General features: G+C 34.8%; 1 protein-coding gene across 3 annotated transcripts; it reads right to left on the reverse strand.

The window, feature by feature from the left end:
* Positions 1–26,924: 26,924 nt before the first annotated feature.
* On the reverse strand, positions 26,925–119,289 carry LOC138696355 (sodium/hydrogen exchanger 9B2-like). Of its 3 annotated transcripts, none has more exons than XM_069821180.1 (11): positions 119,134–119,289; positions 92,056–92,156; positions 85,852–85,933; positions 82,186–82,527; positions 80,175–80,357; positions 78,861–79,039; positions 77,695–77,801; positions 77,454–77,615; positions 76,021–76,164; positions 75,841–75,942; positions 26,925–27,047 (listed from the first exon to the last, which is right to left on the reverse strand). In XM_069821180.1, exons 2-11 carry the CDS (start codon positions 92,129–92,131, stop codon positions 27,033–27,035), a joined length of 1,392 nt encoding a protein of 463 aa, XP_069677281.1. In that variant the 5' UTR covers positions 92,132–92,156; positions 119,134–119,289; the 3' UTR covers positions 26,925–27,032. The 3 variants fall into 3 exon arrangements, with proteins under 3 accessions (XP_069677281.1, XP_069677279.1, XP_069677280.1); XM_069821178.1 differs by lacking the exon at positions 26,925–27,047 and adding an exon at positions 64,648–70,577; XM_069821179.1 differs by lacking the exons at positions 26,925–27,047; positions 119,134–119,289 and adding exons at positions 64,648–70,577; positions 106,111–106,189.
* Positions 119,290–121,896: the final 2,607 nt, after the last annotated feature.

The following is a 121,896-nucleotide window of genomic DNA, read 5'->3' on the forward strand; positions in this document are numbered from 1 at the left end:
TTTTGTTTGTGATACAAGAAATATATACTAGTTTCTAACAGTTTTATTATTAGTGTTATAATAGTATCTACAGTATATAGTAATTTGTAAGTAATATTTATCTATTATAGTGTTTTCATAAGTTTATATAGTTTTTTTTAGTTACCGTTATTTATTAGTGTAGGTTAGGTGTGCACAGCGTGGTAGTGTATATAAGGGTAAGTTCTGTACGTAATATGCTAGATCTATAAGTTTCAAAATGCCTAGAAAATAAAAGAGACAGAGACCTGGTTCATTATTATCGTCCAAAACTTTGAAGTGAATTTTCTCCACTTTAATTTACTGTAAATTTTGCATTGCTAAAATTCTACTCTTTCTACAGATTTTGTACTACGTGCATGATTTTTGTAGAGTTTTTTTCTTAATTTATTTATTTTATGTCGTTTTAGCTTAGGAAGTCATTTCGCGAAAATACATAAACAATTCTTACAGTTTACGTAGAGTTTACTGTATTAGAATAATGATTAGAGGTTTTTGAATATGTTCTTAACAAAACTTACTATCAGGATTATACCTAACACTCATATTTTTTGTTGTTGTTGTTTAGTCAAATGTTCGAAGACATGTTTGAATCTCATAAGTACCACCAACACTCATGAGACAACTAGGCCAGGAGATAATGGGGTAGGGTGGCCAGTTCCTTTCTCCCTCCAATGCATATTTCGCCGCTTAGCTACATATTCCACTAATCAGACTTCAGATGCATACAAACAATTGTTCTTCTTCGGACACATATCGTCAAGTGAGATGTACTGCCTGATAATATATTTGCATATCAGCCAGAATGTTAATAAAAAGGTATTTTTAATACTATTATTTTACGCTCGAGTTGAATTTTTTTCTGTTTTTACACTTTTAGTGCATTAAATATTTTTAATTATTTTTTTTTTAGTAAAATAAAAGGAAAATTGTATACTAAGTTTTGTTTCTGAAGGTCTGACAAGTATGTAGACAAAAATTCTGGCCATAATAGTAGCAATTTTTGAAAACCTAAATTTACGCAATTTAAAATTACAAATTAAAAGTATAAAATTTCAGAGATCTACCTAGAATAGTTTAGAAAATTGAAATTTCACATCAGTCTAACCTTAATAGGGTTTCTAGTTTCTACAGTCTCTGCATTTTCCAATCGAGCCAAACAATACAATCTTGTCTCAAGAATGAATTCAGAACTTCACAAATATATTATGTCATTCTTGCAAATAGCAAATAGGATTAAATTCAGAAATGCTTGATTTGAAAGGGAGAACATGGTAAAAATTTGATACTGATCATAATTGGTACGTGATTTTTATTTGTTTTATGTAGAAATATCATTGCCGAAACAATTTAAATTCTAGATTAGTTTTATAAAAATATTTTGGGGACCAATTTTTGAAAAAATAAATATCAAAATATAGCTAGTCATTCATTAATCTCACAATGCATGTTCGCTTAGGTAGCGGATCGTTCCTTTTTATATTTATAACCACTTCTTTCCTTTTTCCTTATTTCTTTCACCTTGTCACAGTGAAAACAAATGTGCGCTTTTTTCGTTTTCTGTGAACAGTTCTGAACACAGCAGCATTGCATTTTTTCGCACTTCAATTACATTATTTCCCTATACAACTGTATACTGCATAGCGCGCGCTGGACTAACAATGGCGGATTTGTCGGCATTTGCCGGCTCAAACGATTGCGGTACTCTGGATATCCACGGACTCTGCTAAGAGCTGTTCGACAGCGACATCTAGCGACCATGATGCAAATGAGACTGTCGTGGCATCTAGCGGATGTTTTTGGAACTTGATCAACTAAACAATAGTATGTACATGTATGTACAGGGACATCATTTTATTTTTTCTAACATTTTTAATATTAACCTGGCTATACCTTTCTATTAACGATTGAAACAGGAAACACCGTTTGCTACCCCCTCCGCGACGGAGTTCGATGATACTGGCGTAAAATACAAATCACTTTACTAGGTATAGGAGGGAAGAAAAGTAGTTAATCCATTTATGTAAACTAGGAAATATCGCAATTTTGAGTTTGATAATTTTCATTAGGTTTTTGTTTAATCAAAATACAATACTGTATTAACACTTAGTGTTTTTACACATGAATTGAGCTATCCATTCGGAAGTATTAATTATGCAGTGTATATTGTACTGTTACAGCACATTAGCGTACAATATAGAGAATGAAATTAAATTGAAAAATAATCATAATATGGATATTTAAACACATTTTAGAAAATGGTGGCCGTTCATTTCGATACAGGCTTCAGTTCTTTTGTGCATATTATCGCACTATAGACTATTGTACCTAATTCCAATTACCAGTTTCGTCCTTCGTACGAGTAACTCATGTTGAAATAATTCTGTACCTACTCTATAAAAAAGTACCTTACATACTGTAAATTCAATCTTCACTTCTGCCCGATCCGAAAAGATAAAATCACTCAGAAATGCTATCTACTGTCCGTTCAAGTGGTTTTGTCGCAGGGTTGTAGAAAGGGGGGGGGGAAATCACGTGACAGTTAATTACTTAAGGAGGCCCTTTTATTTAAGTTATTTTAAACACTTGAATAATATTACGTAGACGTCCAATTCCTAACAGAAATTAATGTTTTCAGAAAAGAGCTAAGATAGCCCAGCTACTAGACTTAACAAAGGTGCGAACAGAAGCAAGTGGGGGAAACCGGGATGCGACATAGGGAAACGGACGACAGTACCCGTACGAAAATATGATTCAATATTGAAAGCTCTTTCGTCATTGGAAAACGCGAACATATTTCTGAAACGTACTATACTCAGTAACTCAGTACTGCTTACGCGCCCCCAGCTCTGTGTCGTGAACGGTACTAGTAGAAGGGGTGGGAGTGAAGTACATTCCAAAACTCAGGTACAATAAAAATTGAAGTAAAAATAAAATGATGTCCCTGTATTTATTCACACTGCAAGTGGGTAAATACCCGTGCAAATGGGTAGTTTACAGCTCGGCAAGTTAGGTCGGCAGCATACTGCATCGGTCTCGGACAGGATGGTTTTGTCTCGAATAATCCGATGCAGTATGCTGCCGGTCTTATAAAAAACAAGACAGATATTTAACAATTAAAAGTATCCGGAATGGACATCTCACTGTTCGAGAAACCAGGCATAACATGTAAAAATCACTTTTGTATTCTAGTGATATCGGACATAAATTATTTTCAAACAAACACTTTTCTTTTACAAAAAAAAAAAAATATATATATATATATATATATCGTTAAAAGCTATTAAAATATTTCATGTAAGTTATAAATTAATTTTAAACGCCGATTTTCATGAATGACGAAGTAATGTTAAATGCGAAGGAAATACACAAAGAGCAATATAGGAGTTTTAGTAAAATTTGATTACAAATGACTACATAAACCACGCAATCTATTTGCTAATAGTGTGAATTCTCACTGCGGAAACTTTCGAAAGGTTAACTGGGTCTACAATATTCTTTGAAAACCAATTTATCGAAAGTTTGAAAGAAACAGTTTCAAGAAATATACTTTCAAGAAGCAATTTAGATTATAGTGTCTTGAGCAAGCATTCGCTTGAAAGTTAGAGGCCCTTTAATATGTGGAACTTGTGCAATATATAAGATGGCCCACACGAAGTGTAACAGGTTACTTTTGCTTAAATGGCTCAATAAAACTAAATGATGATTTTTACAAATTTCATTAGAGGAGGGGGACTTTAAAATTATCTCACGGAGATAGAGACGATAGAGATGCGATGGGTCATCAAATGATAACGCAGAATTCCTGCACGGAACTATCATATGTACTTCGGTACACCATAATAATAAGATATGCGTAAATAATCACTTTGTGATTTAAGACGGTGCTCATTCCGTCGGATCCCGGCCACTTAGTCACTCGTAATGTGTGCACCTCTGCACATAATGTGTTGGACATTGTGCCACTGTCACAAATCTGTGACACAGTGCATGAGGGTTGGCCACTAAAGGGAAACTGATAGGATTCAATTTGGCATCAGAACTGGGATCCGGTGTGGCTTAATGGATAAAGCGTCAGCACGTAGGGCTGAAAATCCGGGTTGGAGTCCCGGTGCCGAAGAGAATTTTTCTTCGCTCCACCCATCCTTCATTGCTCTGTATCGTCCCCTCTTTCTTTGCACAGTCACACATCACGGCACCATCAGCTGCATATCCTCCAGTTTACGCAACGACAACTTTGGGGTTACGTACTTCCAAAATGACTCATCGGGACCACCATGTTCCTATCCTTAAAATGATTGCCTAGACCAAATCTATCATCCTTAAAAAATTCTGTACTTATTTCTGAAATAGCCTGTATACGCGAAATTAGCTAAGAATCAAATGCTGCTCAATATAATTACATAATATGTAAAAAATAAATACTCTGCTTTTATCTTCCCATTTGGGGAAAGGAAATGACCACCTCATTATTTCCTGGCTTAGTTGCCTCATGAATGTTACCTTATTGGTGTCAATTATAAGGATCCAATAAGTCTTCGGACTGCTGACTAAACAATATACACAATATAGTCTACATCTTCCTAGTTTTCTTTTCCTGGCAACTATGTAGGCCTATAATATGGGGAAAAGGACATAGAAAATCTAACTTCAAAATTAAATTGTAATAATAATATTGGGTTGGTGCATAAGTTCGTAGCGTTTTTGTTTCGCGTGTTGGTACTCCGGTTGCTATGGGTTTATTTATCGATTGTCATTTTTTATTTGAAGTTCAATTGTTGTGCTTGAGTTTACATATTGAAGTTTTAATTTTTTGCAGATAGTGAGAGGAGTCGTGGACGCTAGAAAATGGAGTGTGAAATGAAGAAAGTCGAATATTTCCGACATATTCTTCTTTTTCCGTTCAATATAGGGGCGAAAGCAGCGGAAGCGGACGTTCATGGGGACAATGCTATCGGAGAGAGCATGCTAAGAAAATGGTTTTCTCGTTTTAAGGAGGGTCGTTTTGACATTAGTGACACTCCACGTTCAGAAAGATCTTCAGGGTTTGATAAAGATCGTTTAAACGCATTAATCCGCAATGATCCACGCCAGTGTACCCGAGAACTGGCTAATGTGATGAACTGTGAGCATTTGACCATCGTGCGATATTTATTGCCACCAAATGATCCGTCTTACACACGCAATCCAAGAAAAACGACCAACAAGACTGCGTGAAGTGATGCTACTCCACGATAACGCCAGCTCTCACTCTGCTAACCTGACACAAAACACTATCCAGGAGTTGGGTTGGGAAGTCATTCCGCACCCCCCTTATTCACCTGATCTTGCGCCTCAGATTTTCACCTTTTGCGTTCTCTATCGAACAACCTTCAAGGAACTTCCTTCCGGACATGGCTTGACGACTTCTTTAACTCAAAACCACGCGATTTCTACGGGCATGGAATCGAGAAATTACTCCAACGTTGATAGACTGTTGTAAATAGTGAAGGAGAATATATTGTTGGTGATTAACTTCTCTCTTATGTATATCTGATGTGTTTATTAACTTATGAAAATTCGCTACGGAACTATGCACCAACCCAGTGGCGTAGCCAGACTAATTATTTTGGGTGGGCCAGATATGCAAGGTTTAGAAAGTACCTGATCCAACTCCTGACAATGCCGCTGCCGTCAGCTCTCTTGAAACTCATTGTCGGAAGTCTTATTTAATAACATGCAAAATTATGATAAACAATCATGCAAGGCATACCTATACAAACGCTTCATAAGGTGAACTGGAGCTGTCGAGATTTCCTAGCAACGAATCTGTCGATCGCTGATGATGGGTCCTTCAACAAATCCCAACTTTTCTCCCTCTCAATGGATAGAATTGCTAGATTACAAAGCCTTGTGCTTGCCATGATTGTCGAATTTTTGTTTCGTTTCAGAGCTTTGAAAAGATTTATATCATTGCCTTAATGATGGAAGAACATTTAATAATATCCATTTTTGGAGACTGAGGTGCTTCCAATAATGAATTTGCAAGAGTAAGAATATCGTCTAAACATACCAAATAAAATAAGGTGTACATTTTTTCTAGCTGATGTAATAATTCAGTAGCCTCCACAGCTTCCTTTTTTATCGCTGCCAGACAATTTTTAGGCCCAATCCAACACAGTTAATTTGGCTCTTGAAGAAATGAACGCATTTTTGACTTCTTACCTTAATGCTATCGACTGTAACTATTGCTCTGGATCTATGGTTTAGTTTTAATGTTGAGAAGGCCTTACGGCCTTAACTCTGCCAGCTAAAAAAACGCAAAAATTCCATATTTTTTGGGTGGGCCTGAGCCCACCTGGTCCAACCGCTGGCTACGCCACTGATTTCTACGGGCATGGAATCGAAAAACTACTCCAACATTGACAGACTGTTGTAAATAGTGAAGGAGAATATAATGTTGATGATTAACTTCTCTCATATGTATATCTGATGTGTTTAATAAACTTATGAAAATTCCCTATGGAACTATGTACCAACCTAATAATAATAATAATAATAATAATAATAATAATAATAATAATAATAATAGTAATAATAATGTAGATAAATTTGTTTAATAACGACTTTATTATGTCTGGTTTGCAATTAAAGCAATTTCATATCCTAGCAGGCTCATGTTAACGTACGGTAATTTAGTTTGTGCTATCACGATATACGTACTCACAGCACGACTGACACTACGGCCCAATTTGTATATTTTATTAAATTGTGTTTTTATATTTAATGTACATGTAATTAAATTAGGAGAGATTTCCTCGTCACTACGAGCTTTCCGCCTTGACCTGCAGTTAGGCCATACCTACTTCGCGATTTCCTGGTTAGCGAACTCTCACATTATTGAGCACTTGACTTCGATGACCTCGAAAGCTTTGAACAAATAAATGAATTCATTGTGACTGCAGAAGATGCTCACTTTCCTTGCTTGAAATGAGTCAGACAGAGTGACGTGTATATTTAGCCACTAGTATGTATATAGCCACAGGTAGGCCTATAGCTAAAAAATAGCGCGCTGAACTCGTACTCCGAGACTTTCCTCAGGAGTGGGTTTGAATCACACTGAAGCTGGTTACCTGGTTAGGTTTGCTTCGAAGTTTCTCCGACTATAAGGCGAGAGTCAAGTGAACACATAGCAATTCATCGGATTTATTGGATCAAAAAAGTGACAGAGAATTTGAGGAAGTTCCTATGATTACATAATATGTAACGTCTACACAGGAATTAGAGTAATGCAATTACGATAAATAAGATTTGCTGTCAAATTTAACTGTACCTAATGAACAGAATTAAATACGCTATGCATAACAATCTATCCTCCAATAATAATAATAATAATAATAATGATAATAATAATAATAATAATAATAATAATAATAATAATAATACATTAAACCAGAATATTATTATAGAGGACAAGTAAAGAATTTGTTTTCAAGCCACAAACAATTAACAAAAAAAAAAAAAAAAAAAAAAAAAAAAAACAAACAAACAAACAATAAAATGCATATACTTATAAGTACGAAAACATTCAGTGAATACTGTTATTGTAATTTTATCCATGTGTATGTGCGTAATGCCAATCTTGTATTAACTTTCTATAGTTACGCATGTCTTTGCTCTAGAGTATGCCTTTAGGAAAGTCCAGGATAACAGAGGGGGTGTGTAATTGAACGAGTTACATCAGCTTCTTGTCTATGCGTATGACGTCAATATGTTAGGAGGAAATCCACAAACGATTAGGGAAAACACGGGAATTCTACTCGAAGCAAGTAAAGAAATGGGTTTGGAAGTAAATTCGGAGAAGACAAAGTATATGATTATGTCTTGTGACCAGAATATGGTATCATTTGCGTTTGAAAAGGTGGAAAAGTTCATATAACTTGGAGCAATAGTAACAAATATAAATGACACTCGGGAGGAAATTAAAGGCAGATTAAATATGGGAAATGCCTGTTATTATTCGGCTGAGAAGCTTTTGTCATTCAGTCTGGTCTCAAAAAAGCTGAAAGTTAGAAATTATAGAACAGTTATATTACCGGTTGTTCCGCATGGTTGTGAAACTTGGACTCTCACTTTGAGAGAGGAACAGAGATTAAGGGTGTTTGAGAATAAGATGCTTAGGAAATTATTTTGGAACTAAGAGGGATGAAGTTACAGGAAAATTCAGAAAGTTACACAACGCAGAACTGGACGCATTGTAATCTTCATCTAATTAGGAATATTAAATCCAGATGTTTGAGATGGGCAGGACATGTAGCACATATGGGCGAATCCAGAAATGAATATAGAGTGTTAGTTGCAAGACCAGAGAGAAAATATCTTTGGGATGACCGAGACGTAGTAGGGAAGATAATATTAAAATGGATTTGAGGGAGGAAGGATATAATGGTAGAGAGTGGATTAATCAGGATAGGGACCAATAGCGGGCTTATGTGAGGGCGGCAATGAACCTCCGGGTCCCTTAAAAGCCATTTGTGACACGTCTGTTTCGCGTCCATGTCAAAGCACAACTGAATACTTACTTACTTACTATCTTACTTACTTACTTACTTACTTACTTACTTACTTACTTACTGGGTTTTAAGGACCCGGCGGTTCTTTGCCGCCCTCACATAAGCCCGCCATCGGTCCCTATCCTGAGCAAGATTAATCCAGTCCCTACATCATATCCCACTTCCCTCAAATCCATTTTCATATTATCTTCCCATCTACGTCTCGGCCTCCCCAAAGTCCTTTTTCCCTCCGGTATCCCAACTAACACTCTATATGCATTTCTGGATTCGCCCATACGTGCTACATGCCTTGTCCATCTCAAACGTCTGGATTTAATGTTCCTAATTATGTCAGGTGAAGAATACAATGCGTGCAGTCCTGTGTTGTGTAACTTCCTCCATTCTCCTATAACTTCATCCCTCTTAGCCCCAAATATTTTCCTAAGCACCTTATTCTCAAACACCCTTAACCTATGTTCATCTCTCAAAGTGAGAGTCCAAGTTTCACAACCATAAAGAACAACCGGTAATATAACTGTTTTATAAATTCTAACTTTCAGATTTTTTGACAGCAGACTGGATGATGAAAGCTTCTCAACCGAATAATAACAGGTATTTCCCGTATTTATTGTGTGTCCCGAGTGTCATTTATATTTATTACTGTTGCTCCGAGGTATTTGAATTTTTCCACCTCTTCAAAAGATAAATTTCCAACTTTTATATTTCCATTTCGTTCAAAATTCTCGTCACGAGACATAATCATATACAAAAGCACAACTGAATAACACTATTTATTACGTATTTGAATATATTGCAACTTTCCCCATGGATTGTAATAATCTCTTCCAAGTAGGCCATGTACGTATACTGTATAATATACAGATTCCCCTTGTATATAGGAATGGACTCGTTCACATTGTTAACTTTATCGGATATGACGTAAGCATTACCAAGGCGACTGATTTCGTAGACGGCAGCGTAGCAGATTGTCCCGCGCAATCCTTACATTTTGTAGATGAAATATAAACGTTACACCTGAAAAAAATGTATGAAGAATGTCAAGGCACTATGTAGATAACGGTGCGATTGTGCTACTGTAGTGAAATAACAGATAAAGAAGTTCGAGTGTTTACACAAATAACCAGTTGTACTGCTTATCAAGTTTCTAACAGGTAATTATGTATCATTATTCATAACATAACAGGACATTGAAGTAAAGAACAGGATCCATCTATATCACGTAGACGTAACCATATCCTTCCAAATGAGGAATCGTAGTGTTGGAAGTTTTTTTGTGTTATTTGTCGCGTTAGTTGAAGTTAACTTACTGCCGCCAAATATAACATTATTTATTTATTTACCTATTTGTGTATTTCTACTACTGGATCATGTTGTATTATCGTGAATGAGGGACAAACCCTAATGTTACGTCGGAGAGAAATTTTACACTGGCACCCAGCTTGGTGCTTTCCCAACCAGCACCAGATAACTGCGCTAAGGTTCGCTGAAGATCCAGGTTTCGAACAGGCAACCCTAATCGTTTCTAGATCAGCTCCGTTCGTGAGTCGCCGCCATATATATATATATATATATATAATTATATATAATAAACAACCTATTTATAATTATATATAATAATAAACCTACTTGGAAAAAGTTTATTATAATCCTTGGAGATGTTACAATATAATTAAAAAATAATGTTTTTCAGTTCTGCTTTGATATGGACACGAAACAGAAGTGCACACAATACATGAGTTAATAAGAAAGTGAATACAAGTTTGGCATTACACATATTATAATAGATGTAATAACAGTAACATTTATGGGACATTCTCATGTACTTTAGTATACCAGTTAATTGTTGATTGAATCCTAAAAACTGTTATTTACTTCTCCTTTTAGTAGTACATTCTGTTTTAATGCATTATTATTATTATTATTATCATTATTATTATTATTATTATTATTATTATTATTATTATGGGTCAATACAGAAATGCATATAGTGTGCTAGGTGGAAGGATGGAGGGAAAAAGACCTTTGGGAAGGCCGAGACGTAGATGGGAGGATGATATAAAATGGATTTGAGGGAGGTTTAGGGTGACCAGATTCACATCGATAGAAGAGAGGACACAAAGCTTAAAAAAAGAGGACATTGTTTGAAAGAACGTACTATAAATTACGTCAATGTCTATTTTATTAGAAAATATTTACAGTACAGATTTAGGCTTATATAATATTATTAAGTATGTTAATGTAACAAAATAATTCTGATAAAACTTGATAATAATGATTTTACAGTCAGCTACATATAAAGTCAAGGGAACTATAATTATTAAAAAGGACAGAAAATATCTACCCTATTTAGATTTAGGCTTAGGCCTATATTATACTTAAAATTATGTCAATGTCTATTTTATTACAGTATACTTATAATAAAACTTAATAATATAAAATTATTTTACAGTTAACTACATATGAAAGCCAAGGGAACTATAATTATTATCAAAATGCATTAAAAAGCCCGCACAAAATGTGAATTTAATATTACTTTGTAAGCAAAGAGAGTTATGATCGTTGGCAAAGAGTATATTCCGTCGATGCTGCTGCCACCTACAGGTAAATTACTTGAAAAAGGCGAACAGATAATTTCAAAATATCAGGCATACAAGTTACAAAAAGGAGGACATTTCTTGATTTTTAAAAAATCCGCCAGGACTCCGGACAAAGGTCCAAAAAGGAGGACATGCCCGGACAAAAGAGGACGTCTGGTCACCCTAGGGAGATGGGATATGATGTTAGAGACAAGATTAATCTTACTGAGGATAGGGACCGATGGCAGGCTTATGTGAGGGCGGCAATGAACTTCCGCGTTCCTCAAAAGCTATTTGTAAGTAAGTATTATTATTACTATTATTATTATTATTATTATTATTATTATTATTATTATTATTATTATTATTATTATTATTATTATTATTATTGGAGAATTGACTGTTATCCATAGCTTATTTCTTTCCCTTCATTAGGCAGGTTTAAACGTTTCAGCAAATTGTATTTTTTATTCTACATCCTGTGTCGGCTAGACGTTATACGCAATCATAAGGATTTCCTAAATTCTTATGGCACTATTATTCTTCCACAGTTTTTATTTAATTTTATCAAAGACATTCATTAGGTGGTCTTCTTCTTATTTACTCTAAAACTTTTCCGTTTAAATGTAATAATTACCAGTTTATAGTCTTATAAAACTGGTTCCTGCTAATAACTCATGTAGGATTATCTTATTCCTATCTTGTAAAACGTATTTTATATCTAGTTCCTTGTGTGTTATTGCCTCCGTTGTTATCACGTTACGTTTATATCCGCTATCATTTTAACGTCATGTATGGTTTCTGAGCGAGAAACAGACTTTGTATATTTCATGCCTTGGTAGACATTGGATTTTGTAGTGTAATTTCTGAAATGTTGTTACTATTTCTGTAGTCTGTAGGGTTATTAAGTGAATTTGTATTAGATTTGTTAATGATTTAATTGAAATATATGAGAAATAATTTATAGAATTAAATAGCATGAATATAATAGAGAGGAATAGAAATAGTATTAAGCACCTTAAAGGTATTATTTGTGGAATAGAAAATTATTCGAACGAATAATTTTATCTTGACAAGATAATGTTATTATTTAACTAAATTTTCTCATCAGAAATGATTGCTAAATTACTATAATTTGGTTTAAGAGACCATTACTTGCTTTCAGTCATCTGATGATTCATTTATTTTTAGTACTCAGTTAATAAAGCCATTTGTTGAAATACTTTCGATCACGATAGGCATAAATCTGTGGTTTGCTCCACAAATTTCGGAACATTGGCCATATAATACACCAGGTCGATTAATTAAGAATCCAACTTGATTTAATCGACCTGGTGTTGCATCAGCTTTTACACCAAGGCTTGGGATTGTTCATGAGTGTAATACATCTGCTGCTGTTACGATAATTCGAATGAATGAATTTATGGGTAATACTGCTCGATTATCAACATCTAATAGACGAAATACAGTTATTTCGTCTTGAGGAATTATATATGAATCAAATTCTACTTTTGCGAAATCTGAATATTCGTAACTTCAATATCATTGATGTCCAATAGTTTTTAATGTAACTGTAGGTGTATTAATTTCATCTATTAAGTATAGTAGTCGTAATGATGGTACTGCAATAAAAACTAGAATTACTGCAGGGGCAATTGTTCATGCTAGTTCAATTATTTGTCCTTCCAATAAGAATCGATTAATGTATTTATTAAAAACTATTGCAATTATTATGCATGATACAACTATTAAAATTATAATGATAATTATTAAGGCATGATCATGGAAATAAATTAATTGTTCTATAATAGGAGATGCTCTATCTTGTAAATTTATATTGGCTCATATTGTCATTATTTCTAACAAAAGTTTTCAGGAATACTTCATATATGGAGCTTAAATCCATCGCACTTATCTGCCATATTATAATAGTATTATAGTAAAATATTGACAAATCATAAATTTGCTAAGATTTAATCTGCAAACGCACAGAAAGTGCCAGGCATAACTTTATTTGACGTATGGAATGTAATGGAATGGAATGGAATTTACGGGAGGGGGCACTATGTCCCACACTGCAACCTGTTACGATCTATTATGCCAACCCTCAAGCTAGGCGCATTCCCAAACCCACACCGGATGACTACACTAAGACACCCAGGTTTCGAGCAGGCCACCCCACTCGTCCCATGGCCAGCCCCCTCCGTGCGTCGTCAGCCGGCGATCAGGCAATACTATGGAATGATGACGAAATGGAGAAATGGTGACGGAAGTATGTAGACGACCAATATGGGAGAACCCTGAGAAAAACCCCAACTCCGACTTAGTTCTCTACAAGTGCCACTATGAATTTTTCAACGAAAAATCCCACAACTGACCGAGACTCGAACCCGGGCCGCCTGCGTAACAAACTGGAGGTTTGAGCACTCATCCAACGCAGACGTCTTTATTTGACGTAACTTTTACAGCTTTACAATGGATCATCTAGGAATTTGTTTGAAATGACAGAACTTTCAGAATAGTAATTTATTTGCTCACTATTACATACCACGTGAAAAATATTAAATTTGAATGTTTGAATATGAGTGCACGCACCTGAAAAACAAGTTATGTAAGGAGCTTTAACTTTTACTCATGACTCTTAATCAGATAATTTTTCAAAGGGATTATTATAATAATATTTCTGTGATTAGTTATATTTTAAAAGTTTCCTTTTAATTTTGTTTATGAAACATTGCCGTATTTAAATTCATAATTTCTGTAAACCGCTTGACATTCTTACATCAGTAACATAATACGAGTAATAATATAATTTTAACGCATTTGAATTCAATAAGTCTACACAAAATTTAAGCTTTCAAACATAATTTGTCTTTGAGATGCGTGCACTTTATTTTAATTTAGAAATATGTTTTCCACATTGTATAAAATAGTGAACAGAGAAAAAATTATGGACAAAATTCCTTTCAATGTGCGGGCTTACAACTTCCGCCATTTCTTTCTCCGTCCTGCGATCTGTTTTTGATTTTTCCCTTTCAACATTTTCTAGAGCTCCTTCAGTGGAGCAGCGTAACCCGGAGTGAGACAAGTGGCCAATAGGCTTGGAGCTCACATGATCAGTTTCTTTCAGCCTCAAACCTTTTGAGAGGACGCGTTTTGCGTACTTTTTTAATTTTTCCTTCTCTTTCAATTCAATTAAAAACTATGGTCGTAAAAGTTATGTCTCACACGAATTACTTTGTACTTCAGGTGATTTATGGTGAAGTGGAAGATAAGGCCTGATGGCGGCAAATTCATCGTAATAAATAATTCTAGTTCTAATTCTTAAAGTGGTCCTAAATTATGCTTTACATTGCTGTAATATTACATCAAATTATGTTAAATGTTTTTTGTTTAATTTTTATTTTAAATGTTAACAAAAACGTACTTTTTTTCTTGAGTTCACATGCGTACAAGTTCCGTTAAAACTTCCTTCTTATCGACAAGATTCTGCCTTGTGTGTCATGCACGCGCTAGATTGTAACAACGTGAGTATGCCGGGCAGTTTCTGCTGGTACGATTTGGTTTTAGCGTTCATACTTCCATCATGTGCTTAGAACCCAAAATATTATTTTCTGCAATTAAGCACGTATCAGAAGTACCGTTAATCTATCAGCTAGGACACTGACTTTCCATGTTCTGAGACAGGTGCCAAATATCGTGGTAATTCAAGTTGTATTTGTAATGAACAATGAAAGATTCTGGATAGGTTTTCCCGGAGCTGTCCTATTTCCTTTCCAACATTCGAGGAATTAACAATCATCATCACTCCATTATCAGCGTCACATGAGGAAGAGTCAGAAATTTTAAGAATGATAACAAATTCTGTTATATAACTTAATAGGTTTCCATTTATGTAACCAGCCATTTGAGCCGAAAACAGATAAAGAGGAAGCGACTGCTGAAAACAGTGTCTTGAAATTGTTTATAATTTAATTATAAAGTATTAACACGTTTTATATACACATTTACGAGAATCACTATAGATGATGTAGTTAGTATTACAGTATATTTAGTTGAGCTCGTATAAATCACACACACGCACCACGCACGCACGAACGAACGCACGCACGCACGCGCACGCATTGCTCAAAACAACTGATCTTTCTTTCATAACTTTCTTTCATATTTCCTCTCTTTCCTTTTTCTGTTCTTCCTTGCTGTTTCTTAGTATTACCTACTATCTTTATAGTCTTCTTTATTTTTTTATAGTTTTCTTTATTCCTCGAGTTTATACCGTCACAACTTTGAAAGTTGTCGTCTAATTATTTAGCATTTTACTTAGCCTATAAGGCATCCTGCCTAGGACTCGCGTTACGGAATGCACGCTCGTTCGAGTCCTCATGAGGGAATAAATTTTCTCATGTAATTTCGGCCAGTGTATGGGACCGGTGCCCACCCAGCATCGTGATGTACTTGGGGAGCTACGATAGGTAGCGAAATCCGGTTGGGAAAGCCAGCTATATCGGCTGGGGGGATCATCGTGCTAACCACACTCCATTCTGATTGGATGATCGTCCACCTCTGCTTCGGCATGTGAACGTGAGGCCAGCAGCCGGCTGTGATGCCATGAATTATTATTATTATTATTATTATTATTATTATTATTATTATTATTATTATTATTATTATTATTATTATTATACATTTTAGGCCTAATCATGTTATGAACAAACTATCTGAAGAAACAACTCACATTACAGAGTCTTGATACTTTCTTAAGAGCAAAAATTACTTTTAAAATTTGCGGAATGTGGAAGGGTCAGTGTACAAATTGTTTCATAATCGAATGCTTAGGCTACTGTAATGATATAAAACACAAAGAGTTTTAAATAATTCTTAACGTTCTGATCGATTAAGAGAAATATAAAATTGAGGATATTTCTTTCGTAATGAAGCAGAAACCCAGATGGAATGACTTTGCCAAAGTAGACATATTTAGAAAAAAAAACATAGTTTTTAATCAGCCTAACACATTTCACCTTCTAGGATTTATGCGCTAAACTTTTGGGTGATTATCGCCTTCTAAATCGCTTTTGATGTATCATGAGAAGTGGACATACTTTACTCCGATATAGTGACAAATGGATAAATTGGTGCAATTTAGACAGGGGCAAAGGAGATGACAATTGAAGAACTTCCAAAAAAAAAAAAAAAAAAAAAACATCATAATTGTGACTCTAAAATTAAATTTCTTGAGCTGGTAGAGATTTGGATCCAAACATTCGTAGTCGAAAAACAATACTCCAGAACTCTTCTAACGATGCAATTTGTAGAAGATATGAAATTGGGAACCGATTTCCATATACAGAGTGGAAGTGAAATCACCTTACAGATTGAAAGGGACGATAGGGTGCAATTAAATGAATAGGAAACCTACAGTATATTACTACGTTTTGTGAATAAATGCATGGTTAATTAGAACATTTTGTTGGAAGAAGTCAACGAACTCGGTCTGTCTCGCTAGGTAAGCTAGTCTCAGGCTACGACGTTGCAATCTACTCGCATGTGCAGTGGCTTCAAATTAATGGTTTTAAAATTAAATTTACATTAAAACCGTCCACGCTACTGAAATACAGCAGAGGGCTAAATTATTCTTTATTAGATGTCCTAACAATATATGAACAAAAATCACGATCCTACTTGCAATAGTTACCGAATAAGAGGGTGTTAAACATTTGAGAAAAACCTTTTTTTCTGAAAAAAAAAAAAACTATGAACTTACCGATAATATATTGCAGTCTTTTGTTATACAATATGAGCTATTCACTTCCACTCTGTATATCAACAAAGGTACATGTTTTATGATCCTTTCAGACTTCTCCAGTGACATCCCTGTTGTTGTTGTTTTGTGTAAATATGTGCTGGATCCCCGTGGTTCAGAAGTCAGGAAAAGGAATAAAGAAAAATTATAGCGTTTTGTTTTAACACTCCCACTGAACAACAAAGACTTGACTAATATTTCAAATGAAATTTATGGTGGACAAGGGCGGTGTGTGGACAGGTTTTCTCACTAATATGAGTCTCCCCGGCCAACATTTCATCATTTGTCTCTTCAGTATTATCCACAGAATCGTACTGTCACTGCACTGTGCCGACGGACCTGATGATGGACGACAGCCGTAGAAAATATTTTATTTATTTATTTATTTATTTATTTATTTAACGTGGTTGAGATAAGGCCATCAGACCTTCTCTTCCCCTCTACCAGGGGATTACAACTACAATATTAAGAATACAATTACAATTATAATTACACTTAATATTAAATTTACAAATACAATAAAAATCAAAGTAGAGTCTACTAAAAGATTAAGGGCCATATTCATAGACATTCTTAGCGCGGGCTTGAGGTGGAAGATCAGCGAACTAACGTTTATCGTATTCATAAACCAGTGTTAGCGATATGATATGATATGATATGATATGATATGATATGATATGATATGATATGATATGATATGATATGATATCGTCGCCTGAATGCAAGAACTAGGTAACTCGAAATTTGCGTTTTTTAGTTACTTCTTTTATAGCATAGCAAAAATCGCACAAAATGTAATCCAGGATCTAGGTAACTGATCGAACGATACCAGCGACATCTATTTTCCAATATAACAAATAGGTAAAAGAAAACGAGACATATTCCTTAGTGCAATAAATAAGTAAATAGGCGATGTCACAAAATATGAAAAATCAAGTTACCTAGTTCTTGCATTCAGGCGACGATATGATATGATATGATATGATATGATATGATATGATATGATATGATATGATATGATATGATATGATATGATATGATATATGATGTGATGTGATGTGATGTGATGTGATGTGATGTAATGTGATGTGATGTGATGTGATATATGATATGATATGATATGATATGATATGATATGATATGATATGATATGATATGATATGATATGATATATTATATATGATATGATATGATATGATATGATATGATATGATATGATATGATATGATATGATATATGATATGAATCCTGTACAAGTAATCACTCGATAGACGGGGCTAGTTTAGCACACTCGTAGCGCGGGCTAGCGAAATGTCTATGCATAGCACCCTAACTGATTAATAAATGCTAGACAGTTTATTGTAGAAGTTAAGAACAAAGAAAGTGTTTTTTTACTTAAGTAAAAATGAAACCTACTCTACGCAGTACGAAAATGCTTAATGAGTTTGTTTTTTAACGCTGTTAAATTCCGACAGTCTCTGATGTCACTGGGTAGGGTATTCCACAAACGTGATAGCGAGATTGTGTATGATGATGAATACGATGATGTCTTATGTGTTGGTATGGCTAGTGTGCGGTTATTTTGCGTACGTGTGAAAAGATTGTGATATGATGACAGGTAACTGAAACGGGAGGCAAGGTAGGTGTAGAGGTGTGAAGGACTTGGATACTCATCAACGGGAGATAATTATGGACTAGAGAAGTTGAACTAACGACAAGCTACAACAAAAACAACACTTGGTTATTCATGTCTTCAAAGTGTTAGGACACAAAAGGAATTCTTAGACTGGAATTATAAATGAAGACGCCGACATTAGTAGCCTTTAAACATAGATAGCCCATCTCAGCTCCAAATCAAGAAATTTAACACAGCAGATTTAAGTACAGTACTATAAATGTGTTTCAAGCAGAAAATTTAATCGATACATAAAAGATGAGCGCAACATTTTTATCTCAATCTTGCAAATACATTTACTTTTCTGATGTGTACGTGCATTTTGACTGATAACTAAATTTTGAAAGAGTAGCCTTCTAGGAGGAATGGAGAGTAAAGTTGTTAAGACAGATTCACGTAAGACTTAATCTTTGTTGTTGGCATTATGTTCATTGAACATTTCAAGTGCGCGAAGTTGGAGGAACTTAACTTCTACTTAAATATGTAGATTATGTTGATTATACCGGTATTAGAGTAATAATGACATCTGGGAACATTGACTCGCCTCTACGAAAATAATCGCTCTTCTCCCTCACAAAAATCCAAATACGTTGCGTGACAGCTCCTGGAGGATCACGGCCTACCAACCGATGATTGACCTCTAGTCCAGATGCATCATAAGAGATAAACGTTCATCCCACCAATAAGTGGGTAAGGTGTAAAACGCATAATGATCCACACAGCTGTTGTAGCTGTCTTGGAAAGCCAGATTCAATAATAATAATAATAATAATAATAATAATAATAATAATAATAATAATAATAATAATAATAATAATAATGAGACACACTTAAGAACAATTGTTTCGCATAATATGTATAATAATAATAATAATAATAATAATAATAATAATAATAATAATAATAATAATAATGGTATTGATAATAATAACGTACAAAAGATGTTAAACCACAATCTATTTTATAAAATAGTTTCAGGAAATTTTTTATTTCTATAGGCCATATTAGTGCGGGATGAGAAAATGTAGTAGTTTGACACACAAAACGTACCACGTAATTAAAAGTATTCCTAATTAGATTTTTTAATAAATTATATCGAAAATTCCAGATAATATTTGGAACATAAAATATTATTATTATTATTATTATTATTATTATTATTATTATTATTATTATTATTATTATTATTATTATTATATATTCGGAAGAAACTAGATCCATTAACTAAAATTTGTCTTAGTGAAACGTATAGCAGAGCCCGTATAAGCCAGTCCGTCGGATGCTTTCCCAGTTCACTGGGGTTAAAGCAAGGAGATGCACTATCACCTTTACTTTTTAACGTCGTTTTAGAATATGCAATTAGGAAAGTTCAGGATAACAGACAGGCTTCGTGTCTGTGCGGATGACGTGAATATGTTCAGAGAAACTCCACAAACGATTAAGGAAAACAGTGAAATTTTACTTGAAGCAAGTAAAGCGATAGGTTTGGAAGTGAATCCCGAAAAGACAAAGTATATGATTATGTATCGTGACCAGAATATTGTACGAAATGGAAATATAAAAATTTGAAGAGGTGGAAAAGTTCAAATATCTTGGACCAGCAGAAACAAATATAAATGGCACTCGGGAGGAAATTAAACGCAGAAAATATGGCAAATGCTTGTTATTATTCGTTTGAGAAGCTTTTGTCATCTAGTCTGCTGTCAAAAAATCTGAAAGAATTTATAACACAGTTATATTACCGGTTGTTCTTTATGGCTGTGAAATGTTTGGCTCTCACTTTGAGAGAGGAACAGATATTAAGGGAGTTCGAGAATAAGATTCTTAGGAAAATATTAGGGGCTAAGAGGAATAAAGTTACAGGAGAATGGAGAAAGTTACACAACGCTCAACTGCACGCATTGTATTCTTCACCTGATATAATTAGGAACATTTAATCCAGACGTTTGAGATGGGCAGGGACGTAGCACGTATGGGCGAATCCAGAAATACATATAGTGTGTTAATTGGGAGGCCGGAGGGAAGAAAGACCTTTGGGGAGGCCGAAACGTAGATGGGAGGATAATATTAAATGATTTGAGGGAAGTGGGATATGATGATAGAAACTGGATTAATTTTGCTCAGGATAGGGACCGATGGCGGGCGGCAATGAACCTCCGGGTCCCTTAAAAGCCATAAGTAAGTAAGTATTATTATTATTATTATTATTATTATTATTATTACTACTACTACTACTACTACTACTACTACTACTACTACTATTATTATTATTATTATTATTATTATTATTATTATTATGTACCATGCGGAAAAAGGATACGAGAAAGGCCGCTCGGGGTCATTATAATCGAAAACACGAAGCGGAAAAGTGATGTGAACAAGGAAAAGTAGCTAAACTGCGACCTTGGGGAGAAAGACAATCGCTTTACAGTTATGTGCAGTAACACATCGGAAGGAATTCAAGCTGTTAATCGGTGCAAGAAAAATTCTTACTCATTCCCGAGCGCAGCATCAGGTCAGGAGATCAGCTCCTTACTTCTGAGCTATATCAGCGACTTATAATTACCACACTGTAAATACAGTAAAAGAACAACAAAGGAAATACAAGAAGAGCAAGTGGGAGTGAAGGAAAAGGGGAATGCAAGGAGATCGGAAAGACAAGAAGAAGAAACCAGGGAAAACTAGAGTAAGACAAAGAGAACAATGGGGGCACAAAGACAACGGGAAGTAAGGAGAAGACAATGAGAACAAGAAAAATAAAAAAAAACAAGGGAAAATAACGAGAACAAGCGAAATAAAAGAAAAACACAACAGTGCACGATGTTATTCGTCTGCCAATTTCCGCCCTTTACAAGAACCAATCAGATTCATTGACGGCGGCTGATGAACACTGCCACCATCTCTACACTTTGATGGAAGCTCTGCTATAGTGCTGGAGCATCAATGACGTCATCACTGAAATTTGGAAATCGCTGATAGAAAGCACTGTGCATCAGTGGTAGATTTTAGGTGACCGGCGAGAACCGAAAGCTATGATGCATGCCTTATACAGTCCGTCATTCAGCAATGTCTTCCTTCAGGTCTACTCGTCTACAGTCCGTGTCACCGTTTTTGGCGTGTGAAATAAGTAATGGGAACGTTAAGTAAAAGTACCTACAAGTGTTTTACCTTTGCCACATTCAGTTGGACAACTGCGTTTGGCAAATGGCTGATCTGACGTGCATAGGAAGTGGTACCATTCTCAGCTGCACTGGCAACATGGTCACAAACTGGGCATTATACTCTAGGACACACGCCAAAAACGCTGGCGTCAGCTGTAACTGTCTATGCCGGGGAATGTGGAATTAAGGGGTAATCTGTAGACCTCAATTGAGGTATTAACGCCCAGGCCTAGCTTAAAGGATAACGTCCTTAGAAAGTCATTCTAATTATACCGACGCGACGTTAAGAATCACTGAGTAAATGATAATTTGGTTCTTTAAACATGCATCCTGATAACGCTGAATATTTACAATTTAATATTCTCATTATAATGATTTCCTATTATCTAGCATTATTTGAAATATATTAACATTCTATGTATATAAGTTTAATTTTGCTACACGGTTTGTATTTCATTGTTAAATTAATAGTTCATAGTATTCTACTGTTTAACTCATGAGGAACGCTTGTATACACGTAGCTAACGTTCACGGAACTCAATTTATTGCGAACTTTGTAACTTTTAGTTCATTCATATGTATGTATACTTTTTGCTGGTTGAGTGGAAGAGAAGACCTTACGGCTTTACGTTTGCCGGCTAAAATAATATATTATTATTATTATTATTATTATTATTATTATTATTATTATTATTATTATTATTATTATAACAAAAGAATACAAGTGCAACAAGTTCAATACAAACAGGACAAGACGAAAACAAGAAGAGAAAGAGGAATACAAGGAGAACAAAGGGAATACGAAAAGAGCAAAAAGGAATGGAAGGAGAAGAAAAGGAGAATAATGGAAAAGCAGAGAGACTGTGGAGAAGACAAAGAGAACAAGAAGAATTCAATGAGAACAAGGGGAATAAAACACAAATAAGGGGATGTTTAGGAGATCAATGGAAAGACGAGGATAATATGGGGAAGATGAGAACAAAGGAAATGCAAGGAGAATAAGGGGAATTCAAAGATAACGAGGGAAATATAAGGAGGACAAGGGGACGACAAAGAGAGCAAGGGGAATGCAAAGCGAATAAGAGGGAGAGTAAGTTGCACTTTGATGTGATGTTGAAGTTTCAAGTTAAGTCGCCATTTTACAATTCATTTTTTATTTTCAGATAAGTCTATTCAGGATAATAATTTTTTTGCTCAATCATATGATTTATCAATTTGCAAATTTATTATTTGCTAATACATCTTGAAAAAGATATTTATGAACGTTTTCGCCTGTACGGCATCATCTTATGTTCAAAAGTTTGACGAAATCTAAACATAAGCCAATTAAATTGTACACAGTAATATGCATATTACAACTTAATGGACTTATGTTTAAATTTCGTCAAACTTTTGAACATCTGATGCTGTCGTACAGGCGAAAACGTTAATGAATATCTCTTTCAAGATGTATTAGCAAATAATAAATTTGCAAATTGATAAATCATATGATTGAGCAAAACATTTATTATCCTTAAGTCGCCATACTCACAGTTAGGAGATAAATATCATTATACTTGCTGCGATGGGTCGGAGCACCTCAAACTGCAAAGACGGATATAAAATATAATATCCTAGTACTCTGTCAACGTCCTTGTGCTGTCAAAGAAGCAGAAAATTTTGACTTTGGAGTGATATATTGTATTCATCAGAAAACTTAAAGTCCGTCCAACGAAAGAATGAATTACTGTAGACACATGTTCGCAGTGTTGAGATCTATGAGTTGGCAGCTAATCTTCTGTTTGTTGTCATGTTAACAGATAGGTCTATTGGTGTTCAATGGTTTACAGCCCTTTATCTTTCGCTAAATGGAGTGCAGGTGTCCTATTGACGGTTTTGATAAGGCTATGTGCAAGAGTTAGCAACACTTTTCAAACACAAGTACTGATAAGAGATGGTGTAAGATAATAATCTGAATGATAACAGTAAATTAATAATAATAACACGTCAGCAGAACGAATGAAGAAAGACTGCCCCGTATGATCCTAAATTATAAGCCTCAAGGTCACAGAAGTCGAGGACGACCAACCAAAAGATGGAGTGATCAACTATACTTTGGAGCCGGAACAGAGCAGTAATGATCTAATCCATGAAGGAGATGAATAATAATAATAATAATAATAATAATAATAATAATAATAATTAATAATAATAATAATAACACATCGTTTTAATGGGATGAGAAATTGAAAGAGAAGCCGCAATACCTGAAGAAAGCCACAGAATCTGTCCACACTGCTCATTGCCGCTACCTAAATGGAATGATGCAGTCATCTGCACGTGAACATTGAAGGCCGAGATTCACATGACAGTATTAATTTTATCGCACGAAAAAAATGAATTATTGTCAGCCGAAAGTTCAGTACACTGTAAACATGATTCGTGTTAAGGCAACATTTTTTAGAACAGAGTTTCTCAATCTTTTTGATGATGAAACTCCCTTTCTCTCACTTTACTTTAATGTAGAGTAAAACAATAATTATTCTCAACAGGAGGACCGAGGCCCCTTGTGGGCCAAAGAGCAGTTAAGGGTCATAATGGGAGAAATTTCTATTTTCTACAATGTTTAAGCTAGAGACTTAATATTTTCCTACACAACAACCTCTTGCTATTATTATTATTATTATTATTATTATTATTATTATTATTATTATTATTATTATTATTAGACTAATGTCCCCAAGCTTTATTAGTACCAATTAAATACGTTTTGAGTTACTTTTTTCTTTATACAGAGGAGGGGTCCGTCTTATTGTGCTATATCACTCCAGAGGAACAGTCGCGCTCTTGTACGTATACGCACGCTGCACCGTGAATTTAATCCGGGATGTGGTAATGATGACAATGATATGTAAATTAACGATGCCGAAATGAGTCCGAAGTTCAACACCTAAAGTTACCCAGCAATTCTGTTTGAGTTGGTGGGGGGGAGGGGGGAAGGGAAAAAAATCAGGTAACTTGCTTCAACCAGAATTTCGATCCAGGTCCGCTCGTTTCACAGCTAGATATGATAACCATTATTCCACAGTGGTGGACTTTTAAGTTTTTACATATTATTTTATTTATTTTCACTTTTTCAAAATATATCTATTCCCACCCCGAAAAACAAAGTACGCTTACAGCATCTTTGATGTACATCGACTACAATTTAACAGAACAGACATAATTTGAATTTTGAATGTATAAGTGACCTTAACGTCAGTTTTAAAATTATCTTCTTTAGTCTCCGAATAATATATTTTATTTTTGCTTTTTAAAATACTTGAATTAAAAAAAAGGTTCTGTAGACTTGTTAACCATACTTTTCAGAACATACAGTAAAATTTCAACTTCTTAATAAGAAATCTGTTGGCAGCCTGTATTTCAATGTGCGTAAATGCAGCAAAAATAAAATAACATACTCGTAAAATTGACTTTAAAATATCGATTTTCCGTCAGGAGAAAAAATTTTTAATTCTGAAATATAACTAAAGTATGAATTTTGAAAGCCATTATGTGGTAGAATTGGTCAACATATACCAAAGTTTCACCCATCTCCTCCCTTAATGGGGGGTGGTAAACAAAATATAATAATAATAATAATAATAATAATAATAATAATAATAATAATAATAACATTGTTGAAAGTCTTAAATTTGATATGATATTGTTTAATTTTTCCAAGACTAATAATTTAAAATACAAATTACTCCAGTCCTATATTTATTACCAATATCCTAACGATCCAATAGTCATTCATTTAAATCGTGTAAAAATAAAATAAACCAAATTCTCACTACTATGTTCTACATTTTCCACCTAAGACGAGAGGACCTCTCTAAAGTAATGTGAGAAAAAGGTGGTCGTGAACCTAAGGGCTGAGACACACTGAAGCAGAATCTAGAACAGAGTAATATGAAATTCTGTATTAATTAAAAAATAAATAAAAAAATATATCTCTATTTAATGCAAAATATTCATGGGTTGAAATTTTCCAAGGAACAGCTTTTAAAAATTATTACATTATGTTGTTGTTGTTATTATTATTATTATTATTATTATTATTATTATTATTATGATTATTATTATTATTATTATTACTACAGTACTTGATTCGCGGCCTCCTTTAACATGTCTGCGGAAACCGTGGAGGCTGCGATCCCTCTTTTGAGAATCACTTTTTTAGAGGACAGGCATTTTCTTTCCATCATTCCATTATTTTACCAACATTCCTACCAATAAATAATCGGTAACAATTAACATTTTGTAACAAGCACGGAGAAACGTATTCCAATGGGACTAGTATGTCTTAAAAGACGGAAAACACACCGCCTGGTAAGGTTAAGAATAAAATGTGATGAATTAGTTTTAAAATGCGTACAAAAATGCATAAATACACACACACATACACACAAACTCTCTCTCCCCCCCTCTCCCCCTCTCCCCCCTCTCCCCCCCCCCTCTCTCTCATAGGCCTACATACATAGACATACACACAGCACAGTGAGGGACATAATAATTGTTGAGCGGCTAAAATGTTTCAAGATCTGTAGCGCTACATAAGAGGCTACAGTTTTAATTATTTCTGAGCATGGATATGTAATATTTAAACTTAAAAGGGAAGCGAATATCTCGTCAACATATATGACTGAAAACATTCGGCTCGGAGCATGCGCAGTGTGGAGACGTAGAAAAAACTCGAGTCTCTCAACTAGTATATCCCTCATGCATGCATACATACATACATACATACATACATACATACATACATACATATATGCATACATACATTCCAAATTTCAAAGTTCAAATTTCAAATTTATTTACAATTTACATTTTAATTGAATACATATGAATAGATACCCGAAATGAGCATATGCTCGTGCTCGGGTACAGTCCAGTAATCTACATAAATTTTACAGGGTTCAAATAATAATGCTGATGATATAAATAATAGTAACAACAACAATAATATTAATAATAATAATAATAATAATAATAATAATAATAATAATAATAATAATAATAATGATAATAGAATAATCGTGACAGAAATGATACAAAGATTGTAATACAAAATAATTCATTAATAATAATAATAATAATAATAATAATAATAATAATAATAATAATAGGCCTAATAGTGATAAAACAAATATAGATACATACATGAAATACATACTAGGAAGAGTGGTAATTTTTGTAATAATATGAAACAACTACAGTCTTCTATGTTTTTGTTCCCTGTAACAGAAAGTGAAATAATTAAACATATTACCTCATTAAAAAATAACATAAGCCCTGGTGAAGATGCTATACCCTCCAAAATATTTAAACTGTTCAGTATTTTCTTGGCTAAACCGCTTGTTCATGTATTTAATTTGTGCTTCTTACATGCTAAATTTCCAGATAAATTGAAAAATGCTATAATTGTCCCTATTTTCAAATCAGGAGATAAAAAATGCATGAACAATTACCGACCAATATCTTTACTCTCATGTATATCTAAACTCTTATAAAAATGCATAAAAAGTCGTCTATTAAATTATTTGGACAAATACAACGTACTTTCTTCAAATAAATTCGGTTTTAGAAATAAACTTGGCACAGATGACGCTATTTCATGTGTTACAAACAAAATCATATGTGAGTTAGACCGAGGGAATAAATGCTTGGGTATATTTTTGGATATTCGAAAAGCATTTGATACCGTTAACCATGATACTTTATTAGAGAAATTAAACTTTTTAGGCATTAATGGTCATGTTCTAAGTTTATTTAAGTCATATTTGAATAACAGAAATCAAGTAACTAAAATTGATAATGATTTTAGTTTTACTCAAAACATAAAAGTAGGGGTCCCTCAGGGCACAGTTCTTGGTCCAATTTTATTCTTGATTTATATAAATGATTTGTTATTAACAGATTTACGCAAATATAATGGGGTTATATATTCATATGCGGATGATACCGTAATTCTTTTTGGTGAAAAATCTTGGGAAGGCACTTATATTAATGCGAATAATGGATTACAGGTAATTAAAGAGTGGTTTGATTCAAACGCTCTTTCCTTAAACACATCCAAAACAACTGTTGTTCCATTTTCACTAAGGTCCAGTGGTCTTCAATCTCCTCAATCTTCCTTTAGGCTCAAAATTCATCATTCAGATTGTTCTTCTCAAAATTGTGATTGTCCCATATTAACCGAATCCTCAGAAGTTAAGTATTTAGGCATTACGATCGACCAACACTTACGATGGAACAAATATATTACATATTTATGCAATAGATTACGTAAAACAATTTATATCTTTGTTATACTTCGGTCATATTTACCAGTTAATATTTTACGTCTCATTTATTTAGCTTTATTTCAATCCATTCTCCAATACGGAATTTTAGGATGGGGAAATGCTTGTAATTCTTATCTCATTCCAATAATACTTATTCAGAAAATAATTATTAAAATATGCCTTAATAAACCAATTGATTATTCATCTGAGCTTTTGTTTACTGATTTTAATGTTTTGAAAATTAAACAGATTTATTATATTGCCTTATTAATCTTCATACATAAAAACCGTAATAAATTCAAATTGTATCATCATAAATATGGAACTAAAAGATCCGATTTTATACGACTAGAGGAACCAAAGTGTTTCACAAGCACAGCTCTGAGCCATGGTACCTACTTTGGTCCAAGGTTGTACAATAAAATAATTCATAAATATCCAGATTTGCAAAATTTTAGTATCAGAAATTTCAAAAATAGCGTTAGGAATTTAATTTTTAAAGAATATATATTGATTTAATATGTATATGTATTTATATGACTTAAATTGTTAAAATTGAAATTGTATTTTTAAATTTAATTTAATCCTGTAATTTTTTTTTCTTGACCCAGTTTGTGTCAAAAAATTATCTTTGTGTTTATCTTTGTGTTTAGATATCTCCCTGAGCACGAGTTTTTTACTCCTTCAGGGAAGAACTAAGATTGTATTTCTGTCAATGTTATTTTATTAACAATAAACAACAATAAACAACAACATATAATTATGCATACATAATTAATTAATTAATTCATTCATTCACTGGCCTTCTAAGCCCGAGGTTGCGAGTTCGATCCCGGCCCAGGTCGATGGTATTTAAGTGTGCTTAAATGCGACAGGCTCATGTCAGTAGATTTACTGGCATGTAAAAAACTCTGCGGGACAAAATTCCGGCGCACCGGCGACGCTGATATAACCTCTGCAGTTGCGATCATCGTTAAATAAAACATAATATCATTTCATTTCATTTCATTTCATTTCATTTCATTTCATTTCATTTCATTTCATTCAGTCATATACTGTACTTATGCATATGCATAGGTAAGAATAAATTGCTGGATTTTAGTGGACAGACCTACAAGTTAAGACTACCTAAATTTCATTTTTTACTTTTACAAAAATTTCCGTGTGTGTATGCGCGCGTGCAGAGTCTATTATAGAACCTTGGGTAGCGGTAACTGAAAAATAATTTCTCACATTTAATAGCTTGACGTATATAACAGTTTTTTAAAAGTAAATACATTGGTTCCCATAACCTACTCTTAGGGTCCCCAGATAGAACTTTTATCGGAACTATTAAATTAATATGTAATTAAGTTAGCGGAGAAAGCTTGGTTTTAAATAATATTTCAATTTTAGTGCAGTAATTTGTTGCACTGCAATAAGGACGATAAACTTATGGAAAGTAATGGACTGGAAGTGGGAAAAGAACTGACCACATTATCCCATTAACTCCTGGTTTAGTTGACTATGAGTGATACCTTACTGGTGTCACAAGATTTCAACTGTCTTCTGTTTATTTTGCTTCTGTTTGGGCTATTATTAAACACTACGCTAAAGAAATGTAAAGTGTAATGAATTTTACACCTAACAATACTTCTGATTGTTTAGTTAACTGTCTGAAGACAGATCTGTACACCACAAGTGACACTAACATGGCATCAGTCATGAGGCAACTAGACCAGGAGATAATGGGGTAGAGTGGCTGATTCTTTTCCCCCTTCATTGCATACAAGGCCGACTAGCTACATATTACACTAATCAGTCTTCTGATGTATTGTTCTTCCTCTGACACATATCATCAAGTGAGAAGTACTGAAGTATATTTTAAGCTGTATTTCGCCTTGTCTAAATACCCCACTTCGCCAAATGACAAAATATTTCTTTACATATAGAGGTTTGGTGACTTCGGTAGGCTATTTTTCGTTTAGAAGGACGTTAATAAATGTTTCAATATTGAAAAGGCACTTGCACTTCAGAATTTTCAAGGAAATGTTGTAGTCTCTGAAAGTGACGAACGAAGTGATATCTTATTTATTTATGTATCAGTACTACTCTGTTATACAACACAGAAAAGGCGTCACAAGTAAGAACTGGTATCTCTGGTCTTGTCTTGCCTCAATTTTTACAAGGCGGACTTTATAAGGAAAAATTAATGAATTTCTCAAGCATAGTAAAACAAATTCCTACAACGGCAAAGTATAGAATTTACATACTCGTATTTATATAACATTGCAGGTTTTTTCCTTGAGGTTTTACTTTTCTGTTGAATTTAATCCGAAAGCCCCTAACTGCTGGTTATGCTCCGTCACAACTTCAACGCAACCCGGTTTTTCTCTAATATATAATTAAATAATATGGTATTGATTACTGATTCTTTCCAACTACTCTCAAGGTGCAAGGAACTAGGACCTCACGAAATTTAAAGCACTGTACAGGGAACATAAACATTTGCCATAAAATTGAAATATTTTATATTAAGAATTTCTACTATACTTACGAGAAACAACATTGATATTTTGCGAAAGTTATTTTGATTCAGTTACCTTGGCTCTGTGAGTAGGGAATGCGCTTCCCATCCAAACACTAGATGGTTCAAACCTCGATTTGAGCATTTGAAAGTTATCTGGACTGGATGTTTGTCCCTTCCCTTGTTCTGTCCTGTGTTGTCTCAACGGTGGTCTTGCAAACGCTATTTTGTTTTCAGTCCATGTTGACAACGCGACCAGGAAGACCCTCAATGAGACCTGTCTAGTGCGATAATAGTACATTATGCAACGAGCCTATAATGATAGTAATTAAGAAGCGAGTATGTATGTTTATGAAACGAGCGCAAGCGAGTTTCATAATTTTCATACGAGCTTCTTAATTACCATTATAGGCGAGTTTCATACGACTTTTTATCCTCGACCATATTTCTAACTTGAAATTATTAATTTTATTTGTATCTAACTGACCTTGAGCAATACCTCGTAAATTGTGAGATGTGCGCAGACGCGAAAGTATTGATTTTTTCCGAGGAACAGATGTCCACATTGACCTTGATAGCCTATAAGAACCTACAGAGTAAACTAAATATTAACTTTGATATAACATTTAAATTAAATTAGACATTGAAAAACGAGATGGCAAATTGAATTTATTTGAATATTATTTACAATTAACGCTAATTATTATAGTAACAGAACATAACCTTCTGCGACAGTATTGGATTTCCAGCCTCCGTGACTTTTCGCTAATTCTCTTTCGATTGCATATCCGAGAATAATCGATACTTGCGGTTTTATAACGGTACAAAGCTGACTTGTCATTGGCTGAACACTTGTAAGCTGACTTGTCATTGGCTGAACACCTGTACTTTAATGAGTAGGTGTACTTTAATGACATGCATTAAAGGACTGCTACCAGGTGTATAATTACTACATTTCGGCATGGTCGAGCATAAAGAACTTTATAAACTCCAGAAACACACAGAAATAATTTTATTTAAAAATTCAAGTCTCTCTTAATCTGTTTTCAAAATAATTAAGAGAACTAGTATTACACAGTCAACTACGATGCCACACTATGAGTTATTCATTAATTTAGTGTTCTGCCCAAGGGCAGGTCTTTCACTGCAAATCTAGCTTTCTTTAATCTTTCCTATTTTCTGGCTTCCTCTTTGTTTCTCCATATGATCCATATATCTTAATATCGTCTATCATCTGATATCTTCTTCTACCCCGAACTCTTCTCCCGGTCACCATTCCATCTAGTGCATCCTTCAGTAGGCAGTTTCTTCTCAGCCAGTGACCCAACCAATTCCTTTTCCTCTTCCTGATCAGTTTCAGCATCATTCTTTCTTCATCCACTCTTTACAACACAGCTTCATTTCTTATTCTGCCTGTCCACTTCACACGTTCCATTCTTCTCCATATCCTCATTTCAAATGCTTCTATTCGCTTCTCTTCACTTCGTCGTAATGTCCATGTTTCTGCCCTATACAATGTCACACTACATACAAAGCACTTCACTAGTCTCTTCCTTAGTTCTTTTTCCATAGGTCTGCTGAAGATGCTCCTTTGTCTATTAAAAACTTCCTTGGCCATTGCTATACTCCTTTTCACTTCTTGGCAGCAGTTCATGTTACTGCTTATAGTACACCTCAAGTATTTGAAGCTGTCCACTTGCTCTATTGCCTCATTTAGAATTCGCAAGCCTATCTTCTGTACTTTTCTTCCTATGACCGTGTTATTTGTCTTATTTGCATTTGTTTTCATCCCGTACTGCTCACAGCTGTCATTTAGCTCCATTAGCATATCCTTTAGTATTATTTCATACTATGAGTTAACATTGTATAATTACCGTATACAATATTATGAGTATTTCCAACTATTTCCACAGAGTTGCGATCATAGCAAAGATGACGACAATAACAAAGACAGTACTGATAGCTAACACGTCCACAACGATGATAACGATATCTACAAACACGGTAATGACAACTACTGCGACCACAGCGATAATGACAATTACTGCGATCATAGTCATTATAATGAATACCACGACGGTAATGACAACTACTACGACCTCAGCGATGGTAACGACAACTACAACGACAGTAATGACAACTACTACGACCACAGCGATAAAATAACGACAACTACAACGACAGAAATGACAACTACTACCACAGCTATAATAACGACAACTACAAGGTCGAAAATGACAACTACTACGACCACAGCGATAATAACCACAACTACAACGACAGTAATGACAACTACTACGACTACAGAGATGATAACGGCAACTAAAAGGTCGGTAATGACAACTACTACGACCTCAGCGATGATAACGACAACTACAACGACGGTAATGACAACTACTACGACCACAGCGATAAAATAACGACAACCACAACGACAGAAATGACAACTACTACCACAGCTATAATAACGACAACTACAAGGTCGAAAATGACAACTACTACGACCACAGCCATAATAACCACAACTATAACGACAGTAATGACAACTACTACGACTACAGAGATGATAACGGCAACTAAAAGGTCGGTAATGACAACTACTATGACCTCAGCGATGATAACAACTACAACGACGGTAATGACAACTACTACGACCACAGCGATAAAATAACGATAACTACGACAGAAATGACCATTACTACCACAGCTATAATAACGACAACTACAAGGTCGAAAATGACAACAACTACGACCACAGCAATAATAACCACAACTACAACGACAGTAATGACAACTACTACGACCACAGAGATGATAACGGCAACTAAAAGGTCGGTAATGACAACTACTACGACCACAGCTGTAATAACCACAACTACAACGACGGTAATGACAACTACTACGACTACAGAGATGATAACGGCAACTAAAAGGTCGGTAATGACAACTATTACGACCACAGCTGTAATAATTACAAATAGAACGACGGTAATGACAACTAATACGACCACAGCGATAATAACCATAACTACAACGACGGTAATGGCAACTACTACGATTACAGCTATAATAACGACAACTACAAGGTCGGAAATGACAACTACTACGACTATAGCGATGATAACGACAACTATAACGACGGTAATGACAACTACTACGACCACAGAGATGATAACGATAAATACTATGACCACAGAGACTAAAACGGCAAATGCAATGACAGCAGTAACAACTATTACAACTACAACTACTACAACTACTACTACTACCACAGAGACTATAACGGCAAATATAGTGACGGCAATGAAAACTATTACGACCACAGTGACGATAAGGACAATAACGATGGTAATGGTACTATGATCACGTTAATGCTAACAACGATAACAATAACGATGATAACGGCATTGAATTTAAAGGACTGATCTTTCGATCACTTTGCTCTCTTTTATGAAGGCGTAAACAAACAGCCGTCCACAAATAGCACGATTCTCTCATCAAATTGTCAGGAGGGCTTAAGACAGGAAGGACTGTGCAAACGTGGGTAAGGGAATGACATAACCATAGACTAAATTAAAAAGAAAATTATATTTCTCTGCCGGGTGCGTACCCGTCTTTATTGAATATGAAATTTAGAGGCCTAGGTTCAGAGAGAAGAATTCTTATAATGTACAGTAAGCCTAATACTTAAAATAATTAACTAGATTTTCACCTCAATTTCTGACAACAAACCATTTAGAAACTGACAATTACATCGTCGTCATCGTCGTCGTTATCATCATCATTATCATCATCTTCATTTCATAGCATAGATTTTGTTTCATCTTCATGTTTATTAGATCCACTTCTTCCTATGACGCTCGATATCCTTTTTACCTTTGAATTGACGTTCACATTTGTTCGTTGTTCATCCGAGATAGATGTTATTTCCAATTTCGTTATGCTCGTCTTTTGAGGCCTCTAACGTTTGAGGTACCGATTCTAGGCCTATCTTTTATTCCTAGTAATTTGTCCGTAACATGTCTTTGTCGTTGTCCAGTCAATTCATCCGGTGGATTTCTCTCTGTGACTTCGAGATGTTCTTCCACATTTCTCCCTTGGTGGGTATGTGCTTCATCCGCTCCCTAAACAATGATGATCGTCCCTGGAGATCAATAAAGTTCTCGTACATATCCCTGTGAAAGGCACTTCACTGTACCCTAAGACAATAGGTCCCCAACAGAACTTAGCCACCAAATGATGTTCACCCCGTGATATGGACGCTTCTGCTGTGGATCATCCATGTGTTCAGTTACGACAAAATATCTACCACGTACACCATGGATCCGGTTTACAGCCATGTCTATGATACTAAGGTTGAATGGAAAACTACGTAATTCAGTAAAATATCGAATTAGGCTTATTTGATTAAGGTGCAAATAAAATCAGAAGACGATGAAATGTCTGTGCTGTAGCAATACAAATTGTTTCAAGGTACCATCGAAATAAATATGCACACGATGACTTCTATGTATCGACCGCGACATCGCTATCAAAACGGAACAAAGAAATCCGAAAACTTGGCATAACATTGTTATTTTTTCTAATAACCACTCGTGTACCGTTAAGTAGCATTGTACGTCAGTTCCCAAGCAATGTCCTGTTTTCGAACGTTGCAGGTTGCAACCGGAAAGTGTTATCACTCACCCAATTGAACATCAATATCTTCCTGATAAGATCACAAGCCACTGGGATACCTTAACTGAATAGTTCAGGACTAATAGTCCTACAATAAACCGAAAGATGCCGTTCATAGTAGAACAGAAATCCATGAATGGATAAGAAAATAAATACACTTTAAGACAAAGAGAGAAAGAAAGAAAGAAAGAAAGAAAGAAAGAAAGAAAGAAACAACGAAAGAAAGAAAGAAAGAAAAAAAAGAAAGAAAGAAAGAAAGAAATGAATGAATGAATGAATGAATGAATGAATGAATGAATGAATGAATGAATGAATGAAAATCAAATCAATAGCCTATAATATTTATAAGCTTACTCGTAATATTTATTGAAAAATATTTCAGAATTTGTGCCTTTATATTGTTAAAAACAAAATTAAACAGTAGATTTCAGAAGTTACGTTTGCGCTTTCAGGATTATAATACACCGTGTCCACACTAAGAGTACACAGAAATAATTGCTTATAATTTCACAACCGTATATTATAATTCCTTAAGATAAAGCTCAATCAATAGAAAAACTCTCCAAGATTTCGTTTCATACTTTTTCCATGGCCACTGTTGTGTGCAATGTTTTATTTCAAGCTTATTGTTGCATTATGAAAATTTGAATTTATCAGTCTAGTTCCTTGTCAATAGAGATGTGGATGGTACAACTAAAAGTTCAATGCGTGCCCTGGTTTGCAGAATTGAATTCAGTTACGCGTGTTCAGCGTTGCATTCGGAGGGAATGGATTGTGGATCCTCCTACACGCAAATCCATTTTCGAGGGGGATAGAACTCTACGAGATAATGGAAGCTTGATTTCAAAGGTAGGGAAACATTCTGAAAAGCATGTGGCCGAAATGACTGTGGATTAGGTGCGTGAATCATTTGCTAGAAGCTCACTTAAATCAATTAGGCAGGATAGTAGGGAAGTACAGATTTCTCGTTCAACAGTTCACAAGGTTCTACGCAAACGTCTCCGTATGCGTGCTTACAAACTTCAGCTCCTTCATCAACTCAAACCTGATGATTGTCGCAAGAGAGCAAATTTCTGTGATGAGATGATTCGGCGTATCGATGAAAATCCCATTTATGTCGATTTGTTGCAATTCAGTGATGAAACAACCTTTCACGCTTACGGGAAGGTTAATCGTCATAATTGCCACAGATGGATTTCTCAGAATTTACAATTTACAACAAAGTCTTTGATATGGTATATTTTATTTTGAGACAGACTTCAATTGATCTCAGCAGCCAACAGAGTCCCATACCTTTTTGTGTAGGTCTCACCGCTGTTCCTCTTCCCCAGGTGCACTATGAGACCCACCCACAGTCCATAGCCTAGTACTACCACCAACAGCTAAAGGCCACATACCATGGGGTCCAAGTTCGGTGGCGGCTCGCAGCCGAATTTACATTCGAAATATGGGAAAGAAACGTAGATTAATTAATCAATTACTTTATTTATTTATTTATTTATTTATTTTGCTAATAATTGCAACATAAAATATATATTATACACAGATGATGATGATGATGATGATGATAATGATGATGATGATGAAATAGGATAAATGCAATTATAATCGCGAAATGAGTTTTTGAGGTTCAACGCCGAAAGTTACCCAGCAATTCTACTTCAATTGGTCGAGAGAAAACCTCAGAAAAACCTCAACCAGGTAACTTGTCTCAATCAGAATTTGAACCTGGGCCCTCTAGTTTCACGGTGAAACATGCTAACCGTTAATCCACAACATGGACAACAGAAGAATTACTCATATTATAAGGAACGTTAGTGAATAACGTAGGCTGCTTTGAGACGCAGCATGATTTACTGTCATTAATCGTAATGTCCATTGACGAGAATATTGTACGAAATGGAAATATAAAAATTGGAGATTTATCCTTCGAAGAGGTGGAAAAATTCAAATATCTTGGAGCAACAGTAACAAATATAAATGACACTCGGGAGGAAATTAAACGCAGAATAAATATGGGAAATGCGTGTTATTATTCGGTTGAGAAGCTCTTATCATCCAGTCTGCTGTCCAAAAATCTGAAAGTTAGAATTTATAAAACAGTTATATTACCGGTTCTTCTGTATGGTTGTGAAACTTGGACTCTCACTCTGAGAGAGGAACATAGGTTCAGGGTGTTTGAGAATAAGGTGCTAAGGAAAATATTTGGGGCTAAGCGGGATGAAGTTACAGGAGAATGGAGAAAGTTACACAACACAGAACTGCACGCATTGTATTCTTCACCTGACATAATTAGGAACATAAAATCGAGACGTTTGAGATGGGCAGGGCATGTAGCACGTATGGGCGAATCCAGAAATGCATATAGAGTGTTAGTTGGGAGACCGGAGGGAAAAAGACCTTTAGGGAGGCCGAGACGTAGATGGGAGGATAATATTAAAATGGATTTGAGGGAGGTGGGGTATGATGATAGAGACTGGATTAATCTTGCACAGGATAGGGACCGCTGGCGGGCTTATGTGAGGGCGGCAATGAACCTTCGGGTTCCTTAAAAGCCATTTGTAAGTAAGTAAGTAAGTAAGTAAGTAAGTAATCGTAATGTCCATAGTACTGTGTTGAAGATAGTAGGCCTACATGCAAAATTTTACTGTGCATGATCTATGATTTTGTGATTTATATTGAAATCTAAATTTTATAGATTTAAGTGTGCAAATACTAAGGAATTTCTTTTAACCTATTAATAAAAATCCGTCGCGTGATAGCCCATGTAGGACCGAAGCTGTCTGATAGCCTCACGTCCATGAGTCTTGGCAGAGATGATTGATCTCCTAACCAGTATAAGGAAGACGTGTGGCGATTACGTTGATCTTTCCAGCCGTTATAACTGGTTCACGAAGCCTGCTTTTGCTGCTCACTGTAGTACGATACTGTGTGGGCACCGGTCCCATATATTGGCCAAAATGTCAAAAGAAAAATTTCTCCCCTCTAACCAATGCGCATTCCTTGTTGATATTGCTTGTGATGTAAAATGGAAGGAAGGTCTATTCTAGCAAGAATTTTTTATTGGGTTATTTTACGACGCTGTATCAACATTTCAGGTTATTTAGCGTCTGCATGAAATGAAGGTGATAATGCCAGTGAAATGAGTCCGGGGTCCAGCACCGAAAATTACCCAGCATTTGCTCGTAATGGGTTGAGGGAAAACCACGGAAAAAACCTCAACCAGGTAACTTGCCCCAACCGGGATTCGAACCCGGGCCACCTGGTTTCGCGGCCAGACGCGCTGACCGTTACTCCACAGGCGTGGACAGCAAGAAAATGATATATAAAACTAGAACTAGTGAAATGAAGGAAGAGAAAACGGGAGTACCTCAGGAAAGTGTAACTCAAACAGCATTTTTGTTTACCACAAATTAAAATTACCTAGTCTTGACGAAATTTCAATCGACACTCAGTCGTCCGGCTAACGGTAAGCCTATTGTAAGTCGCAAAGTATCAATAACAAGTAACATAACTACAGTAGCTACAAATACATAGAAACGAGCACAGCCAAGTTCATGTACATGTACGCTGGCTGCTTACGCAAGAGCTCCATTTTCGATTCAACAATGAGCTATAACATTTTCAGAAAACGTGCACAGTTAGTACATATCAGTGATCAGTGACGTCCGTAAGATGGCGAAGTTGAAAACAAGTTGACCGGTGCTGTGGGGGAGGTGTGAAACCCGCAAGTAGTTCCGTGTTGACGGAAAATCCGACAAGATTGAATAGTATTTACCTGTATCAAAATTGTTGCGTCACCACAAAGGGTATAGATAGGCGTTTTTTGTAATCTTTACTACCGTCCAAGAATTTTTTGAAGTACGTTATAGTGTCAGATAAGATAAACGAAGCGGAATTCGTTCTTGTTAACAGAATTTGTTTAGTATTCCCCATAAAGCAATTACGTAAGCAATGCACTTACAACTATCACACAGTTCGTCGTCGTCGTCTTCCTAACAAGTATTAGGCCGAATGGCCTGTTAGAGCCTCAAACTAGAATTTTCAGTCCATCTCTTCTTCGGAAGACCTAGAGATCTTTTGCCATGCGGATGGTAATGAAACAGTGCTTTTGGAATTCTGCATCGATCCATTCATTCGAGAAGACCCTTCCCCTGAAGTTGATATTTGCTGATGAACTGCATAATGGGTTCTATTTGAAGTTTTTGCATTATGTCCTCATTTTTTTTATGATCCCAGAAAGTATATCGAGCTGTTGCTCTCATGATCCTCATCTCATTTGCTGTTATTCTACTGACATCTTTATTCTTCACAGTCCACGCTTCACTGTGCTAAGGTTTATAGTTTATAAGTCTATTACACAGTTACGAACTATAAACTACACGAATGCATAGAAATGAACTGTGTTACATAACTAAATATATACAAAAATTTTCATATACTACAACTAAAAATTCTGCTCCTTTTTAAATATTGAAGGAAGGAAATAAATGAACTGCAACAAGAGATGGGCACTAATAACTGTATGATACAATTAACTAATATTACAAATATGAGACATAACGCCTGGTACGTAACGATAATAATTAGATATACAGCCTCTAGAATTCGGGCATAAGAAGGTATCAGATGATAGACAATATGCAGATGGAACATGTGCGGAGACAAAGAGGAAGACTGCAAACAGGAAAGAATGGAATATAGGCCTACTGGGTTTCCAGTGAAAGACCTGCTCTTGGGCAGGAAACTATGAATTATTTATTTATTTTAATTAATTAATTAATTAATTTATTTATTTATTGTGACCAGAAGTTTGAATTTGAATCCTTTCAAATGTTTGGCAACAAAAAAGCTCATAGAACATAGTGTATATAAGATACAAGATTATTAGGATTGTGATTTTTATAAGTTTCATTATTAATGTCCACTTTATAATTACACTTCGACAATGCCATACATGTTTGATGTCTGGACAATGAAGAGTATTTATTTTGTATTTGTATTTATAAACTACTAGGTTATTTAGCGTAGATGGCATTTGGCCAGATGACATAGAGGAATCTCCATGAATTACCTACATTTGCATTGTATTACGGGTTGGGGAAAACCTGGGAGAAAACCCAACCTGATAATCAGCGCAAGCAAAAATCGGACCAACGCCCGAGAACAGCCCCGAATCAACAGGAAAACGCGCTACCGCCTGAGCGACGCCGGTGGTTTGTAACTATTATTCACCCAAAAATGAAGATGGAATTTAGTTTTAGATTGCATATGGAAGGCTTTCCAAGTTTAAGCATTTTAGTGCATTGATATATTTCTTACGGTTTAAGTAGATACTTACATGAAATTAACTGTAAAAAAATGTAAAATTGCTGTGATTACAATGATATTATTTCTAATGCTATTTTCAATGTACAAAAGTGGAAATTTGAAAGTGTTGTATTAAAAGTTTATTACCGGCACGGTAGGCGTATTGTTTTATTACGATGACATAATAGATCCCATTTTCATCCTAAACTTTCGAGCTATCGCTTCAGTGGTTCAGACAAGCGCAACAAATATTTTTTACTTTCAGTTCAATGACTCATGCGTGGTTTGCACTTTTGTACGTGACCTTGAACTGCCAGTTCGAAATGCACAGATAATAGTAGGGTATTGTCCGCCAGTCTCTTACCTTATCACAGCCCGATGATTTGTGACCTCTGAGGAGTTCGCCAACGAAAAACAGAAGTACTTTTATAGGTGATATTTAATTTTTCTGAGAAAAACTGTTTTCGATCAGTAAGAAAACCTCTGAAAGTTCTTCGAGTGGATCAAAATTGTGTGGTTTTCATTGAAAATAAATGTTCATTAATTTTTTCAAGAAAACTTATATTTATTACCCATCGTTTTCGGTTGCGTTTCGATCAGTGAACCTCGAATATTTTGTCATATCTAAGTACAATGAGGCAGTACAATGCAGTGGCAGTTATGAACTTGATTTTTTTTATTGTGATATCCGGAAGAGCGAAACATTAGATTTTACTGTGAACAAAAAAAATTAACTCAAATGACACTAACATTTCAGCATAATGTAGTATTTTTCTGTTGTGTAATGTTTACTGCAGATTAATATATTATATTATTATTATTATTATTATTATTATTATTATTATTAGGCCTATTATTATTATTATTATTATTAGCCTTTTTTAAAAACATTCTTAGGCCTATTATTATTCTCTGCCTTCAAGGATTGGGTAATGTTTCGCTAGGCGATAATATTCAATTACACGTGTAAGATTAGAACAGCTTATTTTCTTGGATAATTAATCGTTAATTAATTTTCGATAATGTAGGAGGTTCTACCATTTTAAATTTATTATGTAATCATAGGTTTTTATTTAAAGGACTTCTTAATAGCTGAGAAAAATGAAGCTTACAATTCTGAAAACTGTACTAAACCCAAAATTAAAAACAATGTAAGTTCTTTATATTTATTACACAAATAAATGACATTAAGATCTGAAATTTCAACCTTAAAAGTCACAGTCAAGCTATGAGTTAATGTTCCAGAAATGTTAATAATAATAATAATAATAATAATAATAATAATAATAATAATAATCACCATCATCATCATCATCATCATTAACAGGGCTACAATGTAAACTACATCTTCCTGTATCCAAAGTGTTTAAATTGTTATCTTCTTCCTCCATTCTTCTCTTGCCTCCCAGTCCCGTTCTTCCAAGCCTCTCGCCTTCATTACACTTCTTATATCGTCCATCCAGGTTCTCCTTGGTCTTCCTCTCTTTCCTCTTCCTGGCGGAATCCATTCCAAAATCTTGTTTCTGGCATTCTACGTACGTGGACATACCATTCTAATTGCTTGTAGCTTACGAAATCTAGCAATGTGCTATTAACTCCCATTTCTTGTCTAATGGTTTTGTTTCGAATTTTTTCCAGTTTGGAATGTCTAGTGAAACGTCTAAAACAATTCATTTCAGTGGAGAGGAGTTTCAATCTCAGAGTCGTGTTTAAATGCTACGTTTCCGCCCCATATGTTATAGTACTCCTTATTATAGATTTATAGATTTGGAATTTTGTTTCAATTGTTGTTGTCTTATCCCACCAAACCCCATTTAACATAGCTATTGCCGATCTACCTTTCTGAATTCTATATTTCATATCATTTTCCTGGCTGTATGTTGCGTTAATTTTTACTCCCTGATATTCACACTCCTCACATCCTTTGATACATCCCATTCCATCTTCCAAAATCAAATCTTTCTTTTCTTCCCCACAGGACATATATAGTATTTTCTTTAAATTTATTTTTAAACCCCATTTATTATATTCTTCTATAAGTTTTCTGGTCATATATTATATGTCCTCATAGTCCTGTGCTATAACTAGCTGGTCGTCTGCAAATAATAATAATACTTACTTACAAATGGCTTTTAAGAAACCCGAAGGTTCATTGCCGCCCTCACATAAGCCCGCCATCGGTCCCTATCCTGTGCAAGATTAATCCAGTTTCTATCATTATATCCCACCTCCCTCAAATCCATTTTAATATTATCCTCCCATCTACGTCTCGGCCTCCCTAAAGGTCTTTTTCCCTCCGGTCTCCCAACTAACACTCTATATGCATTTCTGGATTCGCCCATACGTGCTACATGCCCTGCCCATCTCAAACGTCTGGATTTAATGTTCCTAATTATGTCAGGTGAAGAATACAATGCGTGCAGTTCTGCGTTGTGTAACTTTCTCCATTCTCCTGTAACTTCATCCCGCTTAGCCCCAAATATTTTCCTAAGCACCTTATTATCTCAGAGTGAGAGTCCAAATTTCACAACCATACAGAACAACCGGTAATATAACTGTTTTATAAATTCTAACTTTCAGATTTTTTGACAGCAGACTGGATGATAAAAGCTTCTCAACCGAATAATAACACGCATTTCCCATATTTATTGTGCGTTTAATTTCCTCCCGATTGTCATTTATATTTGTTACTGTTGCTCCAAGATATTTGAATTTTTCCACCTCTTCGAAGGACAAATCTCCAATTTTTATATTTCCATTTCGTATCAATATTCTGGTCACGAGACATAATCATATACTTTGCAAATAATAATAATAATAATAATAATAATAATAATAATAATAATAATAATAATAATAGTACTCTCTCATCAAGAAGGGGAAAAGGAATTGGTTGGGTCACTGGCTGAGAAGAAACTGCCTACTGAAGGATGCACGTGTAAGGAATGGTGAACGGTAGAAGAGTTCGGGGCAGAAGAAAATATCAGATGATAGACGACAATAAGATATATGTACCATATGAGGAAACACAGAGGAATGCACAAAATAGGAAAGACTGGAATAAGCTGGGTTTGCAGTGAAAGACCTGCCCTTCGGCAGAACACTAAATGAATAGTACTCTAGTCAAATTCGCTACAAATTTCATTAAGAAACATACATATAGGCCTATGAGCAGACGTCATTACTAAATCAATCTAAATACGTATTCAGAATACCTCAAAACGCTTATTTTCCACTAATACTTCCACGTCACAATATTCATGATTATTTGCAAAGTGTAGTCAGTAACTGCATTCAGATTTCTCTGGACATGACCTGCACACGTGCGGACATGCTGTCTTATCAGTTGTCGACGTATTGTTTAGTTGTCTGTCGAGATTAACAAATGTCCAATTAATCTAAATCACTTGTAAATACAATGCTTCCCAAGTTAATAGCAAGCCGATCTCTTACCAGCTACCTCAGTGCAAAACCGTTATAAGTATTCTGGAAATGTCAGTAGAGCAATGTTGTAAGCCAACTGAACGGCCATAACGTGCGCCATGGGTACAAAGGAGAATCCTGATAATAGAGACAGCTAACAAAATTAAGGAAATTAATATCACGAAAGTACACATGCTTTAAGCAGCATTAGTAAACACAGGAATTTACAAAGCATACAAAAACACATGCATACACACACGCGCACACTCAGAAATTCACACACACGCACACATACACGCGTTTACTGTGATTGTGCGGAAGCTATTAGCCACCAAGTTGGCATATACGTCTGTCATCTGATTTACATTATCTTACTAAAGACATTTAAATTTTCACTTCGCACCTTTGTTTAGCACTTAATTGGAAAAACAAGTTAAAATGAAATAAACTTAATTTTAAACGTGAAATAAACAATGTATATGAATTTACACAAATTTCCTTACATTTACTTAAGGGGTTAGGTACAACTTGTACCGCAGTAAAATTTTTGGAAATATTCAACATTTTTTCCTCCATTATTGTATCTTGTACAATAATGAAAATTGATATGTGTAAAACACTGTCCTTCCGCTATATGAAAAAAAATATTTTTACGATAAAAAAAATTTATTTATATTTTTTTCTTCAAAATTCAAAATGTGTAGTTCACTGTGTAGTGATGAAGCGTTTCCCTCATAACTCATAAACTTGTTACATTTTTCATGTACGCTCTCTTTTATTTTATTGCCGAAACTCATGTTTACAGTATCATGCTCTTTCAACTACATTTCTTAATAAATAATATATATATATATATATATATTTTTTTAATTTTTTTGTTAGAAGAAAATACTGATATTTGATCATTTTGTAAAATGATTTTATTTTTTTTATCAGACAATCTATCAAAGATAAAGACGTGATCTTGCACCATATTGTAGATATGACATGCATTAATATACACAAAAAATTTCATTACAGAATGTTGGATAGTTTTTTTATTTATGTGGGAAACGCTTCATTTCTGTACAGTGAACTGAATTTATTAAATGCAAAATGTAAGTATTTTTTTTAGAACCGTAAAAATAGTTTTTTCATATTACAGAAGGACAGTGTTTTACACATACCTACTAATTTTCATTATTCTACAAGATACAGTAATGGAGGAAAAAAATGTTGAATATTTCCAAACTTTTACTGCTGTAAGCTGTACCTAACTCCTTAATTCTTTACTAAAAACTAGTATTTGCCAAGTGAAAGCCTTGGGAGATCAACCTAATCTAGAGTAACTGAAGTTGACGTCTGCTAAACCATCGTCATAATAATAACAACCATCATCATCATAATCATCATCATCATCATCATCATCATCATCAACAGGAGCAGCAACAGCAGCATTTCTCTTTTATGTAACATTTCATATAAAGTGATATGTATTGTTTGATTCAATTTTTTACTGTATTACTCAGTTCCTTCTTCCAATAGATTGATACTTTAAAACTTTTTCGATTGCTTTTGTCGAATGTGTTTTTTTTTCCAATTAGATAAATTTCTAAAAATGTTGAAAAATGACTCAACTTTTAGGTCTATATTATTTAATTTATTAACTTATTTTGTGGAACAAGTGTGAAACCAGCAACATGTCTGTCACGAGATTAATTCGTATCGCTTTAAGTTCTATTCCATCTGTCTTCTGTGTTGTTCAGGTCTTACTTCGACACAATAATATCCAAGTTCTTACTAGAGTCCAGTAAATATTTCATCTTGGTTGTTTTGTCACGTGAAGATTCTAATTTTTATTCGTGACCTCTGTTATTTTCATACTTTCTTTAATTATTATTTTTTCGTATGACTAATTATTACAACATATTTAAATTAAAGCGTTTCCTTGTTCTAATACTACGAAAACTCTTTAAGACATTTCCTAAAATCGTACTATTTTAGCTGTTCTAGTTTCAGTAATGTAATTTAAGTAGTGATGAGATAATATTTTACCGCACTGAGGAAGCTGCAATATGTTAACACATCAAATTACGCGAAAACTATATATAATTTATTGTAGTGCTATGACGTTATAGTACTGTATATTGCGACACAAGTGTGGTAAGCGCATAACAGTTTCGAGGAAAAGTTTGAAAAAACGCGTGAAGCGAGTTTTTTAAATTTCCAAGAATCTGTTATACACTTAACACATATGTATTACATATGGTACTTCTTTTTGGACGATGTAATTAACTAAATAATTCAAGTATTAAAATATATTAAGTATTAATTATTCGTAAATTTCTTTCGCAAGGAAAAATTACTTAGAAGCAGAAGAATGGTATGTAGTTATGCTATTACTTATGGTTTTTTATTTTGGTAGTTAATGGTTTTTTAATGATTGGAGTTACATAATACAGTAAATAGACTAAATATTTTTAATATCTTCATGATGGATGAAGAATTAGTTGATATGGAAATAGATCAAGAGATTGAGAAAGCATGGACAATAGGGTGTGCTGATTTAGTTCCGGTGAAGTCGATTACAAAATATGAGAGAACATATGAGACATTTGTGAAGTGGCTAAATACAAAGAAAACGAGTATTAGTGAAAAAAAATTGTTAGCTTCTTTTTTTGCTAAGGATGAATAATTCATTATGGTCTCCTGGCAGCTTATGGTTGGAGTATTCGTTGTTAAAGACTATGATAAATATGATGGAAGAGAAGGCCTTATGGCCTTAATCCTGTCAGATTAAATAGATAGATAAATAAATAAATAAATAAATAAATAAATAAAGTAAAATGTAAATAAATAAATAAATAAATAAATAAATAAATAAATAAATAAATAAATAAATAAATAAATAAATAAATAAATAAATAAATAAATAAATAACTAAATAAATAAATAAATAAATAAATAAAATAAATGTGATCAATAATTTGACATTGCAGAATTTTGTAAACTAGTTGTTTTTTTTTTAGGAGAGACTGTTTGGTTTTGTGCAAGGAAATTTAAGATTTTTTCCATAGAAGACATAAATAAGTTTATAAATAAAGTTCCCGATAAAACGTTTTTGATCATGAAAGTAGTGTTTATTGGATACTGCTGGAATTTGTCGAAGGGAGGAAGTTGTAAAAATGACTATTGATAATGTTGAAGATATGAGTGCAGTTCTTATAGTGAATGTGCCAAATACGAAAACAGATATTAACAGATGTTTTACAATTACTGAGAACAATTACGGCGAAGTTAATTTTCTGCAAATTTTCCGGAAATATGTCTCGAAAATGTAAATACAGTCGATTGTTAATGGGATATCGCAATGGAAGATGCATTAATCAGCCTGTGGGGATCAATTGTCTGGGTTTAATGCCTTCATAGATTGAAAAATACCTGCTAAGTGTAGAACTTAGTGGAATTGCAAGTGGTAGTGATTTATTCTTTTAAATGTTTCACATTTCGAAATTTCCAGAATAATGTACAGTCCGGATCAGCTTACTTCAGACCGTAAGGGTGAAAGCTAACCATTTTCCCCCCATTACTACATATGCTAGTGGAATTTGGTGATTTTCTAGTTTGCAGGTAGAATTTTCTTTTGCCAACTTCGTTTCGAATTTCGATACTGACAAATACTACAAATGGTAGTGATTTTGTAACTGGTACGTTGGTAGCTAAGAGAAATGTTATCGGTACTGGAGTTCCAAGAAATTAAAACTGTGCTAGATTTCTGAGCCGGTTATTGGAAGCTACTCAAATTTGCACATGCTAATAATTAATTAATATCAGTATTAATATTAATACATAATAGTTATTTTATGTGTTGCGTTGTGGTTATAATTCAAGACTACAGTTAGGTAAGTTTTCATTTTCGAAGTTAGTACTAATAATTTCATGTGGTCAAACAAAATACATTTTTAGGTTAGGTCTCGTGAATCAATTGTTTAGTCAAACCAACGAATTTCATATTGCCAGACAAAATACCTAACATGTTGAATCCGTTCTCGTATAGTTTTCCTATGAAAATATGTTACAAATTATTGAATTATTTATAATAACCTTCCAACATAAGGGTAAAGTACGGTTACTAAATAAGTCATTCAGTACGTAGGATTGTGTGATATCTGGTAACAGTTAGCAACACTGACAAGACGGCAATATTTGCTGTTCAGGAACTGTTCTTGTGTGAATCTCACTATACAATTTGGTAAAAATAATGAAGAACGAATTTGTGGAATATTTTGTAGTGTGACACTCCAACTACCTATATTACGATTTAGTTGCGCGCCTTAAAAACCGAAGTAGTTTATTAAACACTAGCCGTACCCGTGTGCTCCGCTGCACCTGTTAGAAATAAATATAAAGTATAATTAAAATACTGTAGGACGTTTGATCCAGGGAACATTCGTGTTTGATAGAAGGATAAATCGTTTAATGTGTTACTTAATTTAAATTGTATTTAAATAATTAAAATGCGATCATTTTGGTCCAGAGAGCACTCATTTGGTACAATGACAATTTCTTTAACATGTTTCTTAATTGTTATTACATGCAACCATAGTTTAATGAAGATTGCCACATCATTTAGTTTTAATGTGTAAACTTTATATTACTTGCTATATGTTTCGATTGAATTATGGTAATCACTTAATTTTAACCGTTGTTTTCTACGTCTTCAATAAATGGCGTTTGGCCGACTATGGTTCTGAACCCTTCAAATAACTTAAATAGCGATACAGCATATATAGTGATATGTAATTATATTTCTTTCTTTCGAAAATGTAAGAATTCACGATCTCCTATATACCATTGCCATGGAATGAATATATGTGTTTTTTTTCTTCCTACTCAAAAATTTTATATTTTGCACATACGAGTTCCTGCAGGAACAACAACGCTACAATCTGAGGCGGCAGTGAAAATGTATTGTATTGTTATTTTAAAAGTCTTGTATATCCTTAAATATCAGTCCTATCAAAATTTTGCATAGAATAAAACTTATCGGAAGTTACTTTTAAAGAAACTTTTGTTATGTAACATTTTTCATAAAAATCAATAATAAGTGAGATATTTCGATTTATTTGATTCAGGCCCCCTTATAACCCCCTATTTAAATAATGCCATATAGCCTGAAATCTAAGTTACAACAAACTTAATTTATATTCCAATTTTCATCGAAATCCATTTAGCCACTATCGCGTGAAAAGGTAGCAAACATCCAGACAGACAGACAGACAGACATACAAACAAAAATTTCAAAAAAGCGATTTTCGGTTTCAGGATGGTTAATTATAAATGTTAACACAAATTATTTTTGGAAAATCGAAAATTACCAGAAAAATTTTCGCTACAGATTTATTATTAGTATAGAGTATATTGCCGTTTGCATTTCAGATCGGCTTGTAGTATTATGTATACGGAATCGACGATGAATACACGGGATTTCATAATTTACAATTACATGAAAAAATGGCGCAGATAACTCTTTCGGCATATCTGGCTTTATTGACTGAGAAGAATTATACAATTTTGGTGAGAAGAGGATTTATTTTTTAATTTTTATCATTACTCGAGAACAAAATGTAAAAATGATATGACAGATCGCAGGCCAAAAAGTGCAAATACCACCAAAATGTTCACTAGAAACAAGCATCACTAACATCATAATCATTCACCACAAATAACAACTACCACTACCAACAGCAACAGAAATCTCTGACACTGACATCACCCTCATCACTACCATAAGAAATACTATCAGCAGCAATAACAATCACGTAAAATAACTGGCAGCAACAGCACCGTCACCAGTATTACTACTACTACCACTACGAACACCACAGCAACCAATATATATGACGTGAAGGGACCACATAAGTGGAAAACATTAACACATCTTGTGAAGTAACGATAATCTCATAACTGTAGTAGAGGAGCCAAGAGCTGTCCTGTGTCCGTATCATGTGCCATGGCTATATCACCAATGGATGTAGAGAGGGAAGATAAGTTTTAGTATGAGATGGTCTTCCGTGTCCGTATATTCGTATAATGTTAAAAATCATGAAACAAACACTCTTCTTTCTCTTGCATACCTCACATGCCAGGTCTCACCTCCTCATCTATGCATACTGAGACATTAAAGATATTGATACTCAAACATGTAAAATTGGAGGTATACAAAGCAATTTATTTACACGCATAAAAGAAGACAATGCTTGTGGATATGCCGAAGGGACGCAAACAGGTATCAGATAGACTATACAGGGTTATTCACGAGGATTTACGGTCCCTTACGGAGCTTATTTCCGAAGACATTTTGAGCAAAAAATGTCATATAAACATTTGTCCTAATCGCAATATTTCAGAGTTACACTAATTTGAAGTTGTTTGTAAAATACCATTATTATTCAGTTTCAAGGGTAAAAGAATATTACAGATAAAGAATGAACTAGTCAGAATTAGCTAGTATTCTGAAGCTAAAAATGTGTTGTGAATTCCATAGTTGCTTTGTACAGATTTTTTTTATATTTTTAACTACAAAATTACGTTTTCTTACTCATTTATCACAACAATTGTTACAAATCACGCCATTCTTATAAATTCTTTAAGACTGTACTACATTAGGATGCATAATTAAACTGTAAGAATCAAGTTCCTAAATTCGTACGATTTGTAACAAGTTTTGTGATAAGTGCGAAAGAATGATGTCATTTTTAGTTCAAAATTGAAAAATAAAGTCCGTACAAAGTAACAACACATTTTTAGCTTCAGAATACTAGCCAATTAAAGAAATGACACTTCTGAATAGTTCATTTTCTATTTGTAATATTTTTTTACCCTTAGAATTAAAGAAAAAAAAAGGTATTTTACTAACAACTTAAAATTAATGTAACTTTAAAAATATTGCGATTAGGATAAATGTTTATATCACATTTTTATTCAGAATGTCTTCGAAAATAAGCTCCGTAAGTGACGGTAAATCCTCGTGAATCACTCTGTATATTGGTACAGGAAATATTCCGAAATTGCTTTAAAATGCATACTTAGTCAGTAGTGGATATTAATTCGGATCATGACCTACTGCAGGGCTGGGCACATTACGTGATTCTGAGAAATGAGCGCTGTGTGCTTTAAAGAGCTTGTCTCGCGAGCGGTGTGACGTATGCATACTGTACGTCATTCAGTGTCGGTGCAGTGGTGACTCTGCAATATGAAGGCGAACTTTGAAGACGGAGCTTCCGCTCATAGACTAAAGCGGACCGCTACTCCCAATGCTTTTAATGTATCATGGGAGGAGTAGTTATTTTTCGTAGAGAGCAGTGGATTAGCAAAGTGTTTAATTTGTCATAAAACACTCCAACTGATTAAGAGGTTCAATATCCAACGACATTATTCTTTACAACATGCTACTGAATATGACAAATATGTTGGTAATGAACGCCATAAATTAATACAACTTAAAGAAAATGTTTCTCAGGTACATTATATTTGAGTATCTATTTGATATTTGCATTGCATTATAAGTTATTATACATTTAGTAATATATAATTTTAAATTATACAAGTATTATGATATATAATATATAATATTATATATAATGAACTGTAATATACTATACTATGATATATCATAATATTTGTATAATTTAAAATTATATATTATTAAATGTACTATAATAACTTACAATGCAATATAAATATCGAATAGATACTCTAATATAATGTACCTGAGAAACATTTTCTTTAAGTTGTATTAATTTATGGTCATATATCATATCATAACATATCATATCATATCATATCATATCATATCATATCATATCATATCATATCATATCATATCATATCATATCATATCATATCATATCATATCATATCATATCATCGCATCATATTATATTATATTATATTATATTATATTATATTATATCATATCATATCATATTATATTATATTATATTATATTATATTATATTATATTATATTATATTTTATTATATTATATTATATATTAACAGGATGACAATAATGCACTTAGTGAATCGGCCATGAGAATTAGCTACAAAATTTGCCAGGAAATTGCAAAGGAATTGGAAACATTCAACGAAGGTGAATTCATCAACCGATGTTTAATTATATTGGAAGATGAACTCTGTCATCTGGCATGTAGGGGAAGTGGAAGCCATACGCCTATCTCGTAGAACCGTGGTGAGGAGGTTGCAGTATGTGCGTATGGGTTATGTAAATAAGCGTAATGATTTGTGTGTGTGCATAGAGCGAAGTTTATTTCATTAAATTAATAAGAGTGTTATAAATTCTGTAATGTACAATGGATTGATATAATATCCTTATAAACTATTATGTACTGACAGACTGAATGACTAGAACAACAGTGGCTCTTGTTACATTAATGCAGGGAAGGTAGCTGTAATGCGAGTCCGCCACTGCGTGAGCGTTCTGCTCTGGCTTGGAATTGAAGTGACTTTCGGAGCGAGAGCAGCTCTGGCCGACTAGACTGAGCCGCTCTCATGCCCGGCCCTGTCCTACTGATAGGCGAAGTAGATATTCGTCTGCATTTAAAAAGAAAACTGTCATGCTAATTGTAGTAATGCTTTGTAATATTACTTGCAATAATGGAAGTAAACGGTCATTTAGAACAACGTAATTTATACTGTGACAATAATGATTTAAAAACAGCCGTCTTTAACGATATCACCTCTTGCAACAATTACATTTGTAACTCGTTTCATGATTTCAAATTTATTCATTTAAACATACGTAGCATAAACAGATATTTCCTGGAATTATGTGCATTATTACAAAGCTTCACTCATGAGTTTGACATTATCATTTTAACAGAAACTTGGTTATGTCACGATTTTGGCTATGATATTAACCCATTATATCCCAGAGATTTTTTTTTTCGATTTTTTATGTGAAAACTCTCAGAGATTATCATTATATGTCAAATAAGAGTATAAAACATAAAGGAATTCGAAATAGTATTATTTAGGCCCTTTTACTCTATGTTTGATATATCAAACGCTGGGCGTTGGTGTATAGCAATGTTATTTGGAAGGTTCTATACAGAATTATGTGAGATGTGACAGGGTAAATGACTGTTTTTGGATATGGGGATGTCTGGAAAAGTTTTGAGCATACGTAAAGTAGTCTGGGATAAGTGGAACCCATAGTTTTCTATGGGGAAAGTGGAACCCAACGTATGACAGTGCCAGAGAATCAAATATGAAAATGAAATTTAGTGCATATAAATTCCAATTTCCTTTTTGAGTTCATTATTACCTAATAGTTTCACCTGGCTTTAATAGTTTTAACGTAACTATAGGTTCCACTTTTCCCAAGTTTCTACTTGCCCCATTGTACCTTATGTAAAATAATTTACACTGAATTTTGCAAGAAACTAAATTATTATTATTATTATCATAAATCATAATGGAATAAATTGTAACATAAATAGTCAGATATTGTGAACACTTATTTCAAATTATTCATAAATACAAAAATAATCCACATTATACACTGTTAGCCTACTTAATGTGGAATTTTAGAAAGCAGTCTTTTGGGTGCAAGGCAACTTTACATTTGATGCAGTTGTATTTTGCATTTTTCTTGCATAATCCACAGCGCCTTTGATTGTCCTGAAATTGATTTTTTCCATCATATCGCAATTCAGTTGGTATCAGTGATGGTTTCTTTGGCAAAACAGACGTCCTTGGGGAGCTCAACTTTGGAGTTGAAAGTGTTACCAATGTTATCCTCCTTATGAATTCCAACAAAGGATACCCTGGAACATTTTTTCTGTACAGTAACCACTACCGCCCCATTCAAACAGAACCTGAAAAATGGCCACCACCATTTTTTTTACCTGATTCGAATTCGATACTATCCCCGGTGTTGATCGAACAAATCAACACCCCCCATATACCTGTTGTAGTGTTTGATGATTGTCGGTTGAGTAACAGCAACACGTTTCTTTTCACTTGCATTCCATCGTTGACAAGTTCCGTAAGCAAGTGTCACATTTTCATCTTGAACATTAGTGCCCATAGTCACTTGATTGTTATCTTGCCATTTGATGAGCGTTACTTTCTTGTCTTTTGATTGAAGGGTGTGAGTTGCACCTCTTGACTGTTTAACGGTGCATTTCCAGTCCTATCAGCTCGAATTGTTCCTATTACATTTAAGTTATGTTGTAACATTGTGTTGAGGAGTTCTAAAGAATTGAAATAATTGTCAATGAAGACAAAACTGTTAATAGGAATAAATCCAATACAAATACTTTGAACAACTGACGACCCCAATGATTCACCTTGAATCCTATCTTTTTTCCCTGTATAAGGAGAAAATTTAAGAAGATACCCTTCAGGTGTAGCTAAACACCAGAACTTGAAGCCGAACCGTATTGGTTTGCCGCGAATGAATTGCTTCATTGAGTGACGGCCATAATATGGTTCCATAGCTTCATCCAGTGAATACTTCGAGCCAAGAGGTTGAGCAAATTCTTGAAATTTGTTGTTGACATAGTCAATGAGGGGCCTTACTTTGAATACCCTATCTGTTTGATCAATTTCAGAATTGACACTGAAGTGAAGAAATCTATGAATTATGTCAAATCGATTTCTTGTCATTGCATTTGAAATCAGTAAGTTGTGTGCATCATCTCGTGTTTCCCAAAATAGCCGCCGGTGTGGTACCTTCACATAACCGGAAACTAAAAGAATTGCAAAATATGTATATAGTTCTTCAATGGACAAATGTATAATGCATCCTTTCTGGGCTGCATATAATACAGTCTGCCGACATATCATTTCCATAATTTCTAAGTCGAATACCATTTTGAACAACTCATCGGGAGACTTATCAAAATTCAACTCAAAAATATTATCATTAGGGGTGGTTGGTAGAGAAATTTAATTAGCTTTGTGAAGATTTCTTTCAGTCCATTCAGTTGTATATTTAGCTTTCTTGGGTACAGATTTGTTTGCTTTCTTCGGTATAGAACTGTTTACATTTTCAGAATTTGAAGAAGGATAAACATTCAGACGAGATGAAGTAGTAGAGCTCGATGGTAATTCTCTAGGAGAGGCGACTGTTAAATTTTCTGATCGTTTCTCAACCCTAGGTTCATTCACGTTTGATTCAAAATTTATATCCTCTCTCTGTTTGAAATGGTCCCTCTGTCTAACTATCCTCATCTCACCTTCTTGACGTAAAATTCCTCTGCCCAGATCCATAAAAGTAGTTTTTTCATCGTCGTCGCTGCCACCATCATCCCGATCAATGTCGACGCCATCAGTAGGAGGGTTAAGTACCACCTCTATTTCGTCAGCAGCATGTATACTTGCACATATTTCAGGTTCATCTGCATCTAACACCTCATCTAGCCATTTTATCAATTGTTCTGTATCTTTCCTGTAAGATGGATAAAAGTTCACATAAACGCCCAGCGTTTGATATATCAAACATCAAAGTTTACGTAGTCCTCCAGTCCATATTATTCAAATTATTATGAAAAACTATAATAGTACTGAAAGGATACACATTTGCCAACACGTTAAAATAATTAATTAAAATCGAGCATTCAAAACAAACCATTCATAAAATAAAAATCCAACTTACGTGTTATCCATCTTCCGACCAGACTGGTACTGGCATTTCAACACTCGCAACAACTGCCAAATTAAAAGATTTAAGTTTTCCATTGTTACCAATATAGAGGTTGATGACTTAATAAGATAGTGCCCGAACGACAGAAACAAACAGATTTGTCATGGTGATACAAGAAATCGCATTTCTTGTGTTTTAAGATAGTGCCCAAACAACAAAAATAAACAAACTTGTCATGGTGGTACAAAAAATCCTATTTTTTGTTTAATAAGATAGTGCCCGAACAACAGAAACAAACAAATTTGTCATGGTGATACACAAAATTCTATTTTTTGTTTAATAAGATGGTGTCCGAACAGCAGAAACAAAGAAACTTGTCATGGTGAAACAAAAAATCCTATTTCTTGTGTAATAAGATATTGCCCGAACTACAGAAACAAACAAACTTGTCAAGGTGGTACACAAAATCCTTTTCTTGTGTAATAACATAGTGTCCGAACAATAGGAACAAACAAACCTGTCGTGGTGATGCAACAAATCCCATTTCTTGTATAATAAGCCATTGCCCTAATTTTGTTACATTGTTAAAAAATTAAGAAAATATGAACAATTAAAGTTACCTGTTACGTTTGAAAACCCATATAGACCTACTGTACTCCAACCACGAGAAAGTCTCGGGGGAATGAGACGCAGCGGGGTGATGCTGTGAATGAATGCTAATGTCATAAGATGTCATAAGGTCACACTCGTGGGTACACGCATCTTCATTGGCTATCTCTCAAAGTACAAACGATAACACTGATACACACATATTTATACTACCCTAGTTACAAAATTAGATCACGATTACTTCCCTGGTCTTTTAATCCCTCCATAATAACTCATGCAGGAGAGCGCATGTTTTTAAACTGACGTTATAACGGTAATATTATCTATCTACTTCGCTCCAATATATGACGCAATAGTAAGCACCTTCCTTTCACGGTTAATCTCCTGGTTGGAGAACAGTACATTTATCATGAAATTACATCATTCATTATACTGTGGGACTGGCTGTGATATCTTGCTTTCCACGTCTCTGGTTTAGTGCTAGCGTGCTGATCTTCCATTCAGGCGGACAGGATTCGATCCCCAACCAAGTCGTGATGGAATTTGTGGTGGACAAAGCAAACGTTACAGAGGGGTTTCCCGGGGTATTCCCGTTTCCTTCACACTACACACTTCGATTTTCCCACATTTAATGTAATATTTGCAATAGTACGCATAAAAATAGGCTGGAGTGAAGTCGGAGGTAGTACGGGTTTCTGGCTCTAACAGGGGCTGAGGCAGTATAGCCCACCTGACAGCTTCGGATTCACGAATGCTACCCGGGCCACCTGTCGGAGAATCATCGCATATATAGGGCACTCAATGGGCCAAAACATGCCTAAGTGTACGGATCCATCCCGGGTTCAGCCCTCGTAAAGTCGGCCAGTCAGACGGATACCTTGTTTCCTTTCCTAAATATGTCATTCTAGAGGCGACCGTTAAATATACTGGTTAATGAGTAGTTGTTTATGAATCATGTAATCTTACGACAAATATATTTCAAATTAAAACTTAATTATTTACTTAACTGCTACCGAAAAATTTTTTTTTCGGAATGAAGTCTGTTTTTCTGTATATTATGTCTAGCGCTTTCTCCTAAACAATTTAACGAGTTTGTTCTACCAATCAGTCCAGTCAGGAACGATGCACATGGAAAACAACATAAAGAATAATTATCGGTCTTCATTTAAAAAATAACACAGTGTATCTCTGCATTTGAAAATTAAAACTTTCCTAACACTTCTTTCTTCAAACTTTTGTTTTTACTTTAATAAAATTGTCAACAAAATGGAATATTTCCATGTCAATTCCATTTATAGATCTTACTGCGACTTTGTAGCTTTTAGATGTGAAACAAGTCAAATTTAATTTATTTATTTAAATTTAAATATACAGAATAAAGAATATAATTACAAAACAAACAAGAGAAATAGAAATAAAATAATACAAGCAATATAAAAAGAAGATACAGTAGTATCAACAAAATTTGAGACCGAATGAGCAGCGCTCGTGCTCGGTCGCAGTTCAGATATAATATTGAAATAATAATAAAATAATAATAATAATAATAATAATAATAATAATAATAATAAAAATAAATAAGTAAAATAAAATAGGAACTAAAATATAATTACAGCGGCAATGGAATTATATAATATAATATTAACACTAGAGAAGAATAATATCGCACGTGAAAAGTAGGACTAATATATATTTCAAAATTATAGAATACAAATATAATATAGGTTGATTAATTCATACACATAGGCTATAAATTTATTTAATCAAATTGAAGATATTAACACGTTTCTAATTTTCTTGTTATATGTTAGTGGGTTACATGTTAGAAGTTATGGGTGTAATTTAGTTAAAGCATTGTACAACCGAGGGCCAAAATTAATACTATGCTTTAGACCAGCAGATGTGAGACATTTAGGTTCTACTAATGTTGAATTAATACTTCGTCTTGTGTCATAATTGTGTGTCTGTAATACAAACTTATTACGATTTTTATGATAAAATTTTAACAGCGTATACTTATAAATTTGTTCAATATTAAATACATTAAATTCAGAATAAATTAATTTAGTCGGATAATCGGAACGTTTCTTCAAACAAATTTTAATTATTCGTTTTTGTAATAAATTTAACGGACTAAGATTAATTTTTGTATTTCCACCCCAAACAATTATACCATATTGAATGATAGACTGAATAATGGCCAAATAAACATTTCGTAGAACACTAATGGGTAAGTAGCATCGAAGATTAACGAATTTATAAATTGTTTTACGAAGCCTCTTACAAAGATAAGTAATGTGATGAGGCCATTTTAAATTCTGATCAATAATGATACCCAGATATTTCACATACGTGGCTTCTTTCAATGGTGGACATTTACAACATTTGGGATCTAAACAATTTTCACTGTGTATTATTAGTCTATATTCATCGCTAAATTTTAAATTTTGAACACTGGCAGCTGTTAACGAAAAAGGAACTAAAGTTGATTTAGATATATTTAAAGAAAGGAAGTTGGAATTAAGCCATTTTTTAACAATGTTAGCACCTATATTAGCATTTCTATATGCTTCCTGCCAAGAAAAACCACTGAAAATAACTACTGTATCATCCGCATATGAACATATAGATCCATTAAATTTTTCTAAATGTATATTTAGCAGATCATTAACATATATTAGAAATAAAATAGGTCCCAAAATTGTTCCTTGCGGTACACCTATATCAATATATTTGTATTCACTAAATTGATCTTCAATTTTGGTCATTTGCCTTCTGTTACTAAAATATGATTGGAATAATTTTAAAACTATACCTCTAACTCCAATAGTATGTAGTTTGTCCAAAAGTAAATTATGATTGATAGTGTCAAAAGCTTTCCGTAGATCCAAGAAAATACCCAAACATTTGTTTCCGATATCTAGTTCATTGATAATTTTTCCAGTAACATTAATAAGAGCATCATCAGTAGAAATATTATTGCGGAAACCAAACTGATTTTTAGAGAGGATTTTATGTTTTTCTAAATAATTTATTAATCTATTCTTTAAACATTTTTCAAGCAATTTGGAAAATGTTGGAAGTAAAGATATAGGTCTATAGTTATTTAAATTATTTTTATCTCCAGATTTGTATATTGGAATTACTATGGCACATTTCAAAACATCTGGGAATATACCTTGCACAAAACATAAGTTAAAAATATGAACCATGGGTTTTAATGTATATTTGATAATAATTTTGAAAGTATTATTCTTAATTCCATCTATACCAGGAGCAACATTATTTTTTAATTTCTTAACCAAAATAATAATTTCATCTTCAGTTATAGGGAAAAGAAACATGGAGGAAGCTAAATGTTCATCTTGTGTCTGATTTTGTAGAGAAGAGTTAAAAGTTGACTTATTAATGTTAGAAATAACTTTGTGTCCTATCTCTGAAAAATAATTATTAAATTCGTTTGCAATCTCTTTTCTGCAATTTAATATTTCACCCTTATCGTTTTTTAACTCCTTGATTGGCTGTTTATTTTGTACATTTACATCTGTAGCTTCATTTATAACTTGCCAGAATTTTTTAAGTTCATTTTTGTATCTATCAAATTTGGATTCACAATATTTAATTTTCGTTTTTCGAATGATAAGAGTTAACACATTTCTATATGCTCTGTAGTAATCTTTTAGTTGTACGTTACTTGGATTCTTTTTAATTTTTAAAGCAAGTTTGTCTCTTGTACGAATAGAATTAATAATGCCGGCCGTGATCCAGGGTTTCATTTTCTTGGATTTATTAGAAATTTTCTGATTACTGTTTATAATAGTATTTTTATCTATATATTTTATGATTAAATTGTAGAAAATTTGAAAACAGGCATTGGCATCATTAAAATTATAGACCGATTCCCAGGTTTCTTTTAGAAAATCTGTAATCATATCAGGATAATTCATTTGTTGCATATTTTGTGATGAGAGAGTAACAGACGGCCTGGAATTGCATTCATTGTTAGACATTTTTAATAAACTAAAAACAATATAATGATCGATAATAGCACTAGATAGAACGCCAGGTATGAAGCTATAATTATTATTTTGAGTTTTTAGAAATATATGGTCGATGCATGTGCCAGAAATTATTGAAGGCCTAGTGATGGCATTTAAATAATTTACAAAACCATATTCATGGAGAACATTCATATATTTACTGCCAATTAAATCTATACTATTTTCTAATATGTCTATGTTTATGTCTCCAACAATAATATGGTTGTGACAACCTTCTAAATTGGATAAATACTGCTCTAAATTATCTATGAAATCATTTTTATTGTTTTTAGGGGATCTATAAATGGCGGTGAAAAAAATTTCACTCTTATCAAGCTTAATCTTAAAACGAAATGAATTACAGTGCTCTATTTCAGCTTCTATTACACTAATATCAATGCTATTTTTAAAGTATATTACTTTTCCATCGCGTTTATTGTATTTATTAACTTTTACCAATTTATTGTATCCAAACCCATTATATCCCACCGTTTGATATATCAAACACAATGCAGCTTATGCCGTTTGATTGTTGTATATTTGCAATTCTGTTTTTATTATGATTGTTGGTACACCAGTTGGCTTATAAGCAGACATCGGATTCTAGGGCAAATGCCTATTTTGTTTCTTTAGGAGAAAAGTAAAAATAATTATTAATTGAAAGGTATTCAAAGAGTTTTATAGTGCCCTAAAATGCCCTAAAACGGTTATTAGAGCCTAATTTGTTAATATTCGCCTAAAAATGCCTAACTCACTGTAAAGCTGCGCATTTTACTCTTACTTTTTATAATTTATACATGCATTCACTGCGAAATTTAAGGCATTTAAAAAGTGGAAAGTTTGCTTCACACCGGCCATGAAACCACTGATAAAGGAAACAAAATGTTTTGAATCTCACGACACTCGCAATAGATTTCACCGAATTTAACATGTTTGGAGGCATAAATGCCGACAAAGAACCAACCTTAGTTTTGAAGCAGGCAACAATCACAACATGTGCTGCTACCGATTCAGAGATATACTATACTATAAAAATGACTGTTTTCGGTCTGAAACCGATTAGCTGTACTGCCCTTCAGAGTGTCATAAAATCACAATTTTTGGAGAAATAGTGTTTTTGAAATATTTATGAAAAGTCGTAAAACTGCGAATTAGTAGGGTAAACCGTTACAAAATATTTAAAAGAATGGCCCTCCTAGTGTTAACACTACCAGGAAATGCAACAATAAGTGGAACTTTGTATTTTTGTCCAATTGAATCTCAATAACAACGGTTCATTTGAATGCTCGTCAACAGTTGCTCTTTCCCTCACCTTATTTGTGTTGAGAAGTTTTGAGCGGTAGGACGTTTTCCTGTGAAGTTTAACGCGATAATGCCGAAAAATATAAGTGCAAAATCTACATTGATCGGGCAATGGCTAACAGAATATTCAGAATTCACTTATGATGGAAAAATAATATTCTGCAAGATTTGTAGCAAACAGGTATGTAACAATAGTTGAAATATATAAATTCTATTAATTTTAATGAGTAGGCCTATACATTGACTGAGCTATCCTGAGGTATAATTCTTTTTAAGACCACTACACTTTAACCTTTTAAATTCCGATAGTTAAAGTATTTGCAGGTCATTAAAATTTTGATTGTTCGAACCCACTAACTTTGTGATAGAAATACGGCGATACAACAATTAGGATTTTATTTTAATTTTATTCAGTTTACTTTACATTTTTATATTTCGCAAGAAAAGAAGTGCCACCTAAAGCAGCATGTGCAAGGAGCGGCTCATAAGGCTAAAGCTCAGCACAAAAATCAACTGCAACAAACTTTACTAACACAGCCTACTTCATCCAATCTCAGCAGCAATTTCTATGCTGATTTAACCAGAGCGTTTGTTGCTGCTAACATTCCCTGGGATGCAATTGAAAATCCGGTTTTAAGACAGTTTTTACAAAAATACTGCAAACAAAATATCCCATCTGAGTCGACCCTAAGAAAAAATTACTTAGACAGAATATACAATGAAACTTTAGCTTCCATTCGAGAGGATATAGGTGATTCTTACATATGGGTCTCTGTGGATGAAACCTCAGATCCTATGAATAGGTATATAGTAAATATGGTAGTAGGAAAACTTAGTCCTGATGGACCTTCGATTCCACACCTCGTATGTGTTAAGGAACTTTCGAAAGTGAATAACCAAGCCATTGCTTATTTTGTAAATAAAGGCCTACAGTCTTTATACTCAGGTAATATAGACGATTCTAAAGTTGTGTTGTTTTGTACTGATGCTGCCTCATACATGGTTGCTGCAGCTCCACTTCTTAAAACATTTTATCCTAACCTCACGCATGTAACCTGTCTAGCACATGGCCTTCACAGGGTTTCTGAAACAATCCGGAATGAATTTCCTCTTGTCAATTCGTTTATTTCTAACACAAAAAAATGTTTTTGTAAAGCCCCATCCAGGATTTCAATATTCAGAGAGAACTTTCCAGATATCCCACTCCCACCTCAGCCGGTTGTTACACGATGGGGAACCTGGATTCAGTCAGTGGTGTATTATTCTAAGTATTTTAAAGAAGTGGTCACAGTTATTGATAAATTACCTGAAACTGGTAGTGCAGCGTGTGTGAAAGCAGTGAAAGATTGTCTGAATGACTCACGAGTGAAAAACGATATTGCCTACATAACATCAAACTTTTCTTTCATACCTGCAAGCATTGAACAATTAGAACGTGAAAAACAATCTCTTTGTAGCCAAATAGCAATAGTAAAGGAAGCTCAAGTGAACATACATTCTGCTTTGGGCGAAACTGGGAAAAAAAGTTAAAGATAAGTGGGACAACGTATTAAATAAGAATGTAGGATTTTCATTGTTGGAAAAAGTATCAAGAGTGATATCGGGGGAAAGTGTAAATGTTCCAGTAAGTATTGATGTTTATATTGTACCTAATTTAAAATTTGCGCCTCTCACATCAGTTTTGGTTGAAAGAAGTTTTTCTGCTTTCAAAATGATTCTCAGTGACAAAAGGCAAAGGTTAACTGTGGAGAATTTAGAAAAAATTCTGGTGGTGTACTGTGCAGATAATTATAATGAAGTCTGAGCATGGAACTGAATTTCATTAACTTAAAATGAGTAATCTTGATATCAATAATCATTATTTCATTAGTTTCAATATATTAAATTTGTGTAGCTCTGTTTATAAATATAATATAGTATTCTTTTTTAATGTTTAAACATACTTTTTGTGCGTATTTTAGTGTTTAACTAAAAATGTCAGTGAAAGAAATAAGTATGATACCTTGATGTGCCTAAAATGCCTATTTTCATTAAAATAGAGCCTAATTTTACAAATTTTGAGCTTATTTTAGGCGCCTAAAACTGCAACTTTTAGTGCCTAAAAATCCGATGTCTACTTATTACACAAGACATACGATTTCTTGTATCACCATGACAAATCTGTTTGTTTCTGTAGTCCGGGCACTATCTTATTTCACAAAACATACGATTTCTTTATCACCATGACAAATCTGTTTGTTTCTGTAGTTCGGTCACTATCTTACTACACAAGAAATGCGATTTCTTGTATCACCATGAAAAATCTGTTTGTTTCTGTAGTCCGGGCACTGTCTTATTACACAAGACATACGATTTCTTGTATCACCATGACAAATCTGTTTGTTTCTGTAGTTCGAGCAGTATCTTATTACACAAAACATACGATTTCTTGTATTACCATGACAAATCTGTTTGTTTCTGTAGTCTGGGCACTATCTTATTACACAAGACATACGATTTCTTGTATCACCATGACAAATCTCTTTGTTTCTGTAGTTCGGGCACTATCTTATTACACAAGAAATGCGATTTCTTGTATCACCATGACAAATCTGTTTCTGTAGTTCGGGCACTATCTTATTACACAATAAATGCGATTTCTTGTATCACCATAACAAATTTGTTTGTTTCTGTAGTTCGGGCACTATCTTATTATACAAGAAATGAGATTTTTTGTATCACCATGACAAGTTTCTTTGTTTCTGTTGTTCAGATACTATCTTATTACACAAGAAATGGGATTTTTTGTACTACCATGACAAGTTTCTTTGTTTTTGTTGTTCGGAGGTGTCACTCTCATGTTGGATGGATAAAAGCAATTTTAATGCTATGTTCTAAGAAGTCCACAGAGTGGATGTAAGGATGCATAGAACTACTGGTTGAACACAGATGTCTTGTCCTATTATTATTATTAGAAAGTTATTCTGTACAGACATGATGCCAGAGGAAGAACAGGAGTGGTATGATTGTCAGTAAATTTAATTGTCTGTGGATACAAATAAATAATTCTTTATTATATTTTACATCTTTTGACATTAATTAAGATTGTTTCATAATCTCACATCTAACTCGCAGGAATGGGTTCATGCAGGTCACAAGTCTACACCCATAATCCCAAATGCATTACAATATACAAGTGTCTATACTTAAGCGAGATTCAAACTACGACTATGATCTAGATTCTAGACATATGGATAAAGTTACACACATTAACCGTTGCGAAACTGTAGCTGGCTTACGCCACTCTAAAGATGAAAACAAGACTTCCTTGCAGACATAATACTGTAACGTCTATACATATTTATTTGTCCCGTACTGGTGTATACAGGAATTGTAATAATCACAAGGGTACACGTTTTTAGGTCCATCAACATTTTTTAATTATTTTTTATTTTCACACATATGTCAGTGTGTATCAGCGCTTTGTTGCCACTGCAACTCAAACGGTAATATTCACTAAATATTCATGTATTTCGTTTATTAATTTTACTTATATTTAACATGAACTATCTAGACACGACATTTGGTAGTGAATATAATATTGATTATATTAACCACTTCAGTGAAAACATTTGTTGCTGTAATTATTTTAATATTAATGTAATAAAATAAAGTATTATGCTGTTGCAAATATTTTAATACCCCCGTTTAAAATCAGTTAACCAGTTCAGTTCTAATCATACTTGAAGTCTTAGGACATGTTAGTGTCAATTCTGATATACAAATGAAGCCAATACTGGTTAGTGTGTCTATACTAATGATATAAGAACAGACTATGTTACTTTGTTAGAAGATTTTATACGGTGTAGAGAGTCTTGCATTGCTTCTATTACACTTCACAGTCTGTGTGTTTGTTTAGCCATCTTACATTTTTCACTCACTACTATTAAACTTTGCTTATTTGATGTAATTATGATTCTGAAATGTATTCAAAAGATAAATATATCAAATGTAAAAAAATAAACATGATAATCTAATCTATTTAAATGCAAAACTCCTTTACACTGAAGGATAAAAACAGTTCACAGTCCGCTATATGCCAACTAAACGTAAATCTGAGAGAGGGGAACACATCCACTTTGTACCATGCAATCATATTCTATTTTACGCCACATATTAACTTCTGAGTAATACAGGTTGGAAGTAATATGGCCTTGCAGATTTAAACAGCTTATTCCCTGGATAGAGTATAACAAAAATTTCAAATAGCCTACAATATTAATCCTAAATGAATAAACTTTCTCAGAGAAAATAATTTTCCCCTAGGTATAAATGTTAACACGGTTTCACTTGATAAATACTATCCGTACGAATCTAATTTTTAATTTTAGCATTAAAAATACTGATAAAAATGATTTGTGCCTTTACATTTTATTAAATAAATTGGACGCTTCTCTTGGAAATTAAATAAAAAATTAACATTTATCTGAGTTTATAGGTTTTCATGGTGACTGCGATCAAAATCAGGCTTTTGAGAATTCCATCATGTCCTGGAACTTGACTACATATAGGTTCCATAATCGGATCAAAAGGTAAGACCTGGACCTTTGCGCCAGGCTAATCTGGACGACTAAGCAGCAGGCGATCGCTCTGGTCTTACCCATTGCCCTGATGAATGGAACCTCTATGTAACTTACAGCAGTTCCGAAACTTTGGAAATGCCGAAAGCCTAAAGCCTAATTCCGATTAACATTTATCGTTATTTCCTACCACTACATAGTCTGGCAACCCTACTGCGGTAACTAAAGGACGGAACGCTGCCGCCATCCATACCGAGTACGTGTAAGTTTTCTTAATAAGCCGCACGTTGCGTTATTGCCACACTAGCAGATTTTCAACCTAATGTTCTAATTAACTATTTACTTAATTACAAAATGCGTAATAAGTTTTTCACTTATTTTAATATAATCTACAGAACTATTATTATCATACGTCCCAGAAAAGAGCGGCCGGACTACCAGCCGCGCCCTACGTGGTTTCTGTCGCGTGCTAACCGTTTCTCCCGCGCAATCGAGCTCCAATAGCCATATGGCATTCAGTGTACTTAGAAGTTGTGTAATGGAACTCTCGATTCTTCAAGTGTACAACGTTAGTGTATAAAGTTCAGTTATTATTGTGTATTCAAGTAATGGCTAGCAATAAATTCTCACTGTGTGAATGTGTGTATATGTACAATACGTACATAAAAGGCAGAAGGTCGTGTGCGAAAACAAGACGAAAATTTTGAATAAAGTTCCCAAACAGACCTGTGCCTTCTGCCAAAACAATTAGACGACTCGCTAAAAGATTAAAAGAAACACACTCAGTGAAGAATCGAAAATCAAGCAGAAAACGTACTGTTCTTATGCGGAACGATTGTCAGTTTTTTTCCAACAAGATTCCGCCACTGCTAATGAGCTGCCGTGTCAATGAGGAAATTGAGGCGTATTTTCGGTACGAGACTAATCAGTAATAATTTGAGGCTTGCATGAGAAGAAACCCAAGCTATCAATAATGTGGAACTTCAGAGTGTTGTTCATTCGTTTATCAGAAAATGTCAGTTGTGTGTGGCGGCAAACGGAGGTCATTTTCAGCAACGGCTGTGAGCATGGTAAGTCCAAATTATTGAACATTTATTGTTAGTACTGTTATATATTGGAGAAGCGCCGGAGAAATGGTTATGCGCACGGCGGAAACCACGCAGGGCGCGGCCGGCCGCTGTTTTCTAGGACGTGTGATAATAATAGCTCTGTATTACCCACTTCAATCTGCAGAGTTACATTATTTCCACTCTGTATAAACATCAATATTTAATTTTCCAAACAGTAGAGAAAAGAAAAACTGAAAGAAGATTAATTTTAAATTACCGGTACATTATTGTAAGGTGCCTATAGTTTCAATAAGTCATATTTAGTATATCTGATTTGCACATAAAATGTTTCCCATTCATCATTATTTGCCTCAATTTTGAGACATACGTTTGAAGTCAAAATATTATGGATATCACATAATCAAAGTTTGTCCTCGATGCAAATCTTCATGGAAATTTAACTGTAAGTAAAGTTCTTTGCTCTCTTTATCTGATACCATTCTGGTATAGTTTTCTTCTCCCTAAGGGATCAAACTGACTAACATGCAATTTCTTGTTATGCAGTGATGAATAATTTCTTTCTATGTATTCGTAATGGAAACAGCGCCGTTTCAATCCCTTTTCAGTTCATTTGCCGACTGAAATAATTTGCATTAATTGTTACTTAGTAAAGTATTGTAATAAGTATGTCATTAAATTACTTTTCATGTCAGAAAAGGAAATGTAAAGAGAAATGTTTTGTGTGCTCTCTTTTGGTGCGGGTAGAATTGAAGGGTTCAGAACCATAGTGAGCCAAGCGCCATTTACTAAAACTGTAGAAAACAAGGGTTAAAATGAAGTTATTACCATAATTCAATGGAAACATATAGCAAGTAATATAAAGTATACACATTAAAACTAAATGATATGGCAATCTTCATTAAACTATGGTATTCACTTAACTTTAACCCTTGCTTTCTCCGTTTTTAATAAATGGCGCTTGGCCCACTATGGCTCTGAACCCTTCAATTGATGATAACGAGATGATATTTGGCGAGAGAAATCCACGGTATTTCCATGAGATTATCTGACATTCGCCTTACTAATGGAGAGACCCTGAGATAAACTGAAACTGATATAGAACCCTTGTGGGATTTGAATCTATGTCCGAGCATACCCTTAGTAACTCGAGATCCCCTCATCAACTCTCAGCTATACCGATGACTTGTTTTGTGTTACACTCCACAATAATTCGTTTGACAAATTTCATCTCTATAATTCAAATTACATAGCAGTAACTTCCTTGCTATATTTTAACAGGTATGTGACAGAAATATCTTCTGGCTTATAGATGTGCCAGAGAAATCATCTGTTTCAAGGATTGGGTTCTTTGGCCTGTTGCGTCCTCATTGACATGACGATTTTTAACTACAGAAATATATTCATAATAACGATATTCTCTGTTCGTTTAGTAAGCATAGTACAGGACCGTAAGACAACACTGGACAAAACAGAGAAAACACAATACTCAGTTACTGTGGAAAGAAATCTCCATTTTTCTTTTAGAAATCCAACAAGAACACGCTGAAAACGCTGCCATTTGATGTAGCCTACAGCGGAAGATAGGAAAATATAAATATCATAAATAATAAAAAATATGGCATAATTAAAGGGATGAAGTTTAGGAGGAAATAATTAAAATAATATCCAGTCTTTGATTTCTATAATGAATCAATGACTGGAGAGCAGGAAGGTGTGATCCGTCGCGTTTACTGTGCTACAAGTCGGACTACTTCTCAGTCCCATTGGGTAGCTAGTCGTAATAATGGCTAATGAAATATTTACAGATGAAGATGATGCGTAGAAAAAGAATCAGCTTTCTACTTCTACTTCAAAATCGGAATCCACGCAATGATGGATCTCGAAATCAGCGATGTTCAGGACGCCCGCTCATTTAAGGGGAGAGAGTGGAATTTTTTTTATTTTTATTTTTTTCCTATTTGGTGTAAAATATTAATTTTTTGTATGTAGAGAGCTCATAGCTGTAGCAACTCAACCAAATATAAATATTAAAAAAAATTATTTGGGGGCCCAAATTTGGAAAAAAATAAATATATATACCCAATGCAGAATTGTACTAAAAACGATATATCTAAAGCATTTTTAAAGATAGATTCAAACAGGTTTTTGCAATGTATTTGCAAAAGCATGTTCTACAAATTGTCTGTAACAGAATTTTGATATTAGTCCCTACGTTTGTAAAATTAACAATTAAAATTTAATAATTTTCTGATTTCCTTTCTTGCAAACAAACGGACGTATTTTTAAAATGAAATCAATTAACAAAATTCTGTTACAGAGAAAAGTTTCGTAATAGTCTAAAGAATGTGTGTTCTAAATTTCATGCATGTATCTTTAATAGTTCAGAAATTATATCCATTTTTGTCTGGCAATGTAGCAAAAAAAAATGAAGTTACTGGAAACCGATAAAAGCGGGCGTGTGATTTAAAAATCCAAAATCCCCTCCAAAATTTTCTAGAGTTCCTTCAGTGGAGCAGCGTAACCCGGAGTGAGACTAGTGGCCAACAGGCTTGGAGCTCACATATTTAGTTTTGTACAGCCACCAACCCCTTGCAAGGATGCGTTTTGCGTACCTTTTAAATTTGTCCTCCCAATTCTCTTTCGATTTTTTCGATTTTTTGGCTCTGCATAAAAATCCATAGCGCAGGAAATTTAAATATGACTGCTCAACATCCAATAAGGGCACAAATACCCACAAAATGTTATACAACGCATTTCACACATATCAAAGAGTATTTTAAAGATTTTTTTAAAATTTAATTTACCAGAAACAACAATAAAAGTGGGCGAGTGATTTAAAAACCCATAACGCAGGAAGTTTTAAAATGGCGACTCAACATCCGATAAGGGCACAAATACCCACAAAATGTTATGCTATGCATTCCACACATATCATAGAGTATTTTAAAGATTTTTTTTTAAATTTACTTATTTTTCACCAAAAAATACCATCCTCTCCCCTTAAACTTTCAGTGATGGATCCTACATTCTGTAACGGATCCCGAGGAAATTAAGTTACCGATACGAATCTTAATACATCCTATATTGTGTTTAGTGTATGGTTTCATTTTCGGGGGCTTCTTCGGCCCGTTCCACATTCTCGTCGGTGGGGTTCTTGGCCGTTGTCTCCTTTCTGAGCAGACGGGGACCGAGGAACGTGATGAGCGAGGCTCCCGCTGGCGCGGTGATCAGAATCCCCAGCACCGCCACGATCAGCACTTTGCTGGCGTAAGAGATGTATTCTTCGTTGCCTATCTCCCGGGCGTTGTCCAAAGCGATTGGTCCGATGGCGGCCTGTAACAGCCATACTCATTGAAACTGCTCTGGGATAGGAGGGCAAATTTATCGTAACACTCTCTTATCTCTATCGCAATGCCACCAAAAGTGAGAATTGAACTAATTCACACCGAAACTGCAATGTGTTCATGAATCTGATAACCGAAGATAATTATTACTGTATATTAAATAATATTTGCCCACCCATGACGGATAGACTATTCATGGTCTTGGTTTAATGTGCCTATTGATATCGTAACATTATTGTACTACTATTACTACTGCTATGCTACTGCTATTACTACTCCTGCAAGATCACTGCCACTACCACTACCACCACTACTAATCCCCATTTCAGTTTGGTTGATAGGCCTTCCCCCTCTACTCACACTCTTTACCATCCGTGAAAGGGAAGATCTTATTGTCCATCTCACTAACGTTCGAGTAATTGACTTTGAAAATAGTGAAAATTCTTATTATTGAAAACGTTTACCGGTAATCTACATTTCGAGAGTCTATACTAAGCGTTTATATTGCATTTTATTGTTGTTTATATCAACTGGCACATTAAAAAGCTACTGAGAACAGAAGATAAATGTTTTTTTTTTCACCGCTAGTTGCTACTCTATAGCATACACAATGGGACAATCTGCACAGTCACTCCCCCCCTGACTTCATAATACAAACTAACATTCCTTAATTAAATTTTAGTTGAAAATATTGTAAGAACGGCATTAAAATATACTCACGCATGTAATTATTAAACATCTGTGCCACTGTATTTTATATTCACTTATGTACTTATTTAATATTTTATTTTCTTGTGTGTAGAACTTGGGGGGTGCAGGTATAAGAGGTAACAGCTACCGTTCTGTTTCTGACGGACTCAGGACAAGTAGAAGGGGAAAGAAATGCCTTCGCTTCCTCTCAACTTGTATGAAATGTCGTTTAGAACTTGGGCACACTGGGCGGATGGAACTAGAATATCTGAGAAATTGTATAATTGTTAGTATAAAAAGTGTGTCTTTTGTGACTTTTGTAGAAAGTATACAGCTCTGTCTCTTTAGCCAGCATCAAAAAACTGAATTAAAAAATTTATAGTTAAATACTGTCGTACGATTTATTGAAAAACAATAAGGATAATGATTTCATAGTTAAATTCTAAGCATTAGATAAGCTACGTGTAAAACATTATTAAAAAATTCAAAATTTATCTCCAAAGACAGGCTGTATTCCATAAATAAGTAATAAAAATTCCTGTAAAAGCAGGCCTATAAATGCTTTACAAGTGTCAGAACTAAGAAACTTTAGTCTTAAGAAAAACAATTCGATAAGTTGCAGTGTAATAGTATATTATCAAACAAGTTTATAATGTTATATTTTAGCCACCGACGTAGCTCAGTCGGCTAAGGCGCTTGTCTGCCGGTCCGCAGTTGCGTTCGGGCGCGGATTCGATTCCCGTTTGGGCTGATTACCTGGTTGGGTTTTTTTCCGAGGTTTTCCCCAACCTTAAGGCAAATGTGTCGGCCTCATCTTACCAAATATCATCTCGCTATCACTAGCTCCATCGACGCTAATAACCTCGTAGTTGATACAGCATCGTTGAATAATCAAGTAAAAAAATGTTATATTTTATGGCATAAGTCAATTTTTAGGAAACGACCGAAGCATTGGACGACAGAATTATATAACAATTAATGAAGAAACAACATCAGATTTGTAATGATGAGTAGTTTGATATCATAGTCTATGAAGAAAGGGGTTGCTATGACAACAATTGTGTATTAAATATTATAGCATGGCAAATACTTTCATAATGTTAACTTTATGGCACAAGTTATGCCGTCATAATAGAAGTCATGACGTTTTAGCTAACATGGTAACATTTTACAGCTCTGGTACAATAATGTGACATATTATGCACGATTATTATCGACAAAGACCGGTTATAACGCTGAAGGACAAAAAATATATATTTATTAATATGTCTAACAATACTTATCTATAAATTACTTTCTAAGAAAACCTACTATTAAAAATTTATCCTTCCTAGCTCGAAAATAGTCGAAAAAAAAACGACAAACTACATTGAACGATTTTAAACTAAATAATGTACGTATAACTATGACACAACATTTCTATATCAGTGAAAGAACAGAATAAAATTTAAAGTCATGCACGAAATATTCTTAAAATTCTGTTAAATTATGCCAGCTTCGATGTTTTTCTATGGTTTTGAATTATGAACAATTCCAAAGAACATGAACGAAGAATATATGAAGTAGAAAAATCCGAAAATCTAAATTAGAAGCAATTAAACTAAAGGATGACATAAAACAGTATATCGAAAAAAATTGGGTGAAACATATGAACAGAATGGGAGACAATCCTAAACCAAAGTAAGTACATAAATTCAAATCCATTGATTAAAATCTGTGAGGCGATTGAGAATGCTCTGGAAAGAAGAGTTACAGTCCTCATGATGATCATGATATTATTATTTGATATATTTATTCCACTAACTTACATCGATCGTGATGGCCCTTCACATTTCTGTATACATTGCCATCACTCCCTTGGATACATAACATTCTGCTTACGCTTTTTCTAAACACCCGGCTATTACATATAACTGACCTTGATCACTTTTCTATCACGTCCCTCACCTCTGTTTCCCTCCCTTCTTTTTCTATTTACCCTTCCCTTTCCTAGTTATCTATCTTATTCTTACTAATCTCAATTAACTAAACAATCACTTGTCTCAACCTCTTATTACTTGTTCCCAACATTGTTTACATTAGTTGAACTCTAGCATAGTTGTTAACTTATTTATTCACTTGAATCACTAACGTTCACTGACCACTTATTCCCATTAATCTACTCTGTATATTTTCAGACGAAGTAGTTTCTACAGTTCCATTACCTTTCCATTCCCACTTTCTTTATTATATTTGTATCACTACTTACTTATTATCACTCTCTGGTTATTACTTGTATCTTATCCTTTTTCACTAATATTTTCTTGCCTTACCGTCTTTTCTGTCACTATCACTCTTTTCACTTTATCACTTTCCTAAGTTTTGTCACTCATGCATACTATTTCCATTTTATCACTTTCCTATGTTTTGTCACTCATGCACCAACCTCTTAAGTTATAATTTTTCTGTCCCTTTCTTCTTCACACAGACAAACCTCTATTCGGTGTCGCTAATTTTACTTCATCCCTTACAGTTCTTGCAGATGATATTATTATTATTATTATTATTATTATTATTATTATTATTATTATTATTATCATTCATTGATTATAGTTCACGTTAACACTTTGTTTGTTAAAAACATAAAGTTGTTTAGTCACACGTTAAAAAGTGTTAAAATTTTTAAAAAAGTTATATACCTTGGACAGACGGCCCGTTTCGACGTGAACTACTGTGTCAGTGTCTCCTGAACTACTGGTGATCTTGAATTCTGCGATGTGCATTTCTCGGTTGTAGGGGTGGGAGTGTGTTGCTCTTATGGTGGGGGCTGGTTGTTTGTGTATTATGACGTATCATGACATCGAATAATGTGTGGGTATTGAACTGTAATTGTGTATTAAGTATATGTTGTGGGTAAGTTATTGTACGTTTATATATTTCGTATTGTTCTAAGATGTTTAACTGTGAACTTTTTGGTGTGATGTGTAAAATTTCCATATCTGTTTCTATATTATTGTAGTCATGATTATTGTTGATAATGTGTTCTGCGTAATTTGATGTGATGTAGGGTTTGGTTATAGCTTTAATATGTTCATTATGTCTTGTATGAAAGGGTCTTCCTGTCTGTCCTATATAAAAATGTGGACAACTATTGCATTTTAGTTTGTAAACTCCATTATTATTATTATTATTATTATTATTATTATTATTATTATTATTATTATTATTATTATTACTATTAATGAAACCTAGGTGAATCAAAAATCTATCACGGATTTTAATAAAACATTTGAGAGGCCTACATTATACTGGGTGAACAGTATAGAGCAGAAGAGGTTTCACGGCCGGCCGGACAGCTATGCACGCGGAGGTGGGGGATTCAAGGCCGCGCAAGGCCGTGAAATCTGTTCTGCTGTATACTGTTCACCCAGTACTATCCTAAATAGACCTCATGCTTAATGAGGAGAGGAGTGACTATATAAATTCTTTTAGCAAAGATAGTAAAGCGTGATTAAGATTGAGTGCATGGAAGGATTATAAAATTGTCACAGAAGAAGGAGACCGCATCTATCCATTACGTGTGGAAAAGGAGTTATGGGAACATATTCTAGCGCATTGTACAGTAACAGAGCTTCTCCGAAGAAAATATCTACCACCTTCGATGCTAGGTCGGAATAGGGGTTTGCTTGCATGTCTTGACCTCATGGGGAATAGAGAATGCGAACAAAATATTGGATTGTTCCTCTTAAAGGAGAGACAACTTAGAACATTAGCTGTTGTAGTTTATGATACGAACTGATTAAGAGATAATGCTAACTTTTGATAAGTTAGGTTAGGGTATATGGTATAATGTGTTTTTTATGTACCATTTGCATATTAATCTGTGTGTTTTATGGAGAGTGGTTGGATTTAATCATAGGTGAGGAGGGAGAAACCTACAAAGTAGGACCGGTTTCTGCAAAGCACGTACGGTCAAAAGACCCGTGCACTGGATTTAGGGGAAAATTTTGATAGTGTTGTGCATTATTTGTAAGTATAATTGCTGAATAAATCCACACCTATTAAATTGTATGAAGCTGCATGCATTGTATGACTAAGATGACGAGGATAATAATTGTTAAATTATTATTAACCACATTTTCACAGTTATCACTGACTGAGTTAAAATACTAATTTGTTGATCTGATAACTATGATAGCGACCGGCTTAGCTCGGTCGGTTAAGGCACTTGCCTGCCGATCCGGAGTTACGCTCGGGCGCGAGTTCGATTCCCGCTTGGGCTGATTACCTGGTTGGGTTTTTTTCCGAGGTTTTCCCCAACCGTAAGGCATATATGTCAGGTAATCTATGGCGAATCCTCGGCCTCATCTCGCCAAATATCATATTGCTATCACCAATTCCATCGACGCTAAATAACCTCATAGTTGATACAGCGTCGTTGAATAACCAAGTTAAAAAATAACTATTATACTGTCGCTTGTGGTAGCGGAGGTGGGGACGGGGATGCTATGATGATAATGAGACGATGATGCGTTCCCTTTCATTCAAATCTACCGATGTTTTGTGTAATGTTTTCCTCTTACCTGGACGGTCGCTTTCGGAAACCAGGCGAAGGCAACGAACAGTTTTTCCTTCCAGGTTAGATTGCCTCCTGCAGCTACGAGTACTGATGTCACAATTCGCGCCTGCACAGAACAAAATGCTGTTTATTAAAAGGGTCTTGGGGAGTGAATTGCTTGGCTGAGACTTGCGTGGGTACTTACAGCGAGGGCGACGAAGAGGGAAGCGATACCTATCCCCACGGTTACGGGGTCGAGGATGAAGAGGTTGATCTCAGTGCCGATGAGGCCAAACAACACCGGCTGGAACACGGACCACAGCACTAGGAAGTTGTCCGCCACGGCCGCCTGCAACACATCACGAGATGTGAGAGATCTTCTTCTTGTCCATAAGCCACAAAACTGGTACGATTCCTTATTACTTGATAGTAATTTGAACTACTGCACTGACAAGGGAAGGGTTTCAGCTCGAACAGGAATTCTGATTAAAAATTTGTACATAGGCTTTACTCTCAAAGGTGATGAAGACCGTAAAAGCATTCATTTGTGTAATTTACCGGTTGGTTGGTATTGGTCAATACATTTCTTTAAAAATGTACATGAGGATTCTCTATAAAATGCATGACACAGCATGGAGCAGAGCAATAAGCACAACACGCAGAAGCAACACCTGAACAATCTTCTGAACCACACTCCAGTGCTGAAAAATCAAATGCTACCTGAATTATATTTTTGAAGTCCGAGACTTGTTCAGGATTCATATAACCAGCTGATTGCCAGAAATACTGAAGCATAGGGCAGTATACTGGAGCAGACAACTGGTTATGAATAACAGAGTGCATATTCATTATAAACACTCGATTTCCAAGTTAAGTTCTGGATTCTCAGCAAGAGTCCTTATGCAATCTGTTATCCTCCGAGCATATATTTTGTATTGTCTAAGGAAATAGATATCCGGAGGTCGGAAATATTTAGTTTTTTTTTTCAGGTGGAATGATCATACATTCCATGTCTTAGCCTTGGAACGATTCATTTATTAAAGTTGTGTCCTTGTGCACATTCAATGACTCACACAACAGTGTACATTTTTGATTAGCTGCAATATTTTCAGATAGAACGTTGGTGAAAAATGTTCTTAAATAAGCTCTAAACATTTTACCACTCGCACTAGCTTCTAGGCTAGGCTAGACTTACGGGTAAGGTGTCCTAGCCTCTTAACTTGTTCAGTACTCTCCTCACCCCTCAACTTGTACAGTGCTCTAACAGACAAACCACACATTACACAAACGAATGCTTTTGGGCACTTTACAGAGATGTAAAGATGGGCCTGTATACCAATTTTGAATACGAAATTCCTGTTCGAGCCGAAACCCTTCCCTTGTGAGTTTAATAGTCCTACTAGCGAATAGAATCATTGATTTGCAAATTATATATTGGACTTACTAGCACTTAATTCTCTTTCTTGTCAGTTAATGGAATGGAATATAATAAAATAATGACAAAAAAAGAAAATAATACAAAAATTAAATAAAATGCACAATAAAAAGGGTATGATAATAAATTCAATCCAATTTAATAATGATTTGACAGACTTGTTACTAACTTAAAGCGGCTCATTTGCTGATAACTTCACTTACTTTGCCGTCGAAAGTCTTGGTCTTCCAACCGTTGGAGGCTACGAAGGCTGTAACAATCGCTCCCAGGGGCCCAGCCCCCTCGTAGTCAACAGCTTCACTCCCGAACATAAAGAACGCCCCCAAAAAAGCCAACAGTATAGTCCGGAACATGGTGACACGGGGCTGCAATAATGAAGATGTGAAAGTCACTGATATTTCGGTTTCAACTAGAAAATAAGGCGTTAAAATATTTATGACTTACATCATCCTTGTTTGGAACATATCGTAGAAATATTCCTATTCCAATGCCCCCGACCATGCCGAACAGAATCCCCAACGGTCCTCTCAAGATCAGCATCGCCAAAGTGGCTGCAATGGAAGGAAATGTGTGTGTAACATTCTAGCAACTGGTCAACGCCTAAATGTAGAGTTAGGTAAGGCGGCACGAGATAATAAACTATAATGTCTAATTATATCTATTAAATTGCCTTAAAGTAAACAAAAGACATACAGTAGAATTCCTCGTATCCGGCAACTGTGGGACAAAGCCAGTGCCGGATAATTGGAAAATACATTTATAGGTTATGTAAAGACACACTATACCGCACAAACATTTTTTTCCATGTTGAAATTTAGTAATTTTCATATAGATATTTAAAAATAAAATTTTGAAATACGTACAATGTTTATTTTTAGTACTCAATACGGTAATGTACATTCATCAGTTCATAATTATTGTAATACAATAATATATAATAGCGTAAAGAAATACTGAAAGTTTTCGTAACCTTATGACAATTTTAAATGGCGGTCATGTGAGTCATGTGACGTTAAGAACAGTGTAGCCAACGTCGAAATATAAAGACGATAAAGTAGCGCTGGGTGATTTGAGCATAAGAACATTTCGCTTGCGTTTCGCGGAATCCATTGTGCAACAACAGTGCTTAGCGGTAATAGTCAGGGTACTATCTATCACTCGAATGAAATTTTTGCGCACTGTAGGAAAAGAGGATTTCACACTTTCCTATTTAGACTCATCCAACAAACGGGCGAGTTCAAGTGGTAAATTTAAAGATATCGTCTCTGTACATTGTTTGCAAGGTCGAAGTGACAGTTTACCGATGCTACCCGATATACTCCAGGGACATAACGGTTTTTTTTGTCTATGTTTTCACTCGTGAACAACGTAAAGAATAAACACAATATGCGGCATGTGCGATCCATGAAAACCACTCACATCTTAGTCCGACTCTTCCCTTTCGCATGAATGATTATATTTTTTGCCTTGCCGGTTATTTGGGTGCCGTATACGAGAGATTTTACTGTATTTGAAGTCCTAAAAATTTTAAGTATGCTACCCATTGTTATTATATAAGAAACATATCTGCATAATATTCCAGATAATTAGATGGTCCTTGTAATGCTTACAGTGGGCAGTGAATATAAGGCTGATGACGATGCCGAAGGCTGAAATGGCGATGATGTCATCAAAACTGGCAGCAGCAATCACCAAAGTTGGAATTCCTTTAGACTTGCCATAGCCTCGGTCTTCAAGACTGAAGAGGCAGGGTATCACCACAGCCGGTGATACGGCTGCTAATACCGAACTGAAAATTACAAGCACACAAACCTATAATCCACATGAAGGTAAAAGAAATGGAGCCAAATAGGAAAGCACATGGAAATTCTTCAGATATATTTATGAGCGGATACCCATGGCAGACAAGTAGACTAGTGGTTTACAAAGTAATAAAGTACTTAAGTCCGCTCGGAAAGGTGAAGGATATACAGTAGCAAGTACAAATGTAAATAAGGAAATATACCTGGAAGGTTCACTATAATGCATTGTTATAATACGAAAATGTAATACTTACTTACAAATGGCTTTTAAGGAACCCGAAGGTTCATTGCCGCCCTCACATAAGCCCGTCATTGGTCCCTATCCTGTGCAAGATTAATCCACTCTCTATCAACATATCCTACCTCCCTCAAATCCATTTTAATATTATCCTCCCATCTATGTCTCGGCCTCCCCAAAGGTCTATTTCTCTCCGGTCTCCCAACTAACACTCTATATGCATTTCTGGATTCGCCCATATGTGCTACATGCCCTGTCCATCTTAAACGTCGGGATTTAATGTTCCTAATTATGTCAGGTGAAGAATACAATGCGTGCAGTTCTGCGTTGTGTAACTTTCTCCATTCTCCTGTAACTTCATCCCTCTTATCCCCAAAATTTTTCCGAAACACCTTATTCACAAACACCCTTAATCTCTGTTCCTCTCTGAAAGTAATAGTCCAAATTTCACAACCATACAGAATAACAGGTAATATAACTATTTTATAAATTCTTTCAGATTTTTTCACAGCAGACTAGATGACAAAAGCTTCTCAACCGAATAATAACAGGAATTTCCCATATTTATTCTGCGTTTAATTTCCTCCCGAGTGTCATTTATATTACTGTTGCTACAATATATTTTAATTTTTCCACCTCTTCGAAGGATAAATCTCCAATTTTTATATTTCCATTTCGTACAATATTCTGGTCACGAGACGAAAATGTAACATGCGACACAAGAGAAAAAAATGGAGCGGCGTTTGACATCGGAACAGTCAGCACTGCTCAGTGGCAACGACTGTGACTACAAGCTGGCAATCACTAATGGGTTAGTGACAAAGTAAGCTAACTTTGAAATGTTACATTGACTGTGTTAAACGATTTACAAAATAGTAACTCACCCGAGAAGGAAGCCCCAAACCCAAGGCAGGCCGAGCAGAAAGTGTGTCATGATGGCGATGAAGATGACCTCTGCGAGGGACGGTGCCACGGCCAGTCTGGTCACCATGCCACCCAGACGTCTCAAAGCCACGGGGTCGAGTCCCAGACCAGCTCTGATGAGGATGATCGCCAGGGACATCTGTCTGCAAATTACATCAATTTCGAAATTAAGAAAACCTACAGCAATATTTCCAAATTGTCGCATTCTTCTTCGTAGTACGTTTTCGTGATTAAAATGAAAATTGTTGGTAAGTTTGGTGGAAATAATATATTCATATAAATTTAGAATAGACTAAGTTCTTCACCTGTGATTTGCTCACTTTTGTTTCCTTTTCTTACACAAAAGAAGGCGAAATTAAGGTAACAGCTGTGAAATATTCATATTTTAAAAAAGTTAAAATTGGTTTTGGTGACATTCTCTTCCACCGGCACTTACAGTAACTTTTCAAGCCAAACGTTTTCTTTTTCAAAAACCGACACTTAGTGATTCTTTTATAAATTTCTTTTATGTATATTGATAATTTTATAACACATATACAATGAACCATCTGTAAGTACAATAAAATCTGGGAAAGGTCTATATTAATTTTAATATTAACAAAGAAATTGTGTACAGCAACAGAATTAACTGCTGGCACAACCAAATACAAAGGAAATGATAACATCTATTGAAAATGGACAGAACCTCCCAATTAAGCTATGATGTACCTATATCTGTACCCTTGAATTACTGGTAATCATGTATTCTCTACGAATTAATATTGTTCACAAATGCTCTTCATCTCCATTAAATGAATCAAGGATGGGAAAAAATTAACAACAGTAATATAAAGAAAAGGATTATTATTTCTACAGGCAAAATAGCAGCAAATCAACCGCAATTTCTTATACATCTTGATTACACAACTTTTAACACTATATCACACGGAATATGTATTATACGACTTTCTCGTGTTAAATTTTACCGTATTTGGTTAACATGTTTCAGTCTGTTATGGGCCATCTTCAGAACTGGTTGGTACTGGTCTTGGCGCCTTTTGTTTATGTTTCTAGTGGGGGTGTGTTTGTGTAGTGTAATGTGGAGTCAAAGAGTGTGTGTTCTGAAATTGAGTTGTGTGTTGAGAATTTCATTTGGATGTGTTTGTGTGTCTATATATTTCGTATTGTTCTACTGTGTTTAGTTTCTGGCTTTTTGATTGAATATGTAGAATTTTCATGTCTGTGTTTACAGTATGTCTCTGTAGGTGCGGTTAACATTTGTGATGTGTTCTGTACATGTGGAAGTGTTCTGTAGTTTTGTTACGGCTGTGATGTGTTCTTTATAACGTGTTTGAAATGATCTGTCTATCTGTCCTATGTAGAAGTTGTTGCAGATGTTGCATTTGAGATTCTATACGCCACATGGTGTGTGGTATGACATGGAAATTCTACATATTCAACCAAAAAGCCAGAAACTAAACACACTAGAACAATACGAAATAGATAGACACACAAAAGCACATCCAAATGAAATTCTCAACACACAACTCAATTTCAGAACACACACACTCTGTGACTCCACATTACACTACACAAACACATCCCCACAGGAAACACAAAAAGGCGCCAAGACCAGCACCAACCAGTTCTGAAGATGGCCCATAACAGGCTGGAACATATTAATCAGGTACGGTAAAATTTAACAAGAGAAAGACATATAATACATATTCCGCGCAATTTCTTGTTCGCCCTTACTGGAATATAACCTACAACCGGCAAATATAAGAAGAAGTGTTCAACTTACACCGAAATAATATATGAAGAGATTTCGAAACTCATTTTTTTAAGTATCAACATGATACTGTGGACAGCAATTACCCACAGTGCACTGAGATTTTAATTGTACACTACGAAACCAGTAAAACTTCCGAAGAGACATATAACGCTAGCCTACGAGTGACCACATATCTCACATATTATGTCTCTGAGTACCTGAGATCGGCCGCCACTTCCATGAAGTGTCCGCTAAGGATAATGAACTCCACATTGCGCAGCAGGATCCCCATGAGAAGCATACCCAGCAAGGGAGGCAGCCCCACGAATGAGATGAGCCAGCCCGCGAAGTGTGAAGCTACACCCAGAAATCCTATCTTGAACATCTGACCCTGCGGACCTGCCATGGTGCCAACTGTAGAGTATATGCTTCCCCACAGTGTCAGTCCCAGCACCACCAGAGTCAACAAGCGTGTCACTGCCTGATTGCTAGGACACAATGGGTGTGACGTCACAGCGTGCCAAAATCGCTCGCAGCGCTCCCCGCAGCAACAACATATCCTGTGGACATAAAGGGATGGGTGACTAAATGTGCCTAATAACAAAAAGATTGGTTAACAATTCTTTTATTCTGCACGATGAAGAGTTTTATACAATAAAAGATTACTTATTAAAATATATCAATAATTACTATAATCCTTTAATTGCGAACTTTCGTAACATATTACAAAGATAAACTACAAATGAGATACCTGACTTTTAAGCTCCTCTCCTGATCTATGTTATCAATAGCAGGCCTACCTGTTTTCTACTTGCTTAATAGATTCCACGTAAAGATTAATTTTTTTTTACCTACAGAAAATATCTTTACGTAGATTCTTCGCTCAACAGAGCATATACTGTGGAATCCCGGCCACCAAGTCACTCAATTGAGTGCACTCCTTGTATAATGGCAGTTGACTCAATATACACATGTCAACATATATGGCGAACATGGAGTAAGGCCACAAACGGAAAAGCACTAGAGGAGAGGGATTCGATCCGGCGCTGTAGATTGAACTTCGGCGTATCTCAATGATTAGAGCGCTTGGTGCGTAGAACCACTGCCATCGTGATCTAATACAGGCCGTAAGGCAGACCACGTGACTCGCTTAACAGGTGATCGCGAAAGGCGGTCTTTCAACCATATGGATTAATTGCAGTGCATGAAGAATAACATATATTTCTCTGAAATGCAGTGTAATTGCGTCAGTAAAATTTTAAACAGTGATTGTGAGACACTTGAGACACAATTTACTTGCAATTTAAGGTATAATATTATTTTTGGTGTGAAAATTACGTTGTTGCAGGCAAAGTTCGTATGTGTTATACCTGCCTTTATTTCGATTAAATATTGCGTCCTTATGTGGTTAAGTGAATTTTTGGTCTTATAAACAGTAGGCTAAATATGTGTAATAATATATACGTGAAAGTGAAACATTGACTGGCATGTGAAGTAAGTTGTGATTAGGCCTAAGTGCAGCGTTATCGATGTTACTCTTGTCTAATCCATTATTGCTAGTTTACCGTATTTGTCTTATTAAATTTAAATTATTGCGCCCTTTTTATTTGTGAACAACCTACATTATACGAGTAAATAATACGACGTTTGATAATATACACAATTTGAACTAAAAACGAGATACATATAGTATATTACGAAAAATTATACCCTATAGTTTTCATTACTGTTACAGTATCTAGAATTGTAATTAGTTGAAATAAAGCACTCATGCTTCATTACGAAATTCTTGCACATTCATTTATGCACGTTTCAACAATTTTCAGTTGCATCGCACGCATATTTTAATGTGTTGAAGTTATAGGTTATGTTTATTCTATCAGTAATATTCGCAATTATGCATTATAATTAAGCATAACGCTACGTATAACTTATAAATGCAATTTGTCTACACTTCAATTGTATTTATTCGTTTCAGACGGTACTCCAGTCTGAAGTCTGATTAGTTTAATATGTTACTAGGGCTAAACTAGCGCTGAGGTAGTTCCCTTCGTATTCATACATCTTGCATATACAAATTAGTTCGGTTCGTTCAGGATTTTAATATGCCTTGCTTATAGGATCAAATGCATCTCCACAAAAAATAAATTCAACTGTTTTCAGTTCAGAAATTACCGGAACTATACCTCAGCGCTACTAAGTAATATAACGTATGTACATATCATAGGAGGGACTGTGGTGAATTTTCTACCTATAAGTAAGGACGGTAACCGTGTTCTGAAGTTTATCCTAAAATATATTCTTCTTTATTAAATCTCAAAACAGTTTTCGTTCTCAACTTTAACCTAAAATGTTGACGCAGATAGGTTATGTTAACATAAGTAAATTCTCTTCACATAAAAATAACACAGTTTTATTTGTTATTCCTGCCACATTATGCAACACATAAATGGAACTTATGCACATATTACATTGAATAAAAATTTAATTGTATTATTTATTTGTTCCCTACTATACTGGGTTGTAATGAATTGTATTTATCTAATCTACCAGGTTAACACACAACTGTACATACACTAATTTCATAGGAGGGACTGTGGTAAATTTTGTACCTACAAGTAAGGAAGGTAGATGTGCTAAATTAAAATCACAATATAAATAATTCTTCTTTATTAAATCTCAAAATAGCTTCCATTCCAAACTTAAAATGTTGATGCAACCAGGTTATGTTAACATGTAAAACTCCGTTCACATTAAAATAACACAGTTTTGTAATTATTTCTGCAACATATTATGCAATAAGAAGTGTGAAGGGGTCTTATACACACATTACACTAAATAAAATTGAGCGCCGACACGCTATAAAGTAATATATTTCACTCAGCTCCGTATACTCAAATAGAAAAGCCCGACTCATCGAGTGACGTCACACAACCTGCATTACGGCCTGGTCTAGATCACGATGGCAGTGGTAGAACCAAGGACCCGGGTTCGATCCCCGGCGCCGGGGAGAATTTTTCTCCTCTAATAACAATTAATAGATTCCATTCAGGAATTCTCTGCTGTTGGTATAAATGATGTGATTCACACATAGTGGTTGTAAAGAATAAATTTTACAGTAACTTCCCAACGGAGACGTATGGCCACCGCTTTCAAAAACTACGTGCAAGGCACTCATAGACAGTTCTACTTTTGAAATACTTTATGAGCTCTTTAACACTTTTAGTGCCAGCTATAATTACATAGGATGTGCTAAAATGCCAAGTACAAATGCTTAAAAAATTCAAATTTTCTTTAAAAAATAGTAAAAAGTCAACCACATGACAGGCCAAATTGGCCCAGAGGGTGACGGGAATATTCCCTCCTTTACAGACAATCGCTATTTAATAGCAGTACTTTTCACAATTTTAAGTCGAAGGATGAAGCATCTCCAATGTCAGCGTCAAAAGCGCCTGTTCACAAGACACATTTTCAGAAATGTGAAAGCAAACGTTAAACTATCGTCATCTGACGTGTAATATGTCGTAGCTATTGTGAACCGAGCGCTAGGATTTAATAATTTCAGCGCTGCTATCTTTTTGTTCACAATACTACATCACTTTGATAATCTGAAGTGTGGTTTTATGTTCATTCTTTTTAATATGCAGTTTAACAGAAAATAATCAACATTTGTTCGGAAATTGACATTTTTGAAAATATCAAAGTATGTTTACGAAGAACTCTTGTTCCAATTCCCATTAAAACAAAGTAACTGTCTGAACAGACTGCCTTAATCAAATGAAGAAGTGGTAACTGCCTTAACCAAACAAAGAGAATTGTTAAAATATTTAGACATTCTTTTCATTTCTGGTGACGATTGTAATCTGCCATGTAGGCCTACTTACCATCGCTTGAGTCTGGAAGGAGGTTCCTCTGTGGATTCTACTGAGTCCTCTGTCCTCGAGGTATTTTCATATTCCAGAGAATCTGTTGGAAATCATAACATTCATTAATTATGTTGAATATAGAAAAATCTGTCATCGATGTCGGTGCGCTCTCTCTCGCTATACAAGACAAATAACTTTGAGTTCTTAAAAAAATTGTGGAAAACTGAAAAATTACAAAAGAAGATCACAGAAGATAATATAAATATATTATAAAATAAATATAATATAATTTCTCTAATACATATTTGATTTAACGTAATTTATCCTCCGGCTTGCACACCTCACCAACAACACAACCAGTTCACTGCTACACCAGCGCAGCACAGTGCATGGTCAGATCACATAAGTACATGGGCCTATATTGAAGTAGTGCACATCATTTGACAAAGAATAAAGGCATTTATTATTATTATTATTATTATTATTATTATTATTATTATTATTATATTTAATCATTTATTTAACGACGTAATATCAACTGCGCGGGTACTAGCGTCGATGTATTTTTGTACATGTTATTTTACTAACAATAAACAACTTCTTATATTTACAATGTTAAATGTTATGTTTTATTTAACGACGCTCGCAACTGCAGAGGTTATATCAGCGTCGCCGGATGTGCCGGAATTTTGTCTCGTAGGAGTTCTTTTACATGCCAGTAAATCTACTGACATGAGCCTATCGCATTTATCACACTTAAATGCCATCGACCTGGCTACGGATCGAACCCGCAACCTTGGGCATAGAAGGGCAGCGCTATACCAACTCGCCAACCAGGTCGACTATATTTAGAAAGCTCAGTCAAAGATTCGCCGTGAGATTACCAGACATTTGCCTGACAGTTTGTAATCCCTCGGCAAAACCCCCAACCAGGTAATCTGTCTGAGTAAAATATGAATCCACGTCTGAGGGCAGTCTCAAAGCACGAGTCTCGTTTGTTTACTTCTAGAATCAACTGTGGTCCGGCTTATGGTTAATTGGCATGTTTGAACTACAGTACTTCTTGAATAATCTGGTGTCATTCTCTATTGTATTGTACTTATTACTAATTGCGAATTGGAGTATATCCGGTGGCAGTATTATATAATCTAATACAAAGGATAGAATATAAATTTTTCAAAATAAACTCATTTTTGAAATAAATTGACGACTAATTCCGATTTAAATTTTAATTTGGTTGCAGTGAGAAAATATATTTTTTCTTTTGTCGCTCTAAAATATTTATTTTTCCTTTCTTTATCAAGTAGTCAACTGCGTTTCGGTAGAGAACATTTTAATGCAAACTCTCCTTGAAAAATAAACATAAAAACAAATAATTTAAGTGAGATAGTATGATTCATCTTCTCACATCCTCTCATTTTCGTGATTGACAATTTGAAAGTCAGTCTATTCAATGCAATGAATGACTCTGTCTTCTTCTTGAAAGAAGAAAAATGAAAAACCTCCAATAGTAGACTCTTTGATTTTCTGTATTCACTTCAACTAAAGTCAGGTACTCACAAATTAAAAGCAGAATTCCTTGATTATGTGGTAAGCATGATGGAAGGTATAGATCCGACGGAAGGAATGTGAATGAAACAATGCGATAAGGAAGAGCGGGCGACAGGAAAGGTCACGAGATAACTTGAATGATATTCAAGAGTACAGTCGGAAGAGAAATGACATCGATAGAAACAGTCTTGCGTTGTGATAGTTACATTACGACTTTAGTTTGTTCCATTGCATGTAAGTGTGTGTCTTGTATCGCACGGTATTATTATTTCATTCGTAAACATATGTTGCGCGTTTAATTAGCTTCGAATTTTTCTCTTGCTACGTTCTTTATTTCCACAGCGATGTCCTCATTTGTTCATCTTCTTGGAAGAGACAGTACTTCCATCGGCCCGCAAATCTCGCTCCCCTTGACGTGCCTACGTACATACGTCAAACGGACAGCAACGCCACCATTGCTTTTCGGTAATCGTTTCTTGCGCGAGCTAGAGCCGTTTTTATGATTATGCAAAAAAAAATTCAGATAAAGGGCACATATCCAATAAATATAGTTTAAATACAAATAAATAAATTGCCTTAAACAAATAAATAAAGAAATAAAATATTTACTTAATTACATAAATAAATTAAATATTCCCTGTTGTTTTAAGTGTTCGATAATATTTCTAAATTGCAAGTTTTCAATAGAGAAAAAGCAAAGTTTAAAATAAGAACCGATATCATTATGATGAACTGGAAATCTAACACTCTATAGCAGGCTTGCAGTACTGGGCGACAATTGTGGCGTTACGTCACTCATCGGAATACGTCACTCACCCCTTCCTTGCACTGCCGCGTCATTGATTTGGTAGGAGAGGGAATTTGTATTCAGCGTCTGTCTTCTGTGATTGCGTACGGGCCACATTATACGTCATTCAACGCCGGTGGGCTCTGGACGGGGAACCAAGGATTTTCCCATGCTTTCTACCCCTCTCGCGCCAGTTCTGTATCCCTGAACTACAGCGTTACCAAATCTGAATGTCTATTGTTACTTCAAAATCTCGTGAGAATGTGAGCAGATGAAAGATCCCCTCCAATTTTGAAAAGCAAACAAAAGAAGACAAAATGCAAGACAACAGAGGATAAAGAAGTATGTAATAAGGTAAAAAATCCAGGACAAATTTATTAATATAGCGCCCGTTGACTTTTATATAGGCTATGTGGAAGGAATGTTTCCATTACCATGTCAACCTAATGAGATCAGAGTCATTTATACGTATATATAAAACAAAAGAACGTTGTTGTTCCTAGGACAATATCATTTTAAATACTGATAAGATAATCAGCCGTGCTGGTACTTCAGTGCAGAAAAGTTAGCTCACTGAACTCACATGATAGAAAAAAATACAGTCACGTGTTGACCATAACGTCACGAGTTGTCACCGCTAATCCAGTGTGTATGACAAATCTGTACTTAAAGCTTTTGTCTTGTGACATTTAAAAATGCGTTTACATCACATACTTTGCTAACCATTGTTGCCAACTCCAATTTGCGAAAAGCCACTACACGCTTACAAAAACTCACCAAATATGTCATAAAACCCACCAGATTTTCGTTCCTAGAGATTTTTTTGCACTTCATTGTTAAATAATGCGCAGATAAGATATAATAGTATGAATAATTATTAAAAATTATAACAACGTACACCACTCCGTCTTAGTGCAACCCTAATTTCAAAACTGACTGAAATTCCCATCCTATTTCTAATTTTGGTTTAATGATAATACTTTGAATTCACTTCTGAATTTCACCGAGCAAGATCCTAACATTGATGGCGCGAAGTCGGTAATTCTTTTAACGGAGTTTTGTTTGATACCTCTTTGTACTGAAAGACTTTACTCCAAAAATCAGTAGTAATGCTGAAATTTTTTCTTTTCATTAAGTTCATCGTGCGCCACTATACTTAAACGTTTTTAGTAATTTTTTGGGCCGTGTTGAATTAAGAAAACCTTGATTTATTGTAGAATATAATGAAAATTTAGTCTCGTACGCCCCTAACATTTTTCAGTATTTCCATACATTCATAAAAATCTTTTCAACAGTTGCTTGATTGGAAAACAACGAAAGAAACGCGCCGTCATCGAATTACTTTCTCACTTTGTGTATTAAGACTTTCTTCTGTTTTCAGTACCAGGCATTGGGTTGTTATGCTGTTAACTGTAGAATACATTCACAGACATCTAATATTCAAGACAAGTATTTTGAAACGATAATGGCCATCGTCGAAAGAGTCATGTTTTATATGCAATGTGCCTTACAGATGTGTTTGAGAATTATTGCAAAATCACTAAAAATTTCTACTGACATTAAAATAAACTAGATATCCCACTGCCCACCGTGTAATTAATTTCAGCTATTGACAGAGTACCAAAAAAACTAGATTTAGTGGATAAACCACCGTCTTGGAAACACTTTTGCTAACATACAGACTCCATCCTGTCGCAAGGAAAAACATGGTTTCGAGTTTTATTAGCTTTAAAGAAATGTCAGCGGATCTTTGCAAATAAACCGTGACTAACAGCGTGACTATGTTTATAATGTTAAAAGCTGGAGCGTATATTCCAACGGGAATCGCAGACAGATTTCCTGCCTGACGCCTGTGTATGGTTGTAAGCGTTTCACAGAGAAACAGTCTTTTGGCTGTCTGTACTTAAATCTCTAACCATACTTTCATGATATTTAATGTCATCAAATGAGGAGGAAGGTTAAGTTAAATGGGATGTGTTAGTGTAATGCTATTTTCATTGTTGATGAAAATGAGAGATCTTCGGAAACATCTTGATACTCCGGTCTTGTTCCCACGAATATAATTTTCGTTAACACTGATGATTGAGTCTGTATTGGCGAAATGGCAAGTTCGAGCTGTAGCACTGAGTTACATAAAGTCCCGACTATCTATTCGTCAGTGATATATATTGTGTATTCTATTTACATCTATGCTAAGAAAGCTATGAATAGATTTAGGCCTATATGAACAAGATATGAATGCTAAAATAGATTACACCTTGACGCTGTGATTCAGTCGCACGTAACAAGTAGGTTCATAGCTAAAACTGAACTACAACAATAAAGTGCTGTCTTCTAAACCCACGTCACTGTTATTTCCGGCAGCCAATCACGTTGCAGTTGAGCTACATTCAAACGATCGCGTCTTTTCTTTGGCCGCTGATAACGTTATGCACTTCCACTGCTGCCACATTTAGTATAACAGCTGTTAATTAATATACTGTCCTCTTCGGCGTCAAGCGTGTTTATAAAATGTGCAACAACGCGACCAACTTAAGACGTAAACGAAGAAGAGTCTCGCCGAAAATATCAGAGATGCGGCTTTAGCACTCTCTAATTCCTGGATTCTGGCGAGACTGACAGAACCTTAACAAATGTTGCCACAGAAAGTAGAAATAATTATACATATTATAATTTATTTTTCTAATTCAACGACTTTGATGTGTTTACTAACTTCAAACGTCAAATGGGACTCTGTTTATCAGTTTACTTTTTCAGTTTATTCTACATAATACAAAGAAAATAAGATTCAAGAAAAAAATCGTACGACTTTCCTTGACGTGGGTGGTCATTTTATAGGACTACTTTTATTAAACATATGAGTACATACCGAAACTGTTATATTTCACATTAACTATCCTTAGAGTAAATTCACTCGTAGATATTGAATGCAAACAAAATAATTTCAATAGTCTAAGAGAAACTGCTGCATAGAGATAGATGGAATATCTAAAATAATTTCCGACTATCAGGGATGGCCATTTCCACGAAAATATCAAAGATTGATTTTCTGTAATATTAAAATGCTTTATCACGTAACTTCATACAATAGAAAAGTGAAATAATGACGATAGAAGTTCATTTTTTATCTGAAAAGGATAAATATAAAGTAAAAGCCTAATGATTTAAATTTCTCAATGATGTAGGTAATCGACCCACGGAAATTCCTAGTGAAAATATCATATAGCTTCATGAAGTGATCACGAATGAAAATCAGGAGAGCTGACGAAAGCGGAAAGATATTACTTTACACCAAGTAAATGCGCTTTCCAGTATCACCGGTGATTCTTAGCAGACTTTACAACGAATAATAATAATAATAATAATAATAATAATAATAATAATAATAATAATGATGATGATGATGATGATGATGATAATATTGTTTGTTGACAGAAAAATACAATGGAAAATTCTAGCACTCCCCTGAAAGAGAGTGTTCTCGAGTGCATTTCTTGTTAACTTCTAAGCCATCTACCATGCAACTTCTCCTTTCAATAAAGTCTTAAAATAACTGTATGTAGACATGAGCAAATGGTTCCGAACGACTTTGCGGAAATCAGAAATTCGATCAGATACTGTGACGACTATTTCAATCTACATTAAGATTTATTACAGTACAGAATATTTTCAATTCATATCTGCAGGTACCATTTTAAAGAGCTCTGGCGTAAGTTTTTGACTAAACTAATATTTAGGCTATATTTCAAATAAAAAATACGAATATATTAGCTTTAATGGTATGACATAATTCACAATCTGGAGGACGTAGTAATCTGACTCAAGCTGTCTAGGTTTATGCAACGGATTTTGGATTGAGTCAGAAGAACTCCTAGAATACTTACTTGTACTGTTGAGCGTTGCGACGTTGAGTACATCATACTCAGTTGGGGCAGGGTGGGAAGTGTTCTTGTTTTCCATTGGCACTGGATTTTCTATTGCCAGCCTGTGTGAGGAAATAATGCAGAATTAATTAGCATAGGACACGCAAAATCCCGTGAAGGTTACAAATGAGAATAATGGTGACAAAGGAAGATGATGTTCTTGGAGAAAACCAACTCCTCATAAATATCTTCTATTCACCACAAATTTTTCAGTACCGACGAAAGTTCGCAGTCATATCCTTAAGATGAGAAATTATAATGTTCATTGTAGGGATAGGCAAAAATAACCGGTTATTTCGATAACCGGTTAATTTTATAGTGTTAACCGGTTAAATACCGGTTATTTTTGCTTGCCGGTTTAACCTGATAACCGGTTATTTTCCTCAATAACCGAACGACCGGTTATTTTTAAAAATAAATACTGAATGAAATATATTTTAAGCTAATCTCAAATTTAACATCAGTCGAACATAATTTTTTTTATTATTCTGTACTCTATTTAATATGGCGGCCGGGTAGCTCAGTTGGTAGAGCAGCTGGCTACGGACTGAAAGGTCCGGGGTTCGATCCCAGGTGGTGACAGGATTTTTTCTCGTTCCCAAACTTTCAGAACGGCCCCGAGGTTCACACAGCCTCCTATAAAATTGAGTACCGGGTCTTTCCCGGGAGTAAAAGGCGGTCAGAGCGTGGTGCCGACCACACCACCTCATTCTAGTGCCGAGGTCATGGAAAGCATGGGGCTCTACCTCCATGTCCCCCAAATGTCTTCATGGCATGCTACGGGGATACCTTTACCTGTTACTCTATGTAATATACTCTGTACAAAAAATTTCCCGTAGGCCATTCCTAGATAGGCTTTACTTCGTCTGTCTATACATGGCAAAATGAAATTCGACTTTGATTCAATGTCAATAACTTATGCCCATCTTAATTGTCGACTTTCTATTATTGGTTTATATAATAATATTCGCGGGTATTGGAGCATTTGAAAAGGCGAGAAATTTTGGCTTCAATATATATTGGTTATACTCGTAGGAGAATAGATTGTCCGTTGAAATGTGTCTTAATCAAGATTAATATTATAAAAATTATGGATTGTTTTAAATTTTTTATTTATCTTACCTACGACACTAATGTGACTGAAATAATTAACTAAATGCAATTTCATAGCCTCTTATTATTATTATTATTATTATTATTATTATTATTATTATTATTATTATTTTATTTTTTTTTTGCATTTTGTTTAAGGACGTCATTGAAGATATTCAGCACAATGACGTTCTTTCAACTGTATTCTGGTTGGTTTACAGTTGATTGCTAATTTTTATTTGATTTCTATTGTAAATAACCTCTCATTTTGTTTTCCAGACTAATTTGCTGACTTTAAAATGTTAAAAAAATAATAACCGGGAAATAACCGGTTATTTTTGATCGGTTAATTTCCTTCAGGTTAAATTAATTTTAAAATAATCGGTTAACAGATAACCGGCTATTTTCGAATAACCTCCATTCCCTAGTTCATTGACTGTACTGTATTTAATATTATAACACTCTTCAGATCTTTATTGCAACACAGTGATTAATTAATGAAACACCCTAATCCAATATCTGATGGGCTCAGGGAATTTATTGCAAAAAAAAAAAAAATAATGAGAAAATGGTAATTGAAAATATACTGACCAAAATTGTTACAGCGGAAACTCTGTCTCTAAAAACTTAAATTGTTATTCTGATCGTAACTTACTTACTTACAAATGGCTTTTAAGAAACACGAAGGTTCATTGCCGCCCTCACATAAGCCCGCCATCGGTCCCTATCCTGTGCAAGATTAATCCAGTCTCTATCATCATATCCCAACTCCCTCAAATCCATTTTAATATTATCTTCCCATCTACGTCTCGGCCTCCCTAAAGGTCTTTTTCCCTCCGGTCTCCCAACTAACACTCTATATGCATTTCTGGATTCGCCCATACGTGCTACATGCCCTGCCCATCTCAAACGTCTGGATTTAATGTTCGTAACTAATATTTTTTTTTTTAAATAACTTCTTATTTTCTACTCTTTGTTAAGTTTTCAAGGTTAATTTGCTCTCAGAGTTTCGTGCCTACGACGAAACTCGAGGCGCGATCATGGCGCTACTTGTAGGCTACTTTCAATCCCATTCTAGGAAATGTGCGAATTCATTCATATTCGTCAAACACAATCATTTTAGAGAAAGAGTTACAATGAAAGATTCATTCAGATTGATTAATCTAACATATTCTATAGCCGATACGATAGTTAAGATTTGTAAATCTTGTTTCGTAGTATACGCTACGAATTACCTGTACGCTTAACCGCTTTCCTGAGTCTGTAGTAAAGTAAAATTCCTAATATTTTCAACATAAATATGATGTCGACAGGGTGCGAATTGACGGGGGATGGGGGGATTCCCCCCCCCCCGTTGGAAAGTTATCCCCCTCTCATCCTTGCCAGGGATAACTTCTATCCCCCCTCACAAAATATAATTTTATTGCTTTAATACAAGTGTACTTTATATAATAAAATAGGCTATAATTTATTTCCAAGAAACAGTCTGCCCAGGCATCCTGGGTTGCCGAAAAGACAGAATAACACACATATAAGAATAATAACGATTACAGTAAATAGATGAGTCAAATTAAATGTGAACTTAGAGCTTAAATTTGAGAAATAATAAATTTGTACAGCTGTCAAAAAAAAAAAAAAGTGGCCGCACTCGTGAACAGCGAATATTTTCAAAGTCCATTTCGGGACGGCGATGTTACACGATGCATGTGCTTGTACAAGCAGTTCCGGAACTATGAAAATGTTCCATATCTGCTCCTCGCAGACCAGCGGTAGAGTGCTTGTTTAATGATTCAAAGGTTCTGGGTTCGGGCCTTCTTCAAGTTCTCATTTTATTTTTTAATCGTTCTTTAGCGATGTAAATGATATTCAAATTATCATTTATATCCAGTTATCGTTCTTGATGGATATCACGTTATTTATATTTTGTTATCGTTCTTTAGAGATATGAATAAAATTCAAGTCATGATTTGTATTCTGTTATCGTTTTATAACGATATGAATAATAATTATTACTATTGTAGCTACAGTATCTCCAATGGGGATTAGCCCTATTTTACATATGTATGTTAGGGCTATAGTTTTATACACAAAAAAGATAAGCATAAAGAGAAATGGAAAAGAAAATTAAATTAGCTTACGCGATGTAAACAAAACATAAACAATCCGTAAATTAGGCATTGCGATTGCAAAACAAATATCAGTTCTCAATTTGAAACATACAAAAACATTAACACACATACGTAACACTTCTATAACACAAATATGTAGCTTTCCGTACCATACATCATAAATTAATACACAATAGTCACACAAACACAATCAAACTATAATTACGACATTGCGACGACATCAAGCATCCCATAACTTACTCACATACATAACAAATCAAGCATCCGTTGCAACACATACACTTCAACATAGTAACCACACTTTTAAAAGTTACAAATTTGGCTCCAAGAAGAATAAATAGGACACTGTTACTAATTACTATTCTTCTACAATTTCTTAAATACATCTGTAATAAATCTGTGAAATTCCGATATGAATAATATTCACGTTTTTTATATTGTTATCGTTCTTTAGCGATATAGATAATATTCAAGTTATCATTTATATTGTTTTCCTTCATTAGCATTATAAAATAATATTCAAGTTATTTATATTGTTATTGTTCTTTCGCGATATAAATAATCTGTATTTTATGTAGGTAATTATTATAACACAAATAAACATCTTTCTTTGTAAAATAGGTTATTTTATTTAGATAATTAAATACGTATTATATAATATCTTATATTAATTAAACAAACCGATATTTATCATTTATATTGTGTTATCGTTCTTTAGTGATGTTGTATAAATAATATTCAAGTTATTTATATTGTAATCGTTCTTTAGCGATATAAATAACATAAATTTAATATTAGATTTGGAAAAATCCAGTTGCATAATACTGCTATTAGTTTTTCTTTTTGTATTATTACATTATACTATCTTGAACCACAATAAAATGAAAAGGAGTAACGAGGAATTGAACCTGAGACGTTGACATCTAAATTCCGACGTTCGTCCGCTGAGCTACGAGGGCAAAAGTGTGGAAACATTTTCGGAAAAATTGGCCCAATCACACTCTAGGATTTTCTGATGATTCGTCGAAGCTAGTCCAGGATGCGGGGGGCAAAGGCTAATTGAGATTTCCCGATCTCTGATAGGGTCAAACATCCTGATAGAATTAATATTTAACCCTTGTCGTGACTTTCGGTGAAGTCCGGAGGGCCCAATTAGTCAAATCCACTCTCCTCATCTCCACGCTTGGGCCGCCTGGAATTTAATAAGATGCGAAAGAGATAGTGGTGTGCGGAAAGCAACCGGGATGTTACCGCATTTAGGCCTATCCTTCCCAAGAAAAACTGCAAACATTAACAAAGGAAGCTTTAAATAGAAGAAGAAGGATCTTCTGCGGACCTCTGGAAAAAGAACTAAGGAAGAGACTAGTGAAGTGCTTTGTGTGGAGTGTGGCATTGTATGGGGAAGGAACATGGACATTACGACGAAATGAAGAGAAACGAATTGAAGCATTTGAAATGTGGATATGGAGAAGAACGGTGCGTATGAAGTGGACAGATAGAATAAGAAATAAAATTGTGTTTGAAAAAGTGAGTGAAGAAAGAATGATGCTGAAACTAATTAGAAAGATAAAAAGCAACTGGTTGGGTCTCTGGTTGAAAAGAATAATAGACGACATTAGGATATGTGGATCATATGCGGAGACTAAGAGGAAGGCAGAAAATAAGAAAGATTGGAGATTGCTGGGTTTGCAATGAAAGACCTGCCCATGGACAGAAGACTTATGTATGTATGTTCAGAATGCCTGGAATATCGTGTCTAAAAACAGTCGCCATTTGCAAAGACTAGTCAATTCCTTGCCCACTCGACTGCAAGATGATCGAGATAAGAGGAAGATAGACTAAATATTGAATTGTGGCTTTTTGTTTTGTTTTTTGAACGCTTAATTGTTTGAATGTTTTAAGGCCGACGCCAGTAAATTTGTTTTGTTTATGCCACGAAAGATATTTTTATTGAGAATAAAATCTTTTTTCTTTCCATTTGCAGCCACAATATCATAATAATAAAGTCATGGCATAATATATTAATGAACCTGATGTTAATTACTAAAATAATCGTAAAAGAGAAAGGAGCCATTATGTATAGTTTGTCTCTCTCAAAAACAGAACAAAAAAAAACATAACAAGTATGTGGTTGTAGTCGAACGCAGGACCTCATGAATAAGAGGCCTGAACGCTACCATTATGCTATCGATAACACACAGAATACTTCAATTATAACTGTAGATATCAGGCAACGTGGTCCAACAACATGTAACATCGCCTGTCTCCGAATTGTAGCGAAGATACCCGAAGGGAACTTTGTTTCAGGAGAGCGGCCACTTATTCTTTTTACAGCTGTACATATATTTGTAACAATCACACACTAACGAATAGAAAAACAAAGAAAATAATATTGATGTATTATCATCACCGACAAGCTGACAACAATCGATAACTTAGGAATTACACAACTTATCTTAATATAATATAATTATTATTATTATTATTATGATCAAGATGCAAGACAAGCAACTCAATGGAACCAAGCGTTGAGCCGTATCGAATGATAATAATAATTTTATGTATGGTATTCTATATCTAGGATTCTATTACCCCTCCTCATCAGAAATCTTAATTCGCACCCTGAATGTAGATATATTCTGTCCCCGTCTGTCTTAAACATATATCGAGCAGAATAACGATTCTCCAATATGAATACAGTACACATAACGAATGGGGGTGCTTGTAAACTTTTGATGCCAGTTACTGAATTTCAATGTACTAAATTAATTCAAATAAATTATTGAATTTTGCTGCATGAAGAGCTAGCATAAATGTTACCGTGTTCCCTTATGTTAAAACACTTCTAGCCAATTACTTAGAGTCATTATATCCAGTAACACAGAGACAATATTGTCTTTTTCGTAAAAATACTTATGATCAATATACAGAAACAATTGAGGCGGTTCTTTCCAGAACTTTCCTTATCCAGTACAAGTTATTTTTCAGAAAACGCGAAAAACACATAGTTCCTATAATATTAAGTAAAACTTCTTGAAATTTTTACTAACAGTTCAAACCAAGATCAAGAAAAACACCACACATGGAAATATAAATATTATCAACAGAAGTCGAGTTATTAAACTTTTTATCTTGGATAAGACTGGTTTTGAAGCAACATAAGATAAAACAGGTCATGTTACTTTACATAACCTTAATGAAAAGGCACAAAGAGAAGAAAAATTAAGACTTCTTGCTTTTTTTTATCCCCATGAAATGTTAAATGTTATATTTTATTTAACGACGCTCGCAACTGCTGAGGTTATATCGGTGTGCCGGATTTTTTTCCCCGCAGGAGTTCTTTCACATGCCAATAAATCTACTGACATGAGCCTGTCGCATTTAAGCACACTTAAATGCCATCGTTCTGGCCCGGGATCGAACCCGCAACTTCAGGCGGACAAGACTAGCGCTATACCAACTGCGCCAACCAGGCCGACTATCCTCATGAACATTCCGGCTTCAAAATCACAATGTGTAAGTCATATTACTTTACATTATTTTATTATTTAGAATACATGAACAAAAATTAGCACGTTCTGGATTTTTAAATCTTATCAATATTGCACCTTACGAACCACAATTTATTTTGTTTGTTTCAGAATACTATGGAAAGAACATCAATTTGTAAAATAAACTAAGCTATGATAATACAGTAGGAAGCAACAGTCTCCAATTTCTCGAACCAAAGGATGTCTTTGGTAACATATAATCACACATTGGGTTTCTGACAAAAACTAAAACATGAAATAAAATTGTATGACAATGCCATAGGAACATTCTAAAAACACAAGTTTCAAACACACACAAAACCATGAATTATTGGAAAATTACAAGCATGCAAGTAGAATGGTTTATGTTGCTCAAATTATCTCCAACCGCCATACAACGGTTACACTTTTAATCTGAATTACACTCAGAAATTTGATTCTTCCCCTTACATCCTTCACGAAAAAAATTCCCCTTCAAGGATGTCTTCTGCAGCTGAACGATTGTGAACACGTTCTTATAAAACACAAGCTACTCATTCTTTTTTCTATTTACCTCAAAATTCTTTTCTAGCAAATTCTTTAAATCCTTCACTTTTGCGGGGTCTAGGACTACTTTTGGCAATTCTACAGGAGGCATGCATATGTCTTGCAGACTTTTTCCTGTTTTTCACCACCGATTTTCCTACATCGATGTCTGGAATACAGTGAGACTCTCCCTTAATTGTCACACTTTCCTGTTCAACTAACAAAGAATCGCTTAGTGGAGGAAAATTTGAAATGCCACAGTGCAGTTTTTCCAGCATATTCTTAGCAGCCAATTTCGAATTATCTACAGAGCAATCCCTCTCTAACTTAAAGACTTTAGCATGTTTGAGAAAAAAATCCTCTTATTCTGCTGGATTGCTTCCTCGTTTCCTTCTCCTAGTTCTTTTTACAGGAATCTGTATCGCTTTTCCGTCGTATTTTTTTAATAGGTTATTTTACGACGCTATATCAACATCTCACTTTGTCAGATTATTTAGCATCTGAATGAAATGAAGGTGATAATACTGGTGAAATGAGTCCGAGGTCCAGCACCGATAGTTACCCAGCATTTGCTCATATTGGGTTAAGGGAAAATTCCAGAAAAAACCTCAACCAGGTAACTTGCCCCGACCGGGATTCGAACCCGGGCTACCTGGTTTCGCAGCCAGACGCGCTGACCGTTACTCCACAGGTGTGGACTATAGCCTATTACTGATTCAATTAGTTACCTATTTACATCACACAAAAAGCCTTTCAAATAATAAATATTGCTGTGGTACACCGTAGAAATAGGCAGAGAACAGCCGACACAAACCGCGGGAAAAATATCACGCCACATCACGTGACGAAAAGTCTTCTCATTTATTGGTTGAGTCTATTAGGCGAGATATGATAAGTGCAATGATTAAGACAAGTTACGGAATAATACCACAGTTTTTCTTACAGATTTCTATGTGAAAAGGAAGTTTTTACATAATTGTTTACGGTAGAATTATTAGACGCCTAACAAAAAGATCCAGGGTACCCCTAATTCATTTAAAAAATTAGTAAGGCAAATTTTTGGAAAGAACCGCCTCAAGTATAGTTATACTTTATTATCTTTAGATATTGTCCATCAATTATAGCCTATCGAACGTGACGCCGTTCGGTCCAGAATACTTTCAATCTCTACATTTTACTAGATTCCTCAACATATTTAAGGCAATCATTATTTGTATTTGAGCCTAATCTTTAAAATAAATTTACTTTCTTTTAAACAAAACGTGAGACAAGAATTAGGGATCAACTCTTCTAGACAGAGTGAAAATTAAGATTTGTGATGAGTGGGGATAGAATCCTAGATAGAGAATACCATACATAAAATTATTATTATCCTCAGTCGATACGGCTCAACGCTTCGTCGCACTGAGTTGGTTGTCTTGCATCTTGATTATTTTAATAATTATATCCATGAGCAGGTTTAAGGTAAGATGTGTAATTCCTAAGTTATTGATTGTTGTCAGCTTGCCGGTAATGATAATAGATCAGTATTATTTTATTTGCTTAATTTATAGGTACTGTACTTTGTACATTTTGTGACGGGGGATAGAAGTTATCTCTGGCAAGGTTGTTAATATGAATTTATAAGAGGGGGATAACTTTCCAACAGAGGGGAAATACCCCCCATCTCCCCGTTAATTCGTACCCTGCTTCTAAGAATAAAGTTACAACTACCCCTGCGGTGGCTGAGTACAGAGTCAGATTTTAGCCTGTCACACAGACGGGTTCGAGTCCCGGACAGGCCTAGGATTTTTCAATGAAAAATCCACAGTGACACTTATAGCGGACAAGTTCGCAGTGTTTGTTTTTCTCGGGGTTCTCCCGTTTCCCCATATTAGCCACCTACATGATTCCGTCAACATTTCTCCATTTCGTCATCATTTCATAAAATTCACCGAACACCGGCTTGCGACGCATTGAGGGGGCTGGCCTAGGGACGAACGGAGTTGCCTGCTCGAAATCTATGTACGCAGCGAAGCTTAGTGTGATCAGCCGGTGTGGGTTTGGAAATAAGCCTGAGACAATGATAGCTTAGACCTTGAAAGATTGCAATGCTGGGTCGTAGTGCTCTCCTTTCGAAATTCCATTCCAACAACTGAGGGGTTTAGTGGAAAAGGGGCCGTGCCACATTCGTGTTGATTTTTAGTGTCTTCGATAATCCGACAGATCTTGCCATTTAGGACCTCTTTTATGAACTTCCAGTCTTGTGGCAATTGTCTACCGAACATGGTAAGCATTTTTAAATGCCTCTTCTTCACTTGAAGAAAGAGTGTGAGAATGTAATAAACGCTTCTCCTACAAAATTTATTTTTTTTGTGACATGGGCCCCTTTTCCACTGAGCCCCTCAACTACAGACAGAAGTAAGTTTAACGTCTCTGTGGCTCAAGTGCTAGAGCGCTTGATTTCCATCCAGGCAGTCCGGGTTTGATCCCCGGCCAGGTTGTGATGGGATTTGTGATGGACAAAGCAGATGGAATTTATAGATTTTATTAACGTTTATACAAATCGCGATTTTTCCAATTGGAAGTCATACATTAACAAACTTATGTTTTTCTGCATGGGACCATGAAACTTTTGACAGATATGTGTGCAGTCACACGAATTTAATGTTTTTTTTTTTTTTTTTTTTTAATTAGAAGAATTCGATGGTATTTGTAATTTTTATTCATGTTTATATGCCTCAAAATTCCGCAAAAATTAAATTTTTACAAACTTTTCTTTGGGTCGAAAATCGAAATCAATTATAGATAACAGTGTAGACACGCATATTAAACACTTTCTGAAAGAATTAACACAATCGGTTGGAATTTATAGATTTTATTGACGTTTATACAAATCGCGTTTTTAGCTCTTGAAACGAACGATTTTCCCAATGGAAATCATACACTAACAAACTTACGTTTTTCTGCATGGGACCATGAAACTTTTGACATAGCTTATGTGTGCAGACACATGAATTTAACTTTTTTTTAATTAGAAGTATCCGATGGTATTTGTAATTTTTATTCATGTTTATATGCCTTAAAATCCCGCAAAAACTAAATTTTTACAAACTTTTTCTTTGGGTCGGGATACTCCCGTTTCCCTCTATCATTCCACCAACACATACTGTTTCGTCCTTATTTCATTTATCATCTTTAATAGTAAAATGGGCTGGGATGAAATAGTACGAGTTTCCAATGTTGATATAGGAAGGGCTCCGGGACCCTACGCTTATCAGGCTGCTCGTATGTGGACGGAGCTGGCTGAGGTAGCATGGCCCACCTGTCAGTCGACGATAACAGGAAGTGCTTGGGGCTCCGGTTCCCTGGGGTTTATCAGGCTACTCGACCGCGAAACGGGACATGGATCTGTCAGGCAGAGGTTGAAGCATAACACCCGGGCCACCAGCCGTACTTGGACAATTATCGCATATAGGCATATAGGACGCACAATGGACGAAATCGTACATAAGTGTAGCAGATCCAGTCCTCGTAAAGCCAGCCATTCTGCCGAGGTAAACACGTGTTTATATATAAGTGAGTAAAACTACAAAAAAAAAAAAAATGCTTATGATTATAATATGCAAATACAAAAAATTGAAGTATAAAGGCCAAAATAATGGTAAATGTACAGCCGAAATACTTTTCAGTCTAAACCGTGACTAATGATTCTGATAGTGGTGGTAGTTATTTAGTGTTTTACGACGCTTTATCAACTGCTATGGTTATCTAGCGTCTGAGTGAAAATAAGGTGGTAATACCAGCGAAATGAGTCCAGGGTCCAACACCAAAAATTACCCAGCTTTTCCTCTTAACAGGTTGAGGGAAAACCCTCAACCAGGCAACTTGTCCCAATCAGAACTTTTTACCGACACCGGGGATCGAACCCGAAACCTCCAGAATGCGAGTCTCAAATGTTAGCGTCTAAACTACCTCGTCCGGTGTGGCGGTAGTGATGACCACAACCTAAATATGAAATGAATGAATGAATGAATGAATGAATGAATGAATGAATGAAATAGCCTTTGGATTTCCCGTGAAGGGCTATGGCCTCCTAAAAGGGGAGCTCTTTAGAGATCATGCGGTGAGCTAATCCGCATGACGGTAGATTCTGTTCTATATAAGTTTTGTTCGTCGTTTGTGTGTGTACACTTGCACTCTCACTCGATACTGGCAAACTGTAGCGATCTCCATTCTTCTCGGTTCTTGGCTGTTCTGGACCACAGGGGTCCAGCTAGGCTCTTGAAGAAGTCCGCCCATCTGGTCCCAGGTCTTCCTCGGTTTCGCCTCCCGATGCGTGGATCCCACGTGGTGGAAATATGCGCCCATCTGCAGCCTTGGAGTCTCGACACGTGGCCTCCCCATTTCCATTTCAGGCGTTCCCCTTGGTGTGCCATGTCTCTGGTGTTTGTCATCTGCTTTAGTCTGGTGTTGGAAATCTTGTCTCTGAGGGAGAGTCCTAGGATTTTCCTCTCCATTTTGCGCTGGCAGATCTGAATCTGCGTCTTCTGGTTCACGGTCAGTTTCCAGGTCTGACAGCCGTAAAGTAAGGTCACCTAAATATAGCCTACTGTAATTCCATACATCGCCGTGAATAGACTACTTCACGATCAACTGCAAATTAGTTCTAAAGTAATTCGTTGGAATTTTAAAAGGAAATGATCGAAGTATTAAGGCGCGGTAAGTATTGAAATTAGTCAATCGCTGTGATATTCTGGAGATGGTACGTGCTTCCCATCCAAGCGGCCTGTATTTCGATTCCCACGGTAGGCGAATATTTATCGCTATTCCATTCTCCCTATCGTTTTATCGTGATGACTGCACGGTCAGAGTGGCTCGAAATGTAGCATAGCCTAGTATTGTTTCAAAGATATACTCCTTTGCACCGCATTGGTTTTAAGTTAGTATGAAAGAAGGGAAAACATGGGAAAAAGAAAGAAAGAAAGAAAGAAAGAAAGAAAGAAAGACAGAAAAACATAGAAAGAAACGCAGACAGAAACAAAGAAAACAAGAAAGAACGGAAGAAAGAAAGACAATATTGAAATTATAAAAGCTTGTACCACATAGGCCTATTTTTATTCCTTTTAAGTAATAAATATCGAGCTTGCTTACTTGCTTAAAGAAACCGAAGGTTCATTGCCGCCTTCACATAAGTCCGCCATTGGTTCCTATCCTGAGCAGCATTAATCCAGTCCCTAAATCATATCCCACTTCCCTCAAATCTATCTTATTCTTATCCTCCCTCTACGTTTCGGTCTCCCCAAAGGGCCTTTTCCCCCTCAGGCCTCCCAACTAACACTCTATTGAATTTTTGGACTCGCCCATATGTGCTACAAGCCCTGCCCATCTCAAAATACCGAGCTTAAGAAGCAATTATTTGTGTCATCTTTACCACTAAATTGTCTGAAATTTTTACTTACAGAAATCTTTGAAAATATATTTAGAACATATAAAAACTTACAGAATTATTGAATTCCGAACAATGCAAAAAAAGAAATACCGGTAAACTTTATTTTGAATTTGAAAAAGCTTTAATTGAATATATAATTTTAACACACTTCTCACAACTTTTCATTTTTAACAATCCTACGAAATGACTTAATATTTTAATGTACTTACTAAAATTATTAATTTTTTATGATAGAGAAAATGTCAGAGCAATTATCATCGATCCCACCTTGTGCTTTGAAACTACAGTTGAACAACCTGTAGCAGTACATGAAGAAACGAAGACCACCAACGAGCCTACAATTGAATACTTTAGGAATTATCATCATATACAAGGACAGATTGAAGTATTTGGCCTATTGTTCGTAGCAAGGGGGACAATTCCAAAATCCTCAGTTGAATGTTTTAAGTATTTTGGAATTCCTTTAAAATTTTTGAAAATTATTGTTATAGACGTAATGAAATATTATGTTCAGATTTTACGTACCTGTACACCTAAATTTCTTTATATTTTATCTGACTACTAATACTTATTGAATAAACGTACTATCCCAAGGTAGCTTCCATTTGAAAATAATAATGATAGTAATAACACAAATGTTTATTTTTATTTGTTTAATATTTTTTATTTGGTTATTTAACGACGCTGTATCAACTACGAGGTTATTTAGCGTCGATGAGATTGATGATAGCGAGATGGTATTTGGCGAAATGAGGCCGAGAATTCGCCATAGATTACCTGGCATTCACCTTACGGTTGGGGAAAACCTCGGAAAAAGCCCAACCAGGTAATTAGCCCAAGCGGGAATCGAACCCGCGCCCGAGCGCAACTTCAGACCGGCAGACAAGCGTCTTAACCGACTGAGCCACACCGGTGGCCTTTTGTTTAGTATTCTGTGTCTTTTGGCAAACCTTACTGAAGGGCAGCTACCCTTATAGGATTTATATATAGCTAAACGTTCAATTTATCAAGAATCTTATTGAAGTAAGTGAATCCTGAAGATGTTTAAAAAATAAATAATTATGAACAAGCTTAGTGAAATCTTGTAATTTTGAACAAGCTAACCGAAGTATTGAAGTGCTACTAATGTAGAGAAATAGTACATTTGTGATTTACAGAAGTACTTCTCCTTCAAACGTTTTTGAAAACAATGAAAGCACACTTTAAATTTGAAATTAGCCCACATAAATCAATTTGTCAGCAAAGACACATTATATTTCCAAGACAAATGGAAAGTTATGTTGTTTTATCACACGAACAATGGTTTTACCTTACTCGTCGAGTCTCTTCGGCGGTGCACCGTTTCGAACTGCGAGGTGACGACAATGGCGCTCCAGTTTTGATAGATTGCCGCGGCTACGTCTAAGTGTTAGTGTAAACACACACCTGTTACGCGACATATTGCCGCATATTGCGTAACGAGGTTTCCTCCTACTGGTGTAATCACTGGATGGCGATACCGAGGTTCCACTATCGAATCCCGGGTAAGTCCGCGGATGTAGCTTATCTCTTCTTCAACTAGTTACCATACTAAAGAATGCAAGGCTTAAAGACGGAACAGATAGTACTTTATTTACCGCAATAAACAAAGCTACTTTATCATTATGCATATCCTCATTTTCCTCCTCTTTTCTTATCAGACGATAAATTTTCATTCATGAATATGCCATGCGAAAGCTTCAAAAGATCAACGGAAGTGGGAACAATAGAAATATGGCCGCTGTATATACGGATTACTTACAGTAGGCCTAGTCGTAATTTCTAATACATACTCATCTTAAAAGTAATTACACTGAGAACTTCTGTCATTTCTAGTGCAACAAAATTGTTGTAATAATAATAATAATAATAATAATAATAATAATAATAATAATAATAATTATTATTATTATTATTATTAGTATTATTATTATTATTTATTTATTTATTTATACTGGCAGAGTTAAGGCCACTGGGCATTCTCTTACACTCTACCAGGCCACAAAGTATACAAGCAGTGAAAATTTAACAAAAGTTCAAGAACAGAATACTAACTTATTACAAAAAAAATAATAGCATAACAAAATCGACACTAAACAACATGAAAATAATACCATAATAGAAAAAAGAAAGTAAAATACAGATGTAAAGATTGGAATATAATAAAAGCAATTCAGTTAGTACAAATAGTTAATAGGGAAAACCTAAGGAAGAATACAACAAATGGAATGTAATAAAATAATAATAGAAAAGAAGAAAAAAACGAATATTAAATAGAATCCACAATAAAAAGGTCTGATAATAAATTCATCTGGCGATCAAGAGACCAAAGAAGGGGATAGGAAGGAAAAGAAATATATTGCAAAACTATCGCAGGGAAAAGGGCTTATAATTGAAAGGAATCTGAACTGAAAAAGTGAAATTTTAGTTTATTTTTGAAACTAGATAATGTACGACAGTTTCTTACATGTTATGGTAGAGAGTTCCAGAAATGAGCTGCAGAGACGGTGAAAGATGAAGAGTAGAAGGATGTTCTGTGTTTAGGAATGGAGAGTGTGATATGGTGTTCTGAGCGAGTATCTATTTCGTGATATGAGGAAAAATGTTGAAAACGAGAAGCTAAGTAGCTAGGATTAGAGTTCTGAAGAATACTGAAGAGTAACGTGAGGTCTAGAAAGCTTTTTACGGAATCGACAAAAAGGATTGCATTGCAGCTCTGGTAGCTTCCTGTACTGAAGATAAGGTTACCAGATAAGAAATGAAAATCAAGACATTTTATTAAAAAAATGAAGGTTTTCCCCAAAAATACAGCTCATGCATTATGTCCAGACACTCCCTCACTTTTCTACAGAGCTGCGCACGAGATCGGATGAGTCTACTTACGAATTATAGGGGAATGGGTTACCTTTGCCTTGAACTCGGTAGACACACGCCCGACTTTCCCTTCTACTCCTACCCCCTGTACAGAAACATTCCCCTACTGCTCAGCGCGAGTGTATTGACAAAATGCATGAGCTCTAAGTAGGACTTAATATCGTGAAAACGTGATTTGTTAATTTTCAATATTGTATATAAGGTAAATTGTTAATATATTAATATAAAATACAAATGATACAAAACTGTTGATTGTTGGTGCTTCTCTGATGTTCCAGTTTGTATGACCAAATAACGTTTCTGTCACTCAGTACGTACTTCTGGAAATCCACACGATAAATCAAATTAAATTTTACAAACACAATTCTTCTCACAATTTCGGACATAAAGGGTTTCACTTTTTTGTTCACTGACAATTTATGCGAGAGAAAAACCGAAACATTTCTGAATTTATACAATGCATTACCGGACGCAGGACATGTCAAGCGAAATCCAAGGGTCTGGTAACCCTAACTAAAGAGAAATAATTATAAGAAACATTTGTGCCATTTCAATCATTGCATTCGAACCTTTGGTTGTTTTATCATTAGTTTCACGTTTTGAAACAAATTTTTAGTCTGCTATTTAATGACGCTGTACCAGCTACTAGGTTATTTGATGAAACTGATGATAGAGAGATGATATTTTGGCGAGACTACCTACGACAGAGTCATTGCCCAGACTGCGCATTAGGAGACTGGTCTACGTTAACCCGCGATGAGATGACATGATGATGGAGTTTTGTTGGGATGGCATAGGAGAACAGGAGCTTCCGGAGAAAACCCCCTGTGTTACGTAGACCACGGGCTTGTCCAACACAGGTTATAGGCTTAAATCGGAGATAGGGTGGAGATCGAATCCGGGGCCACAGGATCACAAGTCCAGCTCTCTAGCCACTAGATCGCTGTGGCGTCTAATTAAATCAATTTGAAATAACAATCCATGGCGCAACAGCCAAACAACCAAGGCTTGCTGGCTTCACGCCCACTTAACCGCATCATAAGTGAACGACTCCGACCAGTACGGAGGTAATATGTATATTTATCCTACCAGTCGCTGAGGCTGTTTTATAGATCGGATTACGTTACTCGTTGTAGCTAATAATTTTTTTTTTCGATCACGATGCTGGTTGTACGTAGATCTCATATACTAACTATTCACGAGAAATATTCTTCCTAAATGGAGGCTCGGACCATCGCGTATTCCGTTTCGCCAATTCGACGCATAACACCTTACACCACGCGGTTGCGCTGCGGGGCTTCAAGCTGCGAGTATCCATGCAGTGGCGATTCCTCCATGAAGGATATGAGGATGATCCTACAGTTTAATTTCGTGCCTCTGAGGATAGAAAACATTTTAATTACAGATTTTGATTTTCAATGCGTCCCGACGTAATAATTTCCTTTAAGCTTCCACTTTCTGTCGTGAGTTGTCGCCACTGCACAGCTCAGAAATAATTTCCGAGGAACCATCCAAATATCTTACAGAAAACGGTTTTTTCTAGCAGTGAAGTTAGTGGACAGGGGAGAGTGCGGAGAGAGGAGTATGGTTTGTGTTTAACCGCGTTTGAGGATATGACTGAGTATTCTAATACTACGACCCTTCTTTCTGGGTGATGGAGACCCTCTCAGAGACTACAATAAGAATTTTCAAGTACTCTTGTAGCCTTCTGAAATGCAGTTCAGTCGTCTTTTAAAAGAATAAAATAAGCGAAATAATAAATAATTTAAAACGATATAATATAAAAAATAAAATGAATAAAAAACAAAATTATATAAAGATAAATAAAATAAGCTATAATAGATACAAGAATTAATAGGACTTTCAGATGACAGGACAGCCGAAAGAATATCTGAAGTTGCATTTCATCATTTAGAATAATTTAACTGTAGCAAGAAATTAATTGTGCAAACGTACGACGAACCATCGGTAAATATCAGGCAGTACAATGGCTTAGGAGCCATCTTCTCAACTAAAAGGGGGAGGAGAATCGAACCTCACTACTAATAAATTACCACTTCCAGAATGGTAAGTCAAAGACTAACATAGGCCTACTTGCATTGATTTTGCATGTATTATTATTATTATTATTATTATTATTATTATTACTATTATTATTATGTTTCTGTCATGGTCATCAGTCGTCAATCTCATATCCTACATACAAAAAATATCACTGTGTCCATGCGATACAATTAAACACAGATCAACAAACGCACAACAGAGAGTATTTCAAAATTTTATAATTTATTGGTTGTGACATCACTCAATGAGCGCTGGACCTCAATTAAGTTAGGGGTTGAAGTCAAATTATCCTGCATGGCATTCTTAAGCCCAATATTCGGAAATAGATTTTTTCGGAAATAACTTCAAATTAATACAACAGTAAACTTTATTTGCTCCAAAAATGCTTTCCATGCATATCTGTGCATTTCCTTAGTTTTTCATTCTCTGACTACTGCCTCTTTGAAATTCTTGTCCAACCATATTAGTAAAGGTTGTCCCAATGTTCTAGTGCCACAGTCCAGGAAGGATTAATCGTTTACATGGATCATTGTCATCCATCTGTGTCTATGGTCCAGCCATCTCACTCCCCTAGCTTTGATTTCCTTATCGATATCAGGATCATTGAACACTGTTGATACAATTCATGGCTGTACTTTATTCTTCAACAAACATCAATCTTAACTGATCCGTAATATATCTTCCTCAGAATCTTTCTCAAAAATAAATAATTTATTTTATTCTTCTCGATGTTTCCAACTGCCCATGTTTCAGTTTAACAATACTTGTCTTATTAATAGACTTCGTTGAATTGCCACACGCAGCATGCTATCAGGTTGCCGATGTACGGTAGTATAGAGGAGGTGGGCGGCCGCCCGGTCTCGTAGTATAAGCAGTTCATGTTAAGAGTTGTGACCGGTCCAAATAATAGAGCAGCTACAGCTAATGTATACCTAAGTAAGCACTTGTTTTTGCATTACTGTGGTTGGAATAGTCAAAGCTTAACATATTTTGTTCAGTGCAGACAAGAATTCAATCAAACATACTACAATGAGAGTGTTGCTGTTACAAATAATTGCCCCTGGAATACCCTTATCTCCGCAGCCAGTCTTGACCCGTTGGGGAACGTGGTTGGATGCTGTTAATTATTATGCACAACATTACGGCAAAATAATGGAGGTAATTGGATAGCACAGACAGTTCCGCTGTTGCTGCTGTAAAATCATTGGCTTCTGAACAGCTATTGGAAGATATTCTGTTCATTGATTCTAATTTTAAAATCGTGTCCAAAAGCATCATCCTGTTAGAATCGCCTAAACTACAACTCTCAGAAGCCCTTAATATAGTGGATAAAGTATCACAAACCGTTATCCAAAATAACAATTCACTAATTTCAGAAAAAATGAAATGTAAGTTGAGAAACATTATTGCTAAAAATTGTGCCTATTCACAACTTCGTATTATAAATGATGTACTATCGGGTCACGACAAGACATCTGAAGTAGTGACTTTCCGTTCTTCAAATATGTACATATTACATCGTGTGATGTTGAACGTACATTTTTCCCAAAATAAAAACTGTTTAAGTGACCGTCGGAAGAGGTTACTTTGCAGTCGCTGAAAATGTACGTAACTCTTCACTGCAATGCACATATTCAAGGATGATGTGAGTATCTTACATTAAATTTTAAGAATTAATATATCTCACTATAAAATAATTGTGTATTTACATGTTTAGACATTTCCTACTTCAATGATCATTCATTACATTTCTTGAATTCAGGATACAGGTTTTATTGTAACCGCAGTATACTGCTCAGTGTTTATATCAGAGGCATATTCAATTCGTTCCACGCCCCCTTCTCATACAGTCTATACCGCGTGCATAGTAAACCTTGCGATTTTTGTGGCAATTCCACGAAGTCTACTTATTAATGTTTTACAACTTTTACATTTGGGATTAAGTCTAATACATCCTAACAGTGATTTCAAATTGCTTTTTAAGTCCTTAGTAGAATCTGTTTGCTGTTATACTGATCCAGGATTAATTTATGCACTTACAGTATTATCTACCGTAAGGAGGGGGGGAGCAGAGTGATATTTAAATCTTTTCACTTTTTTCTACTTTTATTCTCAAATTTTAAGAGATTCCTGTTTCGATGGATTTGTTGATATTTCCACATAAATGTATTCTCTTATTTTCATTTACTCTGAGATACAGCTTGCTTCAGCAATCAGTGTGGTTTTCGGTAGTTCTCTCTGATGTGGTAATAATGTCTTTATCGTCAGAGTATCCTAAATCGTGTACTGATTTATGGAATAAGCCTGTAGTATCTCTCCTTTGAATCCCAAAGCTTCTAATAACTTTCTCGAGTGCAATATCATACAGCAGACATTTCAAGGTTGGTCCACAATAAACCGGGAACGGAAACGACATCGAGAATGAAACAGAAAAATTGTTAAAATGCATATATTTAAGTGTGAGCATTCACAATTAACGAGAAGTTTACCGGATCCTGGGAACGGGTACGTTAAGAATAGCGAACTTTTATCTTTGCGTTCTTGTTTCCGATCACAGCCTACTACATTCATTCTGTTGTCATCAAAAGGCTATTTGGTCGTCGTATGTAGCAAGGAGGCCGTGGCATAATTTCTTCTTATTCCATTGCTTGCAACTAGCCCTGAAATTCAGTAGAATCATTTCAAGTATATACTATTCGTATATGTGACCAGACTACCACATGAATTGAATTCTTAAATATTCTGTGCCGTACATTTTGAAGTTGGTTAACCTGTGCTTATGTTGGCTGGCTTGTACTCATGAGAGAACGCCAAATAACATCAGAATGCGTAATATCGACTTTACATATCGTTCTTGACATACATATCGATATGCACAGCCGTGTCTGTTATCTGTTTATCGTGAATAAAAAATGGTCACGTCCGCCGTTTCCCCTTCTCGTTCTAGTTTTCGTTCCAGGTTTATTGTGACCAGACATTAATGGAAATAGTAAACTTAACTGAGAAAAGTAAGAATGCAAACAAATACATTATAACCAAATCCGAAAAATGGTTACGTATCAAATTTCCAAAAAGTTATTAAAATAGCGTTAAATAGGACTAAGATCAACAGGACATCCACTGAAGAGGTGAAGAAACCAATTCTACTATTTCAGATATGGAAACAAGTAAATAGGCCTATAATTATTGAATGGTTGTAATTTTATTATAGTTATTGCCAAAGTTGTTATTGTTGTTGCATCTTTGTGATGATTTGTCGAAGATAGGAACAGTCGCATTGACAAACTGTTACATTTCTATTGTTCATTTATATTGAGATACGAAGAACTATTGCAACGGTTCATAGAATAGAAAACGTTTACAGGTCCAGTAATTTGAGGAAGACAAACTTCGATCAGATTTCTATGTTACTTTTTTATAATTCCTTTGTGGGTTTTATATTTGGTATTATGTGCACTTCACTTTTATTCCAGATATATATTTTTTAAATTCGTTAGACAGCTCTCTTGATTTGGTGGATTTTTCAGTCCACGGTCATTTGAAGATAGTGTGTATTTAATTGGTAGGGAATTATCAATAGTTAAAATAATACTGTCTTTTTCTTTACCCATAACAACTACTATGTCTATACTATCGCATAGTAGTGTTCTGCCTGCTATGATACTTCTCTTCCAGAGTCCGTGTCTATTGTTTTCCGGAGCGTTAGCGTGTTATTATTTGCAGTAAGCGGATGTATTTTTGATAAGTTACGAAGACGTGCTAGTTTCTGGTAGACCTATGTTATTCCTGTCAACTTATCATGCGTTTTAAGGTACAGTATTTCTTGGAAACAAGGTTCTTATAGTTGAAAGTTAGATTATTTTCTATGTTACAATTTGTTAAATGATGTTCGAAATAAATCATATTTCCTTCACTCCCACATTGCGGTGTACTCTACTTCCTCTGCGCTCGGTTACGTCAAACGCGAACCGGAATATGATATAATTGAAGGTCTTAACCTACGTGCACCATTATTAGATACTATATATACATTAGCTTTCCTTACTCAAGTTACTCGTCGACTGTCACTTTTACTATCTTCTCTGTTCTGTTTGTGATAAGTTATCATGGTGGATGCGGGGGTTTTACGGGAGTCTTTTTTTAAATTATACAAGATTATCCGCAATAGCGATAGCCTGTGAACTCAGTAGTTCAAAAACATAAGTTCCGGTGAAGACTGTTGAATTGGAGTTCAGACGTCAGATCGAATTGATTCGGCACTGACGAGGGTGGTTTCCTTGCATAGTTCTGTGTATAATTCAGAGCCTGTTCTCCAAAATATTGTCTATTATGCACATAACCTCAAAGAAGGAGTCACTACTTAGTTGTGCGTGTAGCAAATATGGGAGGAGATAATCTTGACTCTTATTGAAAGATTTTAAAAAATAAATAATTTGGAAATTTCACAAATATTGTAATAGATAATCGGGTTCCAAGCCTTTTGTAAGTAAGTAAGTAATGTCACAAGAGGTTATTATCTTGTCGACGTAGTCATGAGCACATAGTACTCGTGAATTTATCCAGAGAAAACGAAAACCTTTTTCGAATAAAATACATTGTTAATAAAATGAAGATAATAACTAGACACAACATTTTCATACACTATCAAATGTTAAAATATGTATATATTCACGCACTATTTAATGATCAAATAACGTATGTACAATGAAGAAAAAAAACATTAAAGTTATGCACTATCAAAATTAAAACTTATATTTTATTTTGAAAGACACAATTTACTACTAGCAGCCATTCGAAATTTTCAGCAGTCAAGTTCATTCGTTTATCTGTTAAAACTGTTTTTACATAGAAAATTACCTTTATACGTGACAAGAAGGAACAGGTGCAAATATGAATGATGAAATTTGGGACAATATGATGTTAAATAGTATTTTTACAGAACATATAAATTTATAATCGATATTTCCATTAGTCCAGTTTGTCTTTAGCTGACATACCTACATTTACATATAGCGATCATAAACTTTTGAATGTCTTCAATGATTGATTCCAACGTAATCGACGAGTGGATAGTCTTCAACTTAGTTATTGCGGTAAAAAAATTTGTAAAGTTTGTCCACTATGCCACAAGATCTCTTCTCCAACATTTTGGTCTATACATGTACCATAGACCTGCTACCTGTCCAAATTAAAGGCATATACGTAAGTGGAAGCATGTTAGCTCTATTGTCAATAAACTTCTGGTTCTAAGTACGGGTGGGATGCATAAGATGAATTCTTCTAATAATAATTGTAGCCTCAATATGGATCTTGTATAGAATAAGAGGGGGGGGGGTTGGAATTGCAGTGTGACAATACAATGAAGGAATTAGCTGGTAAAGTCCATTGAGTTCTCAGATAGAAGCCCTGCAAACAATTAGTTCTTCCACTTATATTTTTCAATAGATTACACTCAAATATTTTAAGCTCAGAAATAAACTCTAAGAGACATCATTTATAAAATGCAGTTATACGATTTAACATAAAATATGAACCAAAACTATAAAAAATGGACGTAATATGCAAAATATAGCTCTAAATATATTTCATTAAGCCTAACAATTAAAAAAAACATGTTTTACGTATAAATTATCCTTAAAAGGCCAAAACATGCGGATATGCATGGAAAAAAAAGTACTTATTTCGACTCAGCCATGAAACGGATATTTACAATGTCTGATAAGTGTAGCAAGCTTATATAAAAACATGCCTTTGCCAGGAAATCTTTTCCTTAGTAATAACGCATACTGTTTACCCATATCGTATTCTATTTCATTCGCGATCTTAAAGAAAGAATGAAAATATTTATTTACAATTACGACTAAAATCACCTAGTGTTAGTCTATGTGCAGGGTGATTCACGACTAATAACCCGCGCTTTAGAAATCAGTTTTATAGTCCATTTTGAGCATAAAATGTCATGTGAAGATGGGTCTGATTATCATTAGTTTGAAAGTTATTCGTAGAAGTCTAAACGTTATATTGTGAATCAGGTTTTATAATTGGTTGCATCGTAATACAAACATTGGAACCTAAATTAAACGGAAGGTTGTGCTGTGACGTGAAGTACGGGGAAGGAGGAGAAGATAGGTCTGGTGATTATCAGCTGCTCTCATCGGGACAGGCGTGCCGAGTTACGGAACGCTATGCGCGCCACTCGTCATTCACATTCGTGCGGCAAATGCATTGAAGTGGAAAGAGGGTTATTTTAAAATCAGCTTCCGAGATGAGGTATATTTATTTCATGATTAATGTAGTATTTTGAATTAATATTTCTGTGTATTAAAAGTGAATAATTCTTAGTTCTGCTCAAAACCACTGCTATTTTCGTAGGATTCAATCAGTTATAACTTATTAAGAGGTTAGTTACAGTTTACAATAGTAAAATTTTTCGAAATTTTCAACGTTTTTTCCTCCATTACTGTATCCTGTACAATAATGAAAACTGGTTTGTGTAAAACACTGTCCTTCTGCTGTATTAAAAAAAAATTAGAATTAAAAAAGTTATTATATATATATATATATATTTTTTTTTTTTTTTTTTTCAAAATTCAAAATGTTGGCAGTTTACTGTGCAGTGATGAAGGGTTTCCCTCAAAACTCATAAACGTGTTATCTTTTCATGTTGTCTCTCTTTTATTTTATTGCTGATACTCGTGTTTACAATATCATGCTCTTCCAACTACATTCCTTAATAAATATATATTTTTTTTATTTGCATCATATTGTAGACATGACATGCATAAATACACACAAAAATGTCATCACAGAATGTTGGATAGGTTTTGAGTTATGTGGAAAACGCTTCATCACTGCACAGTGAACTGAATTTTGAAAAAAAAAAAAAAAAAAAAACAAAACAAAAAAAAAAACAAAAACAAAAAAAAAAAACAAACAAACATGTAAATATTTTTTTCTAAATCTTAAAAATATTTTTTTTTATATATCAGAAGGACAGTGTTTTACACAATACAGTATACTAATTTTCATTATTGTACAAGATACAGTAATGGAGCAAAAAAATGTTGAATATTTCCAAAATTCTACTACTGTAAGCTGTACCCAACTCCTTAACTCTTGATCAATGAACCCATGTTCATATGACATTCTATGCTCGAAATAGTCTATAGAACTGATTCCCAATGCACGGGTCATTAGTTGTGAATCAGCCTATTTTAATGACTGAAATAATGGAAATACGGTTCTCCACAATTGATGGAAGCGGTTCCAAAATATTGCTGTATGTGCGATGTATTATTTAACATATGACCATAAAACTATACAGTTACATAGAAAAGCTAACCATGTATTTTTTACACGTTACACATGCTCGATATGAGCCTCTCTAGTGGCTCTGCACACATAAACTCTGTAATCTAGCTCGTCTGATACTCGATGTAGCATGTTTCTGTCAATGAGCAAAGGCGTTAATGATCCGATCCCGAAGTTTTGGCAGATCATTCGGTAATGGTGGCAGAAACACTAAATCGTTCACATACCGCTATACAAAAAAAGTTACAAGAGCTCAAGTCGGGAGAGCAGGAAGGCTATGATAGCAGTCATAATTATCATTCCCAATATGATCAATCAATCGGTTTCGCAGTCTGGTGTTTAATAAGTCACGAAATTAAGTGCCCAATTATTTTTTCTGGCACAGGATGACGACCCGTTGATTCTCTTTACAGAGCATCCTGCAGATTTAAAATGTCCATAGCATTGCCGAATGGAGTTTGTGCTGGGTGGATCTTTATGAACATCGTTCTTAAGTGGCGCCGAACCGTTGTGACCAATTGATTTGAATGAAATTCGATGATAATAATAATGGCTTTATTTAACCTGGCAGAGTTAAGGCCGTAAGGTCTTCTCTTATACTCAACCAGGATTAAAACTTGCTTACTTAGTTGAACATACAACTGGATCGGATTTAAGTAATTACACACTGATACGATTTAGCCACATAATGAGATCAAAAGAGGTAGTTACATAAAAATTTACCTCATAAAATAAAAATAAACATAGTGTAATACATATTAATGTTGTTAGAATCAAATACGAATCACACAAAAAACAGAAGCCGATAACTGAATAAAAAATGTAGCCTACACAGTAAAAATGAAAATGAGCACATTGGAATACATAATAGTATTAGACTATAAGTAAGTAGGATTCACATTATTAAACCAGAAACAGACAATTGAATAAAATGTACACGATAAAAATAAGATTAATAATAAAAATAATAAAAAAAACAACACAGTGGGATACATGTTGGTGGTAAGTGATAAATAAACACGATTTACAGGATTACAAAATAAAAATAAGAAACAAAAAATAAAAATAGATTGGAATACATTGCATTTAATATTTGCAACTCGTTACAGCATATGCTTTCTCACCGTTTGTCGCAGTCTTATAACCGTAGCGCTCTAGCGACCCGCAGGTGGAAACATAAGTTATGCTTGCCTAACAACGCAAACAAAATTTTGAGACATACTTATTCATAAGAAACGTGACCACCATATCTCTAATAATACGATCATTAGAAATCATGAAACCGCTTCAATTAATTTGTAGACACCCAGTGTTTTTTTTATTAATTCCCATGACACAAAAGTCACTTGCTAAATGGAGAAAACAACAACATTTTGAAATGACCAACTTAATATGCAGATTTTAATTCTAATTCTGAAGTAAATAATTAAAATAAAAAAATATATTTTAATATTGCATTGTTTATTAACCCTAGAACACTATCCATGAGTAAATTTTACTCATTTCGCACGATTTCACTTTACTCGAGAGCCCTGATTACTTTGATCCATTGTAATTTTCTTTTTTCTGAATTTCATGTTCAAATTTACAGAGATAATGTGTTTCAGCAATACAGTAAATACTGCATGAATTAATGTTTAAATCTTAATTCACAAAATATATCATGCTCAATTTTCTTATTCACATAAAAGAAACATGAAGGTACCGGTAATCATAAAATACCAGTAATCCCTTAAAATTTTAGTGGTGATTGAAAAATATATGAGTAAATTTTACTCATGATTAGTATGCACGAATGTAGAATATCATTAGTATTCTAGGGTTAATTTTAACATAAAATAAATTTTCAATACAATAACCATTATCTGTATTTCGACAGTGAAAATTCTCACTTCTATTTTTAAGTTTATTATCTTTTGACTGACCACATGTCAGTCCTCTCCATTTTCTGTCTAATATTATCACACCACCCGCGAAAAGTAGAACAAAACACATTTTCTAAATCAACAAAGAACAACAAGTGTTACAATGAAGTTCACTTATCACGCGATGTGAACTCGCTTACCTTGCAAACTGCCGAAGACGGAGTGTGAAGCGCCGGCACTAAATTTGCATCCGCACTTCAACAGGGAAAGTTCGGGTTCGACTGATGAGCTGGAGCAGAAAAGCTGTAAGGGAAATTTGTGTGACGTCGACACTTCTTCGAATCCGAGTCGCCTTCTTGGTCGGTGGTACTTCCTTCAAAACCTGTCACTATTTAATTTGTCTTACATAAGTACAGCACATTACAAGGAAACAGGTGTCGGTTTTCCCTGTTATGACTATGGGATATCGAGGCACAACTGTTCAGTTGTTAAAATTACGTAACTTAGTTTTACAGATAGAAAATTAGAAATTATCATAAAATAGTTTACCTATTTGTAGGCCTATTTATTAGATAACATAGCTAGCTATAGCCAGGAAACAATAAGGGGAAATTTGAAAATACTATCAATGCGAGCGAATCATTAAGAACAAAATCAGTAGAGATAAAATTGTTATAAAATAAGGAAGCATGCGCAAACCCTAATACACAGAAAGGAAAAGTTTAAAGAATAAAAGTAGCACAAATCATGGAGGAAAAATGTAATATAAAACAAATGAATATGGCATGTGAAACGAACGGTGAGAAATATGGCTGGATCCTCGTTCGGTCCAACTTCCTGGTTTCAAAACCCAAATCTGCCCCGCTTGCCAAGAGAGGGGAAACCCATCTCGGTGTCGCCTTGAAAACACTAAACAACCTAACTCGATCTCGTTTGTTGATCAATGAAATTTACTGCAGTGCATAAATTTCCTTCCACATTTTAAAAGGCTTAGGACTTTCAATACACGTAAGTGTACAGGTATAGTTAAAAATTATGCATTTTATGCCTTTATGCAAGAGTTAAAATATTAATAATTGTCATATTAGAAATCACATTAAGTAATTTCAAAACGTGCTCGGTGTTGGTAACAGGAAGGCATATGAAACTATCAACCTTGATATATTCAAATTTATAAATTGTACGGAGTTACGCAATAATAGACCAACCGATAATTTGAAAAAACTGAGATATTTGTAAAAATCTGTCGATGGCAGGCTAATTTAACTCTGAAAAAAATTCAATATCTGAATTTTGCAGCTATTTATAAGCAAAAATTCGTTTATTGCATAAAATTCATTTATTTATTTTGCTTTGAAATATTAATTCAACTGTTGGTCTGTTATCAAAAAACGGTTAGCCTTTTTTTGGTATTATTTGTGCTATTTTTTGTAATAGTATGAATGTTATAATACTTCTTGCATAAAATGTTTTATATAAAAACAGATTTATTTCAATGGCCAATATCTCGAAACAGGTTTTTGGCGTTTGGTCTCTTATTGCGTAACTCCGTAGAATTAAACCATTGCCATGTTCTGTTATAAGTTCCCTCAAAAATACTCTTTATCAATCATGTTTCTCTCTCTATTCTCAATGCAATATTTCACGTAAGTATTGCAGTGAAAAATATCTTGACTAGATACTACAAATGTGTTGGGATGTGGGGAATAAAACATACTGTTCAATTTTGAATGAAATGATTCAATGCTGTTGTACTATATGAAGAAGAAGTGTGTTCAGCCAAACTTGTAGAAGGGAAGTAGAATCAGCAGTACGTTTGTCGTTCGAGGGAAGCAACCGCATTACTTAATCAGTAAAGAAATCATCCACCTACATCTTCTGGTTTCAGAATGTCAAATCATTTCAACTATGGGACCGAGTTAGGTTTACTAAGATACATGCTATGGGACCGAGGTGGGTTGTTTACAAATTATTTCTCATGGTAGCGGGACCGAGTTAGGACGCAGGGAGAAATATACAACCGACATAAAAAACACACATGGGTCAAAGAGAGACTGTTCATTTCTAAGGTAGAACCGGAAAGTTCTAAAAGCGTTCTCATTATACAGAGTGAACCATAAGTAATGTCAATAATTTTAAGGGTTATTCTCTGAGATATTTCAAACAAAAAATGTCTAATACAATTTAAAAAGAAAATTATATGAAACATTTCATAGCGTATTTTGGGAAAGCTGCTAAAGTAATTCCCAGTATACTCAGTCAATTTAAGAGAGCAGTGTATTATAATAATAAAGTGACTGAAATAAATTTAATTTTGTCTTTTAAATGTGCAGAAATTTGATCTGAACAAATTTAACTTTTCGTTCTGAAAAGGAATTTTAAAAATATTACATTTCTCTGTCTCCGATTGTTTTATTATAATTTACGCCAGCAACACATATTGTTTACGATAGTTTAAAAATACTCATCGTATTTTGATGAGATGAGGTAAATGATTACTAATAAAAAGTAACTTGAGATGATATAGTAGCACTAAAGGCAAGGTTTGTTCTCCAGTATGAAATTCACTCGCATGCAAAATTTCATGAATGTATCTAAAGAAAGGGTAAAATTTATGATGAAAACGGATTTGGAAAAGTTAAGTTACGGGAAATGTGCGATAAACTTACCGAAGATTAAAAGTTTTGTCCATATTTAAATGACCAAGTCAATTGACACATGTTTTAGATCGTAACTCGAAAAGTAAATTACAGATATTTAAACAGTTTTTACACCATACTATTGAAGAAAGTTCATTCAACAAAAAGAAAAAGAAAAGATTTGTCGACTTCCGAAGGTATATAAGTCGCCTTAAATCACTCGGCAACGTTGTAACCTGAGCCTTATCTATTTAATATGTACTTAACGATATATTAGATAAATAATAACAAATAACATCCAATCTCCCTCAACTTGGTGAGGTT

The sequence above is a fragment of the Periplaneta americana genome, chromosome 3 (genome assembly GCF_040183065.1).
Source record: "Periplaneta americana isolate PAMFEO1 chromosome 3, P.americana_PAMFEO1_priV1, whole genome shotgun sequence".
NCBI classification, from domain to species: domain Eukaryota; kingdom Metazoa; phylum Arthropoda; class Insecta; order Blattodea; family Blattidae; genus Periplaneta; species Periplaneta americana.

Bases quoted from the DNA above. Each gene is read 5' to 3' on its own strand.
- LOC138696355 (XM_069821178.1), bottom strand. From the start codon at position 92,131: ATGGAAAACAAGAACACTTCCCACCCTGCCCCAACTGAGTATGATGTA. The intron at 77,802-78,860 runs GTAAGCATTACA...CTTCCATTGCAG, and splicing joins CCTTATATTCACTGCCCACT to CCACTTTGGCGATGCTGATC. The intron at 70,578-75,840 runs GTAAGAGGAAAA...TGGCTGTTACAG, and splicing joins TTCCGAAAGCGACCGTCCAG to GCCGCCATCGGACCAATCGC.